General features: G+C 34.8%; 7 protein-coding genes and 1 non-coding gene across 15 annotated transcripts; 4 read left to right on the forward strand and 4 right to left on the reverse strand.

Annotated features, from left to right (window-relative positions):
* Positions 1-319: 319 nt before the first annotated feature.
* On the reverse strand, positions 320-3,770 carry LOC18434657 (jasmonate-induced oxygenase 3). The gene is made up of 3 exons (XM_006844720.4): positions 1,250-3,770; positions 813-1,146; positions 320-718 (listed from the first exon to the last, which is right to left on the reverse strand). The coding sequence occupies exons 1-3, from the start codon at positions 1,750-1,752 to the stop codon at positions 470-472; spliced, it is 1,086 nt and encodes a 361-aa protein (XP_006844783.2). The 5' UTR covers positions 1,753-3,770; the 3' UTR covers positions 320-469.
* A 10,323-nt stretch (positions 3,771-14,093) lies between these two features.
* On the reverse strand, positions 14,094-19,260 carry LOC18434656 (classical AGP protein). The gene is made up of 5 exons (XM_006844719.4): positions 18,824-19,260; positions 16,382-16,493; positions 14,908-14,979; positions 14,559-14,782; positions 14,094-14,465 (listed from the first exon to the last, which is right to left on the reverse strand). Exons 1-5 carry the CDS (start codon positions 18,931-18,933, stop codon positions 14,357-14,359), a joined length of 627 nt encoding a protein of 208 aa, XP_006844782.1. The 5' UTR covers positions 18,934-19,260; the 3' UTR covers positions 14,094-14,356.
* A 3,800-nt stretch (positions 19,261-23,060) lies between these two features.
* Positions 23,061-34,714, reverse strand: LOC18434655 (putative glycosyltransferase At5g03795). Its single transcript, XM_006844718.4, has 2 exons — positions 32,968-34,714; positions 23,061-24,117 (listed from the first exon to the last, which is right to left on the reverse strand). The coding sequence occupies exons 1-2, from the start codon at positions 33,774-33,776 to the stop codon at positions 23,628-23,630; spliced, it is 1,299 nt and encodes a 432-aa protein (XP_006844781.1). The 5' UTR covers positions 33,777-34,714; the 3' UTR covers positions 23,061-23,627.
* On the forward strand, positions 33,993-36,322 carry LOC18434654 (pentatricopeptide repeat-containing protein At5g46460, mitochondrial). The gene has a single exon (XM_006844717.4). It carries the CDS (start codon positions 34,133-34,135, stop codon positions 36,005-36,007), a length of 1,875 nt encoding a protein of 624 aa, XP_006844780.3. The 5' UTR covers positions 33,993-34,132; the 3' UTR covers positions 36,008-36,322.
* A 2,244-nt stretch (positions 36,323-38,566) lies between these two features.
* LOC18434653 (Gut esterase (DUF1350)) lies at positions 38,567-55,228 on the forward strand. Of its 8 annotated transcripts, XR_016057964.1 has the most exons (11): positions 38,567-39,060; positions 40,626-40,695; positions 45,808-45,932; positions 46,782-46,890; positions 46,973-47,036; positions 47,133-47,188; positions 47,664-47,771; positions 49,138-49,295; positions 52,922-53,071; positions 54,437-54,607; positions 54,747-55,228. XR_016057964.1 is itself a non-coding variant. In XM_011625212.3 (10 exons), exons 1-10 carry the CDS (start codon positions 38,783-38,785, stop codon positions 54,978-54,980), a joined length of 1,365 nt encoding a protein of 454 aa, XP_011623514.3. In that variant the 5' UTR covers positions 38,567-38,782; the 3' UTR covers positions 54,981-55,228. The 8 variants fall into 8 exon arrangements, 7 of the variants coding, with proteins under 7 accessions (XP_011623514.3, XP_088726087.1, XP_088726091.1 ...); XM_011625212.3 differs by lacking the exon at positions 49,138-49,295; XM_088869961.1 differs by lacking the exon at positions 49,138-49,295 and having other exon boundaries at positions 54,521-54,607.
* Positions 55,229-55,879: 651 nt separating this feature from the next.
* Positions 55,880-65,539, reverse strand: RAD52-2 (cobalt ion-binding protein). Its single transcript, XM_088869967.1, has 4 exons — positions 64,975-65,539; positions 59,971-60,004; positions 57,659-57,753; positions 55,880-56,281 (listed from the first exon to the last, which is right to left on the reverse strand). The coding sequence occupies exons 1-4, from the start codon at positions 65,380-65,382 to the stop codon at positions 56,141-56,143; spliced, it is 678 nt and encodes a 225-aa protein (XP_088726093.1). The 5' UTR covers positions 65,383-65,539; the 3' UTR covers positions 55,880-56,140.
* LOC148781472 (U6 spliceosomal RNA) lies at positions 57,255-57,360 on the forward strand. The gene has a single exon (XR_016058716.1). It is a non-coding gene; the product is annotated as a U6 spliceosomal RNA (small nuclear RNA).
* Positions 65,540-108,871: 43,332 nt separating the features above from the next.
* LOC18434650 (uncharacterized) lies at positions 108,872-112,125 on the forward strand. Its single transcript, XM_006844713.4, has one exon. The coding sequence runs from the start codon at positions 110,660-110,662 to the stop codon at positions 111,908-111,910; it is 1,251 nt and encodes a 416-aa protein (XP_006844776.2). The 5' UTR covers positions 108,872-110,659; the 3' UTR covers positions 111,911-112,125.
* Positions 112,126-123,940: the final 11,815 nt, after the last annotated feature.

A 123,940-nucleotide genomic window follows, 5' to 3' on the forward strand; every position in this document is an offset into this window, starting at 1 on the left:
GAGCCTCCTATTTTGGTGGGATAGAAGTGGAGCCTCCTATTTTGGTGGGATAGAAGAGAGAGACGTCCGTAAGATAAAAAGTTGGTGGGATAGAAGAGAGAGAGGGGTGCGTAAGGTAAAAAGTAAGAGAGGTAGTTTAGGTATATTTTTATTTTATATTTTGAGAAAAAAAGTGAGAAAAAAAATGAAATTGAGGATAAATTGCATAGTAAGTGAGTAAGTGTAGTTTTGGTTTTTTTTTTTTTTTTTTTTAAATTTTCCCTTAATAATAAAAAGTAAATGTATATAGGTTGACTTATAAGCATCAAAATAAAGAATATAGAAAAAGAGCACGCTTCCATTCCTAATTAGGTGACATCAATTCTGAGGGGTTTGAATTATTTATTTACATTTATGGTTATTGATGTGGACGGCAAGGATTACTCTAAGTAAGATGCAGATGCCGTTGCAGATAGAGATGCTGCTGCTGCTAACTTCCCTTCCTGGAATTTAGGAAGGTCTTGCCTTTGATGCCAACGGTCCTGATTAACTGTCTATACTGGTTAAAACTCATCTCCTCGTACAATGCTTTCCCTCCTCCTGCTGCGACCACCTCCTGAACCGGCCCAATCTTCATCTCTCCATCCGGGTTACAGAATACGACCAGAGACATCCTCTCCCTCTCCTTGTTCACTGTTGTCCTGTGCTCCGCGCTAGTGTATATCCCATTTGATATCACCTGATGATTTTCAGGTACATCCATCCATCCATCACAAACATGAAAATGAGCTCACAATATACAATATGCAGAGGTAGGCGCCATTCACACTTACCTCTAGCTGATCAGCCAAGATGATGACAAGGGCTTTTGGAATGGGAGGAACTGAAACCCAAACATCGTCCTTCTTCACCTGCAACCCGCATACATCGTCATCCTGAAAGATCACTGTGAAGCATCCGGGGTCGGTATGGGGGGACAGCCCGAGGGTGAGCTCTGGTTGTGGACACTCTGGATAATAATTCATCCTGTAACAGAGCCCAATCTGCTCCTCTCCCCCAAACGTTTCGACTAGGCGCGATTTGGGAAGTCCCAAGTCCTCAGAGAACATGGATAGCAGCTCCTTGCACAACTCAAACACCCCGCTGCAGTATTCTTCGATGGTCCTCCTACACAACCATGAAATCCACAATGAATTCATCACATTATGTTGCAGTCTTTGTTTGTTAATTAGTAGTTGGGGTTAGATTAAAAGGTGGGGTTGTATATGACCTGTAGTGCGGGGGGTTGGCAGGCCATTTATGTTGTTTCCTGTGAGAGAGAGGACGGAGGTGGTGGAAGAAGTAGTCACCCCAATCCAAAATAATGCCCTTCTTCACGCCCATCCTGCTGCCATAACCTTCATAGGTGAGGGGATCGTTGGCGTAGAGCTGCTTCTCGGACATGGGGAGGTCAAAGAATCCTCTAGAGGCATGCATGGCGGAGGAGAGAAATATGTGGGGGATGCCATGGTTTATGAGCTGGAACGCACCCCATTCCCTGCATGCACAGTGCATCACCTCCATGCTGTTGCCTGCTGATAAGTCCACAACTGGGACACCTGCAGGAGAGGGAGAGGGAGAGGGAGAGGGAGAGGAGGGTGGTCTCTCTTGGGGAGGCCTTATGTACCTTTGTGGCAAATGAGTAATCCCACTCTCCGCAAGCTTCTGTACTCTCTCCACAGGCTCGGGCCATGCCAAGTTTAGTCCCATGCTGTTGTTGCAAAGTACCACCATTCTCGCTATGAAAACAAAAACATACTCTCTGTCTCTGTCTCTGTAGTGAGTAAATGAAAATACAGGGACAGGGAGACGTTCCTCCTTTGCTCTTTAAATAGAAGATGCATCTTTGTGATTTACATAATTCAGATGCCCATGCCCATGCCCAACTACATATTCCAATGGAGAGAGATTTACATAATTCAGATGCCCTACCCCTACTACATATTCCAATGGAGAGAAAGAGAGAGAGAATAGGGCATATTTAGCACATGGCGGATATTAAGGAACGAGGGACCGCCCCAAAGTGCTGCTGCTTTTGCGGCACAAGTAGGGGACCGTCCAACTGCCCACATGACATGACATGCCACGCCATATCATATCATGGCTCCTATTATTATTATTATTATTATTATAATTCGGGAAAATTACACTTATATTCGTTATTTTAAGCATTATAATAATTTCACTTAAAATTTCTACTTACCCCAATTTGTTTTTCCCAAAATTGCCCTATTTTAAGATCCGAAAATAAATAAAATTTTTTGGAACTTCAAGGTCCAAAATTGCTCATATTAAAACTTTTTATCTTTTGAATTTGAATTATAAAAATAAAAATAAAAATTGGACCTTCAAAATATAAAATTTTCCTATTCCGGATGATAAGGATTCGGAATATAAAAGATCATAGACCTTTGATTGTGGATTTTTATTTTTGTATACAACGAGACCATTTACCTCAGGAAAGTCACAATTACTTATAACTTTCTTACATGAAATCTGATAGCTTGGGTGTGTCACAAAGTTTGAGAAAATTTCTTTTGAACTTTGAGTTTGGTCAATGAAATAAATGTAACCACTCAATTTCATATCCAATGGTCAAGATTAGTTGTCTCATCATATACTTTCCCTCTTTTAAAAAGAGCAAACATTTGGAAAAGTTCGTGTTGACTTTTTCTTTAATTATTGGCTGAAAATACAAAATATTTGTGAAGTGATTTTACACATCTTATTGGTTGAGTTTCATTTGTTGATTTTTTATTTTAGTAAATAAAAAATTAGGTATCTGAAATTGTAGATTTTTTATTTTATAATATTTGAATTTTGAAAATTAAAAGTTTTTGGATTTTGAAAATTCGAAAAGTTCAATCATAGTTAGTTCATGCAAAAATAAATTTTGGACCTTGAAAATCCAAAAAAAGTAATATAGTCATTTTAAAAAAATTGACAAGATGCTGAAATAATAGATATATAAAATGGGCAGAGTAGCAATAATGGAAAATTTTAGATAAATTTGTAATAACGTTTAAAATAATGGATATATGTATAATTTTCCTTAATTATTATTCCTAATTGTTATTCTTAATTCACTCGCTATTGTTGAGGTTATGTTTCCTCTCATTGAAACCCGTTTCCCCTAATTGAGTTTATAATATTATCAAATATGGGAGACGAGTTTGTGATATCTTTTTTCAGAAAAGTATATAAAGAGACGATTTACTTTTCATGTAAGGTGGTTGTAATTATTCTTGTCTGTCAAATTTCAAATCGAATAATTGTAAGAGTATCATTGATTAGATTCAAAATTCAAAAAACGTTTTTCAAAATTCAAAAAATATTTTTCAAATTTCGTAAAACATTTCAAGTCATTCAATTTGACATCTAATGACTAGGAGTAATTATGATATCTTTGTAACAAAGATAAATGATCGCATAATATATAGAGTTATTTATGTATAGACTTAAAATAAGTTGGAAAGATATGAGTTGCTCCCTTTATAACAAAAAATTACAATCAATGTTAGTCAACACAACTTTCTTTTTGATAAAATTACCCATCAATCCAAGGATGCCATCCCCGAACTTTTTTTTTTTTTTTTTTTCAAAATTTAAGTTGCAGTCCGTAGAAGATCGAAACTTAAGTTTCGACAAAAAAGGCGTCCGATAATGCCATCTTCGGACCACAACTTAAGTTTAAAAAAAAAACAGTCCGAGAATTTCAACCTCAAACCGTAACATAAGTTTTGACAAAAAAAAAAAATCGCGTTGAACGACATTGGTTGTAATTTTTGAGTGGTTTGTATAGAGCCTAAGCTCTAAATAATCAAATTAGAGCCTACCTTCAAATAATGTTGAGAAATATGGTTTTAACACTAAACATCTTTGTGAAAGCCATAAAATATATTTTCATCTTTATATATAAAATTTAAAACGTAAAAAATGATGTAGATCTATAAAAACTTGAAAATCTTGAAAACAAACATCTTCTAATGAATGTTTAAGGCGCGCCTTGGTTTGATTGTTTAAGGCTTTTCATTATAATACATGGGAGGTATAAAAATAGGGAGTTTGTATGATGGAAAATTCTGCGCCAGAAAGAAAGATGAGTGAGTATGATAGTGAGTGGTGGTGAGTTCGCTTGTGTGGAATCCACCGCAAGGTGGCCGGCCAAGCACGACCACATTGCATGGGACACACCCTGCCGCCCACCACCACTCCCGTCACCACCATGCGAGTGTGACGTCGCGAAACCCCATTTACAAACTTTTCCCTTTTTTCCATAATTACCCTTTCTTAAACCTCTTTTCCAAAAAGCGGCCCGTTTCCTCGTGGTGCCGGACCCAGTTAAAAAGTCTATAAGAAAGAGACGAAACATAGTGTACTCCATAAGGAGCATGATGCAAGCAGGCAACCATTCAACTCCCTCCCTCCCTCCCTTTGAGCATTACGTGTAATATACATAGACCCGATTGTAGTCCACTCAGGGAATCAGTTAAGTCTAAGCCAGGATATACCCATATTTGTTAGAAAAATAATAAAAAAATAATTTAATTTTGGTATAGGAAAGTCACAAACACCGTTGGTTCTTAAATGTAAAATCGAGTCGTGGGATTATTAAATGTAACATCATTGACAATGCTCAAAGTTCAAAAGAAAATTTCTCAAGCATTATGATATACTCCAAACTATTAGATTTCATTCCAATAATTAATGGTGACATAGGTGATGCAAATAAAAATTTGGTTCTTACAAATTTTATTTTTAAAGGTTAGGTAGACTTTTTATTTTTATTTAGTAGGATTAATTATAAAAAATAGGATTTTACATTCACCAAAGGGCACTCTCTCTACAATATCAAAGATCAACTTTTTTTCATTCATTAAATTCAATATCTCAATTACGTGCTCTTTTTGTAGGAGGTTTACATTCACCACCTATCTACTAAAATAAGATAACTAACAAAATACTATTGACTCAATTCCTACCCACGTTTTGCATGTTATATTACAAAAATACATAATAAACCTTCCTAATCTAACTTTTATCTTTTATTAACAACCTAATCTATTCCTATGAGCTAAGTAAATAATCTCCTTATAAAAAGGAAACTATCAATTAATACCTTATCATTTATAACTAAAATACTCATCCTACCAATTAACAAATTACACATTTTGTTACTACGTTGTGGTTTTCATTCCCACCACTAACTCACCCCCACTAACACCATCAAAAGGCTAACTGCTAATCTACTTGAAAAAAGGTAGGAACTTGTCTTTCCCACTAAATTATCTAAAAAAAAAAAACAAATTATACCTTTTATCTCTTATTCTCATGCACTATCACATACCCACCTAAATCTTAAGAAGCTAACTCTAAATAACACGTGCCATCCCCACAAGATAAACCCTATGCTTTCCTAACAAAAACCCAAAAATAATAACCAATCAAAATATTAATTCTTTACATCCAACTCAAGAAAATATCCATCCCTTCAAAATAGGAAACAAAATATACATCCTAATACTAAAGATAATTTTCTTTCTACAAGCCAACTCCGATCCAAAAGAAAAACCCACGGACTTCTTATTTCTTAACAAGATATAAAAAAAACTACGGACTCTTTTATCTCTTGATAAAAAGAGACTTTATCAACAAAACCTTAAAAATCTTATTTTTAATAATTAACCATAATGAATAAAAATAAAAAGTCTACCCAACCTCTAAAAATAAAATTAATAAAAATAAAATTTTTAGGAACCAAATTTTAATCGCATCAATAGGTAAGTAAAGCCTCACCTCATAACTCATCGAAAATTGCAACTCAAGAATTTAAAAACCTTTACATCGATCAACTCGGCATGAATATTATGATTGTGAAAAAAAATAGGATTTCAAGCTCTAAAAATAATGTATATTGTAATAAGTTATCTAGAACATTCATTTCGTTCTAAAAGTAAGTGTTCATAGATCCACAAGATCTGTATGTATCATTTTTTTCGTTTCGAATTTCATTGTTAGTGTTGAAAATTGATTTTAGAACCATCATGGAAATTTCCGTTGCTCAAATTGCTTTTTAGATGAGGATTTCAAGTGAGGCTTTATTTGTTTTCATAAAACTTAGGCCTTATAGAAACCTCATCCATTAAAAATTATGTTCCCAAGAATATTTCCAATCACCTTTTAATTATAAATAGAGAAATGATCTTATAGGACCCTCCTCCACCTGTTTAGAACTTCAAAGGATCACCATTAAATTTGGGCCGGATCTATAGAAAAGTCAAATCTCACACCCATGTGATAACTTTTCTAAAGATCCATGCCAACTTTAGTGATGATCATTTGAGGTTCTACACGCATCGGTGGGAGAGGGTCCTATATGATCATTACTCTTATAAATAAGTCAAAACAACATTATTTTAGTAAAGTGAATATCAACCAATAAATGTAAATAGAAGAGCATCTCCCCCATTACCTTGAGCGCACGTTTAGATGGGACCATAGATCAACACTCACTGTGGAACTGCAAAGGTCGTTGTTGAAGTAGTAGTAATAATAATATGGGAAATGACCTTGTGAGACCCTCCCACACTCATGTGTGTAGAACCTCAAAGGATCACCATTAAATTTGACACAGATCTCTAGAAAAGTCAGTCCCACATCCATGTGATAACTTTTCTAAAAATCTGTGCCAAATTTAATAGTGATCCTTTAGAGTCCTACACACCTGTGCCAATTTTAATAGTGATCCTGTAGTAGTGATAGTGGTGTTGCTGGTACGGTGTACGGTGTGAGAGTGGTGGTGACGGCCATGCCGCGGCAGTGGTTCTTGTATGGTGATAGTCATCGTGGCGCATAGGTGGTGGTGGTGGCAATGGCAGCAAGACATGGTGGTGGTACAATGATGGGGATTGAGGCCGTTAATTAGTGGTGGCAGCTAGGCAGTTGCGGTGATGGCGGAGGTGGTGGTGGTGGTGGCAGCATAGTGGTGTAGCGGTGGTGGTGGCTAGGTGGTAGTGGAGGCAGTGGATGTCTAGTGGTGGCAATAGTGATGGTGGTGGTCAGAGGGGGAGAGAAAGAGAGCGCCAAATTGAATTTTCTTACAAATCAAGTTGAAGTAGTTTCGCGCAAGGTTTAAAATTTGTCGATTCTGATCCGAATTGCCTGATTTGAATTAGAATTTATCTTGGATCCCCCGGGGATCCAAATGATTCACCCTATGGATCGATGCAAATCAACGACTCACTACAGTAAATTGCCGAGTCCATTTCCTACGCCAATAATCGAGTACTTTTGCTCATGGGTTCCTCTTTAGATGCTTTTTTTTTTCAAATTAGAAGGTTTTTTGTATTATTGAAGGAAATGATTATGTATTGGCAATAAAACCATGATCTACGATTGAAAAAATTATTTGAAACTTTTCGTGTCAAATTTTTGGGCGTTTTTCTCTTAGTTCTACTAAATCTGCTGAACATATGATATTAGCCTTGATTTAGAATTGTTTTGTATCAAATTTTGCGCGATTTGAATAAAATCGAGTTCTTCACGTGATCATTGGGTTCATTATTCGATTACAAAAAGATTTGTGGTCGATTTTACTCAAAAAATTGTTTCTGAAAAGTGCGAGGGTGATCCAAATTTAACCCCATTGATAATCAGGTAGATTTAGATCAAATTCCATAGCTTCAGTTCTCAAATCAAACCAGTATATTCATTTATCATTTCGTATTTTTTTATGCGAATTTTTTGTTACTCGAAAATGGGATGAATGTTGGGTTCTGCCATATGTCTACCTCAATTTTGAATGAAATTTGTTGAAATTTGATTCACAATGTTAATAATGGAGCTATATATATCTTATGAGTAATCATCCTATAGGACCCTTCCCCATCTATACGTGTAGGACCCCAAAGGATCACTATTAAAGTTGGCATGGATCTCTAGAAAAGTTATCACATGTGTGGGACCTGAATTTTCTATAGATCCGTGCCAAATTTAATGGTGATCCTTTAAGGTCCTACACATATGGGTGGGAGAGAGTCCTATATTATCATTTCTCATATCTATCTTATTATGGATCTAATCTAGTAGATTTAAATAGAAAAGATCAAGAAATTTTGCCAAAATATATCTTGATTTTAGGGTTTTCTGAGTAATTATTTTTGTAATTATTTTATTAAATAAAATTAGGGATTTTGATGGACTCTTGATACAAAAATGCATCTTGATTTTAGGGTTATCTCAGTAGTTATTTTTAATTATTTTTCTGTATAAAATTAGCAATTTTAATGAATATATACTATTGATACATATGTTATGAGAATTAAATTTTTTTTTTTTTTTTTATAATTATCTTTAACTTTATCTCATGAATTTGTAATTTCCAGGGGAAAAAACTCAGATTTTTCAACCTTATCTTCATTTTTTTTAATGCTAAAAAATGCATGTATGTTTTGTCTATATTTTAATGACTTAATTTGATAATATAGTAGTATTTTTTATTATCTCTTTGTTAATCGATTTTTTATGCAATATTATTCTGATATTTTTTTAATGTTACTTTCTTTTTGTTAATCAAATTTTTTATGCAATATTGCTCTGATATTTTTTTAATGTTATAAAGTATATATTTTTATTTAGTGAGATGACATTTTAGGAGAGATAATAAACATATCTATAGCGAGTTATGTTCTTCTTATTTTTATGCAAGTAGACAATACATTCCTTCTATCTTGTAGAAAATATATTTGTTCATTAATTTAGATGCATTACCATACATGGATCAATTATGGAGACAATTCAACGCAATGAAGAGGAAGAACACTGCCGCCTATCATTTTGGTAATAGGTTGTATTTTGGTTATTGTATGCTCTATTTTAGACTGTACTAGTAATATGTACGTGCAACATTTAATATTAATTTTGGATATATACTTACTATAAAAAAAAAAATTGAATAAAATATGGTTTTAGATATTATTGAATTTATCGTCATAATTGAATAATTTTATTATATAACTATATTTTTTTTAAAACTATGAAATAAATAAAGGGAAATATTTCTATGCTTCCCCTACAGCATAGAAGTTCTATCCTCTCCCTACCATTCAGCCATCAAATTTTGATCAAGAGAGTTACTCACCATTTGATCTTAGATCCGACGTATCAAAGTATTTTATTTTTAGTTTTTTTTATATACAAATTGTATGAATATGAAATTTGGTATGTCCCATATTCTCATTGGGGCGCACCTATAAAAATATTAAAACTAATTTTTCGATAAAATATAATGACCAAAATACCCCTTGAAAATTTCAAAGGTATTTTGGTCATTATACTTTATTGAAAATATTGTTTTTATATTTTTCGCTAGTGCGAGTTTAATAGAGGAATGAATGTCCAAAATTTGGTGTCAAAATAGTTTATAGAAAAAAATAAAATAGCATAGAGACGTGACATTGTGATTGGGGCAATCTTATAAAGGGAAGGATAGAACTTCTATGCTATAGGAGAAGCATAAAAAGCTTGCCCATAAATAAATAAGTCAGATACTATTTGTGCAAAAATAAGATTACAGGGAGGCTAATAAGAAAAAATAAAAATAGTATTGTGCTGCGTACAACATTTTTTTTTTTCAATTTCATTTTGGATGTAAGAAGTTGTAAAAGAAATAGAAAATACAAAAAAAATAAAAAATAAAATTATTATATTATTTTTAAAATATATTTTTCTTACAAAAAAGAAGATATCTACCATTGAGAAATGTTTTATACTTCCCCTACAACATAGAAGATCTACGCTTTCCTTACCATCCAGCCGTCCAATTTTGATCAAGAGAGTCACTCGCCATTTAATTTTAGATCCGACATTTCAAAGTATTTTATTTTTAGTTTTTTTTTTATAATTTGGTACGCGCCATTTTCTCATTGGGGTGCACCTATAAAAAATATTAAAAATAAATTTTCGATAAAATATAATGATCAAAATACCCTTTGAAGCTTTCAGGGGTATTTTGGTGATTTTATTTCATTAAAAATATATTTTTTATATTTTTCAATGGTTTGAGTTTCATAGAGGATTGGACATACAGAATTTGGTGTCAAAATAGTTTATAGAAAAAAAAAATGAAAAAAAAAATAGTACAAAGACGTGACATTGTGATTGGGACAATCTTAGCCCTCAATTTAGAATGGACGCTTGGATAAGGGGAAGAATAAGTTTTATGCTGTAGGAGAAGCATAGAAAGCTTGCCCTTTACCATTATGTAATATGTAATATATATTTAATAATAAATAAAAAAATATGTAATATTACAGATATTACCCAAAAATAAGTTTTCACATTAGATCTATGAATCGTGTGAATGGAATCAGTACTCGAAAATAAAAATCGTAATCCCAAAGTCACACATGCAAATGTTATACAATATAATGCAAATACTTTAAAAACAATGATAAAATTACCCCTACAACATTATAGGGGTATTTTGTATAATTTTTATCATTCAAATTATCTGTTTTATTCACGTGCATCTCACCATGGCGCACACACCTACAAAATTTCATATCATTATGATTTGTAAAAAGAATATTAAAATTCAAAAACTATCAAACATATGTGATCGTGTGATAAACTTTGAATAGTGATAAAGCCGTAGGTGAAGTACTGTAGAATTTCACCTACAAGTGTTATATATATATATATATATATATATATAATACTAACTCATAAATATATATTTTTTATAATTATTGAAAATCATTACTTATTCGAATAGTTTGAAAAATCCCTAATCAAGGCAAACACCATAGGAATACAAAGAAATTTGCAAAAGCACCTTTATAATATGAATTAAAATAAATGTTATCCTAGTTAATGCAAATATTTAATATATAGTACTAATTTAAGAATATAAATTTTTTAATTACCTAATAAATAGTAATATTATAATTTTCTTTATTTATTGGAATTCGATTCAATTATTTCCTAAAAAGAGGTGTATTCACATCCAATGAAATAAGAACCAAAATGATATTTTGTAGAGCTCGAATCAAGAAATACAATTACAGTTTCATGAAATAAGCGATTTATCTACAAAATGAGACACATCGAAAGAAATGATTGAGAAAAGATAAAAAATTCAACAATATTGCAAATATTACTCAAAAATCGATTTTTACAGTAGATTTGTTGAGAACATCTCGAACAACGTGATCTACAAAGCCTCAATCAACAAATTGTATTAGGGCTTCTGTATATCACTCAAAGATCTACAAAAACAAACAAAAATAACTTGATTTCACATAATATTCTAAACAAATAAAAATCAATTCCATATATAAACTAAGGAGAAACATGATGGAAATGACCAAAATGTCGGTAAAGCAAGAAAAAATGCATAGAATGCAGAGAAAATAGAATGTTATTTACCTTGTAGATCATTAAAAGATCTACAAAAACAAACAAAAATAACTCAATTCCATATTAAAAAAAAAAAAATCAACTTCACATTAAAATTAAGAATAACATGATGGAAATGACCGAAAATGTAGGTAAAAGTAATGAAGAACTGCATACAAATGCAGAGAAAACGGAATATTACTTACCTTGAAAACACAAAAGTTTGTTTTCACAATAGATTCTTTGATAACATCTCGAAACAACTTGATCTACATAGCCTCAATCAACAAATCATTTTAGGGCTTCTATAAATCACTCAAAGATCTACAAAAACAAGTAAAAATAACTCGATTTCACATAATATTCTAAAAAATAAAAATCAATTCATAAAAATCAATTCCACATAGAAACTAAAGAGAACATGATGGAAATGACCGAAATATAGGCAAAAGCAATGAAAAAATGCATAGAATGTAGAGCAAATGAAGGTTGTTCACCTTGTAGATCACTAAAAGATTAAAAAAACAAACAAAAAGAATTTAATTCCATGTAATCCAAAAAAACAACTCAACTTCACATAGAAACTAAAGAGAACGTGATGGAAAAGACTGAAAAAAAAAAAAAAAGCAATGAAAAAATACATAAAAAAGAAAAAAAGAGCATTTACCTTGAAAATGCTATTACAATTAATATCTAGGATTATGGAGAAGATAAGAGGAGGAAAGAGTGTGTTTGTGATAGAGGGGGGTGCCGTGAGAAACAGAGGAGGAAAAAAGAGCCCGGAGGAGGAAAGGAAGAAGAGATAGAGAAAGATAACGTTATGAAAAGAGAAGAAGAGATAGAAATATCGGAAAAAGAGTGGAGAGAGAGAAAAAACTTCTTTATGGAAAGAGAGGGAGAGAAATAGTGCATTATAAAAAGAGAGAGATATAGAAATATGGGATAGAGAGGGAATAGAATCCATTATGGAAAGAGAGGGAGAGAGAAATATGGCATTATGAAGAGAGCGAGATAAATATATAGGGAGATATTTAAAAGAGTTATGAAGAAAGAGAGATAGTAGAGGTGCATGAGAATATTGGTGAGAATAGATAAGAGAGAAAATCGTGAAAAAGGAAAGAGATTTATTAGGAGAAAAAAAATATGAGAAAACTTTTAATAAAACTGATTTATTATGATAGAGAGAGGAAGAGAGATAGATGACCTGCATTGCATGAGAGAGATGTGTAAAGGAGATAAAAGAGAGTTACTAATATGGTGAGAGACGTGACAAAAGAATATAGAAGGTGTTGCTCTCGTTTAAAATATAATAATAGATTTTCATGTCCTTGATGATCATAAGCTTCTTTTTTTCCTCAGTGATATGAATGAATAATATATAATAATAGATATTCATGTCCTTGATGATTATAAACTTTTCTTTCTCAGTGATATGAATGAAAGATTAACGAACATCCAAACAGAAAAACATCTCAATATTCGTATATTTTTATAATAAAAAAAAAAAAAACCAATATACATTACTATTTTTATCAGAAACTAAATAAAGTATTATTTTTAAAAATTTGCGGTAATTTTGAAAAACAATTTAGCCAAAACTTGCTAATCCAAATCAATGAACTGATACAATTTTTGAAGTAGTGGACCCGAGTCACCAATTCAATTTTTTAAACCTTGTTTCATTGTAGTTAGTAATTGATTCAAATAAAGAAAATATAAAAGTGAGGCCCTAAACAATCAAATTACAGCGCACCTCAAAAATTCACTAAAAAAAATTGTTTCAAATTGATCATTACGGCCTCAAAATGGCCTCAAGATGTATGAACATGCAAAACAACATATTTCAAATCTGAAAAATAATGTACCATATAATGCATTTTCTAGACTGCCAATTTCCATAATTTTAAAGTGTTTATAAATCTGCTCAATCTACACTACATTATTTACTATTTAGTTTTAAAGTACTATATATTTTTAAAGTATGGTTTTATAATTAGATATGAAAATTAACAAATATTTCTACTACCAAAAATCTTTCAACAATATTTGGCCTCAGCCTTGGACAAACCACACCCTTCAAATAAACAAATCAAACGTTCATTGGCGTAGCCTCAGTCTTATGCAATCCACACCGTTCAAATAATCAAATCAAACGTCCATTGAAGTCAAAATGCAAGTGAGAAATTTTATGATAGGCCCCCGTTGAAGTCCAGGTGCAAGTGTGAAATTTTATGGTGGGCTCCCAAATTGTATTTGGGTTGGAAGATCATACGGTGCCTCGATAGGCGACCATATCTCAATTCACAGTTGCAGATCCCACACTCCCAAATTGCAATCGGGTTGGAAAATCATGCGGTGCCTCAACAGGCGACCATAACTCAATTCATAGTTGCAGGTCCCACACTCCCAAATTGCAAAACAGTTAAAGCTAGTCCACTCATTCATTTGCATGATTGATTTTAGAACAATTGCTTCATCCCCAGAGCATCTGAATAAACATTTCACCAATCTCTGGTTTTTGTATCGGAGGACCGTGGAACAATCAATGTGAAGCACATTAACAAGACACCCAGCCCAGGCCTTTTCTTGCAGACTACCCAGACCAAACCTCAATCGTGATAAAGCTATTCACAAGCATTCCAATAATTTAAGACGAGGAAAGGATTACAAGACGTATGTTTATGTAGAAAGAAAGAGATCGAAGGTTTATTATAATGTGACCGGTCTTCATGACCATGGCAAGTGAAAAAGCAGGATGTTTTGTCATATACATGAAAAGCAGTATAAGAAAGAAATTCAGAAAACATCATCATCAGTCCTTGGGCAATGAAATGTTTTAAAGCTAACAGACCCATTCCATAGTAAGGATTCATTGCCATATAGGGTTCTCTGCAGGCTGAGAATGGAGCTAAATGATCCATTCTGTAGGAAGGATTCATCATCATATAGAGTTCTCTGCAGGCTGCGAATGGTAAGTGCGTCTTCTAAGTTGAGAATCTAAATTGGGCTGCTGCAAGTAGATTCTTGTAGGGTCACTTGGATCCACATATCTGTAACAATACATTATAACATTTCTGAGATGACAAATTAGGCCAATCAAACAAAATGAAAGTCAGCAATGATGCCAAAGCGCTATAGCTTACGCATGTCTCATCATTTCATCTACTGGAGGTTGGTTTGCTTGTAAAGGATCCACGCGAGGCGTATGATCGTTCGAAGAAGTATTAGTGACATGTTGATTATACTGTTTCACGGATGCTATCAGATTGAAAAAGAGTGGAACAAACGTTCCACAACCACCTTCCTTGAATAAAATCTTGAAAGAATGAGGTGAATAGAGAGCCCTGTGTTGATCTTCAGGTACTACCTGAAATAGTTAAGACAATTAAGACCCAATTTGACACATGCTAAATGAAAATATATCAGAGCTCTTCGGGTACCGAATGACAACAGAAGAATGACCAGAAACTCCTAAACCTTAATTATACTTACAGGCTCAACAAGACCTGATATGTTATTGCAGAAGAATATAGGCTGATTGAATTTTTCATCATGCACATAAAGCTGCAAAAGGTGACACATCATAAATCATTGTGAGGGACATGAAAAACCAAACAGACACATGAGTTCATCATTATTCCTGTTTCAATAACCATTTAACTCATGATTATGATTAGGTACAATGACAAACTATAGATAATATCAAAGGTTGTAACATAAGGAACTGTCAAAGCGTACAGACATTTTTAAAGAATTACATGAAAACAGATATTCTAACTGCTGTGTGTGTCTTTCGTTTTTCCCAGGTCCACAGCTGTGCATCATGAACATGAGCAACCAACCCATCTTAAAAGGAGACTGAGTTACACTCCAAATAAATATTTCTAAAACTTAACAGTCAGATCAACTACTCATGAAGAGCTGTCAGAATTTAATTGATCCAGAAATTTTCTAATCACATGTTCCCCGTGCAAATGATGAAACCTAGATCCATCCAAAGAAAGATTCAAGTATATAGGAAGTTGCAGATCCAGAACAAGACCATTAGCAGAAAGCTCACAGAGTATATGAATCCAATTCTGCACTAATGGAGAGGAAGTGGACTTTCAACAATTCACAGTCAACATCATGGATGGATCTGGGACAATGCTCTTTAAACGGGAAAACTCAAACCAAGCAACAGAGTCCCTTCCCAGACTAGAGTGATCCTGCAAACTCCCTAAAGGAACCCTTTGAGCATAAGTTATCATTAACAATTCAAATCCCGACCAGAACATAAGAAACGGACTCTTTTGTAAGTTAAAAATAAAACTCTTTCCTGGATGAATTTTGCGAACTTTGATTCTTCAAAATACAAGTTATCTATGATGTATGAACAAATTCCTCATAAAAAACAAACCGAGCATGATATCAGTGAAAACCAGTGGAGCACATGTTACAAAACAAACTACAACCACTTCATCATGCACTCATGTTCTCTTTTAGTATTAGGTTCCCAATAGCCTAGTTGAACCCCAAAATTAAGCATTCCAAATGTTCTTGCAAGTCATATACATGATATTGATCAGAAGAATAACCAAAAAGAGAATTCAATTAAAACAAAGAAATAACTAAAAATAACACCACCCACTGTTTCATGCCGAATCATCCTAGAATATGAAGATCCACATATTTATCTGCATGAATCAAGTGATCCACTCCCACCTAAAATTACAATGGAATCTAAAGCTTTACGTCTAAACAATGATTTTAGTTTTCTTAGTGTCTTTTGGCATCATAACTTCATGTATTCACGTGAATTTGTGAGAGCATTATGAACTCCAGCAATGACATTCATTTTGTAACTACATTTAAGAAAAAATATTCGTAGGACCAGTACAACTGCAGATGGCTATGATAGCAGCTAAATGCCTCATGAGAAATTTATTTCTGGCAGGCAAGGACGAGAGATCCTAAAGATTCTTACCAGAGGCATATCAAATGCCCTAAAGTCCCCAACAGGTTTCTTTGCAACAAACAACATGCGCACATTTGACAGGTAAATGGTACCCTTGGCTTTAATTTTACCTCCAGGAGCTCTAATAAGAAAGAAATCAACTCACCAGGTTAGAATACTACTGCAGAATCAAAACCTGAACAAAACTGCACTTTAGCGCATCAAGCCTACAAGTATGACGAGAGGCTTATAATAACTCTTTCCTTTTCTATTATTGTTGTTGACGCATTGATTACCACTAGAAGTTCCATGAGTTTGATTATATATATATATAATTTTTTTTTAAAGGACATTACCATTAGTTGGTTATCCATGTAAAAAACCAAATGCCACGGAAAAAGCATTTGCATGCCAAAAGCCAAAATCATATTTGGAAGTATAGAAAATTGAATTTCTTGTCCGCCATATTTATAGATATTAAATAGCGAATATGTGGTAATACAAACTAGTGGTAAACATAGCATCACAATAGGAAGAGGTCACAGGCAATCTTTGTATACAACATGCTAACAAGTTTATAGTTATTAGCTAAAAATTTAGCCACTTGTTTCAAAATTCCAACCAATTTCACTAAAGAATAGGAGAAGACCACAGTTCTGTTGTTTTACCTTGTTGTTTTACCTACTGCAACAAGTAAAAATGATAACAAGATGAATGATTGCTTATCAAGTGAAAATGACAAAAAACTGATAATAAGAAGGAACTCAACTCCCCAAAAGAAATGTTTCAGAAACCAGCATTATTCTGCCACACAAAATTAAGGGGAATGCAGCGCCAGCATATCACCCCTCGGTACTACCAAGCATTTCCACACTTACCTCACATATTCCAATATCTCCTCCAAGCTCGCCAAGCATTTTGCATGCATTTCTCAGGGTAAAACATTTGAAGTATTCATCAGAGTTTTCCACAGAATTTTCAGCACAAATCTAAATGCTTTCATTTTCATAAAAGATTCCCTATTATGCCATCATATTCTACGTACCTATTACGATAATGGAAACTAAGTTTTGCTATCTTCTTTTCTCTGCATTTCCAGTGGAAATTTATCAACAAAAAGACGATATCATTTTTCATGATACCAAAAAGCAAATTTTCAACAAATTGTTCAATGACCAATCTGACATGATAACGAGGCAATGTTCAGCCAAAAAAGATAACACACAATACTTGAAGCTTTCTAGTTCAGTCACAAGGAACTACTCCTCTTTCCTACAATCACTTAGTGCAGATCATCGGGGTCCATAGTAATCAAAAACTCTTTTTGTCAATGGCACTCACGTCCAAGGGCCACCACGACTCAAAACTTTGTCACTGCAGTGTCATTTATGCTGTCATTCCCCATACAAGATGGCCTCTTCTTTTTCGTTCTTCATTCTCATTGAGGATTGAATAGACAAAGATAATGAAGCTGTCATTCCCCATACAAAATGGCCTCTTCTTTTTTGTTCTTTATTCTCATTGAGGATTGAATAGACAAAGATAATGAAGCTGTCATTCCCCATACAAAATGGCCTCTTCTTTTTCGTTCTTTATTCTCATTGAGGATTGAATAGACAAAGATAACGAAGCTCAGTTTGTTTCTAAAAGCTCAAAATCAAACTTGGCAAATGTCTATGAGGAGAACCGTCACATAATTGACTTCCTTTTCTACATGTGTCCCCCACCAAAGGTCTTCAAAAGTGATTCCTTATCTGTTGCCACAATAAAAGTGGAGGTGGCAAGGAAATTTCTGCAATTTATTCGAGTCACATAAGAAGAAACTAGTAGAGGTGGGATTTGGATGTTGTTTCAATGATCTCATGGGGCCACGAAAGGTGTTTCCTTAGTGGGGCAACAGGCAAATCAATGTGGGGCTAACCATTGAATTTTTATCCGTGCGTTTTCCTCGTAGTATTTTTTTTTTAGTTGTGAAGCATTATAGGATCACTTAATACAGTATGAAATTTTTCTCTCATTCTTTTCTTCTTCTATTTGGAGTGTTTTTCTTTGTGAATTTGATCAAAGTTGCCTAGAATGAGGTTGCGAATTAAAGCAATCCATAAGAGAAGAATTACCCAATTGCAAACATACAAACAGAGTGATCCCCTAAACTAACCATTCCATAAAAATTAGGTTAATGAAATGGCCAAGCTTACATCCATCCCATGAACAAGCATCATTAACACCAACAAAGCAGATCAATTGGTGCCCAATTTTTGGGCTATAATTTAACCTAATCAGAGAATGCTCAGTTCTATACAACATGTACCACAACCTGTATGGATAACAAAGAATTTAAAAGGACAAGAAAAAACAGACGTAGTACCCATTGATAAAGAAGAAGACACCAGACAGAGAGGGAGATGAAAAGAATAATGAAGCACACAATACGAAAGAAAAAAGAAAAAGGAGAGAAGGGAAGAAACATACGTTGGGATTTTATCAATTTCGAATTCGACGCCATCACGAGACAAGATGAACATCTCGTTCTCGAAGGGGACGGGCATGCCGTTTGGCAATAGTGGGGAATTCAGCGCCATCTCTTCGATTGATTTTTTCTTCGCCCAAAAACCTGAGAGAGAGAGAGTTGCAGGCAGGCAGGCAGGCAAAACCGCAGAGACAGAGAGAGAGAGAATCACGCCTTCTGTGCTTTCTGGAAGGGTCTGGCGCGTGTCAAAACGTTTGTATAGAGAGAGGGGATGGTTTCTGGAACTTACGCGACCGCACACTCGTGTCTTACACGCGTCGGGTCGATTCCCTCCCGAATTAAACTGGCTGAGCGAGAGCACCACACCGCCTTCTCCAAATAATATTATTATTCATTCCCTACTTTTCCTTGCTCCATTCCCTCCCAATTTAAACTGACTGAGAGAGAGCACCCTTTTCAAATAATATTATTCACTCCTTACTTTACCCTTTCGGGCAAATATAGGCCCAAATTACCCCCAAACAATTTTTTTTCTCTTTTTTTTTACAAATATATATTTTTTTTAGCAAATATCTCCCTAGCAAACAAAAAAAAAAAAGTCTAAATTACACTCCTTTATTTTTACCTACACCTCTCTCCTCTTTCCTATGAATCCTATGAAAGGCAGTCCTGCGTATTCTTAAGGCGGTCCGACAGGCAGGGTAACATTGGTCCAGTAAATAACAGTGGCAGTCCAGCAATACAGGGGTCTGGGGATCAGAGAGGTGCTCTGGCATTTGCAACAAGGGGTCTGGCGGTTGAAAAGTGCAATCTGGGACTCATTTTTTTGGAATAAAGGGTCCAACAATTTAAAGTTCTGTTCGCCATAAATGCTGGGGTTCGGCAATTCGATGGTGCGGTCCGACAATTGCGATTCGGGTCTTACAGTCCACGTCAAATCTAGCCAAAATGATTTCTTGTGTACAGGAAGGATATTTTTGTTTAAAAAAATAAACTTTTTGATTTGGGAGCATTTGCTAGAAAAGTACATTTTGGATAAAAAAAGTGTGAAATAAAGTTTGGTCAAGGATAACTTGCATACAAAGTTGTTTTTATGTGAAGAAAATAAAAAGTTGTTTTTATGTGAAGAAAAAAGAGTTGTTTTTATGTGAAAAGAAAAAAAAGTTGTTTTTATGTGAAAAAAAAAAAAAGTTGTTTTTCTTAAAATAAAAAGCTATTTTTATGTGAAGAAAAAAAAAAGATTTTGAGTAAAAAAATAGCGCATTTTACAACATATTATCTAGACAGCCTATTTTTAAAATTTTCATGTGTTTATAGATGTACTTAATTTGAACTATGTTTTGAATTTAAAATTTTATAATTAAATATGAACATAGATTCTCAAGTCATCTTGAGATTTTTTTTATGCCAAAATTATATATTCTAATAAAATTTGAACGTGTGCTATAATTTGATTGTTTAAGATTGCAACCTTAGGCAAACCACACCTGTAAATATATACATACCTTCACCCTTTCATCCTTCACTTGCAAATGGGAGACATTATTGGCAAAACATTTTCAAAATGTGCGAAAAACTTAATAATTCAATAAGGGGTCGTTTGGGTAACTGAAAATCTATCACGTGACAATAGATTACAAGGAAATATGACATTTCTATTGTTTAGGTGCACGTAATCGTAAGGAAATGGAAAGAGATTACGCGAGATTTCTCCATCCATTACGCACAGTGATAAGTGAAAAATCTATTACGAGAGTGACGGGTAATTTTGGTAAATCTTTCGAATGCGTTTTTGCCTATCTCTTATTAAAAAAATTATAGTAACTAGGTGGTCCCTCCTTTTTTAAGCTCGTCCCCTTTACCTGAAAGCATCAACTCTCACATAAAAACAAAAATAATAAAAATAAAAATTAGTAATCAATGATAAATTACACAACACAATCATAATAAAATATTTCACACAACACAATCCTCATAAGAGATTCCTAAAATCTCAATTCAAATAACATACATCTTTAGTCTTCACTAATACCTCAAAATTTTATATTGCAATTACCAAATCTTTTAGTTTACTAATCAAACTTCTTCCCTTTTTTTAACTCGTACCTTATAGATTTTGAATTTAGTATCAGAAATTTATTGTTTATTTGAAATTATATAGAGAGACATTTGAAAGATTTCTATATAAAATAAATAAACATAAGGCTTATCATAATAAAATCATTTCCAATCATATTGTTCCAATGACTTATCATGTTGAAACCAATGTCATATTAGAAAACATGTGATTGCATATAAGTGCCAAAGGCACTTAAAATAAGTATAAAATGGCGTCATGACCGTAAAATGGTACAAGTTGTTATTAGAAAATCTTTTTGGAATGGTGATAATGTTATTATTAGAAATCTTTTTGGAATGGTGTGATGATGATTTTAATTCAATATTTTAGTGAAATTTTGTGACAAACATGAATGAAATGATGATTCTGCATTTCAATGGAATTTTGTGACAAAAAATAAATAAATGATAGTTTATAAGCATGTGTTGGTAAAATGTTGGTAATGCTTTTTCTATATTTCTTCCAGACATAGCCAAACAATAATAATGTATTTCCTAGGGTGCATCTAAATGCTACCCAAACAGTAACAATCCATTTACAGGTAATGTATTCAGATACTATATTTCCAGGTATCCAAACGGCCCCTAAGTATAAATGTAATTAATTCAATGATGAAGTGGTTACTTGAATTATCAATTTTTATTATTTAATGTATTTAGACAATATATTTCCAGGTATTTAAACGGCCCCAAAGTGTAAATGTAATTAATTCAATGATGAAGTGGTTACTTGAATTATCAATTTTTATTATTTTTTTAGGTAATTCAGTGGAGAAAGACAAGCCCTCCTCATTTTTTTAAATAGATTAAGATTAGCTTTTTGAAGATATTATGGTGGGAATAAAGGTGTTATGATGGGAATAAAAACCACAATGCGGTGACCGAAGTGTTAGTGGTGGGAATGGAAACCACTACGGTGATTAAGGTGTGGATCCCAGCCCCTTTTCCAAATTATCAAAATTCCTATGTGGCTTTAACCTTCGACAACAAATTCTAAAAAGTACATCATGATCGAGGTTTAGAACCTGTAACTATTATTAGAAGTCTTTTTATGTAAACTGCATTGTGGTTTGGTTTGTACAAGGTGTCAAACTTGAATAATCAAAATAAGGCACATCTTTAAATCATTTCATAAGATGCAGCTCTGGTACCAAAAACTCCCATTATGCCTTAGAAATATTTTTTTAACGCTAATAAAAGAGTTAATACTCTAAGTGCAGATCAAACACATACATAAAAACTTGATCGTTTTGAAAGTTTGACCAGTTTGTCAATCCAGATGATATGTTACAAGATGCACTATATTTAAGTTTCAAAAGCCCTTTTTTATCCACATATCTCGACCTCAAGAAGATCAATTAGTGGGTTTTTTAATGCTGGAACTACCTTTTATGCCGGTTTTCTTAGGTGCATAATATTTCTATATTGTAAGGTAGACGTCTTACAAAAGCTCTTATCCTAACATAAGTACCCCGACTTGTTCTGGATTCCAGACCTCAAACACAGATTTTTATGAAAAAACATGTTTTAGGATTGAAATGTGAAGCAAGCAATAATTTTGTTTAGTTGTTCATAATTCCAAATCCAAAAGATAAATGCCTACAAAGAGACCATGTATCATTTTTGTAGGCATTTATCTTTTGGATTAGTTACTTTCCGGATGTGCACAGAATTCCCGAGTTCGTCAATAGCCCGTTGAGTATCATGCACCCTAACATGTATTTATCATATTTGTAGGTTGCACAAATGTGTACAAGAAACCAATGAGAACATATTTGAAAAAAGTACAGGAATGCAATATGATGTTATTTTAAATCTCCTTTGAAATATCATACATATTTAAAAAAGGTTTGCAAGTTTGAACCAATGAAGCATGGTATACCATCCTCCAAAGGGTATTCACCATCGTTTGTTGCTGATGGAGAGCACTGCCCAATGATTCTAAAAACTAGTCAATCTCTTCTCTAACTTATTTTAATATACTTTTCCTTTGACAAATCATGCAATGAAAGGTTCCTTCGATGTACCTAGTCTCTGTTTCTTTCAGGGAAGAAAATAATCGATACATTAACTCCACCAAGAAATTTACCCCACCCATCACCATCCCCAAACACATAAAACGAAAGAAAGAAAAAGTTTAACTTAATCAAGAAGCAACCATTTACTTGCTATTTTAATTAAAACAAGACGAGGACGAATTAATCTAATGGGCATGGGCATGCAATAAAATCTTCGTCAACTCCTTGCACATTTGTATGAGATATTTCCACCACTTAACACACATGTAGGCCATCAATCTCTGCCATTTCCTCAGCATCATGCAGAGTAATTCTTGGCCACCACTCTTCTCAGCGGCAATCCATAACATCTGGTATAGTAGGTGCATTGGTCTTCAATCATGTCCATTGAGTTCAGACAGTACACTCTGAGGGACAGGATTCCATGGGGCCACAACCTCTACTGGCATTGAATTCAAGATGTAAGCACCCAATTAGAGATAGGCTTGGTGGGTACACTATTATTACATTACAAACTAGACGACAGTTTTGCTCCCAGGAATCATCTGAACTGTCCCTTGGAAGCAGCTATACTCAAGCTTTCGGATGCATTGATTAGAATGAGCAGACACTGGCTAGCAAAGTGTTCATTGAACATTTTCCGAGCCAAAGGCAACTAAATCAATGGGGACTAAACAAAAGAAAAAGAATGTATTCCTCTCCTCAGCCATAACTGATAAGCAGTCATATGGAACGCATCATAGCCTCTTGGAGTGGCATGCCATCTGAAGTGTTTTCGAACTATCAAGAGGTTGGAATACAGACCAATATATGTTTTTCTCGGTATTGACATCAGAATCTGTTTCAGAAACCTTACGTCTCCATGGCTAACAATGACAGCAAACTTGGTCCAGTCTAAGACATTTGCAAAGGGAAGATCATAATGGTCTGAAACTATAACAGGAACACAACCATAGTTCAGTGCATTGGAGATCCTTGCGGTGTTAACCTCATATCCCTTTACGTGCAAGCAGTAGCGGCTCCTCTTAAATCCTTCCTCAACTGGGAATGGGGGGTATCCGGAGAAAACATCCATGGAAGTGTCATTCTGCCATGTTGCTATCAGCTCTTGACGAACCCGGGAATTCTGAGCACGTCCTGAGAAGAAAATAAGCCTTGTCCTGCAATAGAGGGAAAAGAAAAGAATCTAGCAATAATCACATTGAATGCTAGCTGAACTCAAGATAGTATAACTAGGAAACAAGAAAGATTATCAGAGCCAAAGAAGTACTGGCAACAGGAACGGTTTAACTACAGCCATCATTCATATATGCTTTGAAGGAACTCATGCACTTAGGGAATCAGATTAAGGTGCTCCTTTTTTTTTTCTTTTGGTGTGTGAGATGTTGTTCTCACTAACATGAAAAGTAGTATTTCATACAATGGATGAAGACATTGCATCATGCATTTACTTACACGTGGCAGTCAATTCTCTGCACAAAATCAGCACAACAGACCAAAACAACACCACCTTATGGACAGCTTGTTTAATGATTTCTCAATAGTGAGCTTTTGGTGAGGCTCAGTGAATATATCTGCTAGCAGTTGTTTGTCGGAGCTCTGTAATAAGTAGCCTTTATATCTTCCACGTCATAACTTTTCATTGTTGAAGTAAAATCAGCTTCAATATGCCTAAAATTCTCAGAGAAGGAATGGCCCACAGACCTCTTATCAGAATGTGTATTGACTGGACCTGAAGTATCAGCCTCCAAATCCTTTGGAAGAGATGATCTCAGTGATTAAACTGATGTAGCTGCTATAGATCTTTACTTCTCTTGAAACCTAACTTGGATACAGTGTACTCTTATGTATCGATTGGCTATGGAGCATCAATATCGAAAATCCTTTGGAGGAAACAATCCCCATTATCCTTTAGATATGGTTTCTATAAATCCATACTTTTGTTGTTACCCAAGCTGGATACAATGTTGGGAGGATATAGGAACTCAAAAACACCAATTATTGACTAGATTTTCTGTGATTCATGCACCTTGTTCAGTCAGCCTCAAAAGAAGGATAAAGGCTAAGTAAAAGAGTGAGAAACAAACTCCTCCACAACGGCCCTCTTATATATACTCACAATCAATCAACTTATTTACTGTTCTATTGGTTGTTTGATTCTGCCCTTGATAATCACATTGGAGCTACTTGTTCAAATTGTCTTTTCCGTCTTAAATGTCTCATGTGCTGATTCTCTTCTGCCCCTCTGTCCATTACTATAATTTTGAATACTTTTGTAATCAGTACTTCGTCCCATTCATGAGAGATGCCCTGGTGAGGTTTGTGCATTGAATGATTTTGCATTTGAAAAGCCCATGGGATCTTGTGAAGTAAAATGATAATCCACATCAAAGTGATGCAACGTAAGCTTGCTGGACCGATAACCCACGTCCCAGGATCTAAGCCATGCTCTCATATGAGAAAAGATTTCTTGATTACAATTTTAAATATTAAAAATAAATAAAAAACCTAAACCTAAGTTATTAAATAAAAGAGTTTTGCAAGAAGGTCTCAAAGTGGAGAAACTCACATACTGAACCAGAATTAGCAGCGAACCATTTATGCATGCATGGGATTTGCAACACTTCATATCAGGAACTACTATATGGGGTTTGCAACATTTCTTCTATGGAAGTATAGTACATGGAGCTTCTTGGGGTTATCAACACTTCTTCTCAACAGGAAGACCAAATGCAGCTCTCCTACCAATAATTTTCTTTCTCAAGTGTATTTCATGTTAGGAGGAAGTGCCCATTGAAAGAAATCTAAGAAATCTCTATTTTTCTGCATTCAAACTTGTGGGAGAAAATCCCATATATGTATACAGAGGTGGTATAGAAAAAAGGAAAGAAAATTGCATGATATACAAAAAAGGTAAGAAAAGACATCCTTCTACAGCCTGACGGATCAGAGAAATATTATCCTATCTAGAAAGTAAATAAAAAAAGTATATACAATTTCACACTCCCCCTCAAACTCGTGATGGTCGGAAAGGAACCATTGAGAGTTTGAAAACAAGGCTTGAAAAACAAGGAGCATTATGGGACTTTGTAAAGAAGTTAGCAAGCAGTTTTTCAAAAAGCGCTAGGTGGCACCCAGGCGGCCGTGGGCGTCCAGGCCGCTCAGCGCCTAGGTGGCCCAATTGAAAAAAAAAAGATAGAAATAGAAAAGAGAATTTTGATAATCCACAAGACCATAATCTATATTTTCATACAATGCTAAACCAGTAAAACCATACAAGCATACACTGATAGTCTGATATACTGTAGACGGTATCCACAAAAGTTAGATCGTAGAACTAGAAACTAGAAAGTAGAAACTAAAAATAAGAAAAAAAAAATATACAGAAATTCAGAAAATATACAGCCTAGGACATAATAGTCAACACTCGACACCAAGAGTCTTCAGTCATCATCATCATCACCAGAAGGAATACGGTAAGCCTCATCATATGTATCAAATTCGAGGCCATCATCATCAGAGTCATCTCCCTCTTCAATATAACGCTCGTCCTCTTCTGTTTCTTCTGAATCTGCATCTACCTCCTCTTCTTATACCTCCCTCTTATTGGTATGTGCAAATGAGGCCCTAGGAGTCTTGACTGCTTTACCATTTTCTATCTTTTTGTGCTTCCATGAACTCAAATATTGTATAATCTCTGCCCTGGTAGCTTCAAGAACATTTTTATAGGGACAACATCCTATTTAATACCAGCAAGGTGTTTTTTAAAATGGTAAATGCCCCCATAAGTATCCTTTCTACAATAATTATATTTAATACGATTTTTGTTATTCGGATTCGGATTATAACCATACTTCCAACCCAGAACATAACTTCTAGAAGAACCTGGAGAAGATATTTCCATAGAACAAGGCTCACTTTCATCCTCTTCTGGTTCTTTTAAATTCAGAGATTGTCTAATCTCATCCAGCACAGCTTTAGGAACTTTTTTACAAGAAGCAACATTCCTTTTAATATTGGCAAGATGTTTCTTGAATCGATTAATACCCCCATCGGTATCCTTTTCACAAAAATTACACCTTATACAATTTTATCGTTTGGTTTTGGGTTATAACCATACTTCCAACCCGGATCACTTCTTCTAGAAGAACCAAAAATAGATCTATTCAAATGACAAGCATTTTGTTCCTGTTTTTGCTTTATAGAACTCATATATTGCTTAATCTCCTTTTAATACCGGCAAGAAGTTTCTTAAACCGGTTTATGGCCCCTTTTGTACCTGTTTCACAATAATTGCATCTAATGCAATTTTTGTCATTTTGATTCGGTTATATCCATAATTTCAACCCGGATCTCCACTTCGACTAGATCCTGAAGAAGACATCTCAAAATAAAACAAGCAATATAAAAAATAAAGTTTTACACTTACTTTGATTGTTCGAACTCCAAAGTCCAAACTCCCACCTCTGAGATATTTTCTGGAGCTAAAATAATAAAAAAACACCCTCTAATAGGATTAAAAACCTCCAAAACTAAATATAATCTACTTGGATGATGTTTGGATTTATTTTCCGTAACATTGAGAAACACTTCGATCCAATGAAAATCACAAAATTTAGTTTTTTTTATGTTTCTTTCTCTCTAAAATGGGTTATTGTGGGTTTAGTTTCAAATGAACCTAAAACCCATCCTTAAAAGCCTTTATGTTTCAAAAAACTCATTTCCGCCCCTAGGCGGGATGCAGGCCCTGGGCTGGGCATTGAGTGCCCGCCTAAGCGGGCAGGGACTGCCGCTTAGGCCTGGGTGACGCACTCAGGCCTCCTGGACTGCCTAGGCACTGAGCGATCCGCTTTTTTTAACAATGTTAGCAAGTTGTACTGAAGATGAGATATGGCAGAGAGATTGTCCAAGTTAAATATTATTGTCGAACAACAATTTTGCTTCAATATGCTTGGTGCGCTAATGAAATTCTAGATTCTTAGCAATATAAATAGCACTTTTGTTATCGCAATACAAGGGAATAGAAGCAAAAGATCCACACCCAAGTCAACTAATAACCAACGATGCCAGACAATCTCTGTCATTGTTTGAGCCATGGCTCAAAACTCAGCTTCAGCTGTGGACTGAGCAATATGTTTTTGCATCTTGCTCTTCTAAGAAATAAGGGAGTCATTAAGAAAAATACAAAAACCTATAGTACACTTCCAATCAGTAGTGACTCACGCAAAATCAAAATCAGCATAAGCACAAAGCTCAAGAGTTGAAGATGTAGAGAACAACATAACACGATCAAGTGTGTCTCGAATATAACAAATAATACGTAAAACGGCTGCCGAGTGTACAAAACGAGGGGCACTCAAGAATTGACTGACAAGATGAACAACAGAAGCTTATGCTCGGCCAAAAGATAGTCAGATAAATCAAGCTTCCAACAAGCTGTCTGTAAAATATAGAATAAAAAAGGCGCTCACCATCTGTAGAACGAAGTTTGCCATTCAACTCATTATGTGTATCAACATGCTTTGTATCATCAGCTAGACGAGCGCGACAAACAATATTTGAGGCATACTTAAGTTGCGAAAGCAAATACCCATGGGAAGAATAAGCAACCTCTAGGGCCACAAAATAATTTAAGAATCCTAAATCTTTTATCTCGAAAAGTTGACTGAGTTGTTGCTTGATCAAATGAATGGTGGCCCCATCATCACCAGATATAATCATATCATCAACATAGAGTACGAAAATTGCACGTCCTCTGGATGTGACCAAGACAAACATGGCAAGGTCATGATAGCTCTGTCGAAAACCAGTGGAGACGACAGCAAAACTAAAATTTTCAAACCAATCACGAGGAGCTTCTTTAAGCCCATAGAGTGCTCGTCGTCATCAACAGGCTCTATTGCCAGGATCTAAACCTCAAGAGGTAAGGTTGCCATTAAGAAATGCATTTTTTACATTAAGTTGATTTAATGGCCATTGGCGAACAACAACCACAGAAATCAGCGTACGAACTGTAGTCATATGGGCAACAGGAGCAAAGGTTTCAGCAAAATCAATCCCAAATTATTTATTATAACCTTTAGCCACAAGTCGTGCCTTATAACGCTCGATATTGTCATCAGCTTAGTTTTGATTTTGTACACCTACCGGCAGCCAATGACACTTTTATCTTTAAGAAGAGGGACAAGATCCCAAGCGTGCATTCTATCAAGGGTGGTCAATTCTTCTACCATGGCATGTTGCCACTTATGTTGTGTGGCAGCTTCCTCATAAGTCTACGGCTCAGAGTAAGAATGAACAGAAGCAAGAAAGGCTCGATAGTTTGGTACAAAAATTTCATAATCAACAAAACGAGCAGGTAAGACAGATACACAACTACTACGACTGATAGAAGGAATTTGTACAGGAGCAGCGGATGTAGGTGCTTGAGGTGGTTCATCAATGGTAGTCGAATGTTCTATAGCTAGACCATCTGTAGCAAGTATGGGTGAGGTTCTAGACACATCAGAAACATCATCAGAAAAAGAGATTAGAAGAGTCAGCAGCAGGTGCAGGGGAATGAAAAGGATTATGCTTAGAAATACCACATGTCAAAATACTAAAGGTTTCTTAGTCAAGGGGTCATAACATCTATATCCTTTTTAGTGGTCAGGATAACCTAAGAAACAATATTTAACTGCTTTGGCGGACAATTTATCTCGTTCAGATATTGGCAATAGAACAAAGCAAGTGCAGCAAAAAACATGAAGAATAGAATAGTCTGGGGGTTGAGCAAACAGCCATTCAAAAGGAGAACATCCAGACAAAGTAGCAGAAGACATAATATCAATCAAACAAATAGTTGTGCGAACAGCAGAAGACATAATATCAATCAAATAAACAGTTGTGCGAACAGCTTTTGCCTAGAAAACTTTTGGAACCGAAGTTAACAAGAGAAGAACTTGGGTAGTTTCTAAGATATGGCAAGGTTTTTGCATTCAGCAGTACCATTTTGTTCAAAGTATATGGACAAGATTTTTGGTGTTGAATATTTTTGTCAGAAAGAAACTTTTGAAACATTCCACTGATATACTCCCCGCCAGAATCTGATCGTTAGACTTTGATTTTGGTAAAAAATTGAGTTTCAATGCATGAAAGAAACCGCACAAAAATGTCATATTGTTCATTGCGGTTATTCATAAAGAAAACTCAAGTATATCTAGTGTGATCATCAATAAAAATAACATAATACTGTGATCCCTCTTTGATGCAAGAGGAGCTGGTCTCTAGACATCAGTATGCACTAGATCAAACATAGAAGCAAAAATTAAATTGTTGCGATTGAATGATAATGCATGCATTTTAAAGAGTTTGCATGACTCACCATCTTTAACAATAGAGAGTTTTAGAAGAAACCGAATCAATAATTCTATAAGAAAACAAAATTCTAATTGAGAGGTAGGAATATGACCCAGACATTGATGCCACAAAGATCCTTTGCCAGGTATTGCAGTACATAGAGGTTTCAGTGGGATTTTTAAATGAAGATGTTCCAAATAGTAGAGATCACCAACTTTATGCCCAGTCTCAATCAGTTTCCTTGACTGTCGATCTTGCACATGATATCCAAAGGGAGTGAACACAACATTACAATTGGAATGGGTAATCTGACCAATAGAAAGCAGATTCATGGCAATGGAGGGAACCACTAGAAACATTAAATTTACCAGAAGGATCAGAGGATGTAGTAATTGATCCAACTTTAGAAACTTTCATAACAGTATCATCAGCAATGTGAATAGTATCAAAACAAGGTTTACAATCAACAAGAATAGATTCATTGGCTGTCATATGGCAAGAAGCACCAGAGTCTATTAACCAAGAAGCTGAAATAGTATTATCTGAAAAAGCAGATGCAAATTTGTTGGGCAATTTGGATTGTGAGAGTAAGGGAGTTATTCCAATGTAAGAATGATTGATATGGAAGCAACACCAACAGCTGGTGGTGTTAGACCAACTGTTCCAGTACCAACAGTCATGATAGATTGCTAGGGAAGCATCCCTCTAAAGGCTGACTTGACGCAGCAGCTATTGAGCAAATGAACCTTTTTTTTGGGAATGTAAAAGCTTGGAGAGAGAGAACGAGAGAGAGAGAGAATACACACCACACAATAGCCAAATAAAGAACACGCCCAAATAAAGAGTGTTGAAGGGCTTCTGTATATTGGATGAAGCAAGACTTTCTAGCCCCCAAATCCACTCCACCTCCAATGAATCTTTAAAACCCTCTCTTTGTTTCTCTCTACTTTGTCTTGGCGGAGAATAAAAACCCAACTTCACAGATGGTGAAGACACCTTGTAAATTAAAAAAAAAACCAAAAAGCCAATTTGCAAAAAGCAAGAGGCAAAAGTGGAGGAAGCAGGGATCAAGAAACGATGAATATTAGAATAAGGTAGAAAGGCAAAAAGAAACACAAAACTCCAAGGTAAGGTTTCTATATAGTTACGAAGACTAGAGGAAAATAGGTTCAAGGTAAGATGGATTTCACTTTGGTTAGTGGAACGCAAACCAATAAAATGTAACGTATTTTGAAACTATCTGCAAAACTTGTTGAATTGGGGAAACAAAACCATGAGAAAGTGGTGAATATTGACTGACGGCTTCAAGAGAAAGAGCGGTGAGGTGTCCAATGGCCTAGTGAGAAGAAAAACAAAACGGTGATCATGGAGAGTGCGAAAACTACTAAACTCGATATCTGCACCATAATCTCACAAGGAAAGCTATCCAGATCAAAAATACCTAGCCGAAAAAAAAAAAACTAGTCCTTATTTTGCACTACCAGATTCGTCAGATATTGCTGATTACTGAAAACTGTTACGGCAATAGGTATGAGGATGAAATCATAGAAAATCGATCTAAGATAGAACAAGGCTATGATACCATGCGAAAAATAGGAGAAATCTCTATTTTTCGGTATTCAAACTTGTAGGAGAAAATCCCATATATGTATACAGAGGTGGAATAGAAAAAAAGAAAGAAAATTATATAGCCTGTATGATATACAAAAAAGGTTAAGGAAAAATATCCTAATACAACTTGTCTGATCAAAGAAATATTATCCTATCTACAAATTAAATAAATAAAGTATAGACAATTTCGCACTCATATTGTAGATGTAGAAACCAGTTAACTTACTTGCATATGTGTAAGCTGGGAAGAATACAATTTCTAGGAATTTATGTCCGGCTATGAGTTAGTGCTGACATTGTCTTTTTGGTGCTTGTAGTTATCCCTTACCAAAGGAGACTGTCACGATTTGAAATCAACCCAAGTTCCTTGAGTATATATGAGTTATAGACATTTAGTTCGATGTAAACATTGCGATGCAAAAATATCTACTTACCAAACAAAAAGAGGGAACAAGAGATTCTGATTATGCAAGGATCGGTTCATTTCTCTAAGACGATAAACTAACCTCTTGTTCATCCAAATTGTAGCTTGCGACATTAAGTTGACCATGTTAACATAGATACCATCAAATTCTATATATATATATATAAAAAAAAAACATAGATAGCATAAAAAAAGCTCCATCAGTTTATCAAGACTTTTAGGTCACTGAAGAGATGCTTCAATGAACTGCATAGCAAGGGAAACCAGTCCAATGCAACAAAACAATATAATTAACCTCTATTTAGCAGGTAATATATGATACTAGGAGAATAACAATAATTTCAATGATTATTGATGATGAAAGCACGCCATCACTACTACAAAACTATAAATGAAGCCAAAGGTACATGAAAAACTCGAAAATGGCAGAAACAATGTAGCAAATAACACGTATGTGGCCTGTACTATGAACCTATCTATTATGAATTTAGGAATGCAGGTAATCAAGAGAAATTCTCAAGAGAGGGGAAAAAAAGAAAACAAGAAAAAAAGAAAAGAAAAGAAACCACATATATGAACGGATGGTTAGACAAGCATCATCTTTCGAACCCCTACAATTGTGGGGAACAAATCATACCTTGAATTTGGGGAAATTAAAGTTTGGTTGAGGAGGTGAGGCCAGACTTGGGGCAACGCAATGTCCTTGTGAGAAACATAGAGCCTGTGGAAGTAGGTGGAGGAGCAGGCTACCTGAATGGCATTGTAGTGAAGATCCTCGTGTTTCGATGCAGCATCTCTCCCGACCGAATGGCAAAAAACAAAGAAGTGGTCCGCCCCCTTAGATGCATTCCAGAACTTGAACTTTTGTGCTATCTCAGCAGTGTATCCAGCAACAAAATCCGCAATGGACGGCTCCGATCGCACCCGAGGGTCATTCCTGAGGGCATTGATGGAGAAGGGCATGAAAAAGAGGTGGGCCTCATGTGGGTTGGATGTGAGGAGGGAGCTGTTAAGGAGGCTGATCTTAAACATGTGCTCGCTGAAATAGTTGCCGAGCTTGGCATCTAAAGGGTTGGGATGAGGGAGAAAGATGTTAGCAAAGGGAGCAGAGGGCAAGAAGGCATCAGGATACACAAATATCTTAAAGTTCTTCAACATTTGGTTGAAATCGTCTCTGAAAATCTCCCAGTTGTGGTAAGGAGGCTGCGCAAACAACCCTCTATTGTCCTTGGTGAGGGTTTGAAGAATTTGATTTTGGTGTTTGTGGATTTCAATGGGTTTTCTGGGGTAGGAGGAGGGGAGGAAGGTGAAGTGGGTTGTTGCAGATGGAGAGAGCAGTGATTCATGGTAATAATAATAATAATAGCAATAGAAAGAAATGGCAAGTGAGCAAAGCAAAAGCAGGAGGAGCAGATGGAGATGGGGGAGAAGTCTGGGCCGCCCCATGTCATGCGCTTCCAAGAACTTTTGTTTAGGAAATAACAAAGAGGCAGTACTACCTCACACGCACATAACCAGTAGAGTCATTGCCTGCCCTCTTGTTATTATCGAACAATAGGGACATAAATTACCCTGAAAAAATTGTTTCCAAGGCGGTTAATACTTATTTGTTTTAAGAAGCCACAAGGCCCACCATGAATCCCTTGTCTACAGGTGGTACTGTGCACCAGCATAATGCAAACCATGGTTGGTTGGTTGGTTGGTTGGTTGGTTGCATAACTTACAGACGTATGTATGGGGACCGGATTCTCTAGAAATTTAAGAAAATAATTGGCCTTTGAGTCTAATTCAATCTTCTCTACATGTATCTACTTCACAGAACCTTAGGCGCTCATCTGCTCAACGAGATGTCTTGGACAAGACATATGTTTGGCTGTTTCATGACGTCTTTCTCATGCAGCAGCAGTACCAAGAGCCCAATAATAGATCATGAACACACCCCAATCAAAAAATTCTTCGATCAAATGGAAGTGTTTGACGTTGTTAGATGTACGATGATGATCACCAGGTATTGTCGTAGCGGTAGGATTGATGATGCACGGCGAGTTTTTGATAGAATGCCTGTCCAGGACGTCGCCTCCTACAACGCCATGATTGCGGGCTACTTCAACAGCTGCCACTGCTGCTTGGAAGCAGCACAGACCTTGTTCAATGAAATGCCAGAGCGAAATGTGATAACGTGGACCACCATGATTGATGGGTTAGCAAACCGAGGGGAGATAGAGGCTGCACGCGAGCTCTTTGACGTGATGCCATGGAGAGATGCTGCAGCTTGGAATGCCATGATTGGCGGTTATTGCAGGAATGCAAGAATGGGGGAGGCTCATGCATTGTTTATCCAGATGCCGGACCCGGATGTGATTTCTTGGACCACGGTGATCTCTGGGTTCGAGCGGCATGGGTGCCACCATAAGGCTCTCTTTCTCTTTAGGGACATGCTACAGGCGGTTGTCAAACCAACCTCTGTCACATTTGCCTGTGTATTGAGCGCCTGTGCTGGCTCAGGTGCACTACAACAAGGTTGTCAAGTTCACTCCCATCTTGTGAAAGATGGAAGCCTCATATCCAATGTCTTCGTGTCTACTGCCCTTGTCACAATGTACGCTTGCTGCCAGCAGATGGAGTGCTCTGTCAAAGTATTTGAGGAGAGTCGCCATCCTCGCCAGAGAAGCAACGTGGCCCTCTGGACAGCTCTTTTGAGCGGATATGGCCAAAATGGTTGCCACCAAGAAGCCCTCCATGTGCTGTGTAGCATGATGAGGTCAGGGGTGCAGCCCAACCCATCGACGTTCACTAGTAGCTTGAATTCGAGCACAAGTTTGGAGGATCTCGAAAGAGGGAAGGTCATCCATGCAAAAGCCATTGTTTCTAGACTAGAGAAGGACATGTTTGTTAGCAATTCTCTCGTAGTTATGTATTCCAAGTGCGGCACTATAGATGATGCCCTTTCAGTATTTAGCAGGATGCATAAAATGAATATCGTCTCATGGAACTCCATCATTGTTGGGTGTGCTCAACATGGGCGTGCCAACAATGCATTGCAACTCTTCAATCAAATGGGAAACACCGGGGAGCTACGGGCAGACGCCATCACATATATTGGGGTCCTAACCGCGTGTAGCCATGCAGGGCTGCTCCACGAGGGGCGCTGCCATTTTGAACGGCTCAAGAGGGATCCCTTTGTAGAAATGCGGATTGAGCACTATGTATGCATGGTCGACATCCTAGGTAGGTGCGGGCAGCTGCAGGAGGCCGAGGAGTTCATCAATAGCATGCCACCATCCATGATGATGGTGAATCCAAATGCTACTTCAGTGTGGCTGGCACTGTTGAGTGCTTGTAGAATGCACTCTAATATTAAGGTGGGTGTGAGAGTGGCCACATCTATATTTGATGTAGACCCATGTAACACTGCAGCTCATGTTCTTCTTTCCAACATTTACGCCTCGGCCGGTGATTGGGATGGCGTCGCTCAAATCCGGTGGGCAATGAAAGAGAAAGGAGTTGAAAAACAGCCAGGACACAGTTGGATTACAGTTAGGAACACTAGTTGTAAGTTCCTTGTGGGGTACACATCTCACCCAATGGCAAGGGAAATTTATGGAATATTAGATTCATGGTCTGCTGCGTTGAAAGAGCTTGGCTATGTGTATGATAGGACTTCTGCCTTAGCATGATGTGCAGATACCTATAGAGGATGTGGAGATGATTCCTGGAGAACCTTTTGCTCTTGGTCCTTTTCCATGTGAACTAGCCTCCATTTGTTATTTTACAGGCTAGCTCTCTAACATAGTTTAAAACTTTTTTGAGAGGAGAAGAAGAGAAGACGGAGCCTGCGAGTCATGAACATATATCGTGAATAGAAAGCGTTTAACTTCGATGGAACACATGGGAGAGCACACAGAAGTTCCACCCAGAAATATTACCTGAAGTGGTTGGATTTGTCGGTGGAGGGTGAAACAGGGCAATGAAAATTCGATTTTGGTTTCAAATCACGCAAACACAAGAAGAGGGATCTTCCTGTTTTCAAGCACATTAAATGCACTGTCTCAAGCCCCTACTGATAATCAGTGTATATATGTATGTTATCTGGCCATATTTGTTTAAAAGATACTTAAAAACAGGACACCAAATATTTAACCAGAAAAAAACAGGACATCAAACACTACACTTGTTCATATGCACAAGAACAAGAAGTTCATAGAGCATCAGAGTTGCATTTCTTGAAAGACGCCCAACGTGGTGCACTGGCTCACTCACCTTGGCTGACAAGCTAAGTATGGTGGGCCTCAAGCGCCAAGCCTTGTCTCCCCTTGGTTATATGAAAACAAAAGGAAAAAAATTGTCTCTGTATAAACTTCACTCCCTCTTTCTAATTTTTCATGGTGGGACTAAAACCCATTACTTCTCTCTTTTTAAATCAAATTGCTTTTCCAAAATCCAGTTTGAAAGATATTAATTTTAAAAATACCACATAGTATTTTTCCAAAATACATGCACCAACAATAGTCAAATGCACAGCGCTTGAAGCTTTTTCTTTTAGTATGAGGTTTTTTTAAGGCTTAGTCACCTCAAATCCTTATCCAAAAACCACTTTCGGCTATGGAAACCTCCATAATGGCTCCAAAATCAATTTTCAATACCGACAATAAAATTGATAACTCAAAAAATATTATAAATCTTGTACGTCTATAGACACTTATTTTTAAGATGAAATTGACGGTCTAGAAAATTTTGTTACAATAACTATATTTTTAAAGCTTTAAATCCTACTTTTTTTTCACAACCATAATGTTTCAAGATGACGAATGTAAAGGTTTTCTAATGCTTGAATTTCAATTTTCGATGAGTAATAAAGTGAGGCTTTACTTATTTTGATAGGCTACAGCTCAAACTATTTTCCTTTCATGAAAAGAGGTTGTGTACTATGAGACTATTTATCTTTGATACAAGCACGTCGCAATTATTAATAATCATTAGACATCAAATTGGATAGCTTGGGGTACGACACAAAGTTTAAAAACAAAAAAATTGAGGTTTGATTGTGACATCCTTGCATTAAAAATTAAAGGTCTCCTTGTATACTTCTACTCATGAAAAATAGTTAATAGGTTTGGGTTTGACTCACAATATAGTTTTTTTTTTTTGTATAATTCAAGTAAATGGTCTCTGTGTATACTTCTCTTCATGAAAAAGAGTTAAGAGGTTTGGGTTTGACCAACAAGATAGTTTTTTTTTTTATTATTTAGGTATAATTCCACATGAAAGTTAAAACAAGGATATGGGGGAATGATTGCATGGCACCCCCTCATTATAATATAATGAAATCACACTTCTAGAAAACCATGTTTGTAGCATTTGTATGACTCTAAAAATTATACACAGCCTCTCTTCACCCCAATAGTCAATTATCAAAAAACAAAGTTCAACTTACACCCTAGATATGTCAAAATGAGTCCCCCTCTGACAATGAATCTAGATCATTCATTTGGTGAATTTCAAGATCTAATCCTTCATGAACTGAAAATAAATTTTTTGTTTTTCAACATTGTTTATCTAATAATAAAAGAATCATAAAAAAAATTAAAAATGAAAAAATCATTTTAAGGCCTAGATCTAAGCACATGACCAAAATGGACGGCTTATATTCATCATCATTATCGCCTTTTCCCAATTAATTGGAGTCGGCTATGGACGGCCTATATTGATTAAGCTAATTTTTTTTCTAAAGTGTGTTTTCAATTTTTTATTTTTTGTAATTATTTATAAGAATGAAAAGAGTATACATGTAAAAATTGAATTAAAACAAATGGCCCTAACATAATTTTTTAATATATATGTGTATTTCCATGATGTATACGTCAACACTAATAATACTGACCTCCAAGAACGCACAGAAATTTAATTAAACAATTAATGAATGAATACAAATATCCTGTATCGCAATTAGCCATGATTAACTCGACAACAAAGAAGCAGCAGAATGTAGTTCTCAAAAAGCTGAATATTGCTGGGCCTTACAAAAGAGTAGTTTCTAAAAGTGCTTCTGAATCTCCATTTTTTATAAAATAGTTATTTAAAATTTTTGGGAAAAATCACGCCTTTGAGTATTTTGTAGGAAAAATGCTTACTTTGATAATATGTGTTGGCCGAGCTGGTTAGTAGGTTAATCCAAGAAAGAAAGGGGATACGGAAATAGTTTCTTCCCCGAATTATGCTTCGAGTGCGAGAGAGGGAGTCGAGCTGGTTAGTAGGTTAATCCAAGAAAGAAAGAAAGGGGATACGGAACGAGTTTCTTCCCCGAATTTTGCATCGAGTGCAAGAGAGGGAGTGTTCCCGCCCGCCCCCCCCCCCCTCCCCCTCCCCCCCACGCCAAATACCAAGGAAAGAGAAGAACAACACTCAACCCATCTTTTTGTTTCTTCTTCTCTCGGATTGATTGCTTGGCAGCCATGTGTCCCGCTCTCCTTCGTCTTCAGCTTAGCAGTAATCCTCCTTCTACAATCTCTTCTTCTCCTCCTCCCCCTCCCCCTCCCCTCTCTCCTTTTCCTGCAAAATATTGGAAGAAAAATACGCAGCTCCAATTTAAGAAAAAACACGCTTTCATCTCCTGCTCCTCCTCCCCCTCCCCCTCCCCCTCCCCCCAAAATGATAGTAATAATAATAATAATGAATCAAGCGCCACCACCGAACCCGCTGCTGGGATTCAGCTCTACTCCCAGATTGAGAAGTAAGCTATCTCTCTCTCTCTCTCTCTCTTCATTCTTAATTTCCTCTCAAATAAATATCCATTCATTGATAATTGAGGAAAAGACTGAGGTGTGTAGTAGTAATGGTAGTTTTTGTGGCTTCTGATTATGATGACGAGGATAATGATGAAACTGAGATAGGTCTGTGGCCAACTCATGATTCCTGCCAAGTATTCTAACTTTTCTTCCAGGATAATGGATGTATGCTTTTTTGGATGATCTGAAGTTTAAGCTTTGGCTTTCTTGGATTGCTCCAGTTTAAGTAATTGGTAAACTTAGGTTATTGGTTTTGCAGGACTCTGATTCTGGTTTGGACTTCATGTTTAAACCTTTAAAAATCTAATTTAAAATTGTCTAGATTTTATTGACTATTAAAACCTCTGCACACACACATACTGTTTTCATTTTCATCCATTGCTTGAAATGCTACTTACTCAGCTGGCAATATAAAGAGTTGGCTTCGCCCGAGAGTAATCTCTTCCCAATCTAACTTTTATTTTTGAATAAAACTGGGAAAGTGCCAGTAGGATTGCTTAACTGAAGCATAAGATGTGTTGAAATGCAATTATCTTTCACTGATAAAAAAGACAAAAGAAAAGGAAAGATCAGAAAGGCCAACTGTCTTTTGCTATGTCTGCTAGTTTTTTGAGGTTATTGAATTGTTTTCACTCTGAAGTAATTCACATGCCAACATATCTTCAAGATGCTAAATAAATGGGTAAGATTTAGTTGCATCTACCAACACACCTGTTACAGTGAGTCATCCCTCGTAATATCCATCTTGGAGATGGATTTTGGGATCCAAGATCTTCCAAGTCTATCCTGGACACCACAAGATCATGAGTCTGAGAAGAGAAATGAATTTTGAGCCTTAAAAATGATCTGTTTTGTACTTCTTTTTTTTTAGGACCATTCATTTTATTTCTTCAAATGTCTTCATAGCTGCACTTCATTTTATTTCTTCAAATGTCTTCATAGCTGCACAGGTTTTGGAGCTCCAAGTTCATGGATCTGAGGGCAGAAATGGCTTTTAAGTGATTTAGGATGTGTTTCAAGTCTTGAATCCTTTGAAAACCAGGGTAGATGCATGAGTTGGCTGACTCACCAAATACTTTTCCAAAAACAATTGCTAAAGAATCTTCATAAAGCTCTCATGGAACTGAAACTGGATTAAAGTTTATTGGGAAGCATGGAGTACTAACTTGAAGCTTGGGTCCGAATCCACAGATATGGATTGTCCTTCCCATAGCATCTCTTGTTACTAAACAACCTTTTTGGCTCTTTTGCGTTTTTCTTTTCATACCTGGTATATACACATTTTTTTTTCCCCTTTTAGTAGTTCACTGCATGCATTCGTCTAGAACTACGGAGGTTAAAGCTGCATTTAGCTGAAGTTGGTGAAGCTATTATTTTTAGCTTTCTACATGTACAATCAGCATTATAATCATATAAGAAGAATATTTCTGTCCCAATTTTTAATAGAAGTGTTAATTTGAGGTTTAGTTGTCTAAAATTGGATTGTGTTATTTTATTTCTTATTTTGCAGACTAATGACAGACACTGCAAAGCAATCATATGGTGGTTGGGGTACCTCAGGAGATTGGAGTGAAATTGAGGTGTTGTATTTACTTAGCATTAGTGTTACTAAATGTCATGTTTTGCACAGAGGCAAGGCGCATTTTGCTTGAGTATCTTGCTGATGATCACAAGAGAACTGTTACGACTGCTAATATACTTCGATGACTTTCTTCTTTTTGCATTTGCTATTAACTATTAAGACAAATTTGATTGTTAATTCCTTCATGGGTAATGACCAAATGAATAATTTAAGGTTCCTCATTCTGGGTATTATTCAGGATGATAATGGACAATCACCGAGTGAAATGATGTATGATACGTAATATGATTGAACTCTACAAACCATATTGTGGTGCTTTATCTGTTGCCACATTATGTAAGTTTGGGAACCTGTTTTTTATGTTTATCTTAGGGTGGTTAATGTAAAGTGCATGGCCTAGCAATTGTAATTGGTTGTCCATTATGACTGTAATTTATCAGGTCACCTCGTTTAGCAGGTGACAGGAACCTGTTGCTCGCTATAGTATTTCTTGTTTTGAGATTCCTCAAAGTATTCTTTCACTTGGATCTCATGCATTGATGATCTCCTTATCTGGACCTGAAGCCAAACTGGTAACAGGGCCAGCTGGCTTGGTCTGATTTGGATGTTCAGCCCAGATCTGATCGTATTTGAAACATGTATTGGTTTAGGTAAGCTTGTAGATGTATTATATAAATTAGCACCACATTAGAAAGATATCCTGAAAAGATTACCTATGTGTTTAAGTGATGCGTACGCCGCATATTTTTCAGAAGCTTGCAGCAACATGGTGTTGAGTATTCATGAAACCACAATGTTTTCCTCGACAATCCCGTCATGATTTACCCCACTATGCTACTAGTTGTGCTCCAGTTATCACCTTTCACTGGGGCAATTTGCTTGGTAAAAGCCGATACCTGATAAAAGATGGCTTGTGTAGGTTCCCAAACTGCTTGTTGCACACATTACTTTCTTATTGTTCTATACTTGGCTGGGATACTATATGTTGTTTATACTGATTATTAGAAATGCACAGTAGACTGCGATGAATTTTCTTTGTTGGATTTGTTGTTTATCTATCATCTGGGGGAAATGCTAAGATGAGACTCGAAAGCAACATCAATTGGGAGTTACTGCATCTGTAATGTCTTTATTCTATTTCAAGGGTAGTAAGGTACAATCCAAGATTATGTCTAAATCCGTATCATCATATAGTAGTTGATATATTGGAGGGTAAACATGGTGCCTTGTAGATCTTTGACTATCCCCTAGAGCAGTTAAATATCCAAGTAAATAAAGATTATATCTTTGCAATGTGTTTAAAGCTGCTTATTTTTCTCTGAATTCTCAGAGGGGAAACAGTGTCCATGTTTCACTTTTGCAATTGTTAAGTTGCCTTTCTCGTTTCCATTTGCAGTATTGGACTAATAATTTATTCAAAATCAAAATGAAATCATAGAGCTATGATTTGGAAACACTCCAAACAATTCTTGTACCATGCTTCTCAACCAACAAGTTAGAATCAGGCGCTCAAATGAACGTGATCACCTTCTGAATCCCTTGTAATAGTGTCCCCATTGTTTTATTGAGGACTTTGTCTTGTTTGCCAAACTCTGGACTTTTATTTTGCTTTATTATCTGTACTTGTACTAATGTCTTTTTCCCTTGGAGCAGAAGAATAGGATCCTAATCAGTGAGAACGATCTTCTGCATCATCCAAAATATTTGCATATTTTGCTGATTTGAGATATGTTTGTAATTTTTAACTTGCCTTGGGCCTTGGACTTGACCCTGGCCCAAGGCAAGTAACTATGCCGAGTCTGAGTGGACTCGGCTGAGTAGTATACAAATTTTAAAAAATAAAAAATGGTTAAAAATGAAATAAAAATTGTAAAAGTTAAACAGAACCAAAGGAAAAAGTCCAAAAAAACTAAAAATATTACATATAACATGGATATAGAAAAAAATGAATTTATAGTTGGAGATATTTTACAAATAATATATGAAAAAAAGAGGAAAATATAAAAATAAAGGCATTTGTCTAGAAAAACTAAAAAATCATTGTAAAAGAAATCCAAAATTACATGTATAAATTTTATTCATTGACTTCATATTTTTATATGATTTTTATTTTATTCTTTTAAGTGCCCCGACTTGGACCCGAGTACTTCGCTCAACAAGGAGCCGAGTTCAAGTAACCGGGCCGAGTCCGAGTGGACTTGGCCAAGTTTTAAATGAATGGTTTGTAAAGAAGAAAGGTGATGTCTTATTGCCATTTGTTTCAAATAAGCAATTCCTTGTCAAGATAAATGATGTCAATTCCAATAACATAGAAGAAATCAAATAAATAATATGTTGCCTGAAATTAGTGTACACTAAGAAGCCTAGCTTCAATGGCTTTGGAATTCAATCGAATTCATAATAACAATGTTCAGAAATAACAATAACCAACTCTGAATGCGAAACCATAACTCGACTTTTATTTATAGACTTTATTTGGACCCCGATAATCCTGAATCTCATGTGATTAGAATTTAGAACTCCTAACTAAACTTGACCCCAAATATGACACTTTTACCCTTGACAAAATAAAATAATCCTAAAAATAAGCCTAAAATATTACTTCAACTTCTCATAGGCATATTTTTTCTCTTTGATGTTAAAATCACTATTTTGACCCCATTTAGGAAATGACTGCTTAGGCCCTACTGGTTATAAACCAACTTCGTTGGTTTGCTTGAGCAATTGGGGCCTAAAAATGCCTCTAAAGCCTTGAATGATGATCTTCATGATGATCATCCCCCCCCTTTCAAGTACTTTGGATTCAATATTGGTTGGATGATGCAGGACAAAATTATTTATAATTTATAATTTATAATTTTTGTTTAATTTCAAGAGATGTATATTTTAATTTTAGTTTTAACATTTACTTTTAGGGTTTGTAAGTTTTCTAGGGTTTTTTATACTTTTATATTTTATTTATTATACATGGGTACTATCCATGTTATTGTTCATGCATATTGTTCACACATTACTATTGTTCATGCATTAATGTTCACAGGAGTATTTCTAGAATTTAAGTATTGTTTAGGGGTATTTTAGAGTTTTAAAAATGTATTTGGGTCTCAAGTTAATTTTAGGATTTCATAAACTCATTAAAGGTTGGATATTAAATTTCAGGAGGCTTATGTTATTGGAATGAATTTTATTTTATAAAAGAAGAAGGTTCTTCTTTTCGCTTGATTTACAGCCATGTTTTTTCTCCATTATTGCTGATTTTACTTGTTTAAGATTCAGGAAAATGGTGGATTTAATTTCCTACCTTCTCTTCTTGCATCAAATTAGTAGGTTCAAAGATGGTTAGAGATTGCGATGGCTGGTTGTGGAGGTCTTAGCCATAAGGATGCAGTTATGATTGGATTGCGCAAGAAATCCACTACTTGGGGCAGCAAGGATATCTCATTTTCTCATGAATGGAGAGATAGAGAAGCAAGATGTTGACTTGAACCCAAAGGAGCTCAAGCATATAGAGATTTTAGGTGAAGACAGAAATAAGGTGATGAAGGAGGCACAAGCGGGAAGGCTAGAAATGCAACATGTGAGGATTTTGAGAATATGATCAACAATTACAAAAAATGCATGGAGATAGATGATGAAGATGCATCTTATTTTATTGACAAAAAGATCGATGATGAACACATATCTTGTTGAGTGGTTGTGTATCTAGAGATGAAAAAGTTTGAATATTGTTCTAAGGATCGTAACAAGGCTTTAAAGGTTGAAGAAGATCATGGGTTTAATGCAAAATTCATCCTAGTTCGTTTCAAAACTCGAGGACGAGTTTTCTCCAACCAAGGAAGAATGATGTAGGACAAAATTATTCTAATTTTTGTTTAATTTCAAGAGATGTATATTCTAATTTTAGTTTTAGTATTTATTTTTTAGGATTTTAAAGTTTTCTACGGATTCTAAGGTTTTATATTTTATATTTTATTTACTGTTCATGGGTACTATTCATGTACTGTTCATGCATATACTGTTCATGCATTACTATTCATGCCTTGCTGTTCACAGGGATATTTCTGAAATTTTTAGTATTGTTTAGGGGGGTTTTAGAGTCTTGAATGGGTACTAGGGTCTCAAGTTAATTTTAGGGTTCATAAGCTTATAAAAGGTTGGATGTCAAATTTCGGGAGGCTTATGTTATTGGAATAAATTTTATTTGATGAAAAAAGAAAGTTCTTTTGGCTTGATTTATAACCATGTTCTTTCTCCATTATTTTTTATCATACTTGTTAAGGTTCAGGATAATGGTGGATTCAATTTCCCACCTTCCCTTCCTGCATCATGAGAAGACAATACTGACTAAATCGTTACATGAATTTTAAAAAGACTTTGATTTTCTCATGTTGGGTACAATTATGATAAAGTGCATTTTAAACCCTTTTTTTAAAAAAGAAAAGGGAAAAAGACAAATACCCCCCTCCCTCTTACTTATACCCAAATAAACCCTTTGAGTCCATAGAAAGCTGGACCCCCTTTGGTTTTGAAATTTCGGATCCTCTCCCACCTCCCTGCCTTTTCCTCTCCCTTATTTACTATTTCTACCCTCTCCTTTTATAATATGACAAAATCGGATAATATATTAAATGATTAATAGTTAAAATGTTTCGTCTTCCTGATAAAACTCTCTCTCTCTCTCTCTCTCTCTCTCTCTCTCTCTCTCTCTCCCCTCTCCCCACCCCAAAAAAAAGGTTGACTCTCTCTCTAGCCCACCTCCTCTACCTCTCCCACCAAGGAACTCTCTCTTTCTCTCTCTCTATACCCCACCTCCTCTGCCTCGTCTCCACCAACAACCTGGTCTGTCTTTATTTTGGTATGATTAGCAAATTATATTACCTCTAGTAATGTGCGCAATACACGTTGCTAAAGGGTTCATTATGGTTGCATGTCCTACACATCATGTATTTTGCATCATTTCTGATTTTTTAAAAATTCTTTATTGTTTTAATTAGGGAGGACCTTAAACTTTCCCTTCCCAAAGCTAGGGAAAGGGGGTGGGTTGTGTTAGGTAGATAGCCAACATAAAACTCTACCAAAACTTCTCATGAATTCTCATTGTTTTAATTAGGGAGCATGGGTGCTAAAGCCAAGAAGCTCAAGGCCAACATCAATTGTCCACTTTGTTGGTGGTATTTTTGTTGGGGCTGCTCCTCAGATTACATATCGTTTGTTTCTTGAGCGCCTTTCAGAAAAGTGAGTGGTCTTCGCAATCTTATATGGGGTTATTATTTGCTTACTCAATAGTAGTTTGTAGTTATTGATATCTATGTGTGAGTTTATTTATGAGAGTTTTATAAAATGATGTCATAAAGGCTGGGTATGGTTAAACAAATGCTAATGCATCGGATATTATTTCTGTTGGTGGGTGGCTTTGTAAATTTGTACAGGATATTGGAGTATTTTATTATGGAAAACGTTTATACAAGGTTGCAACTTTAAAATGTAGAATAAAAGATGCACCTAAAAAATCCATCGGAAAAGGTTGTTTTAATGTTGAAAAACCCTCTAATTGATCATCTTGACATCGAGATGTATGAATATGAAAAAAAGAAGATTTGAGTCCCAAAAATAGTTTTTCTTGCAACACATTATCTAGACCGTCCATTTTCAAGATTTTCATATGTTTATAGATCTACTTGATTTTAATCATATTTAGAGTTTAAAATTTTATAATTAGATATGAAAATAGATTTTTAGATAATCCTAAGATTTTTTTACACCAAAATTACCTGTTATGATAAAATTTGGAGTTGCACCTTAATTGGATTGCTTAAGGTTGCAACCTTATAGAAACGACACCCTTTTATATTAACATGACTTTTTATTAGGAATCGGGCTTGGGCTTGAGTGCTTAGTAGTTGACTTTAGCAACCCTACATCTCGACTTCGATTCCTACCTCTAAACTATCCAAAAAAAGAATGACTTTTTATTTGCATTTAGTTCATCTGGCCTTTTTAGCTTTCTATGGCATGGTTTCCATATTTGACTAGAAAATTGTAACAATCTCCTTATCTCATTGTTTTCTAAATTTGATGGCTCAGGGGGGTATTGGTGGTCGCAACACCATTTGCCAGTGGATTTGATCACTTCTTTATTGCAGATGATGTGCAATTCAAGTTTGATAGATGCCTACGATTTTTACAAGGAAGTGTGAGTTCCTAGATGTGTGGACCTGTAGAAAACTTATTTATTTGTTGAAATTGCTCATTGTCCACTTGCTTCTATGCTTTAGGTAAATGAGCTTCCAATTTTTGGCGTTGGTCATTCTTTAGGATCAGTAATCCACCTTTTGATAGGTGACCTCTTCTGATATTTATGGTTTTCAATAACAACTTGGCTTTATGCTTTTTATGCATAAAAAATGCTAAATGTAATTTGAGTTTATGCTACAGGATCTAGGTACGCTGTAAACAGGTGTGGAAATGTATTTATGGCATTCAACAATAAGGTACTCTCTTTTATAGCTTTCATACGTCTTGCAAGACAGAGTTCATTTTGGATAAGTTCTATTGACAACATCTGTATGTTAGGCCTTGTGAACCTGTTGCAAGGGAGGCTTTATATTATATTGAGCCTTTTTATCTGCCTTGCAAGGAAATTGTCAATCTCTTAATTAGCATTTCAAGAGAATTAAAGTATGCTAACATGAATATTAAGTCTTATCCTAATCACTCTAAAATTCCATTGATGTGAATGTTATTGTTTGGCATATGCCTTCACTTGCTAATGTATTCTCCTCCTTTACTTATGGTATACTATTGCATGATTTTGAAGGCAGTGCAGCCTTTAATGCTTTGGGAAGTGATTGTTCTCTTTGTTATTCTTGTTTATCTCGGAAGCGGTTGTATCTTCATTTTGCCCATTCATTACTTAAAATATTAAACTTACGAAATTAAAGATTGGCAATGCCCCGAATTTTTCAGGAAGCAAGCCTCGCCATCCCAATGTTTTCTCCAGTGATTGTTCCAATGGCCCAAAGTTTTGGTCCGGTGCTTTCTCAGCTCACATCTTCTCCTACTGTTCGATATGGAGTGAGCCTCTGATGCTATCATTGTCATTTGCAAGACATGTTTCTTACCATATCTAAGTTGTTATGAGAATACTCACATAGGTGATAGCCATTTTTTTGTCCTTGGCATACATTGCATATCATCAACTCAGTTGATGTACAATTTTCTGGATGAAAAATGAATGTGAAAATCTCCAGAATTTATTGAAGCCTAGTTTCCACATGCTGCCATCCTGCTCAAGCTAAATGATGAACTCTTTATTTGCCAAGTACTTGGATTTGTGATCATGTGTATAGGTCACAAAATAATGTGAACTCTACAAATGGATTATAAGGAATGCACTAAATTATATATATATATATATATGGAAAATTCTTCCCAACGCCTATAGGCGAAAATGAATAGTGATTTTGCCTACCCTCATAACGCTCCAAAGTTCATCGCACGGTCACGATTGTCCGATAGTGTTTTATTTTTTATTTTTTTACAAATCGGAATGATTTGAAATTTTTAGTGTGTGTATATCTTAGTAATGCACATTTATTAAAAATACAAAAAAAAATAAAATTGTCCAAAAGACCCCCGAAACTTTTCTGGGGTATTTTGGTCAATTGTTTTCATGTGAAATATTTTTTTGATATTTTTTGTAGATTTGCCTATTTTTTATAAACACATGCTCCAAATTCAGGTCATTCCGATTTGTAGAAAAAAAATAAAAAATGAAACACTACCAAACAATCATAACCGTGCGATGAACTTTGGACGGTGATGAGGGTAGGCGAAATCGCTGTTCATTTTTGCCTATAGGCATGTCGTAGTATCTTCCTATATATATATATAAGAAGAGGTTGTTTTGATGTTCAAATATTTTCAAATTGATCATCTCGACATCAAGAAGCATGGACATGAAAAAAAAATGGATTTCAAGTTTTGGAAATAGTGTATTTTGTAACACATTTTTGGATCGTCAATCTTCAAGATTTTCAAGTTTTCATAGAACTGTCAATCTACACAATTTTTGAAGCTGTAAACTATATAAATAAATATAAAAACATATTTTAAGGCTATCACAAAGATTTCCAATTTTGAAACAACTTTTTTTGATACTATTTGAAGGTAGGCTCTAATTTGATTGTTTAGAGCCTAGGCTCTATACAAACCGCACCCATATATATATATATATGGTATAATCTAAAATTCACAACCATTCAAAATATATAATCGTTAATATTATAATGAGTTGTAAAAGATGGATTTACTAACAATGCGAAGTTATCTTTTGTGGTATCTTGATATATAGGGTTGGGTTGTGTTAAGTAGGCAGCCAACGTAAAATTTTGCCACAACTTATCATGAATCCTTAACCTACAGTATCTGCTTATGCTAGGGCATTCCCCCAGAAGCAACGCATTGTATCGGAACCCGGGTACAATGAGAAATGACCAAGGGGCAGCTAGGGCGTTCCCTAGAAGTGACGCGCTGCAGCGCTACCCAGTTGCGGTGAAAAATATGCAAGGGTTCCCACGACATCCTGGACGAGCTCAGGTAAAGAAACTAGTCCAAGAGACTAGGATTCGTCTAGCCACATGGAATGTAGAAACGCTTACAGGTGTAAAGAAACTAGTGGATACAATGAGACAAATGAAAGTAAACATATCCTGTCCGTAGGAAACTGAATAGAAAGGAGAAAAAGCTAAAGAAATAGATGGGTATACATAAAAATAAACAAAGGATAATAATAGAAATGGCGTAGACATAATAGTAGACAAAGTTTTAAAAGATAAAGTAGTTAATATCAAAAGAATAGGTGATAGGCTCTCATTAATTAATTAATGTAATTAGTGCTTATGCACCACAAGTAGAATTAGATGATAGAATTAAGAGACAAGTTTGGGAGGACATAGATAGAATAGTCCAAGACATACCAAATGGAGAGGGGTCCTTTTTAGGAGGGGACTTAAATGGTCATGTAGGGAAGGATAGTAGAGGATATGAAGGGGTATATGTGGGACATGGGTTTGGAAAAAGAAATGAGATGGGTGAGACTATTCTAAATTTTGCTATGCCTACGACCTAGCAATAGCAAACACTTACTTTAAAAAGTGAGATGAACATTTAATAACCTATAAAAGTGGATCATGTAAAAGCCAGATAGATCTTCGTAGCTAAGAAGGTAGATCGACCATCATGTAAAGACTGCAAGGTTATCCCAAGAGAGAGTTTGACTACCCAACAGAGGCTTGTGGTTGTGGACGTCTGTATAAAGACATGGAAGAAAAGGGTTGAAAGTAATGGGGGTCCAAGAACTAGGCGACAGAATTTAAAAACTGAGAAAATAAACTTATTTGGGGATAAATTAGTTGAAAAAGGGAATTGAGCTTTGAACATGTTGTCACTGTAATATGGAATGAGATGACTAACTGTATTAAGAAAATGGTAAAAGAAGTTTTAGGAGAATCTAGAAGGAAAAGAAACTCCGATAAAGAAAGTGGCGAGTGATGAGGTTCAAAAGGCCATTAGCGAAAAACGAGCATGTTATAAAACTTGACAGTGTAATAGAAACAATCAAAACTCAGAAGAATATAAAAATGCCAAGAAAAACGCTAAACAAATAGTAAGTAAAGCTAAACTTAAAGCATATAATAATCTATACAATAAACTGGGAACAAGAGAAGGTGAAAAAGATATCTTCAAATTAGCAAAAATAAGAGAGAAAAAGTGTAGGGATCTAAACCATATTAAATGCATTAAGAGTGAGGATCAAATGGTCTTGGTAAAGATGATGAGGTCAACGAAAGGTGGAGAGTTTATTTTAAAAAATTATTAAATCATGAATACAATGGGAACATAGTGGTAGAAGGAACTGGTGGTACAAATGAGGGCGAAAATCATAGATACATTCATAGGATTAGGATGTCAGAAGTGAAAAAAGCTTTGAAAAGGATGAAGATAGGAAAGGTTTTTAGGACTAGATGATATCCCGATAAAGGTTTGGAAGTGCATGGGGGGATTGGCATTGACTGGCTGACGAAGCTCTTGAACAAGGTGTTGAGAACAAAGATAATGCCAGACGAATGGAAGAAAAGTATTGTGGTACTTATTTACAAGAACAAAGGAGACATACAAAATTGTGCGAACTATCAAGGAATCAAGCTTATGAGCCGTTCTATGAAGCTCTAGAAGAGAGTGATTGAGTAACGACTAAGGCATTAAACGACTGTATCTGAAAGCCAATTTGGTTTTATGTCAAGAAGGTCAACAATTGAGGCTGTTGTCCTACTTAGGCAACTGATTGAGAAGTTTAGGGCGAAAGGAAAAGACCTCCACATGGTCTTTATTGATCTAGAGAAAGTTTATGATAAAGTACCTTGAGATTTGATTTGGCAGGTGTTAGAAAATAAAGGAGTCACTAGACACTACATCGACTTGGTGAGAGATATGTATGATGGAGCGTTAACTAGTGTATAAACAACTAGTGGAGTGACGAGTGAGTTTTCAGTGACAATAGGCCTATATCAAAGGTCAGCATTGAGCTCAAACCTCTTTGTCTTAATTATGGGCAACTTAACTAGGCACCTACAAGATGAGGTACCATGGTGCTTGTTGTTTGCAGATGACATAGTTTTGATCGATGAGACCCGAAACGGTGCCAACACAAAGTTATAATTCGAAGGGATGCTCTAGAATCTAAAGGTTTTAAGATTAGTCGGACTAAGACAGAGTATATGGAATATAAGTTTAGTAATAACATGACTTGAGACAAGGAAGTAGTTAAGATTGACGGCCAGGAAGTGCAAAAAAGATCGCTTTTTCGATATCTTGGGTCGATAATCCTGGAAAATGGAGAGATTGAGGAAGATATTGCACACAGGATTAGAGCTGAGTGGGCGAAGTGGAGATGTGCAACTGGAATTTTATGTGATCGCCGCATACTAATGAAGCTGAAAGGCAAGTTCTGTAGGACAACTGTGAAACTAGCTTTTCTATATGGGGTTGAATGTTGCGTGAACAAAAAATAATATATCCATAGAATGAATGTAGCGGAGATGAGGATGTTGATATGGATGAGTGGTAAGACAAGAAGGGATAGAATTCGAAATGAATCCATTCGAGAGAATTTAGGTGTGGCATGTGATCGCCGCATACCAATGAACTTGAAGGGCAAGTTCTATACGACAGTTGTGAGACCTGCTTTGCTTTATGTGGTTGAATATTAGGTGGACAAAAACAATATACCCATAAAATGAGTGTAGCGGAGATGAGGATGTTGAGATGGATGAGTGGCAAGACAAGAAGGGATAGAATTTGAAATAAATCCATTTGGGAGAATTTAGATGTGGCACCAATATGCGACAAGATGAGAGAGAGTAGACTTAGGTGGGCTGGCCATGTGTGGTGCCGACCAAGTACAACATCTGTTAGGAGGTGTGAGTCAGTTCAAGTGGAAGGACTTAAAAGGGATAGGGGTAAGCCCAAAAGGACATAATTGGAAATAATTCGGAAAGATACGGGGACTTATGGCCTCACTGAAGGTATGGCCTTTAATAGAGCAGAATGGCGGACTAAGATTCATGTAGCCGATCCTCAATTAATTGTGAAAAAGCTATGATGATGATATATATATGTATATATATATATATATATATATATATATATATATAGAGAGAGAGAGAGAGAGAGAGAGAGAGCATATTCTATAGACATACTGAATGTCTTCTATAAGTCTCCACCTCTTTCAAGAGCATTATGTAAAGAAACATGCATATGTTAATGGTTTCTCTCCAAAAATTTGGGGCTTCCTCTCTCTCTCTCTTCCTGTAATCAATATGGGATTTCAGGAATTAAATTGTGTAGATTCTAAAAAATTAGGCATTTTAGATTGTTCAATTCAGGCTTTTCAGCAGATCATTAGTTAAACTCATACAAAACTGCATATGTGTGTGTTTTTTGTTTTGTTTGAAAGCAAGAGTTTGAGGCAGTAAATAGATTGGATAGATATTTTTCTGTTACAAATTACACTGTTGAGTGCAGAACCTCAATGCTGCTCTTATCAAATAGAGTGCAGTGACATCTTTTTTTGCTGGTTCAGCTGCATGTTTGTGATTGGACAGAGCAAAATATGCCATTGGCTCTCTAGAATTGTTTGTTTTCATTCCTAAACAAATTTGCAGGCAGAGATGGCTATGAAGCAGTTGGAGAGCTTGAGTCCACCAATTCTCAAACAAGTACTTCCACTAGTTGAGCAACTGCCTCCTTTGTACATGGATTTGGTAAAGGGCCGGGAAGAATTCATTCCAAAACCAGACGAAACTCGTCGACTGGTATGCGGGATTCCCATTCAAACTTCAAAGTAACATCCATTTAACTTTCTTTTGCACACCAAGGCATGTTAAGCTTTATGATGCTAATAACTACATTCTGTGTAATGTTAATCATTCTTCCAGTATTTTCATTCTCCTCTTTCTTTATCTTCAAAAAAGAAAGAACGAGGTACAAGAAATTCTGAAATAGTAAAAACATACCTTTTGGGGGCTGCAAAGAATTTCCTAGAAAAATGTGATAAAAATACAATTTTAATGACTTCATGAAACTCCTTTACCGAAGTCAGTGTGACATGCACAAAGCCCCATGAGGTACTAGAGAGGAAATAGGAAACTGTGCAAGTTGAGAAACCAACAACCACATGAGAATCGTGTGGGTTGCATGGGAAGATAGACCAGTCCGTGGTGATCTACGGTCCAAATAGCAACATGCTTGAGTTGCTGAACACTATACCCAACTGAATTGGTGATTATGAAATGCCAAACAGATTTTTTGCAGTACTATTTCATATTGTCACATATTGGTCTAGTCCACTGTGATCATAGAAATTTTTGTGATCATGGTAAATTTCCTGTTTTTGTTTTTCAATTCAGTCTTATGATTTCTAAGTTGCTCCCTGTTTTTCCACATTTTTCATGATATCTATTTCCGTTGAAGTTTTTTATTGTTCATAGTTCAGTTAGGATTCTTTAGTCAGAGGTAATGAAATTCTTTTTGACATTTGTCTTATGCTTATGTGCCTCTGAATGGATGGCCATAGAAGCATTTGCAGTTAGGGCTCGATAAAATGGATAGAGAATTACTTGATAGTTTCTGATCATTGCCTTTCTTTATTTGATACATCTTTTAAATTGTAAAGAACTCCACTAATCTGAAGAGATTTCTGAAAAACCGTGGGGTTCATGGTGAATAATATCATTTATGATTTTGACTAATGCATTTTGAAAAAACGATTCTCATATAATAAGTGTGATGATATTATATAAGAAGCCAGTGTAGAATGTAGATCAATAAAAGGTATTGATCTCATTGTATTTGCCTACTCTGGGAAGCGGTGAGACTTTATCAAAATGTGGTTCATTAATTGTTAAATGGAATCAAGACTAGGATTGAGACACAAATCTTGTTTTGAAGTGTGTTAATGGGGCTAAGGATTTTCCTTGCTCCGTAAATCAATAACAGTCATTCTCTTCTTTACGTACCGGAACCCATGACTCCCATATACCCAGTGGGACATTACTGTATGCGCCCTGCTGTGAAGGCACAGGTCACGAAGAGTTACAATATGGAATGGTCTAACTTGTAACCATGCATTTATACCATCTAAAACCATCCATTTTGAGAATTTCTTTTAATTGGGGCAGATAAAATCTTATTACGGCATCTCTCGAAATTTGCTTGTGAAGTTCAAAGACGACAATATTGACGAGACTCCAGTACTGGCTCAGGTTTTAAGTTCTGAGTCTGCCATTAGTTCTGGTCTGGATATGTCCATACGAACATTACCAGGAGACCACGGCTTGCCTTTGCAACAGGTATTATTCGTAGAACTGAAATGAATTGAAGTAGAGATCAAATATAAGAAACAGAAATTAAAATGGGAGTTGAGAACATTGAAGCTCATGTCACTGATATGAATCGTGCATTTCTTGATTATATCTTAATTTTGTGTAGGTGTTTCCAGAGGTTCCTCCGGCAATGGCTGATGCCGTAAACAAGGGCGGTGAGCTCCTTGCAAATTTGGCAGTAGGGACACCTTGGGAGACTGTAGCTAGAGAGGTTGGGACTTCACTAGGTGCAGAGTCACAGGTCCTTCGCACCCAGAATGTGAAGGATGTGGACCAACTCGTCGATGTCATAGCATCATGGATGCAGTTGCATTCTGGCCCGAGGCTCCTGACACCATAGAACCACAAAACATTTGAGGAAGAGAGGGACATTATCACCCTATCTTCATCTGTATCCATTTGTATGTAACTGTTTTTTAATAGAATGAATTCCATAAGACCGACCGCGAGCTACAGGAACGAAATAATCACAGCTTTATGAAATCGAAGTGTACAGTGGTGTGTTGTGCTGTGTGTAGAGATGTAATTATTCCTATCTAGATATGTAATTCTTCCAAATGTAATAGAAGTGAAGACTTTAGAAATAAATGTGGTAGTCCAATAGCATGAATTTCGCTAGTACCAACTTTGATAAGCTACTATTGTTGTCATCTGCTCGAAGTTCACATTCATTGCACAGAAGACAAGAAATAGAGACACACCAACAATTCCATTGGGCCGCATTGAAGCTCAATTCATTTGTTATTATTTGTTGCCTAATATTGTACTGAGGAATTCAAAGCTGGTTGAAATTTATGCATGGTTAATGGTGTTTGATTCCCCTAGAAGATGATTTTGCAATGGGAAGCCTCGAAGGTGATCTCTTGGAGCCCATGAGCATAAGCCCCGAATAAGGTCTAATCATCCCATGTTACAAATTCTGAACTTACCCAAACTCATGTAATCATCCCATGTTACAAATTCTGAACTTACCCAAACTCATGAACCTACACACAGACGCAGAATGAGGTTGCGATTGCTTCCCCAACATGAAACTCAATTGCATGGAGCAATGAGGGAATTTCTTGTGCCATGCAATAAATTTTATATGTATAATATCGACACTTACGTTAACAATGCCATGACATCTATGGAAAATCCTTCAAGTTATTTATTTATTGAAAAAAAGAAAAACCCTTGTGAATACCACATCGATAAATCAGTGCTGTACATGGTTTCTACAAAATGGAAGTTCACACATCCAGAAAACATCACAAATATATAAGCAAACAGCGACTGTGCATGCATTGCTTCTCACAATGCATGGGCATGGGAGCCAAAACAGGAAAGCCTGATAAACCAGTTTGACTTGTGATTTCTTAATATACACATCAGAAAAACAACGCATCTATCCCGAACTGGTTGTCTAGTATGCTAGTTGTACTTTGAAGAAGCACGACTGTTTTATTAAGTGATACACGCCATCATGTCGATCGCAACAACTCAGTTACATTCTACTTTTCACTCATCTTCATGATATAGATACAAACCAAGACCAAACCGAGCACATGCCCGGCAAAAGGCTATTCGCTCTGCCTCAGCAACAGGATCTTCAACCTGGTTATTCTTTATGAGTACTGTACCAGAGGATTCACGGTGTGCCTGTCAAGAGAGAATTACTTCAGCAGAAAAATCAAAATGAAAAAAGAAAAATCTACAACTTGCCAGTATGAAAAATGTGATTATATCCCTCCTGAGACTTTATTTTATCAATATATCTATACAGCTACAAATAGATGGTAACTGTTTGAAATACACAGTAAGTGCAAATTCACACGTTCTAATAACTCAACAATGGCTGCAGCCAATTGCCAATCATGGACAAAAGGAGAGTAACTCCGGTGTGTGCACATGTGTATGTGCGTGTGCATGTGTGTGTGTGTAAACACAAGTGAGTTAGCTAGATAGAGAAAGAGAGGGCTGCATGCGTGTCTTAGAGAGAGAGAGAGTGTGTGTGTATCTTCAGGCAAAACCAGCAGCTTATTCGCTGCCAGCAGCTCAACCTGAGATCAAAACATGTTCCACATGGAAGGATGCCCAACAATCATTTGCAGGCAAATGTACACAATAATCAGGAAGTAATCTACTGGTCCTAGCAGTATGAGGCAGTGTCGCCATAAAGAAAGCCAAAACGAGGTCCACAGACTCGTAGCCCCAAGCCCACCAAGCAAACACAAGAAACAGAATAAGCCAACAGTTTGTAGTTGCAAAAAGGTTCAAAGATAAGGAAAAAATCAATTGTCTACGGTAGGATTTGAACCTTATCTCTCACCAGCCAAGATCCTCTTCTAATCAATTCGCTAACTACCATTCATGTGATTAAAAACAAGGCATAAAAAATACATATAAATGAAACACTTGGCTCCATCCAAGTTTTTCATTTATATGCCAAGGTTTGGTGAGTGAGTCAAGTCAACTCGGGGAGTGTTTCAGAGTTGCAATCTAGTTTTTAATCATTGTTAAAAAATGTGTAAGCCCATCCCTTAGGGAAGTAGAGAGAGAATATTCTCTGCGGATATCTAAAAGTAATTAACTCAACAAAAAGAATTTCAGGCGAGATCAACAAATATGAATAGCCATCTCTTCCGTGACTTCCAATAAAATTAGAATGATACAGAGAAGATTAGCATGGCCCCTGCACAAGGATGACAAACACAAATCGAGAAATGGTCCAAATTTTTCATTCTCAAAAAAACAAATGATGAGCCAATTCCTCTCTCCTCATAATGATGCAGAACAGGCCGATTCATATTTAAATCAACTCATTAGACCTTTGATCTCTTTATCCCTGCGATACTCCTCCATCAAATAACCATAAATTTTCCCCTTCACTGACAAAGTATGCCATGAGATTTGAAAAAGACTGGTTTTATTAGGAAAAATTGGGTTTCAAACTCCAAAGATGCCATTCATCATGGTAGAAGCTGACAATGGAATATTCACATAAAATAAGTAGAGTTTGAGCCATTGAGAGATTACCTCTCCATCAGATCCACGGACGGTAACACGATAGACAACAGTCACGCTCTTTCCATCATCTGTAAATACAACGTTGCATATCTCACCACACCATCCTGCAGCAGAAGACCATGATTACTTGCTGTGGATGAGCCAAGATTTTGTGTTCCCAAAACAAACTTTTCTTAGCAACACTATAATGAGGCAAAGAAATCATGATTTTCTCAACTGAACACCGCTATATGGCTAGAATGGCCCCACTGTAAGAAAAAAACCACAACATAGATACAGAATTCCTACACACTTTTCTAAGTATAATGTGATTCTAAATTTTTGTTTTAAGAATAGGTAGAGTGTAAAAAAAGTAAAACATATAAGAATATTTATGAAGTGTGTGATTCAAACTCAATTCAACCTGCCTGCAATACCTTAATTTGGGCATGTCATGATCCGAAATCCAAGCAAGTATTTGCAGGGGTAAAAAAGAAGTTTGAGAAAAAAATAATCATTGGTGCTCCAGGGGAACATTTGATCAGTACAAAAATGGGATGAAAGGGGAGCATAAGAAAATCCCATTTCACATCACTAAGCAATATATTGAATGAATTTTCATAACAAGATATTTTATACCTTCTAGCTAAAAGGCCAAGGGAGTTTCACAAGGATATAATAAAGAACAAAGGTAATAACAGTGTTTTAAAAATCGCCGATCCAATATGGAATCGGACGATCCGGATTGGGTATAAATTAGACCGTTCCGGATCCAGCCATAAACAAGATCCAACTGTCACACTTTTTTTTTTCAAAGTTGGGAGGGCATTTTTATAATTTTTTAAGTCGAGAGGGCAATTTTGTAATTTCTTTAAAATTGGGGCAACTGTGATGTGAAGTACAAGTGCTTCTTGTCCTATATGCCCTGCTTTGGCCACGTGCGCCTATCCCACAAGGGCTTCTTTGTCCTACATGGCACAACATGCTTTGCTTGGGCCACCTGCCCCTATCTTGTCTTTCACAAGCCCCCAAGAACACAAGCCCCTTTCGCGTGCACATGAGAGTGTTAATGAAGAGGGTTTTATACATGTCAAAGGTATTCTACATGTTCGATGTGGGACATTTCGTCCCATTCACCTTGTCAAGCATTAGCTCTTTTCTCTCTCTCATATATCAATACCTATTTGCTATATGTTAGATTTTTTTTTACCAAGAAATAGATGGCATAATTATATTAATTTCTTTTATAACATGGTGACCTTTAATAGAAATTTAGGAATATTAATTTAAAGAGATGGAAAATTATTAAAAATAATAATTGGTAGATAGGGCCCACCACCCCTATCCTTCACCAAAAAAAATTAAATTTACTTATCCAAAAAAAAAGAAGACTAGTAGTATTAGGCTATTAGCTAATTGAGATTAAAAAAATTAGTACTAGCTCATAGGATATTAAAAAAAGCAAAAAATAATACTAATACTGGTTTATTGAACATTAAAAACAAAATACTAGTTTATGGGATATTTTAAGAGAGAAAAATAACATTAGCTCATACCACTTTGGAATTTATTGCAAGTTGCTTTATCAATTATCCCACATTGCAAAGATGAATTTCTTTATTTATTTTTTTATTTTTATTGAAATATGATTGCAAATTTATGTTACTAAATTCTATATTTCTATCAACACTAATTATTATACATTAGATTTATTTATTTGTGAGGGTCATACCCTTGTTTTTTGAATCACGTTTATTATAATATTATAATTAATAATTATACTAATTACAATGATAATCAAATTTTATATTTTAATTATTAATTTATTTACATTATAAATTATGCAATATATTATTTTTTGTTATAGTTGTAAATTAGATTTTTTAAATTAGATGATATTATAAGATAAATTTCAAATTTATTCGTATTTGTATAGTAAAATGATGATAAAATAATAGAATACAAACCAATAATTCTAATTTCAATGTACAATATTGTATTTAGTTAGGTTTTAATAATTGTTTGATGAGAATCTTCATACAGGGAAAGAACATCTCAATATTCGCATATTGATGCAAAAAAAAAAAGTTATTAATGTAGTACCCTCATTTCTTATTGGATTCCTAAAAAAAACATTTATAATGATTTTTTTTTAATTTCTTTTAAGGCCAATTCGACCGATTCCTGAACCGAAACGCCAATTCACCGATCAGGATGGGTTTTTGGGGTGCCCGATCCGGGGCACTGATTCGTTTTTTAAACCACTAGGTAATAATAAAGGCCAAATAAGAGAAGAAATAATGAGAACCAGCTGAAAGATTGCAACTGCAAGGGAATCTTACCTGGGGCATAGAAGCTAAGCATTCGGTTGGCATGGTACCTGCAAAAGGGCCAGACCACAATCAATGGACAACAACATTTGCCTCAAAACATATTAGAAAACAAAGCAACAGAAGTAAAATATTGATTAAAAATCAACAGAGAAGGAAAGCAAAAAAAAAAAAGGATAGGAGCTACCCCATTCTTTCGCAGCATTAAGACACTGCTCTCATGTCTTAAGTATTGGCTTAATGAATCATTCATTATCAAAAGCAAAATTGACAGGTTCTTCCCATGCTCAAACTGTAGAGGTTTAAAAGCAAGTCTATAAGTATGTGATGCATCAACAAGCTCAATAGTCCATACAAAAAGATTGTCCCTCATTAGATGAGATTTCTGTTCTCAGATGGCACTCATCTGTTCTCAAATGACATGGATATCCTAGATGCTACGAGGTTCACCAAGATTCATCATGCCTGGAAGGACGGCATAACATGAGTGATTCTTTTGTTGATCCAAGGGCTTCTTACTTGCCAATAAAAGTCAGTATAAACATATATGAATCACCTCACCTTCATTTATTTTATATAGGTTTTGGCAGGTCTAATCATCTAGTTAAAGCCCAGAAAAGAGAGAGCTTTTTTTTTTGTTGAAACTGTTAACGTTGTATTAAGAAGAGAAAACAGAGTACATAAGGTAAAGGCATCCCACAGACTGGGTGTTCTATACAAAAACCCACATGGACTAGAAAGATGGGTAGCTCAAAAACTGTTATACAGCAAGGTTGTAACAAAACTGAGAACAGTAAAATAGAGGCAAAGGGAAACCATAGGATAAAAAAGATGCCACCAAAAACCCCTGCAGACCGTCATGTAATGCTCCTTCCTTAGTGAGATTGCCGACTGCTGCATTGGCTTCATACCACGTATGCCTCCATAAGTTGTGCCAATCACCAAGGACAAGGGAAAATCCTGAGGCCCAGGCTATAACGTTCTTGGGGTGCCCCCTCAACTACCAAAAGGGCTCCAAGATCCATGGGTCAAGAGCTTCTACCGAAACTGAATCAGCAAGCCCAATGGATATAGAAAAGGAAAAAAGGGTGTGGCCTGCTGAGTCTCTAAAAATGCCCCACATTCTTGCTGGGCCACAGTTGCCTAGGGAGTAGCCATCAAAGTTGAGCTTGGATTGGATGGGTTCCGGTGGTCTCCAAAGGGAAGGAGGGGGGATCTTGGTGGGCCTCAATCGCGGCATGGCCTGCCAACCTTGGTGAAAATCTGCATAGGAGAAGTGCTTGGAGGAGTTGTGGTTGCAGGCCCAAAAGATAACTGACGCTCTTACCCCATCTTTCAAGGCCTCGGTGGTAGCCCTCATGCCGTGGAAAATCCTGTTGTTTCTCTCAGTCCAGATAACCCACAAGATTGCTGCCATGGATGCTTTCCAAGAAGGATACCTGACTTCGACCATTGCAGAGGGTAGAGAGAGCTGAAGAGGTATGGAACCGATTGCGAGGTAACCCAAACCCAGTTGAAAAGTTGGAGAAAATCGCTCCACAAAGTCAATGCAAGGTTGCAGTGGATGAAAAAGTGGCCCATTTGTTTCTTCCTCTGCTATGCAGAGGGCACACCTATTAGGGATCAGTTGTCCGCTTTTTGGGAGCTGGCCCACGGTCGATACTTTCTCAGACAAGGCTATCTAGGAAAGGACTTGGACTTTGGCGGAACAAAGGAGATCCAGGCCTTAGAGGCAATAGAAGGGGGTGGCGCTGGAAGATTAGGTGGCAGTTGGAGTATGTGGTAAAAGGAGGACATCGAAAAGAGACTAGAAGGATCAGGGTACCAAATAATCTTGTCCGCAACTTAGGGAGGAAGAAAAACCGAATGGATAAGGGAGGACAGGGCCAAAAAGCCATCCAGTTTGTGGTCCTCCACCCGTCTTCTAAAATTTGGGTTTCGAATCCTAGAGGTACCCAGTGACTCAAAGTGATCGGCCACTGTAGCTTGGGCATGCCGTGCCAGGAGAAACAAGGTAAGGGAACGCTCCTTCAAGGGGGTAGTACCAATCCAGAGATCCTCCCAGAATTCAATTATGTTGCCCACATTGGAGCAAAAATGGATAATTTCTTCTAAAGAGCTCATAACACCGGAGGAGAGACTGCCAAATGCCTGAGGGACTACTTGTAGCTGTGTTCCTCGGGAGCCAAGAAGAGGAATCCAAATGGTACTTATGGTGGAGGGACTTCAAGCCACATATGATTGCCTTGGGTGCCTAAGAGCCACACCACCACTTTCCAAGGAGGTTAGATTGTTGATTTTGACGTTGTGGGTTCCTAAGCCCCCCCTGGTGTTTAGGCAAGCAGACTCTAGCCCAAGAGACAAGGTGGAGCTTTTTGTTTTCCCCCTCCAGACCAAAGGAAGTTTCTCACGAGTTGCTCAAGGCGGGCCAAGACCGAGGAGGCATAAGGAATAAAGGCATCTGAAAGATGCCTTAATTAAAGTAATTCTTCCAACAGATGAAAGGAATATACCCTTCCAACCAGCTAGCTTGCGGTCGAATTTGTCAATGATATGACTCCAGAGGCGCTACTTAGGTTTACCTATGCATAGGGGTGAGGGTAGGTCGTCAACTTTACAGCCCCACCGGGCAGCAAGGTTGTGGATTGTTTGGTGTATGGAAAGACACCCCCATCATCTTTGACTTGCCCATATTTACCTTGAAACCAGTGGCCATCTCAGAGCATTTGAGGAAGAGGAGTAGGGCATCGATCTGCTGAGTAGAAGCATCACAAAAGAGGAGGGTGTCATCAGTGTACTGAAGGTGGGAGATTTCAAGGCCTTGGTTCCCTATCTAGAAGCCTTTGAGAAGGCCCTCTTCGTATATACTGGCAATGGAACTGCTAAAAACCTAAGTTACTACTGCAAACAAGAAGGGGGAGAGTGGATCTCCCTGTCTAAGTCCTCTGGTGGAAAGGAAGAAGCCTTTGAGGGAACCATGTATGAGGACGGAGAACACGGGATTTGAGATGCAACCCCGGATCCAAGCCCTCACCGGTTCCCAAAACCCATCCTATAGAGGGTTTCGTCGAGGATGGCCCAATCAACATGGTCGTAGGCCCTCTCCCAATCCAGTTATAACCACTCCAGCAACTTTGTACAGGTGTCTAGAATGGATAGACTCGTGTGCCACTAGGGCTCCATCCAGGATTTGGTGGTCCTTAACGAAGGTCCCTAGGTTGGGAGAGATAACCCAGCTGAGGACCTCTCTAAGCCCAGAGGCGAGGACCTTGGAGATGATTTTGTAGGTGCTATTGATTAAGCTAATGGGCCTGAAATCTTTCAGCTCTTCAGCTCCTTCTACTTTAGGAACCAGCACAATGAAAATAGTGTTTGTAGCCTGTGAATTACACTCTCTCATGGAATTCCTCAAAAAAGGAGAGAAGGTCAACACTAAAGGTATCCCAAAAGGTGTTGAAAAGTGCCACAAGGTAGCCATCGGGTCCCAAGGCCCAGAACCGAGATTTCTTACAAGAGTGATAAAAATTTAAGGATAGTCTGCATTTATCTCTAGAAATAAGTGAACGGATAGTTAAGTTAACCTTTTCTCAAAAAAAAAAAGTGAACAGATAGTTGTTATTATTATTTCCCACAAAATTATTTGCTTTTCTTTTATAAGTAACAAAATTGCCCTGATATGCTTACACACAAGCATAATTTATTTCTCCACAAACAATTGTCCAGAAGATGACAAGATGACATCCAAATATTAACCTTATCCACGTTAAATATGTCCAGGATATCTCCATCCTTATTTTAAGAAGCAAATCCATTTCCAATAAACATGTTCTCAAAACCAATAAGATCCAATTTTCCAAATTAGTGGGGAAATGTTCTCCTCACGCATCACCCATGTTACCAAGCGTTCCTCCCATATAACTTGTAGTTCTTCCACACACCTCCATGGCTGCAACAATAATTTCTTTCAAGTTTTTAATATGTCGTCTTTGTGCTTTAGTTATTTCTAGAAAAAAATTGGAATAACATGCTTCTCTTTGTTATCTTATGGTTTTCCTAAAACGTTTCCCTGTGTATGCTTCAAGCTTCTTACTTTGTTAGTGGCATTTTATCCCACCTTGTTCCTAGTAAATATTTGCAATTTTCTTTTAGAAGTATTTTTGTCTACAACAAAGTAAATTATTTATAACTAGTACCATGAAACACGTGAAGCCCATAAGCTTCACTATGGATTGAGAGGGATGCCTTTAATATTCTTTGCTGTGAGTGATGAGAATAGGGAACATGGAAGCAACATGCTTAATGAGAATTTTACAAACTAAAATAATAGTTTCCAATTGATAGCCATCAGAGGAAAACGCGCACAAACAGTGAGTTACTTCTAGTTCAATAAATTTAGGTCAACGAACATGGCGGAATACACTCTCAACCATCAAATAGCTGACTCTTAAAATGAAATAAATGATTTGTGATTGTATAGCATATCAGGTTCTTTGTCACAGACAATCAAACTAAAAAGTGATACCGATTACTAGTGAGAAAGTCTTTACTGGCCAAAGGGAGATGAAATTGACTTTAAAAAGGAAAAGTGCCTAACTCTAAAGGGTGGCAACAGGACATGGAATTGGCAGAGGGGGTTTTGGAGGCGTGCTCACAGTGTAATCTGATGAAAGAGGAATTGATCCCCTTATCTTTACAATACATACATAATTAGGATTTGAGGCCTTTTTCTATCAAATAACTCCACAAACAAAATCCATTTAAAACAAAAAAATGAAACCCAAATTTTCATATTTCTGGATGAGCATCTAAATTTTTCTCCAAGGAGGACCCTCGTTCATGGACAATAGTTCAATCAATGAAATTGTTAAGAATTATGATGAGCAAGATTAATATTAATAAAGAAAGAAACGAGGAGAAGCCAGATAATCTTACCTAGATAATCTTACCTAGACAGGCATGCATGCAGGCGATCATCTCATGGCATGGTGAGTAATAAGTGGAGAGAGAGAGAGAGAGGTACCAGGGGATATAGTTGCGGCCATGATCGGGCTTGATGATGTTGTGAGGGACCCTCTTGTTGAGATCCCTCAAAATCTCGGCGAGGGGGCGAGTGATGCAGGAGGAGATGGGAGGGTTGTCAAGCGGCACCACATAATTCGAATTCGGCACACTCTTCTTTGCATTACCACTACTGCTACTACCATTGCTGCTGCTATTACCATTGCTACTGCTGTTCAAAGCATTAAACCACATAATACCACCCACTTCTCTCTTGCTACTGTGGCGACCATTACCATTATGGATCATCATCGGAAAACTAAGGTTATGAGATGATGATAGAGTAGCACTGGCTCCTCTCAGTTTGTGCTTTGCGCCTGCAAATGGCGTCTGAACATTGACCAAGCCAACTGCTCCTACCTCCATTGATATTGGTGGTGGTGGTGGTGGTGGTGGTGGTGGGTGAGATGAAGTATGGTGAAGGGGGGGTATTTGAAGACTGGAGGAGAAGGAAGATATATGAAATCCTTTCTGATCCACTCCGATTTGTACTCTCACCTACCCCAATTCTCCCCTTCCCTGCCTCTCGCACCCTCTTTGACCCAGTAAACAAACCAAAATTAAAAAAAAAAAATGACTTGATGGCGCTGCGGCCCTATCAAAGCAAGTAAACCTCAGCTCTTAACTCATTGAAAATTGCTACTCAAGTATTGAAAAACCTTTACATTGACCATCTCAGCTTGAACATTATCCTCGTAAAAAAAAATTAAGATTTCAAGTTCTAAATATAATGCAAAAATTAAGATTTCAAGTTCTAAATATAGTGCATATTGTAACAAATTTTTTCGACTGTCCATTTCGCCACAAAAATAAGCATTTATAGATCCCCAAAATCTGTACATTTTTTTACTTTCAAATTTTATTGTCGGTATTGAAAATTACTTTTAGAGCCATCATGGAGATTTTTGTTGCGGAATGTGCCTTCTCGATGAGGATCGGAAGTGAGGACTTATTTTGTTTTCATAAAGCCTACGGTTTATAGATATCCAATAAACAAAGGTCTCTTTGCTTTTTCTCACGTACACCTTGTTTTACAATTTTTTTTATTTTCCACTGGTCATGGTCTAATCTAAATGTCTAATTTCTATGAAGTTAATAACGCCTATTCAATTCTTAATTTGAAGTCTAAACAAAACCTTGATAAATTATTTTTTTTGTTTGAAAACCTAAAAACAAAAAAAAAATTAAAAAAAAAAACTAAAAATTTGGGAGACGAGAACATCACGAACGTCTCAACGAATTTCTTAAACTTTGCTCAAATGAAAAGCGATTTCTGGCGAATAAGCCCCAGTACATATTTCAAGATAAGCTTGTTTTATTTTTTTTAAAAAAAAAATCTAGGATTATTAGTGGGTTCAGAGACGGCCGTTCACAGCCAAGTCAATCTGCTTTTCTGGGTCCAAATTGGGGGCGGGATCCCAAATATTGTATTGCATCTTTCTTTCTCATTCTAATTATATTCTGTACAAGGATACTGATGCAGTAATAAGATAATGGACATTCCAAGCAGTCACATGTGAATCGGTCTACTAAGGGTGCAAGCGGTGGCAATGAACCAGTATCCGACTTGGGACCCAAAGGTACGAGTCCAAGAATTGGATTCAACGGGTTGGGTCTAGGTTCAAATATTGGATGTAACAATCCTAAAATTTCAAAAAAATAAATAAATAAATAAATAATAAATAATAAAAAAAATAAAAAGAGAAAAGATGCTTTTAAATAGATGATGGTCTGTTTGAGTATGATAGTCTTTAGGGACCATCACTATTTTCAAAAGTTTTTACTTGGTTTAAACTTTTGCTTGCTGCTTTTGCGTGCTTTTGCTTGATGCTGCTTTTTCATGCTGCTACCTGCTGCTTGCCACGTCTTTTAGTGGACGTTGCTTGATGCTGCTTTTTCATGCTGCTACCTGCTGCTTGCCACGTCTTTTAGTGGACGTGGTTTTCAAATGTTAAAAGCAGACTCTTAACGCGACACCTTAGGTATGAGGTAGAGCAAAATAAAATAATATAATAATACGTTATAAGAATTTAAATAGGGGAGGTGAGCACTCCCACCCTAGAAAATTTTGAGATCTCTCTCTCTCTGGTCGAAACACAGTGAACTCCTCTCTCGAACCGAATTTTTATTGGAAGCTCCCTCTCAAATATTTGTGAGTAAGTGACATCGTCTTTTTGAAAAATAGTCTGTCTTTAATAAATAGTGGTATTTCCGTCCAGGATCTTTATTTTATCAGTTTTATGTGTAAGTGACCTCATTGTCTCGAAAAATAATCCGTTCTTTTTAAAAATAAAATGAAATAATTATTTCTGCTTATTATCATGAATTTTAGGTGCGATAAATTTTATGCGCACACGACCTCATTATCTTGAAAAATAATCTTTTTAATAAAAATTGTGATATTTTATCTATGTTAGAAATTTTAAATGCTGTAAATTCTTAGAAAAATAAATTTATTTATTTTTCTTGGCTATTGTTAGAAAATTTTAGATACTATCAAATTATTAGAAATAAATGTGATATTTCTGCTTTTAGTAAAATTGTGATATTTCTTTCTACTGTTTGGAATATTTAGACATTGTAAAATTCATGTGCAAATGACTGCCTTATTATTTAAAAATTGACATTCTTGCAATTGATTATAGTATTGTTGTGAAATGTTTAATTGTGGATTGATATCCCATAAATTGCGATAATTCCGTATTTTTGAATTTTTATAAGAGTTTTTCTATACATATTAAATTGGCAATTATGCTAGAATGCCTTTACAAACTTCTACCTTTCTAAATTTGAGCCCAAAATATTTGATTGGTTATTTTTGAAATGTTATAGAGAGTGACTGTTATTAATGGTTTAAGTGAAATTCATATTAATGATTTCAGTGATATGTTGAGTACATGATATTGCTGCTTTCGAATGTTTAAAGAGATTTAGAAATAATTTAAGTATGCAAGTGGACTCATCCGGTTCGTCGGTGAGGTATAAGTGGACCTATCTGGGACGTCGGTAGGAATTAAGTGGACTCATCCGGTACGCCGGTGAGGTATAAGTGGACCTGCAGGGATTAAGTGGACCTATCTGGGACGCCGATAGGGATTAAGTGGACCCATCAGGACGCTGATGGGGTATATAGGTGACCTACTTGGGACGCCAGTAGGGTATTTTGTGAAATCCTTTGAATTATGTACTGCCGTTAAAGTGTTATGTGTATTTCAATTATTCGGATTATACTTAATTATGCATTTATTGAAAGTGAAACTGTTGATGCATTTCTGTTAATAGATCTCATTTTGGAAAATATTGATATCTTTCAACCATGATTATTTTTTTAGGATTATGATGATCACTTACTGAGTAGCCAAACTCATCAAACTATGGTAAACATTTTTTCAGGATAACTGCGGATTCATTTTGAGTGCTAGTCAAGATCAACCTTGGAAGATATTGTTGTTGTGCTAGCTTTCTTTATTTACTTTGTAAGACCTGGCCACTGTAAATTTGTCCTATCAATAGATGTATATATGTTTTGTCTGTCACATCTCAAGAATAACAGTATTGTAAATTCTTGGGGTGTGACAATTATGGTATCAGAGCAATAGGTTTAAGATTCTTAAGAATGGAAATTTAAAAGAATGTATTTAAAATCACATTTATTGTGTGTACAGACCGGGACAAAGTCAAGATCCAAAATAGCTGAGGCTAATATGGAAGGATTTTCTCGAATCACAATCCCATTGACTCGATTGACACAGAAAAATGTCAAATTTGAGTGGACAAGTGAATGTGAGGAGAGTTTTCAAGAACTAAAAGTTCAATTAACTTCAGCACCTATTTTAACTATTCCTGAGGGGAGTGGGGAATTTGTGATTTATAGTGATGCTTCACATAAAGGTTTGGGCTGTGTATTAATGCAATATGGGAAAGTAGTGGCATATGCATCCAGACAGTTGAAAGAATATGAGAAAAAATATCCAATTCATGATTTGGAGCTAGCTGCAATAGTATTCGCTTTGAAAATATGAAGGCATTATCTATATGGTGAGCAATTCGTAATATACACGGATCATAAGAGTTTGAAATACCTTTTCTCTCAGAAGGATTTAAATATGCGGCAGATAAGATGGATGGATTTCTTAAAAGATTATGATTGTACAATCCATTATCATTCAGGAAAAGCTAACGTTGTGGCCGACGCTCTAAGTAGAAAATCTACGGGAGTCTTAGCTCATCTAATGATCCAAGAAATGCGATTGTTAGAGGAAATAGTGGATTGGCATCCAACTCCGTCCATTAAAGTTGAGGTAAGTATGATTGCCAACATTAAGGCGGAACCCCAATTAATCCAACAGATTCGATTGGCACAAAAGAAAGACCCTCAACTTATAACAATTATAGAAGAGGTGAAGCAAGGAAAGAAAGATGAATTCTCTATATGTAGTGAGGATTTGCTAAGATTCAAAGGTCGGGTTTGTGTCCCGAATGATGAGAGTGTAAAGAAAGCTATCTTAGAAGAAGCACATCATTCTCGTTATACGATACATCCCGGAAGTATTAAAATGTATCAGGACCTGAAGAAAACCTTTTGGTGGAATAATATGAAAAAAGAGGTAGCACTATTTGTGTCTAAATGCCTAACATGCCAGCAAGTAAAAGCTGAACATCAAAGGCCCGCTGGGTTGTTGCAACCTTTACCCGTACCAGAATGGAAGTGGGAGCACATCTCTATGGATTTTGTCTCTAGCTTGCCTAGAACAAATTCAGGACATGATAGCATTTGGGTCATTGTCGACCGGTTGACCAAAGCTGCCCACTTTCTACCGATTCGCACGACGTACACTTTGGATCGACTGGCTCAGTTGTACATTATGGAAATAGTGCGATTGCATGGAGTTCCTGTCATTATTGTATCGGACAGGAATACTCGGTTTACTTCTAAATTTTGGGCTAGACTACAGTCAGCCATGGGAACGAGATTCACCTTTAGTACTGCATTTCACCCCCAAACTGATGGACAATCGGAGAGGACCATCCAAACCTTGGAAGATATGCTGAGGGCCTGTGTTATTGACCTTACAAGAAGCTGGGATGACCATTTACCCCTGATTGAGTTTGTTTATAATAATAGCTTCCAAGCCAGTATTCAGATGGCACCATATGAAGCCCTGTATGGAAGGAAATGCAGGTCACCCATATGTTGGGACGAGGTTGGTGAAAGAAAGCTTTTGGGGCCAGAAATTGTCCAGATAACCACAGATAAAATAGCATTAATTCGTGAAAAGTTCAAGACAGCTCAGTGTCGGCAAAAGAGTTATGCCGATAACCAAAGGAGAGATCTTGAATTTGAGGAAAGTGATCGAGTTTTCCTAAAAATCTCTCCAATAAAGGGCATAATGAGATTCGGCAAGAAAGGAAAGTTGAGCCCACGTTACATCGGACCATTTGAAATCCTGGAAAGAATCGGAGGTGTCGCTTATAGACTTGTCTTACCACTCGAATTAGCAAATGTCCATAATGTCTTTCATGTATCTTCACTACGAAAATATCAGCCCGACCCATCCCATATCTTAAAATATGAACCTTTACCGATCAGGAAGGACCTATCCTTCATTGAGCAGCCAATTTTGATACTGGATAGAAGGGTGCAAGTGTTGCATAACAAGGAGATTCCTTTGGTCCGTGTATTATGGCAGTACCATTCAAGAGAAGAGTCGACTTGGGAACGAGAAGACGAAATCAAAGAAAAATACCCCTATCTTTTTCAGTAATCAGGTACACAAATTTAGAGGACTAAATTTATTTAAAGGGGGAAGAATGTAACAATCCTAAAATTTAAAAAAAAAAAAAAAAAAAAAAAAGGAGAAAAGATGCTTTTAAATAGGTGATGGTCTGTTTGAGTATGATGGTCCTTGGGGACCATCACTATTTTCAAAAGTTTTTACTTGGTTTAAACTTTTGCTTGCTTGTTTTGCCTGCTTTTGCTTGCTGCTGCTTGCCACGTCCTTTAGTGGTCGTGGTTTTCGTATGTTAAAAGCAGACTCTTAACGCGACACCTCAGGTATGAGGTAGAGCGAAATAAAATACTATAATAATACGTTATAAGAATTTAAATAGGGAAGGTGAGCACTCCCACCCTAGAAAATTTTGAGATCTCTCTCTCTCTAGTCGAAACACAGTGAACTCCTCTCTCGAACCGAATTTTTATTGGAAGCTCCCTCTCAAATATTTGTGAGTAAGCGACATCGTCTTTCTGAAAAATAGTCTGTCTTTAATAAATTGTGATATTTCCGTCTAGGATCTTTATTTTATCAGTTTTATGTGTAAGTGACCTCATTGTCTCGAAAAATAATTCGTTTTTTTTTTAAATAAAATGAAATAATTATTTCTGCTTATCATGATGAATTTTAGGTGCGATAAATTTTATGCGCACACGACCTCATTATCTTGAAAAATAATCTTTTTAATAAAAAATGTGATATTTTATCTATGTTAGAAATTTTAAATGCTGTAAATTCTTAGAAAAATAAATTTATTTATTTTTCTTGGCTATTGTTAGAAAATTTTAGATACTATCAAATTATTAGAAATAAATGTGATATTTCTGCTTTTAGTAAAATTGTGATATTTCTTTCTACTGTTTGGAATATTTAGACATTGTAAAATTCATGTTTAAATGACTGCCTTATTATTTAAAAATTGACATTTTTGCAATTGATTATAGTATTGTTGTGAAATGTTTAATTGTGGATTGATATCCCATAAATTGTGATAATTCCGTATTCTTGAATTTTTATAAGAGTTTTTCTATACATATTAAATTGGCAATTATGCTAGAATGCCTTTACAAACTTCTACCTTTCTAAATTTGAGCCCAAAATATTTGATTGGTTATTTTTGAAATGTTATAGAGAGTGACTGTTATTAATGGTTTAAGTGAAATTCATATTAATGATTTCAGTGATATGTTGAGTACATGATATTGCTGCTTTCGAATGTTTAAAGAGATTTAGAAATAATTTAAGTATGCAAGTGGACTCATCCGGTTCGCCGGTGAAGTATAAGTGGACCTATCTGGGACGCCGGTAGGGATTAAGTGGACTCATCCGGTACGCCGGTGAGGTATAAGTGGACCTGCAGGGATTAAGTGGACCTATCTGGGACGCCGATAGGGATTAAGTGGACCCATCAGGACGCTGATGGGGTATATAGGTGACCTACTTGGGACGCCAGTAGGGTATTTTGTGAAATCCTTTGAATTATGTACTGCCGTTAAAGTGTTATGTGTATTTCAATTATTCGGATTATACTTAATTATGCATTTATTGACAGTGAAACTGTTGACGCATTTCTGTTAATAGATCTCATTTTGGAAAATATTGATATCTTTCAACCATGATTATTTTTTTAGGATTATGATGATCACTTACTGAGTAGCCAAACTCATCAAACTATGGTAAACATTTTTTCAGGATAACTGCTGATTCATTTTGAGTGCTAGTCAAGATCAACCTTGGAAGATACTGTTGTTGTGCTAGCTTTCTTTATTTACTTTGTAAGACCTGGCCACTGTAAATTTGTCCTATCAATAGATGTATATATGTTTTGTCTGTCACATCTCAGGAATAACAGTATTGTAAATTCTTGGGGTGTGACATTGGACTAGAATACCATTCGAGTCTAGATCCAGGTTTATGTGTTCCCGATCTAGTGTTATTATATAAATAATATTTAACATTTAAATAAATATAATTATATATTTTAATTATAATATTTAAATAATACATATATACATTTAACATAATATTTAAATATATAGTTTTATTTTTGGGTTAGGTCCCGGTCTGAGTCCGATACCTTCATGTCCAGGTCCCATATTGTTTTTTGGGTCCGGGCCCGGTCGTACCCGACACGTTGCCAATTTTTTTGGGTGTATCCTCATCCTCACATGTGAAACTGGAGGATCGAGTGTATAATTTCTTTGCACCTCACATGTTCAAAATTGAAGACAATGTTCAACTACCGGGGGAGTCTGCTCGCCCAAGTATCCCCGAGTTGGGTGACTGGTTTGGGAATTTAAAAAAAAATTCAAAAAAAGAAAAAGAAAATATCTATTTATAACCTATTTTTTATGTATTTTATCATTTTGGTAAAAAGGCTACCTCATTTAAATGTGTTTTATTTAATTTTACTTTAAACATACATTTTCACTCTTTTGTGGTTTTTTGTATTTTTAAAACTTTTTTAATATTTTTTATGTTGAACGGGAGACATACAATAGTACTCAACTCGGGCCTAGACCAAGTACTCGGCCTGAGTGGTTCAAGCGAACACTCATTTAAGAAAGTATCCCTTGCCCGAGTGTTCCTTGCCACGTACCCTCCTTCCCCACTTGCATAGGCAAGCAAGCTCAATTATTGTATGTATTTTTTTTAAGGAAAATTGTTTCATGCGGGTTGGACCGCATTTCTACATATGTGGTCCAAAAAGTGTATCTCATCCATCTTAAAGATGGATGCAAGTAGGTATTCTATTTAAAAGGAGCAATAATTTCATACAACCGTTGTATAGTAATATGATGCAACAACTTTAAAAAACCATCTTATAGCCATTTGTTTGATCCAAATTTTGAAATATACACTCTTTTCATTCTAATGAACAATCACAGAAAATGAATAAAATGGAAACATAACCTAGAAAATATTTTTTTAGCCCAATTAACATAGGCCGTTCATTTTGGTGAGATGCTTAGATCTAGGCCTTAGAAGGATTTTTTTCATTTCCAATTGTTTTGGATGGCTTTATTATCATTAGATGAACAATGTTAAAAAAGGAAAAAAATTATTTGAGTCTATAAAGGCTAAAATCTTGAAATTCACAAAATGAATGGTCTAGATTTGTTTTTAGAGGGGATTCATTTTGACTATATCTAAAGCTTAAATTTAACTCTCTTTTTTTTTATGATTGATTATTGAGATGAAGAGAGTGTATAGCAAAATTTGAGGTCATACAAATACCACAAACATGGTTTTCTAGAAGTGTCGTTGCATTGTACTATGACACAACTGTTGCATTAGATCATTGCTCATTTAGAAATAATAGAAACTAACGGTCTAAATGTTTTCTTACTAGAATTATTATTTCTAGGTTTTATAATTTATTTATTTTTTTATATTCATTATTTCCATGTTAGAGATTACATGTCCTTAAAAATTAAGACTTAAAATCCATCTCAAAAACAGATTATTAAGAGGTCCACATTTCTACATATGCGGTCTTGGCTGCATGGAAACCGGGTCCATTTTTTTAAAATATTAACTAAATTGGATAGTATACTATGAGACCATTTATCTATTAATACTATATTATTAAACGAGAGTTAAGAGGTGGGCAAGTGTCATGAAAATAAAAAAGAACCCCAATTGTATAGAGGTTGCAAGAGACCTTACTACTTTTAAGGGAAGAGAGAGGTGAAGTGGAAAATCTGTGGGTGGGATAGATTAAATCTCAGCCATCAACCATTGATAAATTATTATGATCCAAGGGCTCAAAACATCCTATCTCCTAAAATTAGTGAGTGGTAGTTTGTTTTGGGTAAGTTAGTGAATGATACTATTGCCTAAAATTAATGGATGCTACTTCCAACAAAAAAAAAATTCTTATTTTTTTCAAACCTTTTAAAAAAGAGAAAATTATATACATATCCATTATACTTTACGTTACTACAGTTACACCAAATAATTTCTGTTATTACTCATCTGTCCGTTTTTTATCTTCTATAATGCTTTTTTTTTAAAAAAAGGCAACCTTGCACTTTTCTGGACGTTCAACATCCGAATTTTACAATTTTTGGATGTTCAACATCCAAAAATAGCCGCAGCTCCAACAATGATTTTTCTCATTTTCGAATGTTCAACATCCGAATTTCTGATATTTTCAGATGTTGAGCATCCAAAAAATTTCGCGTCAACATTTCCCACGTACATGTAGAAACTTATTTATTTTTATTTTTATAAAGTTGGGAAAAACCGATCATTGAAGCATCGTACCCCTTTTACTGTCCTTTAATACAGTAACCCACAAAGTTGAAGAGATTGACTCACTATTTGGACATGATTGGTATCGTTCTTACTCTTTTTTTTTATGGTTGATTAATTGAAGTTTATTATCTGTTATTTTTTAGGATGTTTCACTTTGTTAATAATATTTTTTATGTATTTTTTATTAATAAAAAAAATTTGTTTAATATTGATGAAGTTATTTGTTTTATATAATTATCTGTTGTTTGTATCATGATGATACATTGTTTTCTTTGTTTTGGGTAAATAATTGTTATACTTGTTTGTTTGTATTAAAATTTGTTGTTTATTTTATGTTTATGTGAGTATTTGTTGTTTTTTTTTTTTAATATTTATTACTCACAATTTTAGTAGTACATTTCAATCTATTATGTAATACTCGTATTTTATGAACCCTAAAGTAGTTAGAAATATCCCAATTTTTGGTAATTTTTTTGTACTGATTTTTATGACACAAATTTTGCTATTCATTTAATACATTAGTATTAACGATGGCTACTGAGGGAGTGCAATTGGTATTCCGATATGAGGGATCATTTGAGACGAATGAAGATGACAGACGTTTTATTTATAAAGGAGAAAAATTGATGGTCACCAAGTATAATAGGAATAGTTCCTTGGAGGAACTAAAAAGTTATTTTGCTAATTTAATCAAGCGTGATCCAAGCAAATTAGCTATTATGTACCACAACACAAGTCTATCTAGGGGGCTTGATTTGATTGATGTTAGTGATAATATAGATGTATCTTTTATGTTGCGAGGGGAATTTTTGATAATTGTATTACATATTGCCGAGCCACAACAAGAATATATTGCTGAGGGCCCATCTTCAAGGAATAGGTATATCTATAATTTATTTTTTCATCTGTAAATTGCTATTTTAATCTTATATGTGCAGAAATTGTTGCTTCATCTTACACTCTATTTTTTATCAACAGTTGGCATAACGCTTTATTTGAGCAAGCGCCCAACCTTGAGCTCGTACCAGAGCATGGTATGGAGGATATTGAACTACTAGAGAGTCCATGTAGAGGAGTTGGTAACGAGGTTCAATTGAATGTTAGGCAATTTTTTGAAAACGTTAATGAATGCCAATATCATCTAGCTAATTTTGCAATCCACGACAATTTTATTTTAAAATTTGACAAAAGTGAATTAGGACAGGTGTGGGCAAGTTGCAAGGCAGAGGGATGTACATGGCAAGTGCGGTACTTACGAGTTGGCAGTACCACACACTTTAAAGTGAAGTCTATGGTTAAGGAGCACACATGTAGTGGTCTAATGGGGAGGGTCCATCAGCCACTAGCTCGTAGTGATTGGGTGGCAAAATTAATTAAAAGCCGCCTTATTGACCAACCCAAATTTAAAGCAAAAGATATTGTAAATGATGTTCAATATGATCACAGGGTCAGGCTTTCCTACATGCAAGCTTGGCGGGGAGAAGATATTGCTAGAGAGATAATAGATAGATTACATGAACAACAATACCATGACCTCCTCCTATATATTGAGAAAATCAAAAGAACCAACCCGAAAACCAAAGTTCGCATCCACACAGATGAAGGCAGGTTCAAACGACTATTTATTGCTTTTCGTCTATGCATTATGGGTTTTGTTAATGGATGTATGCCACTAATTGGTATTCATGGAACATTTCGAAAATGAAAATATCAAGGCATTTTATTGTACGTCATTACGCTATATGCAAATAATGCGCTCTTCCCATTGGCATTTGCAGTGATTGAGAAGGAGAACTACCAGAGTTGGTATTGGATATTAAGTATATTGAGTAAGCTATTGAATGGGTACCCTAATCTGCATGCCTTAACCATTATATCAGATCGACAAAAAAGCCTGCCAGCAACAATAGAAAAATGTTTTCCCACATGTTTTCCAATATTTTGCATGCGACATATGGGAGAGAACTTCAAGGGCTTTATGAAGAGGTCAACAAATACTGAAGTACTGTTGATCTTGTTTTGGAAGGCTGCTCGTAAAGCGATCATTTGTGTGTTTTGAAAAAAATAATGTTTGATATACAGTGTGCCGACCCAAAAGCATATGATTGGATTAAAAATATTCCTCCCAAATTTTGGGCATATGCCTATTTTCAAGGGTCTAGATACAGTCATCGTACCTCAAACATGGCCGAGTCTTTCAATGCTTGGATTTATCGGCTCGAGAGAAACCGATCATTACAATGTGTGAAAAAATAAGGGTACAGTTGATGACCAGGTTTGAAGAGAAGAGGGAGTTAGATAATACTTGGAGTGACATGCTAGTACCGAAATCCCAAGAATTACTTGACATGCGAAAGATGAAGGCTCGATTTTTTCACACAGTTATATCCGCCATGGACACGCAGTTTGATATCCATTATCTTGGGAAGAAGTACGCTTTCAATTTAACGCATTGAATATGCAGTTGTAGAAAATGACAACTCAGTGGCATTTCGTGTGCCCATGCCATTGCGTCCATTAACCATATGCATTTGGATCCCACTGTGTACTGCCTTAAGTATGTTACAGTGGAATACTTTAAAAGGGCATTTGAAACTCCCTTTGCGCCTGTCCCAGATGATATTGAGTTGACATATATTTACAACCACACAGTGTTGCCACTAAGGACTACACGTCATCCCGTTAGGCCAAAAAAGCAACAAAGAATATCCGAGATGGAACATCAGGCCTTTGAAGTGCAAACGATGCGGCACAGAGGGTCATAATAGAAGGGACATGCAGAGAACCGATAGAATGAATAACTTGATGTTAATATTGCATTCTTGTATCGAATTATGAATTTCATGAATTAACGAATGGAGTGAATATTTTGTTTTTGTTGTCAAAATTGTGTTAGTGCAATTGGAATTCTTTGTTGTCATAAATCTTCTAATGGAGAATTTGGTGCCCCTTCTGAAACTATTATGAGTTTGCTAATCTTTGTTTCGAGAAAGATGATTTCAATATTCCAAACCTTGAAGTCCAATTTTTTTTCACGTCCATGCATCTTGATGTCTATTTTTTTCTCATGTCCATGCATCTCGATGTCCAAATGATCAATCTGATGTCTAAACAAATTTTGGATGTTGGACATCCAAAAAGTCAAAATTTTCGAAAGTTCAACATTCGAAAATATGACTGTCAAAATACAGGAACTTCTTGAATTAGCAATCAAATTTTCAGATGTTGAACATCTGAAAATTTGACATTTTCGGATGTTCAACATCCGAAAATATGACTGTCACAATCCAACAACTTCCTGGATTTTGACAGTCACATTTTCGGATGTTAAACATCCAAATATATGACATTTTCATATATGCAACATCTGAAAATAATTTCAGATGTTGAACATCTGAAAATTGCCTGTTTTCGGATGTTGAACATCCGAAATCATTTTTCGATGTTGCACATCCGAAAATGTCATATTTTCAGATGTTGCACATCCGAAAGTGTTGATCATTTGAACATCAAGATGCATGGACATGAGAAAAAAATGGATTTTTAAGGTTTGGAAATGAGAAAAAAATGGACTTATATTTTTGCATGGACATGCGAAAAAAATGAACTTCAAGGTTTGGAATATTGAAATCATCTTTCTCGACACAAAGATTGGCAAACTCATAATAGTATCAGAAGGGGCTCCAAGTTCTCCATTAGACGATTTATGACAACAAAGAATTCTAATTGCACTAACACAATTTTGACAACAAAAACAGAATATTCACTCCATTCATTAATTTATGAAATTCATAATTTGATACAAGAATACAACATCCGAAAGTGATTTATGTCACATGTTACATGTTCAGTTTTCCTATCACATGTTCAACTTTCCGTAGTTCAGTTTAGTTCACATGATTTCTGTCATATGTTCAACTTTCCCCAATTCAGTTTTCATGTCATGTTCATGCCACATGTGCATATTGATAAACTCAAATTATAAACAATTTTAATATGGAAATTTAATACACATGTGCCACATGCCAGTCTTCACCTCTCAATGATTATTTTCAGAAACTCAAATTATTAAACAATTTTAATACGCAACAAGCCAGAAACTCCATTAATCTGTAAAGGTTCAAAAGAAAGTAGAAAGAACGACTTAAGAGAAAGTAGAAATGACTAATACAAAATTCATTCAACAAATTGGGTGCGTCAAAATGACCAATACATTTCAACGGTCAAAATGACCAAGTGTTCCAATACATTACACGGGTTAAGACCCCATTACACTAGTCGCCTTCTCTTAGACTGATATTGTTTCTTTCGTGTATTATATCTCTGGGTTCCTCAACTGTAGGTTATGTGGATGGAGCTAGGTCTTCTACTGCCCGACTACTTTCACCCACTCCATCATGTCCAGCCTCATCAGGTACACTTTCATCATTTTATTGACATTATAAAATTTCCATCTTGGCTTCTACGTCACCCATATCCACAGGCACAAAATTAGACAACGTTTCAAACGCGTTGTTAACGAGTTTAGAAACTTCAGGATACCACTTCTATCTAAGTGTAAGTGCCTCTGCTAACATGACTGTAGATGCCTAAACTGCACTAACCTGCACAAACAAGATTACATAATTGATATATTTAAACAATTTCATAGAACTAATAGGTAAATAAAATATTATAAGAATTTGTAGGTCAATATAAACATACAAACTGGTCCTCATAACCTCGAGGTCTCATTATATATTGTGGTTCATGAGCAGGAACCATATTTTCTTCTTCTTTGGGTGGGTTAGCGACATTATGTATTAGAGGATGAGACACTAGGTTGTACCAGGCCTTGTACTCCTCTGAGGGCAACTCATTGTCATTATCTTCTACAATTTCAGGCATCATGCGGTCATGGCGAGACAACCAGTGAGCAATTTTGTCTGCATTCACAGTTCACCAATCTCGTTGTCCACCTTGTCTGCTAGCCCTCTTATTAACAACCAAAGGATTCCTAAGAATGTCATGTTTAGCTCCAAATTGTCGCCGTACTCATTCTGGCATGTACGACTCGTCAAATATCAGTGTTGTAATGCACATTGCAGTTTGATATGCCTACTGCCTATCATCTGAAATGACCTCATTAGGCTTGAAATAGGAATTCTAGATTACCTGTTATATGATATGCAATCAGTCAATAAAAATAATTACAAATAGTTAAATACATTTGAAAGTAATCAATATCAAATTATACACTAACTTCATTAGGTTGGAGGTTATCAAATTCTTGTCTGATAGGAGGCATTAAGTTATGTGGATTGTCATGATATTTCTTCGGTGGCTCCCATCTTTTGACCCTAGGCATATTTGGAGATATACTATGTGGTATGGGTCTCATATGCATAATATGCTCATACAACCAGCACTGTAATAAATTAAGATATGATAAATATTAAATATGTTATGAAAGCAGTTTAACTATTATGCTTATATCATATACCAAAAAAAAAGGTTACCTGCATGAGAGTGGTTGAACCACTAAAATGTCTTCGCTTGAAAGTGCGAGATTTTCCAAGTGAGCAATAAAGGAATGCAAGGGCTGCATCACCCAAGCATATGTGCTGGCTCCCTTAATATCTTCAAAAAACTACAAGTACCTTGTTGGCACTCTTGAAACTGATGCATCAGCGAATATGGTGACACTGATGAGGAAGAGCAGATATGCTCGAGTGTATCTGTAAACTTGAATAGGGTTTACATCAGGTGGCAATTCCCTGAAATTCGCCTTCAACGATATATGCCTCAAGCTTGTCAGGTTGCCATCATAGACTATACCCAAACTGTCTACTATATACTGTCGCAGGTCACTGATAGGACAACATGTAACTGGGTCGCCATCTACAGTCAGTCATAATATCTTGTAGACATAAAATAGCGTTGGTGTCATCTTACCAATATGAATGTTAAAATGAAATGTGTTGGTCTCAGAACGCCACCTCTCTACATTAGCAGAGACCAAAGGATGATCAATTCGGCCTGGCCGAATGATAGACAAGGGACCCAACCCAGATGCATTACTAATTGAACTTGCTCTTCTGTTAATTTCCATTCATTTAATTGATAACTCTTCTCATCAATTCTAATTTCTTATTTCTCCTGAAATATAGCAAATAGACATCATATTAATCCCAATACATATACATGTACTTCTCATAAAATGTTTAAACCTGAGTACAATTTATTGTAAAATAATAAATTCATAAAAATGGCAGATGAATATATGCATATACATATCCTTCTCATATAAAATATGATGCATATTTAGGATGAAGTTGCAGCAAACTAGGGTTCTAAGGACCTCCCAGGTATCCTCCGTCGGGATGTAAACGATTCAAAATCCCATATGGTCACCATGTTAATCATAAGGTTACATATATAAATATTTACTGGATAACAAATGAACAAACAACAATGACATGATATTATTAAACGAAAAAATTGATTGTTTCTTGAAATTGAATTAAAGTCTCTAGTTGGTCCAAGCCAACTTGGGAAAGTCTCTAGTTGGCCCAGTGGTTTTCTAATTATTGGTAATTAAAGATTTGTTATGTCCAAAATTAATTATATCTAACAACCCAAAAACAACCATCCATTGGTAAACTATATCTCAGAATCTGGAATAATACCTATTTCTAACCCTAGAAATTGCATATATCAGGTTAATCATTTTTAATGCTTATTGCTCTTTTATAGCTCTATTATATGATTTTCTTTAGTCATGTCCTTAGATTTTTCATTTGAATATATGCAATTGAAAGGATTTTTCTGAAAACTCCTTTGAAGCCATTATTTGTAACCATTCAATTGCATATATTCAAATGAAAAATCTAAGGACATGATTGAAGAAAATCATATACTAGAGCAATAAAAGAGCAATAAGCATTAAAAAAAAACACAAATTTCACCAACGCAATTCTTCACTAATTGGGCAACCATACATTTCATAAAATTGATTTAATTGACAAATTGATCAAATGCAACTAAAAGAGACCAATATTATATAAAAAAAAGTGAATAACCAATTAAGAAATTCACACCCAATATCAGGTCACTCTTTGAAATAGCTATGAGCCTCCATAGAACACGAAAAAAAAGAGTTTTCCAAAGATTCCAGGGCCAGCTCCACTTGATCAATATTCATTGAACAATCCAAAAAATAAAGGAAACACAAAGTGGATATTCAATGGATTACTAGAAAAAATAACCAGAAAAAATAAAACCGAAAAACCATCCCCAAGTTTTTTACATAATAAAATAGAGCTTCTATACCCAACAAAAAATAAAAAAGGAGCAGAGAAATATAAAATAAAAATTCAAAAAATATAACAACAAACTAGAAAATATAACAAAACAAAACAAAAAAAACTCGTACCCTTTCTACATAGCAAATGTAACTTCTATACTGGTGTATTTTAAGGGATGCATCATATACCCAACAAAAAAGCTAAAAGAAAGCCTAAAAAATAAAAAACCAATAATAAAAATAAAATATTACAAAAATACAACAAAGGAAACCTATAGCCTTTTTTCTTTTTTTTCTTCTTTTTTCTTCTTTTTTCTTTTCAAAAAATGGAATGTTGTTGTGCATATACACCAAATAAGCAAACCCACGTATCAGTTAAAATAAATTTTGCTTTTGCCATTACATGTTAGGAGAAGTTTGTTTTTTCCATTAGATGCAGAGAAAATAAAAAACCATTAGATGCAGAGTACAACATTTATTTCCAATATCAAATTAGAAGGAAAGACCAATAAAAAATAAATAAATGGAAAACCACAAAAAAAAAGTAAAAGAAACAAAACCTTACCTTGTTGAATAAGATGAAGAAGGTAGAAGATCCTGAAACTTCGAAACTGATTATCGTTTGAGAGAGAGCACGATAATAGGGAAGAGGGATGAGCCAAATCAAGGGAGAGGGGTGAGAGACAATAGGGAGGTTTTGAGAGGAAGCAGAGACAGTAGGGAGGTTATGACAGGGAGCCGAGACCATCGCGAGCGTTTGACTGAAATATCGCTATACGGATGTTCAACATCTGAAAATACCAAAACAAAAATAAAAAATTGAATGTGTTAACTTGTGTCCATTTTCAGATGTTCAACATCCAAGAAACATGCATATTCGGATGTTGAACATACAAAAAAGGGCAACATTATCTTTTTTGAAAAAAGGCGTTACGGAAGATAAAGAACGGAGAGATGACTAATAATATAAATTATTTGGTGTAACCGTAATAACGTAAAGTATAACAGGTATGAAGGTAATTTTCCCTTTAAAAAAATTTGTACATGATTGAGAAATTATTACGGTCCTAGGGCTCAAATCGTAATATCTCCTAAAATTAGTGAGTGGTAGTTCCCCATAGATTGGGTGCGTGCTACTTCCCCAAAAATTAGTGCGTGCTACTTCTCCAAAATCTTTTGCGTATTTTTTTCCAAGCGTGAGCCTTCCCCAAAATCTTTTTCCTATTTTTTTCGAAACTCTTAAAATGTTTGTACGTGCAACTCACTCATTCCTCAAATTTGGGCATGCAAGTTCTTAAAAATTATTTTCCTATATGTTAAACTTCCTTTCTTAAAATTTGGGCAAATCTTCCCCCAAAATCTTTGGGCGTGCAAGTTCTCCCTTCTTTTTTTCTTTCTTCTTCTTCTTTTCTTCTTTTTTTTATTTTATTTTATTTTATGGAGAAAATTAGATATTTATCTATTATTCTACTCTTCTCCTCTAAATCTAATATATCTAAGAAAAAAGTTTATATAGAGCCACAGCTCTAAACATCAAATTAGAGCCCACATCAAAAATTTCACTAGAAGAGGTTGTTTTGATGCCCAAATATCCTCAAATTGATTATCTCGACATCAACATGTATGGATATGAGCAAAAAATGAATTTCATGTTTTGGAAATAGTGCAGCTTGTAACGTATTTTTGGACCGTTAATATTCAAGATATTCAAGTTTTTATTGATCTACTCGATCTACAACATTTTTTAAACTTTAAATTCTATAATTCGATATAAAAATATATTTTAAAGCTATCACAAAGATTTCCGGTATTGAAACTACATTTCTCTCTATCTCTTCTCCACAACCATGTCTTTCTCTACTATTTTTTTCTCTTACGTCATTCTTTGTTTAGAACTTCTTTAATTGTTTATTGGTAAGTGATGTCCAATTCATTCTATATAATTGAGCATACATGGGACATTGAGCAAAAAAATAATTACATGGTATGATCTAACTTTGTGAGTATGCTTTATGTTATTATTCGTTTATTTTTTTTTAGGTTTTAATAAGTAATTATAAATATGATTGTAGGATTATTATTATAAAAATTCATTAGTTATACCATATATTATGATTTCATTATGCCTCTTTTTAAGGTCTTGCCATAGATTAAAAATTTTAAGTGAATAACGTTTTCTTTGATATAAGACTTACCACTAAAAAATAAAATTATTTAAAAAATAGATTATGAGTTTATGTACTTATTAATTTCATGAATGTCCAAAGTTCTCAAAAATAATTTCTATTTTTGCAAGAAATTATTTTTTATGATCACTTTTAAATAACAGAATTATTTTTCTAATTCTCCAATTCCCTTCAAACTAAAAACACCCGATAGGCCTAGAGATCAAATATGTAGAGATATTCTAGAACTGAAAACTCCAAGAGATCAAATATGTAGAGATATTCTAGAACTGAAAACTCCAGAGACATCCTCCAATATGAAATTTCATAATAATGCTGTGAAGCGTGGCACCTTTACTCCACTTGACAAGTTCAATGCCCATAGCTCTGGATTAAAGGTGCTGGTCATTTTCATTTGCTTCTATTACTAATAATGTATAAATGGATAATTGATTAATAAATCTCTCCTTTTTGTGCATGTCCAGGTTTCTTTAGTCCATCAATACTATGCCTTGTCGAATACAATCAGCAAGTAAGTCAACAAAAAGTTGAAATTTTTTAAACTTTTATTAGTGGCAAAGTAGTTTATCCATGAGCATACAACTTGCATTGAATTATTCAGTCATTTGTGAGTCATGGTTTTATTCTTATACATGTACGAAGTCCTTGTAGAATTTTGATTATCCTTATTTGATTGCACATTTTTATTTTCTAAAAGTTTTAAGTTATAAAAATTTAGTCTACTTTCTAACATAAATATAAAAATATAAGAAAATAATTAATAAATATTATAAATATAGACGACTGATAAAAAATAAAAATAGTAGAAATTAAAAATACATTTTTACCTCTAAAATGCTGGACGAAACTAACAATATCCATTATTATTATTATTTTGCCTAAACATTAGGACAAAGTATCACAGTTGATAATATTTAGATATAAAACTCAAGTAATATAATTAATCTAATTGCAATTCAAAATAATTAAAATATAAATTTTATAAATATTAAGATTTTAAAAAAATTTATATTGAAAAGAAAAGACTAACTAATTTATTTATTACATTAAAAATTATAAATAATATTAAAGGTATTAAAAATATGAGATTTGGATATAAAAAAATTTTAAGCATAAAAAAATGTTTAAAATATTATTTAAAAGCATCAAGCAATCTTGAAAAAAAAAGAAACCTTGGATGGTTTAATCTTATTGGCGATTTTCCGATCTATAATTTGAGCAATGTAGATCTCTTTTCCTTTTCCTCTCTTATTTTTATGGCTTCAAAAGCACCACAAATGTGATACCTAAACATGTTGTCCTATATTTTGAAGATTCTATGCCAGATTGCATAATCCAACACCTATTAACGTAGCATGTCCTTCTCTTTTTTGGTTATCAGGATTCAATGTATCTACTTTTCTATCTTTAGATTATTTTATATCAACTTTAAAGAGGAACAATTTTCCTTTTCTTTTTTTTTTTATATTTTATTCAACTTCATACAAGCCATGTAACTTGATGAGGTCTATGGTTTATAAATATAATTAAGGGCCTAAGTAGATTGTTTAGTTTCATTTTTCCTATATATTGTTTACCATTGTTTGAGTTTTAACATTAGCACTTTTTATGGTTTGTGCTTTCACAATTAGATTTCATAATTTCTTTAAAATATGTATTATACCTTATGTGTGACATGTTAAAGTGTGACTCGGACCAAGTAATAGGTCCTGGCCCTGATTATTTGGGCTGACTTTGAGTATCTCGGCTCGATCATTGCCAACTATTGTAGCAACAAACAAAAGGTTAAAAAATTATAAAAAAATAAAAATCCAAAAAAATAATAGAAAATGTATGTTTAAAGTAAGATTGAGCAGAAAAATTCAATTAATGTTTAAAAATAGATAAAAATTAGACTTTAAAAAATGAACTTTTGATTGGGGGTAGTTTCGAAATAATTCAAAAAGATGGTAAAATATAAAATAATTATTTTTGGCCAAAACACTTTCCAATTTTTGTCAAAATGATAGAAGACAGAAAAATCATATCCCAAATGAACTTCTTATCTTTTGGAATTTCAATTTTTTTAAAAAAATATTTAATATCTCCAAGTTGGACACCCAACTCTAGACAGCTCGGACTAGGCAAGGGCCCGAGCCCAAGAAACTCGGTCGAGTAAAAACTACTTGGCTAACTTTTCAATCACTATTTTTTACCTATAAACCACGAATCCCTCTCTCGATCCCTTGAATGTCTCTCAAATCCTCTTTTAGTAGAGCTCATGCCACCCCTCTTTTCTCTCATCTTACCTTGGGTGAAGAAAACAAAATGACAATAAACTCATACTCCTCTATTGTATATTACCTTGGAAAGCAAAAGAAATCCTACGGAAAATGTATCATTTATTGTGCTCCATTATCACCCACGTCTTATGTCAATATTTTTGGCTTTTTTTTTTTTTTTTTTTTGGTTTTTAGATATTTTTTGTCTAATGTGTTGAATCACTTCCATTATAAAGTAGGGAAAGCTTTATGTGTTTCCCTTACAGCATAGAAGTTCTATCCTCACTCTGCTATCCAGCCGTCCAATTTTGATCAAGAGAGCCACTCACCATTTGATTCTCTCCAAGGGATGTGCTTTGTACTATTACAAGATCCATTATTTTATTCTTACGTGCAACGTATGTAATCCAACTAGTCTTTTTTACAAAGATGTTACAATTACTCCTAGCTATTAGATGTCAAATTAGATGATTTGGGATGCGTCATGAAGTTCGAGGTTTTTTTTTTTTTTTTTCTAATGAACTTTGAGTCTAGTCAATCACACTCTTACAACCACTTGATTTGAAACCTTATTGACAAAAGAATATTTATGACATTCTTGTACCAAAAATAAATGATCTCTTTGCATACTTTTCATAATTAAATCTCATCTGGATGATGAAAATTACGACCGTGAAAAGAAATAAGCAAAGGCATAGATCCCAAAGCAAATTGCATTAGTTTTTTATGTTCCAATCTGTCATTAGATCTCAAAGCAAAAAACTACTATAATTTTAATCTTTTGTACGATATGATACCGAGTGTAACCATTTTATTTTATTTTTTTGTTGTATTTTACTTTTGAAAAATAACTATGTTATTTCAAAATAATATTTATGTTATATTGTTTTGGAAATTGTAATGTACTAGAAATGGTGCTCGGTTTTACATGTAGAGAGAGAAGTGGTGGGTTATTTATCGCATATTGAAGACGTGGAAGCGGAAAACTTTGTTTATATATATGTGGACATCATTGTTTGGATATAGGAAATTATTTATGTAAGGTTGCAATATTAAAATGTAGAATTAAGTTGCACCTAAAAGATCCATCATAAAAGGTTGTTTTGATGTTGGAAGACCCTCAAATTGATCATCTCGACATCGATATATATGAATACGAAAAGAAAAAAAGATTTCGAGTCCTAGAAATAGTGTATTTTGCAATACATTATCTGTACCATCTATTTTCTTGAATTTCAAGTGTTTATAGATCTGTATGATTTGATTCATTTTTCAAGCTTAAAATTTTATAATTAGATATGAAAAATTTATTCTCAAACCATCTTGATAATTTTTTACACCAAAATTAAGATGTGCACCATAATTTGATTGCTCAAGGTTGCAACCTTATATAAACCACACCCTTAAACATACAGTGCCTTATTCAAAAAACAAAGAAGAGAGGGCCCATACGAAACACATGTAGCGTACGGACACGCATTTGTAAGAGTGAGTGAGTGATGGCACACTTCACCTGAGGCGGCCCGCCCCTTGTCCGAGTGCATGCTCGGCCGCACAGGTGGTGTACTCCATCCCATCGGATGGTTCCGGTGGATCGGTGCATTTCGGAGAATCGTGTCCCTTCAGTGAAATGTGCGGGGATTGGTGGCGGTTAATAAAAAAGACACCGTGTGATTGTGGGCGTACGCGTGAATATTGCGGACTGTAGGATATCTTGTTTCACGTCATCGCAACAGATGTACCATACTAACGATGGCGATTTGTTAATACGTAAATCCTGACTTTTGTGAACTTGAAGATTTACGTGTGAAAATGTATTTTATGTCTCTACTGCACTTTTAAGGCAAGTACTATTTTCTCAGTAATGAACAAAATTATTGTCCAAAGATTTCTTTGCATTTTTAATATAAAAATTTCATATATTTGCGAATGTTTCTTAAAAGATAAATTTCAGACTCTTCTTCCCCCTTTCTTCAAACATAATTTCTTCCCTCTTTCTTAAAATATTATCTTTCTCTCTCTTTTTTTTTTTTTTGTTAGTTTGTCTCTTCAATAGTGATACCCCAATGAATATGAATTCATCCATATATTTTCTTTTCCTTTTATCTTTTTACTCTTTGTTTCTTTGTTTTATTATTATTTGTCCTTCGTTTTATTAAGGTTCTCCATAAAAGGTAGCACTTCAAAAAAATTTAAGGTTACTTGGAAAAACTATTATTTCTTTGCAAAGTGGATTTTTATAATACTCTATCATAAAAAAATAAAATCAAAAAAAAAAATCCCAAAAATATATAAAAATTACAAATTACTCTTTTATTATGTAGTTGTGAAAAGCATGATGTGTTAATTTGTATGATTGATGAAATGGTTTGATCACAAATATAGTGAAGATTTCTCCAAAGTCTATTTATCATCTTACTTAATGCATATACTTGAGTCTATTTATTTTTATTCTTCATCAAAAAAAAAAAAAAAATTATGTCTGAACTTAGAAGCCAATCGCTTTTATTTGAACTAAATTTATAAAGGAAAAAATAAAAATTAAGAGAAAGATAATATACTCCTAAAAAGTTATTGCTAATGAGATATTCATATTGAAGTTTTGTTTCAATTGTTGTGTTCTATCGAAAGTGTAAAAGTTTGACATATGCTTTTAACATAAACATTCCATATACTTACAATTTTTTATAATGTAATATTGATCTATACTATATGTTGTTTTTCATCTACATTCTTAATTTTTTTTCTACTTTTTACATATTCAATTTGTAATTTTATTTAGTTTTGCATATACAATTTCATCATATAAATAAATAGACATAATTTGCAAATGAGAAATATCTTAAAATCAACGTTGAGCTCATACCTCTTTGTCTTGGTTGTGAACAACTTAATTAGGTACTTACAAGATGAGGTACCATGGTGTATGTTATTCGCGGATGACATGGTTTTGATCGATGAGATCCGAAACAGCATCAACATAGAGTTAGAACTCTCGACAGATGCACTATAAATCTATTAATATAAGCTTAGTAACAATTACTGTTATGAGGGTATTATCCATGAGGGTTCTTTTGGAATATTATTAGGCAGATTTTTTGGGATATTATCATGTTGGGTTTTATTTTGAAATCTATTAGATAATTGTTGGAACTAATATATTAAATTAAATATATTATTTGGGAAAAAGTTTATATAAGGTTGCAACTTTGGACACCTCAAAAATCTATTTGAAAGGCTATTTTGATTTTGGAAAACCCTCATCTCGAAATCAAGATGGACGCATATTAAATAATAATATTTTGAGTCCCAAAAATAATGCATCTCGCACCATTTTCATGTGTTTATTGATCTAATTGACTCGAACCATGTTTTGTGAAACCATTTTAAGAATTTTTTACACCAAACACCTTATGACAAAGTTTGGAGCGCACCTTACTTTGATTGTTTAAGGTTGCAACCTTATGCGAACCACTCCCCATTATTTATTATAAAATAATTTTTAATGTAAATCACAATTTACATATTAAAACCCATTATCCAGCTTAACAACTTTAACCATATATCAATTACTTGCAAATTGTTCCACATTAAATTTTTAGAGATATTTTTAGTTAAATAATTGTTTTTTCAAATTGAAATTGCTAATTTTGCTGGCAATAAAATCATTTTCCAGATATTATTGGAGTTAGAATTACAAATTTATCATAGACAATTGTCACTAAGTTGAGAAAAAGTGTGATTAGTTAGTAGAAGAGAATACACCAAGCTTCAATGTTAATCGAATAGAAGTTTCCTCCCGCGCTTAAAAAATAACTCACATGGGCATGGACTCACCCGAGTCACTCAAGCCATAGATAAATCTAAACATTGGGCAAGCCTAACAATTTTGTATACTTTCTTATGGACAACAGACCAACTCGGACGGTTGATTCGGCAGACTCGAGACCCTGGTCCACATCCAAGGGCATATTTGGTACGTATGAAAATATCTTCGTGAAAGTATTTTAAGACCAAAGTACTCCCCCACGGTATAGATGTGTGAGTTTTTTTACCCCAATTGGTCCCAATACATTTTTTTGCACACCAATGGGCAGCCAATTGATGTGAAAAAAACTCCCACACCCAGAATTAATACTTTCCCGTAAGAACTTTTACGTGTATCAAACATACTTTAAACTCGAATGTGGACTAATTATGGGCTTTCACACACCACGAATTCTCTATTGAACTAAAAAAAAATAGTTTATATGAGGAATCAATCGTACACTATTGAAGTAAGAAATGTTGACATGTTTGAAAACCCTACAATATGTGATTATCATCAAAAAAAGAAGAATTTCAAATCAAAAAAATTGTGCCACTTGTAACAAATGTTTTCAAAGTGCTCGTAAATTTGCTTCATCTACACTACTTTTCAAAATTTAAAACTTTTGTAGCTGAGGATAAAAAAAATAAAATTCCATGCCAAATATATTCCTCTAACAAAATTTAGAGATGTGACTCTTGAATGAATGCGTGCGTGCGTGCGTGCGTGCGTGCTCTTCTACATAGACCTCGAGAGATAAAGAGATGGTTCCTCAATCATGTGGCATGTGGGCTGTGTCCGGATTTTAAAACCCCATGTGCCCACATGTGATCCCCCATCAATATTATTTATTATTATTTCACCAAACCTCCCCAATACAAAACAAACATTGAAACAAAACCATCCCAATTAAGAACACAACTGCTTAAATTAAACTACTCTCTAATAATAACAAGGACAATAATAATTCAATTATATGAGGACGACATGCATGATATACACAGTGGAGAGTGAAGACCATGACATGACATGACATGACATGACTGTGTCCATTCCTGTCTCCTTCTCTCTCTCTCTCAAAACATTAAGAAAAAGAAATCATAAGATGGATGGAGAGAGAGAGGCCGTACAACCAATCTGAAGGACACGATTGAGGTGCAAGCCCGGGCCCATCCATCACAATGATGTGGACACCTAACGCACGTAACCCGACCCAACACGTAAACAAAGCCCAGGTCTAACAATGAAGCCCAAGCCCAAGCCTAGTTTTAAGTCCCTAGTTTAAACACAACGCTGCCTTGTTGTTCTCCGGCGGCATTGCCGGGCAGCTTCTTGCTGCTGCTGCTGCTGCTGCTGCTGCTGCTGGTGGTGGTGGTGGTGGTGGTGGTGGTGGTGGTGTCGGTGGCAGCCGTATTATTATTTACATTATTATTATTGTTATTTACTTTGGCGGCTTTTTCCTTTCTCTCTTTCTCTCTTCTGGCAGCGGCTGCCTCTTCCTCTTCTCGGGTGGAGAGGAGTGCCCGTTCCTCCGAGATTACATCGAGTGCGGGCTCCCAGAGCCTTCTCGGCTGGCACGGAGCGGCGGTGTCCTTTCTGGCGACGCCGGAAGCGTAGTGTTCTTCAGGTGAGATCTTGGAGGATGAGGTGGTGGCGCTGAGCCAGTGGCGCTTGAGCTCAGACTTTATCAACCCAATGCCTCCAGTGCCACTGTTGGATTGGAAGTGCGGTAGGAAGCAGGCGCAGCAGCAGAGGTGTGGCTCGTTGGAAGGGGGGGAGAGGGCGGGGAAGAGGCGTGGTAGGGGGAGAAGTATGTAGATGCTTCCGCTCTCCAAGTGAGCATCGAGGGGGAGCATTGGCCCTCCGCCACTACTGGTGGTGTTCCTTTGTTTGGTGGTGTTATTTGATGCGTGGGTGAGGAAATGGTGGGGGTAGAGTTGGAGGAGGTTTGAGACTTTAATGGGGAGAGGGAACTGCCTCACCTGCCCGTCCGGCTGTATAACATGGACGGTCTGCCGCCCACATTGGATCATCCGAAGCCCCATCACTGTATTATCCTTACATTTTCCCATCTTCCCTTGTTTCTGGTCTCTCTTCATGCTAAGAGACCTCCATCTTCTCCTCTCCCTCTCCCTCAACAAAAATGGAAACCCATCTCTTTCCAAACACAAGTGGAAGTACAGGAAAGAAAAACTTGCCTGATTTAAGCTAGGTTGCTGCGACTGTTGTGTTAGTTCGTCTTCCCTCCTCTCTCTCTAACTTTCTCTCTAACTCCATAGCAGCACGCTCTGCGTAAGTTGACCTGTATTCTTTTGTTTTATATGTTTATTTCCTTGTGTCAGAGAGAGAGAGGAGTGGGGGTTGCAGGTTTTCGCGTCATGTGACGGTGCAGAAGGAGAGAGAGAGAGAGAGGAATGGAGATTTATACGGTGGGTTTTATAGAGTTTGGTGTCCGGTTCGCTTGGGTTTCAGAGTGGGGCGCACATGCCAGCTTTATCGGAAGTGACGCAAGAATCCATGTCTTATTTTCCCTATGTTATGTAGCTGCTTATGTGAATCATTATTTTCTACTCTCTCTCTCCTTCATCATTGCCTTCCGTCCTTCTTGAAAAACAAAAACCACCTTCCCTTATTTAATTTTTTTTTTTTTTTTTGGGTCAGTCAGTCTGTACCCAATTTTCATTAAATAACATTTTAAGAAGCTGTGATTATGAAATAAAGAGGCAAGGCTGTTCTCCATTCCATATCTGTTAAAGCAGTTGGGTAGAGTAAATAAAAGACGAGATGAAGTTGTCCCTCTCTCTGCAACGGACGGTACGAACCTCTCTGTCTTTAGGCTTGCATCGCAGAGTAGGCAGGCATTGCTTTTATCAAATCAACCCAACCCAACCCAACCCAAACTAACCCAACCCTCCAATCCATTTCTCTTTTCTATTTACTGCAAAACCTACCTCCCCACCATCATCTAACAAAACCTACCTAATTACCTTCCACCATTAACCAACCACAATAAGTAAAACTATCACTAACTCGTACTGATAATATTTTCGAAAACTAAATGCCAAGGAAAACATTCAACAAGACAGCAGACCTCTCTCCAATCTCTTCACATCATTTTCCTTTTACTTACAGATTTCTTAAACAGTGCTTGTTTAGGGCCCTCACCCCTATAACAACCCACACCCTTTCTAAAAAAAAGTTATATGTTTTATACTGACTTTTTTAGTACTCATATCTGCCTCAATATTACTCGAGCTAATTTTTCTTTTTCGTGTTTTCTGCTATGAAGCATGTTAATTTTTTATAAGATATACAACAACAACAAGGCAAAACGAGAACTTCATAGCTCGTTCAGACTTGGGAATTGAATACCACTATAAAACATAAGAAATTTTGATGGGTCCGCACATAATGAATGGGAAAATGAAGATTTGATATTTCAATTGAAGGAATTGAATTCGATTATGAAACATAGCAAATTTTGATGGCCCCAAATAGCGAAGTAGAGGATGAACGCATGGAGTTGAATTCCATTAGAAAATATAGCAAATTTTGAGTGGTTCCAAATAGAGAAAAAGAGAAATCCAGGCTCCAGTGCAAGGAATTGAATTTGAAATAAAATGGTCCGATTATGCGTTAAATAAATGTTGGGGAAGGTGCATCATTTTTGTTATAAGCACTACAGACCATACCAAAATATCTAGGAATGAACGGCTAGCATTGTGTGTTAGAGTTTTTTTTTTTTTTTGGAGAAAAATTAAGGGTGATACACCACAAGTTTTGCAAACGTGTCCCTCATCTATGCACTCACGAAAAATAACGAAAATGGATACACAAAAAAAAAATGTGAAGCAAAATATATTTGTCGTTCTTAACTTGCAGGTTTCTATGAAAACCGTCGCTTGAGGAGCCAAGGACTCCAAATATAGGGATCTTTGATCATATGTAAGATCTAGAAGGATACGATCATGATAAGGATTAACATGATGTATTCATGAAAATGATTAACATGATATTGTAATATCTTCATATGATAATCTCTTTTTGTATTTGTATAGATTTGTTGTAATCAAATCTTTTGATCGAATCAATCAAAAGATGAGTATATAACTATGATAAATAGAACCCACATCCCTCTCTACGGATATAAAAAATTAACGAATATTGTATCCTCTAAATTTTTTAATGGTATTAGAGCGAGGTTTAGGCATTCATCCATACATCCAATAATCTTCTCTCTCCAAATAACTCTCAAGCACAATAATTTTCTCTCTCCAAGTAAGCTTCTCTCTCCAAATCTCCAAATAACTCTCAAGCATAGCCCCTCTCTCTCTAACTCACGCATCTCTTCTCTCTCTATAATACTCTTCAAACAATATATCACCTCTAACTAAGATATTGAAAGCCCCTTCTTCTATTCATATTGCCACTCACCCCCTCCAATTATTGGGTAAAACCAAGACTCTTAATCATGTGACTTCTTACTTATTTCAGGCATCATGCGTTCCAATCCTTTTCTGAAGGAAGGGGAAACTCTATGTGAAGGCCGGAGAATGTGTGTTTGTTGGGTATAGTGATGAGCATAAAAGATATTGATGCTACTCTTCTACTAGCATAAAGATACATGTTTTTCGGCGACTTTGATGAGAGATGATTCTACAAGGGCGAAAATACAATTTGCAAAGAGGAGACAATTTGCAAAGAGGATAACTCACAACCTTTACCTTTCTTTATTACATCACTTGTATGGGACATATTATACGTTAGATCTCCACCATTGCCACAAAGTAGTTCTGAGTCCTTGGTAGATGGCCAAGTATCGAGTAGTGGTGACAATATTGACCCCTCCATAAAAAGTACTTCAAGTACACCAACTCACAATAATCAACCATGTCGGTCCTCTAGAGGTGTTCAACCATGAAAGTTCTTTCAGATAGAGGATTAGGCATCATATGATGAATACTCTCTTAAATATTATTACCCTAAGTGGATTGAGGCCAAGAATGAGGAATTTCTTGCTCTTTGTCAAAACCACACTTGGGATCTTGTATAAGTAAGAATGTTATTGGAAGTAAATGAGTTAATAAGATTATGTAGAAAGTTGATGGCACTATTGAAAAATATAAAGTGAGATGGGAACTGTCATACTAACATTGGCAATGCCTAATCTCTCTGATTGGAGGTTATATCAGTTAGATGTGCAAAATGCCTTTTGCCATGGTGAACTCCATGAAGAAATCTACATGGAGTAACTACGGGGGTATGGAGAATCCAAAGGATCTGATCTTGTGTGTAGATTAAGGAAGGCGATATATGGTCTTAAACAAGCTTCACAAGCTTGATTTGAAAGCTTCTATAAAGCTCTTCTTACGGGGGTTATGCTCGAAGTGTTGTAGACAACTCTTTATTTCTCAAAAATAAAGGACAAAAGTTGGTAATGGTGTTCCTCTATGTTGATGATATCATTGTAACAGGAAATGATAAAGATGATATCATTGTAACAGGGAATGATAAAGATGATATCATTGTAACAGGGAATGATAAATATGATATCATTGTAACAAGGAATGATAAAGATGAAATAAATCACAACTAAAGATAATGCTCAGAGCACAATTTCCTATGAAGGATATTGGAAATCTAAAGTATTTATTAGATGTGGAAGTTGAGCACAAGCATGCATTATAACCGATAGAAAATTTTGGAATGAGTAATGGTAAACAATCACCAACACCAATGGTCACCACAAAAAAATTATCGGCTAGAGATCATATTCAAGATCTAGAAAGATATGATCATGTTAAGGATTAATATGATATATTATAATCTCTTCGTATGATAATCTCTTTCCATATTTGTATAAATTTGTTGTACTCAAATCATTGATTGAGTCAATCAAGGATGAGTACATAACTATTCTAAGTAGAACCCACATCCTTCTCTATGGGTATCGAGAATAAAACCCACATCCCTTTCTTTGGGTATGGAGAATTTTACACAAATATTGTATCATCTAAATTTCTTCAACCTTATCCAATATCTTGTACATAGTTTGCTGAATTTGAATAGATTGAGTGTGAGAAATAAAGCAAATCCAAGAGCTCACTACAAATAATTGAATATTTTTATAGTTCATCCAATGGGCTACCTCCGCAACCTTGGCGAGTCAAAATGGGTTATAAGAGACATATATCTCTTATCATCGTCGAAACATCACCAATTTTCCTTTCTAAACTGCTCTCTCGACCAAACAATAACTCTAGTTTTTTACTACTGAGAACTTTGAGAGTAATTGAGAAATATTTTCTCTCTAAAAATGGAAATTGAATCAACTCAAAACTCCTTACAGTGAAAACAGGGCCAACCAAAAGGCCATGGAATTACAATTGAACCGACCTAAAAAGAGAATACTGCCTCTCTCTCGGTGATCCTATTTCCATGATCTCACAAGCGTGAACCTAAATGGATGAACATCATATGCATCGTTGGTCCTCTTTTATAGAGATCACTAGGGTTCTTATTTTCCAAGAAAACTCTTTTTTTTTTTTACCCAAAGACTCTGATAGTCTCAGCCATTTGTTTTGGCCATCATCAAATCTAACAAGATCATCCTTAATCCTGGCCATCCAGCCTATGCTACAGCCTACCGGGTGAGGTCTGTGAATTACAATATATTATTTTATCAAGAGTTAATATTAAGGTCATTTGAGAGATAGAGCGGGGGTAGAGAAAGACCCACGCATTTAGAAGATGTCTATTTAGGGGCGCCTGGCAATTGGAACCTGGAATTAGAATTGAAGATTTCTGGTTCTGAAATCCGGAAGGTAAAAGTTGAGTACATGGTAATAAAAAAAAAAGAAAAAATAAAGGTGTTCGGTTAACTAGTCTTGAGTGATGGTGATTTTGAAAAACTTTGTTCAATTTAAGCTGAAATTTTCTAAAGAGAAAATTACATACATATTCATTATAGTTTCCGTAATTACAGCTCTACTAAATAGTTTTCGTTATTATCATTATGTCTTTTTTTTCATGTCAAAACAAAAATTAAAAAAAAAAACAATTTTATCCTTTTTCGGTTGTTGAACAATTGAGTTCAAAGCAGTGTTTAAAAAAACGCCGAGTCGAACCGGACTCGCCCGGGATTGAATTGTTTGTAATCCATGATTGAAATTTTTTGTAATCCATGATCGAATTGTTTTTTTCTTTTTTTGTAATCCACGATGGAATTTTTTGTTTTTTTATGTTTTTTTTTTTTTTTTGTAATCCATGATCGAATTTTATGTAATCCATGATCGAATTTTTTGTAATCCATAATCGAATTTTTTGTAATCCATAATCGAATTTTTTGTAATCCATGATTGAATTTTTAAAAAATTTGTGATTTTTTTTTTTTAATCCATGATCGAATTTTTTTTTGTAATCCATGATAGAATTTTTTGAAAATTTGTGATTTTTTTTTTTTAATCCATGATCGAATTTTTTTTGTAATCCATGATAGAATTTTTTGAAAATTTGTGATTTTTTTTTTTTAATCCATGATCGAATTTTTTTTTGTAATCCATGATAGAATTTTTTGAAAATTTGTGATTTTTTTTTTTAATCCATGATCGATTTTTTTGAAAATTTGTTAATTTTTTTTTTAATCCATATTATTCAAAGAGAAAATGAGAGAGATGATGATTTTGAGGCCACCCTATCCCAGCCATATTATTCACATATCGAGTCCCAACAGCAACAGTGTAGGGATGAGCACGACAGTGCAGGTGAGCATGAAGAATGGACAAGCTTCGGGGATTTTGGATTGGGAATACAACAAAACACTAACACTCAGGGATTTGGGAATAGTCAGATGCTTGCTAATATCGATGATTCGTTTTTAGATCGAATCAATGAATTGTCAAACGAATTCAATCAATGGCACCAGCGTGACCAAGAAGAACAATAACGTCGTCTATCATTTTATTTTTAAATCATATGTTACTAATTTTATGCTTTATTATAGTCCATGTATGTTGATATACTTATTCCATGATAATTCTATGTTTATCCTTTTATGTGATGTAAATTAAATGTTGAATGGCGGTTCATGCAGGGAAAGAACATATCAATATTCGCATATTCATTCAAAAACATGAAAATTCTTAATGGAGTACCCTCATTTCTTATTGAATTCCTAAAAAACAATATTTATAATGAATTTTAATAATTTTTTCGGATTTTTTTTAAGCTTTATCCTGATCGATTCACCCAATTCTCGATCCGAATCGCGGATTCGCCGATCCGGATCGATTTTTTGGGTGCCCGATCCGGGTCACCGATCCGTTTTTTAAACCATTGGTTCAAAGTATTTTCAGTTGTTCAACTAAGTTCGGTTCTCCAAAAATTTCGTTGAAGAAGCGAAAAATGTTTTCTCTCTCTTGTGGCGTATTTTCTCTACCTCTGTGAAGTTATAGTTATCCGATAAAATTAAAGGGGAACAACTAGTTTGAGAACCTAAATTTAATTATAAGATTAGAAGATTAGGAGAAATCTTGTGGCGTATTCTCTCTACCTCTTTGAAGTCATCTCTATTTGATAAAATCAAGAGTAATAGCTAGTTTGAGCCCTAAATTTAGGAGAAATATGAGGGATTATGAACTTACCCAAAAACAAACGCAGGTGACAGAGAAAGATACCAATTTTACCCATGTAATGTATAGAGAGAGGTAGAGAGAGGATAGGCAAACCCATAAGAGAAAAAAAATTTAAAAAATTTTAATTTTTTGGTTATTCAAAAATTTATGTTTTGTCATGAAAAAAACGTAATAACATAAACTATTCGATAGAGCCGTAATAACAGAAATTATATATATATATATATATATATATATATATATATATATATATATATATATATATATATTTTTTCCCTTTTCTAAATTATGAGATCTGAAAATTTGCCATTCAAATAAATGTTCATTAAAGTTTTCATTAACGAGATGGGAATGTTTTGCTAAAGTAATGGGATTTGAAAATCATAGCACATCCATAGTAGGTATAGCAAAACGGATGCTCTATATTACATAAAAAATTTTGGAAAAGGTGAGAGCATCATTAAGTATTTCGATTTTATTTTGTTTTCTCTATGCGTTAAATTGAGCTAAAATAGACTTTTCACCTCAAGCACCTAAAAAAAATGAGTAATGATCCTATGAGACCCTCTCACACCTATGTGTATAGGACCCCAAAAGATCACTATTAAATTTGGTACAGATCTCTAAAAAGTTATTACATCGGTGTGGGATTTGACTTTTTTTAGACATCTGTATCAAATTTAATGATGATCATTTGAGGTCCTACACATATAGATGTGGAAGGGTCTCATAAGATCATTACTCAAAAAAAAAATATAAAAAAAATAATTTAAATAAAATGTATTGATTGAAATACCGTAGCATATCTAAGTAGTTGGTTATTTTATTTTCTGTAAATTCGGATTGACTTAAAATTTCGGGCATTGCTGCTTCTCCCCCTCACGTACCGGTAAAAAAACACAAAATATTTTTTAGAAAAATTGAATGACGAAAAGATCCATGAAACTCCACAATATATGTGATATAAAGTACTATCGATCTCAACCATCATATCTTGATTGAACCGTCTAAAGCATTTCCAAGTATCTCAAAATTAGTTTTTTTGTATATTGGATAGATCTAAATTTTTGAATGTAGATGAAGTTACTATAGGGCTTAGGCTTTATGAAAACAAAATAAAGTATCACATCAAATCCTCGTCTAGAAAGCATTTTTGGTAACAAAAATCTCTATGATAGATCTAAATCAATTTCCAACATTGTTTATAAAATTTGAAACTCAAAAAATAGTATAAATCTTGTAGATCTATGAACACCTAATTTCTGATGAAATATAATTTGTTACAGTATACATATTTTTGAGCTTAAAATCCTAAAAAAAACTTACAACTAATACGTTCGAGCCGTGATGATCGATGTAAAAGTTTTCCAATACTTAAATTATAAATTTTGATGAATTATGACTTGAGGCTTTTATTTATTTTGATAGGGCTGCAGCCCTACCCAACCATTTTCCATATCAAATAACCCGCACCAAAACAAATATTTAAAAATATTTTGTTAAAAAGTAAAATGACCGATTTGTCCTCAAGTAAATGCTAAATTTCATCATCATTCATTATATAAAGTACGAATTTTCATAAGCGTCCATCAATAAAACCTCTTGCACATAGGTGCATATTATAAATTTATTTTAAGATTTAATAGTAGTACATATTGACTTCTTAACATATAATAATATTGCTATTGTGATTTCAGACCTTATTTTATCATTTAATAGAGGCCAAATATTGATTTTAGCCCCGCCGCTAATGTAATGAACGAAGCGATTGATTTTCTGCTCTTTCGGGAGCATATTGTCCATATGCTCAGTGCCGTATAAACCAAGATAGAAATGTTTTTTAGGACCCCAAATTTTGTGTTGTAATCTCTTGAACCTAGTGACCAGAAATAACTTCCCAAAAGTGAATGCGGATCATTGAACTTTTGGAGGCAAGATTTTAAGTATTTAATAATTGAAAATCTATTTAAAAATAATAATAATTAAACACCAAGTGGTTTATTGGTTGTTCCCAAAATTTAGGACAATAACTTCTCCCAAGAAACTCTTTTGCCCAAGGGAGTTGTATATATAGTATGCTCCCCGCATAATCTGCCATTAAACTTTACATCCTTTTTTTTTTTTTTTCTCTTTTGGAAAATTTCATTTTTCTCCTGTGTATTAAATATAGGAAAGGAAAAAGATTATATAGGGTGAGGCCCTAAACAATCCAAATAAGGCACACACCAAAAAGTTTATACAAATTTTATCTTAGAAAATCAGAGTGGAGATTTTGCGAAAGAGCAAAAAGGTTTGGATTTTCTTTATGTGCCTTTTTTTATATAATATATATTTAGTATCTGAAGGAACAATTTTTCTTTTTCCTTTTTTGAATGAGACTAGAGTGTCAATGGTAAATAAAAATTATTTGAATAACTGAATTAGAAAGTAAAAATTGGAATATGCTAATTTCGAATACTTTGTGATATTGCTCCGGATATAGTTCCATTTCATTATGATGTGTGTGAGATGGTACTAAGGCACCTGGTCGTACCAAATAGTCAGATAAGTATAATTCAGATTTTCTTTATTCAAATCTTTTAAGGAAGGAAGAAAGAGAAAGAAAGAGAAACTAAAAATTATGGTTATCCTTTAATTTTTCACATCTAACTTTCAACATATGTTTTCACGAATAATGGATCGATACCATCTTGATGTACCATGTGCCATTATTTTGGGATCTTTTTCTTTATGCATTGAGAATGACTATAAACTTAGTGGTGTTGTCAAATTCATTTTGTTTCGATCGAAGGGAGTGAAGCTTTTAGATTTAGGACTAGACGGAAGCGAAGCAAAGGTTGGTGTTGCCGTTTCGATGAAATTCAGTCTTCTTCAATCAGATTCGGGTATGCTTCGGGCTTATTTGTCCGAATCTTCGGCCAAAGCAAAGAAGTATTTATATAAAAGTATTTTTTTTATTTTTTATTTTCTTCATTATTTTTACATATTTTTATATAAATATCTAATTTATTTATATTAAATAAATAAATAAATAAAGCTTGAAGTCTTCCCTCAAATAAGCCTAAGCACCGAATTGCTTCATTTTCCTCACCAAACCAAAGAAAACTCTAAAGCGAATCTGACAAGAGTGTTAGCTCTTTTTTTTTCCTTTTTGGGTTTAATTTATTTTAAGCTTTTGTTAGACTACTTATTGGTATTTTCTTAACCTACTTAGCATTATACTTTTTTCTTTTCTTTTTTAATATAATACATTTGAGTAAGGGTAACTCTTTGAAACTAGTGAGTTGTAGAATAAATATTTTTTAGAAGAGAACAATGTCTTTGTATTAATTGTTAGCAAACAATTAGTGCTCAAGGTGGATAAAACAACACCGGGAACGGATGATGTTAATTTGACATTGGTGATGTCATTCTTCATAATAATTAATAAATACTTTTTTTTACACCGAATATTTCTTTTTTTTGCTTTTGGCTAATTCCCTGAGGGCTGCATGCCCGTCTATCTCCACAATCTATGTCTCTTATCTCACCTCCCAGTAAGAAAAGAAAAAAAATGAGGCATGCCATGCCCAACGCTGTGGAAAAGGGGTGACACCCCTTAGCTAGCCTAAACCTAGAGATTGGTCCATCCCATATCCAAAGATTGGTTTGATGGTCTTATAGAGATTGGAGTTTGTCCAGGCTTCCCACATTGGGAGACAAGTTAAGGAACTTAATCGGGTGCGTCATTGATGGAGGAGACTCATAGTAGGGTGTATCTAGTCCTTGGGGTAACCCTTGACAAAGTATTTGATATTCTAATGGTTCTATATTTCTCGATTCAATCTCATTTGTTATATTTTGTTTGAATGTAAGAATTGTAATGGCATGCAAGTGAAGATCCTAGATTATATTAAGGTTTATTTATGTAAATTAAAGTTATATTTTTGGGCACCTGTAAGTGTTCTAGCTATTTTGGCCTGAATATTATGGTTGTAAAAAATAAAGAATTTTAAGCTTAAAAATAGTGGTATACTATAACAAATTATAGGGAACATCCATTTCACCCTAAAAACAAGTGTTTATATATATGTAAAATCTGTACCATTTTTTTTACTTTCAAATTTGATTATAGGTGTCGGAAATTGATTTTAGATCTGCCATATAGATTTAGGTGAGGCATTATGAAAACAAACTTCACTTTATTTTATAGTGTCGGTAAAATGCACTGAATTAGGATAATAATTTAAACATGAAAATGCTACGAAGCAAAAGTATAATTTTCAATTACAATATTGAAATGACCTTGATAAAGAAAATAACATTTGTAGAAATGGTTGCTTTCCCTATTTATACATTCTAGTCTTTATTTGGTTAGGGTGAGACCTTGTTATGGATTAATAAATAGAACCACTTAAAAGATAGAAACGACCCATGTAAACTTTGGTTTAGTAAGAAACTATAGTTATGATTTTCTCAAGGAAAAACATATAGAGAGACTATTTATTTTTAGTATAAGGAGCTCATATCCACTCATGTCCATTAGATTTTAAATCGGGTAATTGTAAATATGTCATTGGTTAGATTCAAAACTCAAAAAAAATTCTCAAACTTCATGACACATCTTAAGCCATACAATTTGACATCTAAAGGCTATGAGTGATTGTGAATTCCTTGTAATAATGGTAAATGGTTTCATAATATACAATCCCTTTTTCTAAAGTAAGAATTAAAAAAAACTAGTGACGCAAAACATGCTGATGGGTATTTTCTATTTTTTATTTTATTTTAGGTATGCGTTTTGGAATTTTCTATGGGTATATATATGGAACGGTTTCTCGCTCTATCTCTCTCTCTCTCTATATATATATATAAGTCTTTTAAGATTTTGATGGTATTTCGGCAAAATTGTTTGGGTCCTTATTTACTTTTGTCAATATTGGACTTAGTATATTAGGGGTGAAGATGAAATTATAATTTATTTATTTTTAACGTTAAATTACAAATTATATTTTTATTTTGAAATTGTATAAATATAATACTATTGTCAACTTAAAGAAAAATATATCAAGCAAAATTTGAAATACAAGGGAATAAATTCCAAATTTTAAAACCTATGCATGCCATGAGGATTTATATCATTTATTCATTTTCCTTTGCCCTAAATCTAGTAATTTATAGAACTTCCTTGAGATATTAGTGAACCATGAAGGTTCAATTCAGCGTTTAAAAAATCGCCGAGTCGAACCGGACTCGCCCGGTTCGACTCGGAATTCACGAAAAAGGTACCAGATCGGTTCAAAAACCGGGAATCGTCCGGTTCTAGAGAGAACCGGACGATTCCGTACAGTGACTCGCCGATTCACTGTGCGGAATCGGCGAGTCCGTGAAGAACACGGGTTGCACAGTGTTCTTCACGGATTTTTTCAAATTTGTCATTTTTTGATCATTTTTTTTGTTTTTTTCGGCATGTGATCTGTTTTTCAGGCTGTAAACAGCTTTATTCAGATTTTTCAAGGATTAAATGGTGGAAAAATTAGTTGTTTTTGGATCAAGAAAAATTCGGGGTTTAGGGTTTCCGCCATTTCTGAAATTTCATGCCAAATAGGGCATGAATCTTTCAAAATTTGTAGGAATATTGATCTTAAAGCTGTGAATCAAAAGATTTTGTTACTAATTTGTGATAATCGTTGAGAAAAACAGAGTTTTTTGGAGATTGAAGGCTTCGGTTCACAAAAACAGGTAAGAACTTTGGGTTTTTTTTTTTTTTCCGCCATTTGATTTATTTCACGGCATATTTTGAACAAAATGAGTTCAATAATTAGGGTTTTTAATCTTTATTGTGTCTAGTATGATTTAAAATTTTCAATTTTACGTAATCTGATCAATTACAACAAGAAATTTGATATGAACAGTGAGATGCCTGCAGAACCAAATTCCGCTGTTTTTTTTTTTTTTTTTCCGCCTTTTGATTTTGTTTTCATGATATATTTGAAATAATGTGTTAAAAATTTAGGTTTTTGATTCCTTATATTGTTGTTTATTAGAAAATATAGTCAATTGGATGTAATTTATTCACTTGGAGGTGAATTTTTTAGTTAAAATCGCTTATGTAAAACGACTCTGTGAAGAACAAATTTTTTTTTTTTTTTTTTTTTTTTGTAGCCCATGATAGAATTTTTTGTAATCTATGATCGAATTTTTTGTAATCCATGATCAAAATGTTTGTTTTTTTTCTTGTAATCCATGATCGAATTTTATTTTTTATTTTTTATTTTTGTAACCCATGATAGAATTTTTTGTAATCCATGATCGAATGTTTTGTAATCCATGATCGAAATGTTTGTTTTTTTTTGTAATCCATGATCGAATTTTTTGTTTTTTGTTTTTTATGTAACCCATGATAGAGTTTTTTGTAATCAATGATTGAATTTTTTGTTATCCATGATGTAATTGTTTTTTTCTTTTTTTGTAATCCACGATCGAATTTTTTGTTTTTTTTTTTTGTAATGCATGATCGAATTTTATGTAATCCATGAACGAATTTTTTGTAATCCATGATAGAATTTTCTGTAATCCATGATCGACTTTTTTGTAATCCATGATCGAATTTTATGTAATCCATGATCGAATTTTTTGTAATCCATGATAGAATTTTCTGTAATCCATGATCGACTTTTTTGTAATCCATGATCGAAATGTTTGTTTTTTTTACTTGTAATCCATGATCGAATTTTTTGTGTTTTTTTTTTTTTTGTAACCCATGATTGAATTTTTTGTAATATGATCGAATTGTTTTTTTCTGTTCTTGTAATCCACGATCGAATTTTTTGTTTTTTTTTGTTTTTTTTTTTTTTGTAATCCATGATCGAATTCTATGTAATCCATGATCGAATTTTATGTAATCCATGAGCGAATTTTTTGTAATCCATGATCGAATTTTTTGTAATCCATGATCGAATTTTTAGAAAATTTATGATTTTTTTTTTTTAATCCATGATCGAACTTTTTGAAAATTTGTTAATTTTTTTTTTTAATCTATGATCGAATTTTTTGAAAATTTGCTGTACTTTTTTTTTTTTTTTCTTTTTATCCATGATCGAATTTTTTGAAAAATGATGATTTTTCGAAAAGATGTGAAAATCGTGATAAAGTTTTGATTATCATGATGTATTAAACATTTAAACCCAATTTTTAATTTTTATTGTTTGAGTTTGCTGTAAATTTTTTTTTTTTTTTTCCATGATCGAATTTTTTGAAAAATGATGATTTTCCGAAAAGATGTGAAAATCGTGACAAGGTTTTAATTATCATGAGGTATTAAACCATATTTTAAATTTTTATTGTTAAAGTTTTTGTTGAAAAAATTGTATGTTGATGGATTATTTATGCAAAAAAATGCATGTTATTATATTTTCAATACAAAACTGTATTTTTTTTATCTGTTGTTCATGGATTTTTTAGTTGGAATGACTGATGTTAGCCGGCTCTTTGAAGAATTGTTTTTATTATTAATTTTTTAATGCAAAAAATGTATGTTCTTGATAATTGAGTTGTAGCCATGTTTGGAGCTTGCATTTTGTATTATTCTAAATGTTTGTAATTGATATGTACGAAAATATTATTGTCCTTTTGCAATAACAAATAACAACGAATATGACTACATGAACTACCGCAACATATTATCATTATATATGGTGATTATTTTACTTTTTGAACTGTCAGGTTAATTTAAACTTTTTACATCTTAATTTAGATCGTATATTACTAATTTTATGCTTTATTGTAGTCCATGTATGCTGATATACTTATTCCATGATAATTCTATCTTTATCCTTTTGTGTGATGTAAATTAAATGTTGAATGGCGGTTCATGCAGGCGAAGAACATATCAATATTCGCATATTCATTCAAAAACATGAAAATGCTTAATGGAGTACCCTCATTTTTTATTGAATTCCTAAAAAACAATATTTATAATGAATTTTAATAAATTTTTCGGATTTTTTTGAAGCTTTATTCTGACCGATTCACCCGATTCCGATCCGGATCGCCGATTCGCCGATCCGGATCGGTTTTTGAAAAGCCCGATCCGGGTCACCGATCCGGTTTTTAAACCATTGGTTCAATTGGATAAACATGAAGGTTCAATTAGTGATTTGATAAACATTAAATAGTTCATGTTGATATTTTAAATGTGGCAAAAATAAGTCTATATCAGGAAGCAAAGGATATACTAAACATCATGATTCCTAAATCTGATGAAATTAAAGATTGTTAAAAAAAACTGAGACAATACGAACAAGGAGGTGGATGCATAGGCAAAATTTTATTTCGTGTCAATAGATTTTAAAATAGGAAAATGGTTTGATACTGCTGCAGCCCTATCACAATAAGTAAATCCTAACCTCATAACTCATTGGAAATTGTAACGCAAACATTGGAAAACCTTATACATCAAATGTCTTGACTTGAACATTATGATTGTAGATAAGAATTTAGGATTTCAAGCTCTAAAAGTAGCGTATACTGTAACAAACTATCCAGACCATCTATTTTACTTTAAAAATAAGTGTTCACAACTCCACAAAATCTGTACAAGTTTTAAAGATTCAAATTTTATTGTCGATGTTGGAAATTGATTTTAGATATTTATGTCGCATAAACTACTTTTAGACAAAGATTTATGGTGATTCTTTATTTTGTTTTTATAATGCCTATGCCTTATAAAAACCTCATCCTTTAAAATATGTACAGCTCTATTAACAATTTGTAAGCTTGTAAATTCAGAAAACATTAATAAAATTGAACCAAATTAATAGTAATAAGACGAAACGAAAAGAGTGGAGTGGAGTGCGACCTTTTTTCTTGAATTTCATATCGAGTAAAATTACGTTATGCCTTACGGCGTGAACCATTTCAACATCCTCACTTACACATAAGAAATTAAAAAATAAATGAAAGATAAAAAATAAAAAAACAACTCCTAAATCGATTGTTTATAGAATAGTTTACAAAAAAAATGGTCTGTATTATAACCATGATTGAAATATTTTGATTTTGTACACGTAATGAGCCAAAAGCATAAACAGTTAAAATGTTGGGGTGCTACAACATAATGTCTTTATCTCAAATCTCATCAAATTTCAATTAAATTTTAAAATAACAATAAACCTAAAGTCTAAAAAAAATTATGAGGAATTTGGATAATTTGTGAGATGCTTGTTTCGATTTTATACCAGTGTAGGTCATGTGCCATCATTTTCATGTGACCGATGATGGAAACTTGACACGTTATTGCTGACAAAGTGACTACGGCAAAGTTAGGAATGAGGTTAATGCAAGGCAGTTAGAGTAGCAGGACACCACTTGATGTCTCCAGTTTCGTTTTTATCAAAGACAAGTACCCCTTACTCGCTGAAATGATAAAAAAACACGTCTTCAAAGGGCTGCAGCTCTATTAAAACAAGTACGCATCGCCTCGAAACTCACCAAAAATTTGCAGTTCTAATGGTAGAAAACCTTTATATTAATCATATGGCCCTTTTATTATTATGGTTCGTGAAGAACAATTAAGATTTTTGTCTGGTCTTGATAGGGATACAACTCCATCGAAACAAGTTAAGCCTCGCCTCAAAACTAATAGAAAATTACAATTATAGCTTCCAAAAATCTTCATATCATTCATATGAGCCTTTGACCATTATGGTTGTGAAAAAAAAATTAAAATTTCAAACCCTAAAATTAGTACATATTGTAACATGGGAAGGGACCTTGGAAAGAATTTGCCTCAAGCTTTTGATAAGGATTGATCGATGGGAGACGAAGGGTCCTATACAACAACTTAAATCGCACAAGCTTGGCCTGCCCTGCCCTGGCCTACCTCCATCTTAGGAGGAGCCATATGAGGCGGAAGCACCACGTACGGTTTTGAAGCTGAGTATTTCGGTTAATGGACCCAAGGAAAAGTATGATGATTGTAGATAAAGGGCGGCCAGGCTACTATAAGATACCTGTAGGGATTGGTGCCCCATGGGGCAATCTACAAATTGACGCATGGGACTCACCTGGGGAACCTAGCATGTCACATGTGCTCTTTTTTTCATTTTCCTATTTGAAAGGAAAGAAAAAGATTTGATTCAAAGTCAAGATCCCGTATCTGAGCAAAGCAGCTTGAACTATCGATTCTTCATCATTCATTTCTGCCATAAAAAGAAGTGTTCACGAATTCGTAAGATTTGTACCATTGTTTGAGCTTCAAATTTCAATCGGTGTTTGAAGTTGATTTTAGAGCCATATTTAATGACGATGATACGTATCAAATTTTATATTTAATACTTTGTAGAAAAATTACAATTTGTGAAAAAAAAATGTATATTGTGTATCGGGTTAATGTAAAAAGAATACATCGCAATAAGTATTTATGGAAAAGGTTGGTAGAGTGTATGTACTTTATTATAAAAAAAACATTAGATAAGGTTTAGGTAAGTGTGATTTAATTTCTATTATTATCATTTATAATTTTTTTATAAAAAACCTTGATATGAATAACGGATACAAGGAGGGGTGGACTCTTCACACGATTAAAATACTCGAAGACGTGAGATGATGATGGGGTTGGTGGCTGAGTCATGACATTTTGAGACAAGTAACCTCGGGTAGATAAAAGGGCAGTATACACGGTGTGTGTAGGACGGGGGAGGAATATGAAGTTTGGGCGGGCCGGGCCGGGCGGGGGCGGTTTGAACATCAAAAAAGAAAAATGCCTTGCCCTTGGTTTAGAGGGAGAAGGGAAACTGGAAGGGCACGTAGACGTAGAGAGAGAGAGAGAGAGATTGAATTAATGGAAGGGGGTGGGGCCACACAAATATACGTGTAGATCAACAAAGGAAGTGGGACCACACAAAGATATGTATGAAAGAGACAAATATGACTACTCCCAACCCACATGCACATGCACATGCACATGGTCATGGTCATGGTCATGAGCATCATCCACCCTTCCCCTCATTTGGGATGGAAGGAAGGCATTTTAAATAGTCCCACATGGCCCATCATCAATCCACCTGCATTAACTAAGAATCCACATGAAATGGACTTGCATCTCAATTGGAGGAGAGAAGGATGGAGTTTGGACGGACCCTTTTCATTTCTTGGGTTTTGTCACTTCTCTCTCTCTCTCTCTCTTCTCCCCGCCTTAAACAAATACCCACACCACGTGCTTCTGCACACGTCCCACCCTCTCCTGACCCACTCATTTAATCCCTCCCTCTTTCTCTCTCTACATTTTGATGGTCGATCTCAACACCAACAACCCATGGATGGCGTTCCAGATCTAGAGAGAGAAACAGCCTTTCCCTGATCTGCAGGAGATAGAGAGATAGAGAGAGAGAAAGCTTTTACTCTTCTGCAAGAGAGATAGAGAGAGAGAAAGCTTTTACTCTTCTGCAAGACGGCATGGGAGGAGACGATATGCAGGAAGGGATGCAGTGTAGCAGCCACCCTTTGCGGAACAATGGAGGGATCTGTGCCTTTTGCCTCCAAGAGAAGCTCGGGAAGCTCATCTCCTCCTCCTCAAATCACAACACCCGCCTCTTCCCCTCCTCCTCCTCCTCCTCCATCGACCCATCCCCTCTCTATCCTCCTCTACCTATCTCTTCCTCCTCTTCCTCCTCCCCCAACACCAAACCCGCCGCTTTGGAAACACACCTTCCACCATTGAAGCTCCACTTTCCCCTCATCCAAGCAACAAAAACTCCAAATAACAACTCATTCCTCACCACCACCACTACCGCCTCTGCCTCCGACAAGAAAACGATAACCACCACTGCTACTGCTACTGCTTCTGCTGCCGCCGCTGCCACCGCCTCCTGTTCATCAGCCGTCTCAGAAGCAACGCTCCCACCGCAGCTCATCATGAAGCGGAGCAAATCGGTGGCGGCACGGCGCGTCTTTGATGGGGATGACCCCCCGAGGCCTTACATAGCGGAGAACAGCCCCCGTCGGAAGAGCTTCTGGTCCTTCCTCCACTTCGCCCGCAAGCGAAGGTCATCAGATCCATACTATGCCAACAAGAAGCAATGGGCACCTGAGGGGAGGCTGGCAATGCAAGGCGGGTGTGCCACCGTCCCCGAGGCACCCACAGCAGGGTGGGTTATGGTCTCGGGCAAGGAGAACGAGAGCCCCAATGGGGGCCAGCCACCAGCCGACAACCTCGACCGGAAGGTGGCGAGATCAAGATCGGTGGGGTGCGGCAGCCGGAGCTTCTCCGGGGAATTCCTCGAGAAGTTATCCACAGGCTTCGTGGATTGCACACTGAGGAGGGTGGAGTCGCAGAGAGAGGCCAAGCAACCACACAATTACTGCAACAACAACAACAACAAGATCGTGTTGCACGGCAGCCGCGAGCATTCAGAGGAGATCAAGGACAGAGTCAGGTGTGGGGGTTTATTCGGAGGATTCGGAGGCTCTTCTTCCTCATCATCATCTTACTGGATCTCTGATGAGCATCTTAACAATGGAAGCAGCAACAGGATCTCAGGGCCTCCTCACAGCAGGAGTAAGAGCTGGGGGTGGGCTTTTGCGAGCCCCATCCGAGCTTTCCGACCATCTTCATCTTCGGCCACCAAGCTTCCGAATCGCAGAGATGAAGGAAATGTCGCCCATGTTGCTGCCACGCCTCGCCCCATGGTTGTTCTCAGAGGCTAGAAACGGTTTTTTTTTTTTTTTTTTTTTTTTCAAATTTTCCTATCTTCTATTTTTTTTTGAGGGGTTTCTTGAGTTTGATTGCCATATTATTGTTTTTTTCGTTTTTGTTGATTTCTCTACACATGTATTCTACTGTATTTATCTAAATCTACTCGTGAACATATGAGGAGAAGAAGATATCTTTGGTGGGGTGCTACCCATTCTTTCTGAACCAACCCATCTCTTCTCCTTTTGTCTTTGATTCTCAACTTTACAATGCTTTTCCTTTTTCCTTTTCTTTGAGTACAGTAAAAAAATTTCAATTATGTACCTTCTTTGATTCTCTCCATTCTTGTTTGTTATGTCTGATTTTATTTGTGCCTGGGGATGCCATTATCATGGACGCAATCTAATCGATATAATTGTGAGTATTGAATTTACATTTCTCCACTATTGTTTAGAGCATTGGCTTTCGCACCTTTTTCAATTACTAATTAAAAAAATAAAATATCATTGATGTTGTTGTCTTACTGTAAACTTTTTCATCTGAAAATGTGGGCATTTGCATTGTCTCCTTGAATGCAAATTTTTTAACAAGCAGTAATTATTGAAAAAAATGTATAATTAGGCCATTTATATTTAGTACAAGGTGGTCACAACTAATTTTGACCATTAGATGACTACATTTTTTTATCGATTAAGCTCAAAGTTAAAAAGAAATTTTTTTGAATTTTATGACACCTAAGCTATCAAATATTATATTGGATGGTTGTAAATAATTGTGATTTTTTTGTACAAAAAATAAATGTTCTCATTGCATACAAATCCCATGACTCAAATTTCTATCCAATAATATGATAATAATAACAATTTATATTAGGGAAAAGTTTATATAGAGCTAAGGCTCTAAACAATCAAATTTGGGCCTACCTCAAAAAGTTTGCCAGAAGAGGTTGTTTGTTGCCCAAATATCTTCAAATTAATCATCTCTACATCAAGATGCATGGACATGAGAAAAAAATGGATTTCAAGTTTGGGAAATAGTGCCTTTTGTAACATATTTTTAGACCGTTTCAATTTTCAAGATTTTCATAAATCTATTGATCTATACTGGTTTTTGAAGCTTTGAACTTTATAAATAAATGGATAATAGGTGCTGTTTGTATAAAGCCTTAGCTCTAAACAATCAAATAAGAGCCTACCTTCAAATAGTGTTGATAAATATGCGTTCAACACTAAAAAAGTTTGTGGTAGTTTTAAAATATGTTTTCATCTTTATTTATGAAGTTTAAAGCTTCGAAAGTAGTGTAGATCGATAGATTTATAAAAACTTGAACATCTTGAAAATTAACGGTCCAAAATGCATTATAAAATACACTATTTCTTAAACTCGAAATCCATTTTTTTCTTATATCAATGCATCTTGATGATCAAATTGAGGATATTTGAGCACCAAAACAATCTCTTCTAGTGAAATTTTTGATGTAGGTTCTAATTCCATTGTTTGGAGTCTCCGTTCTAAACAAACTTTTCTCTAAATAAATATAAAAGTATATTTTAAAGCTATCTCAAAGGATTCTCTCGATGCGGTAAAACCAGATTTTTAGGCACGGTAGGCTCTAACTTGATTGGTGAGAGCGTAGGGTCTCTCTGTACAAAGGGCACCCGTAGTATTATCTTTGGCTGTTGTGAAAGAGTACTCTGCTTTGTCCCAAGCGTGGCTAACATATCGTTTTGCACTTTCGCATGTCTTGTCTTTTGCTTCATGGATGCAGACACATTTAATCATTCCCCAAAAACCCCCATCATCTTCACTCTCTGCTCTTGCCAAAAGGGCGAAGGTCCTCCTGTCTTACAACACCACCCCATTTCCCTATACTCGTCTCTCTCTCTTAGACAACGGTCACTGTTTTTTTACCTGACCTTCCCTACACTCTCATCTCCATCCTCACCTCTCTTCTCTCTTTCTCTTACTCCCATTATTGTGCATAACATCGATCCCGGTCAGTGTTAAAAAAATCCATCCAGCCTTAGTTACGACTAAATCGGCCGATTCAATTTTATGCGATTCTATCAAAAATATATATATTAAAAATATTTTTTTAAAAATTTATAAAAATTATATTTCAAGCATACTTAAATAAAGTATATCCAAATGAAAATTAGTGAAAAAATGAACTTTAAATTATCAATTTCTGTAGAGAGATTTTGTTAAAAAAAAACTTTTTTAAAAAAATATATAAATAATATTAATGGCCGAAACACTTTCCAATCTTTATTCAAAAAAGCGAATTACGAACAAATCTTTTATTTTTAAAAATTTTATACACTTTTTTTTAAAATATGGGGCCAAATCACCAAAACAAGCCAAAATGAAACCCGATCGTATATGAACCGCCCGATTTGATTTTGCAAACACATCCCCGGAACTCGTTTGCTTTTGAGGGTGACGTGCTTTTTATTTGTTCCATTTATTTTCATTCAATTTGTTTGCCGGCGACTTGCACGTGCAGAGTCTTTAAGAATCTCACATTTTCCATCATATAATTTTGAGTATTTGAAGAGGAGTCAAATCTATGAATGACAATACCACACGGAGGATGGAATCATTCATTAAAGCCGACATTGACAATACCTTCTCCCCCGATTTTTATCGCCTTCTGAATTTCCCTTTTTTCCATTCAATGTATTATCCCAAATTCGCTTGGTGGGGAGTCCATTCCGGCTTAAAGAATTAATTTTGACGAGAAAAAAAAGCCTTTTTTTTTTTAAATTCTTCATTGTATTTCGCTAATTCAAGTAAATACCATTTTCCGTCCACGTATGCATCATCAACAAATTCACTTGAAGTCGAGGCTTTTGAATATTAGGCTTGGACCAAATCCAAGTGAAGCCTATTGATGTTCTTTCAGTTAGATTCGAGTCGAGTTTGCTTCAAGCTAATTCGGCTTCGACAAAAAAATATCTATGTAAATTTATTTTTTGACTTTTTAAATTTCTATTATTATTTTTATATATAAATATCTAATTTTGTTTTTTTTTTTTTTTTTTAAAAAAGTCCCAAGTCTTCATCTGAATCGGCCGAATGACCGAATTACTTCATTTTTCTCGCCAAAATTGAAAAAGACTTCGAAACGAATCTGGCAACATCGGTATCAACGACTTAATCTTACCATTAAACCTTTGGCACCAAATTTTTAAGAATGAACCAAGTTACACACTGCCGACCAATATTTAAGCCGCATTGCTCTGTTTTACATGAACCATTGGGGTCCAAAAAGTCGGACTTGGGCTAGGGCTCACTAAGGAAACACCGCTTACCTTCACTGGGAGTAGAAACTCACATTCACATATATGACTATAGGAAGCGTTTCGATGCATCAGCCCATATGCTGCCGCGTCAAATGGGTTAGTATGAATAGGTTTAGGATTCACGAAAAGATGTAGCGGTGTTTTACACTGTATAACTAACTCAACCTTCATCCTTTATCTAAGCTTGAGACAGATATGACCGGCTTCTGACTAACCTTGGCTTTGTTTGAACCTTAAAATTGGTCTATCTTAAGCATTTCTTTTGTACCATTTTATTTCAATGCTTTACATTTTTTTTGTTTAACGTGCTTTCCATATTATTGGGGTTTGTTTTGTGACCTAAATCCGAAGATCGAGGGGATTAGATTCATGTGTCCATTAGGACACAGTAAACATTTCCTGCAGCTATTTAGATTTGGAAAAAGTTTATAGAAGGTAACACCTAAGCGAACCTCAAAATCAACCGGAAAAGGTTATTCCTACGCTAAAAAAGCTCTCCAATTAATCATCTTGACCTCTAGATGTCTGAATATGAAAAAAGAAAAAGAAAAAAAGGTTTCAAGTGCTAAAAATAGTGCATTTTGAAACACATTATCTTGGACCGTCCATTTTCGAAATTTTCAAGTGTTTACGAATCTGCATTATCTACACCATTTTTTGAACTTTAACTTTTATAATTAGGATAAAAATAGATTTTCAGGTTATTGTAAGTTTTCTAACTTGCAACTTCCTAAGGAATTTAAAGGTGCGACTCATTTTGGTTGTTTATTTTGGACACCTTGTATGAACCTCACCATTGATATTTTGATAAGATGTTTATTATTTTGATTTGCGAAATTTATGTATGGATTAGAGTTTTTTACCATTATAACGGAATGACCCAAAAATGACCCATTATTAATTGGAAGCATGGGTCTCCGAATTTTTTTAATTTTTGCCAAGTTTGCATTCGATTTGATTTTTCGGACCGCTTGGTTACCCCGAAACTTATCGTTTTTTACCAAGTTTGTCCCTAGTCCTCGAACTGCAATCTATTACAACTTTCTTTGGAAAAACAGTCCGATGGTTCAAACATCATACCACATTATATTGAAAAATTTTATTGAACAAAGTGGTCTGATGTTAGAGCCATTAGACCGCTTTTTATTGCAATTTTTAGTGAAAATCAAGCGATTCGATTTTTCTAACATCGGACTACATTCTGTTGAATTTCTATTAGTGAATGATGCGGTCTGATGCTTAAACCATCGGATATCATCCGGTTACCATTTTTTTGTAGAATTCAAGCTGTCAGACGTTCTAACATCGAACTGCATTCTGTTGAATTTTGGAGTGAACTGTGCGGTCTCATGTCAAAAACATCGGATCACCTTTTGTTGTATTTTTTTAATTGAACTAAGGGGTATGATGTTTGAACCATCGGACTACTTTGTGTTGAAAAAACAAATTTAAAATCAAGTGGTTTAATAGAACATATGCATGCACTTTGAATACAATAAGAAAATTATCCTCTTCTTTGAACAACTTACAAGTTTTCCCCAAAAAAACCCCAAATCTTTTTCTCAAAAAAATCCCTAATCTATAACAAAGAGAGTGAGATTTACATGTAGTGGAAGTAGGGCTATGAGAGAGAGCGAGGCGGGAGATAAGAGAGAGAGTGAGATTGAACCAGGGAGAGAGAAAGAGGACCGAGTGCAGATGAGATAGAAGAGGGAAGAGAGAGAAAGATAATAGCAAGTGTTCGAGAGGGTAAAAAAAGTGGTTTGATGTTTTAAACATCTAACCAAAGGCAAATTTAGTATATATATATATATATATTGGATCCTTCCTTTCTAATAATATCGGGCTATTTTTGGGTCATACTGCTATAACATTAAAAAAAAACCCGATCCGTATGTAAATTTCCCTTTTTATTTTAGATAGCCATGGATTAAAAATATCCCAATTATTGATAAATAAGTGGGTATGAAGGGTAAACTAACAAAACTAATTTGGATCAAAATTGTGATCTCTTAACACTCATCTCTCGTCTATGTGACAGGTCTACAGTCATAAGATAGATGGATAGGTAGATGCTACAATTGCCATCACCATATGTATGTAACTGTCTTCATTGATTGGGGCCACAGGGAGGAGACTGCGCGGAGTCCGGATCAAACTGAGGTGGTGTCCCAGAATTCAATTGAGCCCACCTGAGCCAATACTGCCTCGGAAATATCACCACTCTTCTTTTATCTCTTCTGCAAATATGCAACTTTTCTTTAGGATTTGGATAAAATCTGAGCATTAAAGATGCCCATTTCAAATATTGGCTATGTCAAAAGTTTCTAAAACAAATTATTGAGATTCTAAGTTGTGTAATAAGCTGGGAAGAAAAATGTTGTGCTCGGAGGAAAGGGATTAGGTCGTGGTCGTAGCATCCTCATACCTAGTTATCACGTTGTGGTTTTCAATCAGGTTGACACCACCCCCACTGGCACTTTGACAAAAGTTGACGCTCTAATCTATTCTTCTCCATTGAATTACTCAAAAAAAAAAATTGGAAGGAGCAAGCAGATTAGGTTAAATTTAAAAAAAAATCGCAGTTATTATTACCAGATGCTAGCAACAAGAATTTCCAATCCAGGAGCCAGAATTGAAACCAATAAAGGAGGTTCTCCAGCAGGAGAAGAGTGTCAATTACTCCATCCAACAAGATACCTACTTAGAAATTTTGAAAAAACAAAAGAAGAGAAAAAAATCCAATGAGTTCCTGAATACTTACATGTAATGAAGAAAAGTTTGAGGTGCTTATTTATTTTTTAGTTTTTTTCTTTTCAGGTTGGTTGGTAGGTCGAAGAGTTTACATCCCAACTTTTAAGGTCCTGAAAATATTCCCATATAGGGGTTCTATCCAAGGGAGTAAATGCAAGAAGGATCATATAATCTTTTGGTGTAGATAAGAATTACACCATGACACTGTTAGAACAGCTAGATTTTTGTGATAATCCAATTCATTGACCTGATGCCCTAAGGACCAATGCACAAAGAGAGGTGGCCCTCTCACCCACTCATCTCTCTCTGTCTCTAATTTATCTCTCAAGTGCCTTAATTATCAGCCATGTCTTCTATAGGAAACAATGTAGGACCCTATGTAGTCAGCATGTTGCCTCAATCTTCCTACCCCACCATCCAAAGGTCACTGTTGTGAATTAGCTGACTCAAAGTCCCTGAAAAGGATAATCAAATAATGGAATTGGATAGGCAGATTCTATTAATGAAAGTGAAATGTCTTCCAAAAGTTTGGGCCTCTAATGTGAATCCTAGCATTTGAATCATAGAAGAGTCCCAAAGAGGTGGCCCCAATTCTAAATTGCACAAGTGCAAGTGGATGGAGACTCTGATGGGTTAAGATAGAAATAGAAAGAATAATGGGTCAAAGAGTTGAGAGAGTAGCCTTATAAACAGTGAACCTTTTGTTCTTGGAAAGATCATTCTCATTGCCTATTCATTTTCTTGAAATATGAAAATACCCTATCTGATCTTGCCCCTCACCAAGTATATGCTACATTGCTCCCTAGATGGCATCTACATAAAACTAAAGGATATTTGCCATCTTTATTTTTATTTTTTTTGCAAATTTTATTAACATAAAACTTGGGAAGTCCATATATCTAACAAGGGTGTACCAAATGAAAAACAAAAATAATTATGGTTGTGGTTTCTATAAGGTTGCAACCTTAAATAATCCAATTAAGGCGTACCTCCAAATTTTATCGTAGCAACTAATTCTGATATAAAAAATTCTTAGGATTATCTCAAAATCTAGTTTCATATCTAATTATAAAATGTTAAACTCCAAAAATGGTTAAAATCAAGCAGATCTATAAACATAAGAAAATTGACGGTCTAGATAATGTGTTGCAAGTTGCATCATTTCTGGGACTCAATAATTATTTATTTTCATATTCATACATCTCATTGTCGAGATGATCAATTAGAGGTTTTTTCAACATTAAAACAACTTTTTCCGATGGATTTTTGTTGTGCATATGTAATTCTATATTTTAAAGTTGCAACCTTATATAAACTTTTCCCAATAATTATAGAAAAAAATTGACCAAAATACACTTGACTATTTAAGGTCATATTTTTATTTGAATGGTTTGTTTTTTTTTTTTATTGAGTGTGCTTTATAAAGATCCATTTATGCCCCTATTTTTATGTGAATTTACTTGTAAAAATATATAAAATAAAAGCAATTTGCGGCCCTAGGAGAAACTCAGATTTAATATGAATGGTTGAAAGGGTGCCTGCATAACCTTCAATAATTTTCTGTTAGAGAAAACCTGGAATTATAGGTAAGTACGTTTTTGAGTAGGAGTAGAGGGTTGAATAAGAAGGAAAAGAGAGATGAAATAATTGCAAATGAGCAAAATGTTAAAAAGGGTTCCATTATTCTGAGTGATTTGATAAATTTCCCTTTAAAACTTGCCGATCACATTAGGAATTGGTTGAATTGGATATAATCCGGATGCGGCCAATTCTATATTGAACATTCTCAAAGTAACCCAATTCTCCTCGTTTATTTTATTTTTATTTTTAATTATTACATTATTAAGGTACTGGAACCTGACCAGTATAGTTAATCGTGTACTTGTTTTGGGATTGTATATAAAAAAACTATTTATCTTTTGTACATAGAGATCACAATTTTTTTTGTCCCCTAAAAATAAATGGTTGTAAGAGGGTCATTAAATAACACAAAGTTAAAAAAAAAAAACAATTCTCAGATTTTGTGAATCATCATAAGCCATCCAATTTGACATCTAATGAGTGAGAATGATTGTAATCACCATATACAAAAGATAAATGGTATTTTTGTAGATAATCCCATTTGTTTTTGGGTCATTGTTATTTCCTTTTATTCGTGGCTTTTTTGTGATTCATTTTTCCAAAGTCTCTTGTGGTTTTAGGTCTTTTTGATGTTATTTTTGATGTTATTTACGAAAGCTTTTCACTGTAGTAGCAATTAATTCTCTAATTCTTGCTCTCGTTTTTCTTTTATAATTTAGAAATAAGAGAAAATTACATGTAAATCCGTTTTATTTATCGTTATTCAAGATTTACTTAATATTTTTTTATTTTTTGTATTTGTACTATGTTTACACATTTTTTAAATTTAGTCGTTATTTTACAATTTACAGATTTTGAATATCCAAAAAATTTTCCAGCTCAAAATTTTTCTCATTTTTTACGATTTTTGGATTTTGAATATGTAAAAATTTATTTAGCCGAAAATTTTCATTTTTTTTTTATAATTTTGGAGTTTGAATATCCAAAATTTATGTGGCCTAGAAATTTTATTTATACAATTATCATATTTTGAATATCTAAAAAAAAAATTAGCCCAAAAGTTTCTCATCATTTTACAAATTTGAGATTTACAAATTTTCAATAAGAGAGAGAGAAGAAATTTTTTGATTGAAAAACTTTTGGATATTCAAAATCCAAAAATTGTAAAAGCAATTAAATTCAAAACTGTATAGTTTTGGATTTTGAATATTCGAAATATAGGCAATTTGATATTTTTAAAAAATTGACAATAAATAGATTCGAATGTGAAAAGGAAAAAAAATTATATATATATACACACACGCAATGATATCATGCAACCGTTGTATAGTAATATGATGCAATAATGTTAAAAAACTATCGTATAGCCATTTGTTTAATCAAAAATTTGAAATATACACTCTTTTCATTCTAATGAACAATCACAAAAAAAGAAAAATTTGAAAACAAAACCTAAAAAGTACTTTTTTAGCCCAATTAACATAGGCCGTTCATTTTGGTGATATGCTTAGATCTAGACCTTAGAAGCATTTTTTCCATTTCTAATTTTTTTAGATGGCTTTATTATTATTAGATGAACAATGTTAAAAAAGAAAAAAATGATTTTGAGTTCATAAAGGCTAAGATCTTGAAATTCATAAAATGAATGGTCTAGATTTGTTTTTTGAGATGACTCATTTTGACCATATCTAGGGTTCGAAGTGAACTTTTTTTTTTTTTTTTTTTGATTATTGAGATAAAGAGAGTGTGTGTAAAATTTGGGGTCATACAAATACCACAAGCATGGTTTTCTAGAAATGTCATTGCATTATACTTTGATACAACCGTTGGATTAGATCATTGTTATATATATATATATATATATATATATATATATATATATATATATATATATATATATATATATATATATATATATATATATATATATATATATATATATATATATATAGGTACTGTTTGTATAAAGCCTAGGCTCTAAACAATGAAATTATAACCTTCAAATAGTGTCGAGAAATGTGGTTTCACTATTGAAAATCTTTTTGATAGCCTTAAAATATATTTTCATTTTTATTTATAAAGTCTAAAGCTTAAAAAATTGTGTAGATCGAGCGATTTATGAAATCTTTAAAATCTTGAAAATTGACGGTCCAAAAGTGCTTTACAAAATACATTATTTCCAATCTGTATTTATAAAGTTTAAAGCTTCAAAAATAGTGTAGATCGAGAGATCTATGAAAACTTTAAAATCTTAAAACTTGATGGTCCAAAAATGCGTTACAAAATACACTATTTCCAAAACTTGAAATCCATTTTTATCTATGTCTATGAGTCTTGGTGTATAGCAGATGATATTTAACCTCTTTTAGTAAAAAATTTTAGGTAGGCTCGAATTTGATTGTTTAGAGCCTCGGCTCAATATAAACCTTTTTATATATATATATATATATATATATATATATATATATATATATATATATATATATATATATATATATGGGAAAAGTTTATAAAATGTTGCAACCTTAAAATATAGAATTATAGATGCACCTCAAAAATCTATCGGAACTTTGTTTTAGTGTTGAAAAGCCTTCTAATTGATCACCTCGATGTCAAGATGTATGAATATTAAAAAAAAAAAGTTTTTGAGTCCCAGAAATAGTGCATATTGCAACACATTATCTAGACCATCCATTTTCAAGATTTTCATATGCTTATAGATCCACTTGATTTTAACCATTTTTTGAGTTTAAAAATTTATAATTAGATATGAAAATAGATTTTAAGATAAATCTAGTAATTTTTTACAGCAAAATTACATGTAATGATAAAATTTGGAGGTGCGTCTTAATTTGATTGTTTAAGGTTGCAACCCTATAGAAACTGCACCATATATATATATTTATATTGGCTTCTTTTTTTTTGGTTTTTTTTGTTTTTTGAGGTTTGAAGGAGGAGGGAGCAGAGTAGTGTGGGGGTTTCAAGGGAATTGGGCCAGGACAGATACCATTCTAGAACCAGTTCATTTCTGACTAATTCCCATCTAGATCGTCCATATAGCTCTTAACGCTTATACTTTTTCATGATAGCTCTAAAATCAATTTCCAACACCGACCATGAAATTTGAAGATAAAAAAATAACATAGATTTTGTAGAACTGTGAACACTCATTTTTAAAATGAAACGAAACGTGTTATAAAAGACTATTTTTAAGGCTTGAAATACTAATTCATAATTGTCTAGGTCGAGATGATTGATTCGAAGTTTTTTCAACACCAAAAGACTGCAATCTTTAGTGAGTTTTGATGCAAGGCTTTACTTATTTTAAAATGGCTACAGCCCCATCAAAATATTTACCTTTATTAATTATCATGAATTTTCCCAGTTAAAGCAATTTGGATTGCTTGATTTAGCAATCAAAGGGTTCATTAAAAAAAACTCAATTTTCGATTTTAAACAATGGGCTGAAATTACTGAAGGAAACCATCGCATCATCGATGGATCTGTATAAAATTCGAAGCTTTATAATCTTGTAGCTTCTTTGTAATCCAGATGCCACAAACCTCCGTAGAAAGTCGCTGGCAGACCGCTAACAGGTAGCTTCATCTTGCTTGGGACTCACTGTCCTGCATAACGAGTTAGGTCAAACCCAGCGACTTCAACCGGTCCAGGTTTGAATTTGGACTCCGACTCTGAATATTGGATCTCAATCAGATCATGTTGAACCCGAATGCATACAATGTTGTATGCCGATCTGGGTTTAGGCTTAAGCCTAGCATGGACCATGCCGGTCACGCCATTCAAACCCTTATTTAGAAACCCAAGAGCATGGTAATCGTCACTGGACCTGACTGGCAAACACTCTATTGGCGCTTTAGCTGTTGATTTAAAAACCAAGTAAATTTTAGTTAAAAAAAGAAAAAAATGTCTAAATTAATGTTTGATTAATTTTAGTAAGTTTGTGCAGCCGATTTCTACCAGTTTCACTAGTCAAATAAAATTAGATAAATTTTTTTTTAATGTATTTTATAAATTTAAATTATTATTTAATTTTTTTTAAATCCAATCTAAGAAGTTCACCGACGAAGATTTTGAATGAACACAAGTTCAATAACAATTTCTAGGCTAGGACCATTTTGGTTGCTCACTTGATAATTTATATAATAACATGTAGAAAAAGTTTATATAATGTTGCAACATTATACTATTGAAGTAAGATGCACATCAAAAATCTTTTAAAAGAGATTGTTTTGACATGAGAGAATCCTCCAATTGATGTATAGGTACCAAGAGAAAAAAAAAATTCAAAGTTATAAAATAATGTCTTGTAAGAAGTTATGGGGACTATTTATTTTCAAAATTTTATAAATATGTATTAATTTTAAGAATAATGGTCTCCTAAGA

Source organism: Amborella trichopoda, chromosome 6 (assembly GCF_054954075.1).
Source record: "Amborella trichopoda isolate Santa Cruz 75 chromosome 6, AtrichopodaSantaCruz75HAP2 v2.0, whole genome shotgun sequence".
NCBI classification, from domain to species: Eukaryota; Viridiplantae; Streptophyta; class Magnoliopsida; order Amborellales; family Amborellaceae; genus Amborella; species Amborella trichopoda.

Bases quoted from the DNA above. Each gene is read 5' to 3' on its own strand.
- LOC18434657 (XM_006844720.4), bottom strand. From the start codon at position 1,752: ATGGTGGTACTTTGCAACAACAGCATGGGACTAAACTTGGCATGGCCC. The intron at 1,147-1,249 runs GTCATATACAAC...ATGGTTGTGTAG, and splicing joins GCCAACCCCCCGCACTACAG to GAGGACCATCGAAGAATACT. The intron at 719-812 runs GTAAGTGTGAAT...GAAAATCATCAG, and splicing joins TCTTGGCTGATCAGCTAGAG to GTGATATCAAATGGGATATA.
- LOC18434656 (XM_006844719.4), bottom strand. From the start codon at position 18,933: ATGGCGCTGAATTCCCCACTATTGCCAAACGGCATGCCCGTCCCCTTC. The intron at 16,494-18,823 runs GTATGTTTCTTC...CTTTCTTATTAG, and splicing joins GAAATTGATAAAATCCCAAC to AGCTCCTGGAGGTAAAATTA. The intron at 14,980-16,381 runs GTAAGAATCTTT...CACCTTTTGCAG, and splicing joins GGGCATTTGATATGCCTCTG to CTTTATGTGCATGATGAAAA.
- LOC18434655 (XM_006844718.4), bottom strand. From the start codon at position 33,776: ATGGGGCGGCCCAGACTTCTCCCCCATCTCCATCTGCTCCTCCTGCTT. The intron at 24,118-32,967 runs GTATGATTTGTT...CCTCTATTGCAG, and splicing joins TTAATTTCCCCAAATTCAAG to GACAAGGCTTATTTTCTTCT.
- LOC18434654 (XM_006844717.4), top strand. From the start codon at position 34,133: ATGTATCTACTTCACAGAACCTTAGGCGCTCATCTGCTCAACGAGATG.
- LOC18434653 (XM_011625212.3), top strand. From the start codon at position 38,783: ATGTGTCCCGCTCTCCTTCGTCTTCAGCTTAGCAGTAATCCTCCTTCT. The intron at 46,891-46,972 runs GTGAGTTCCTAG...TCTATGCTTTAG, and splicing joins TACGATTTTTACAAGGAAGT to GTAAATGAGCTTCCAATTTT. The intron at 47,772-52,921 runs GTGAGCCTCTGA...ACAAATTTGCAG, and splicing joins CTCCTACTGTTCGATATGGA to GCAGAGATGGCTATGAAGCA.
- RAD52-2 (XM_088869967.1), bottom strand. From the start codon at position 65,382: ATGGAGGTAGGAGCAGTTGGCTTGGTCAATGTTCAGACGCCATTTGCA. The intron at 57,754-59,970 runs GTAAGATTCCCT...CTTCTGCTGCAG, and splicing joins GCTTAGCTTCTATGCCCCAG to GATGGTGTGGTGAGATATGC. The intron at 56,282-57,658 runs GTAATCTCTCAA...CTCTCTTGACAG, and splicing joins TCCGTGGATCTGATGGAGAG to GCACACCGTGAATCCTCTGG.
- LOC18434650 (XM_006844713.4), top strand. From the start codon at position 110,660: ATGGGAGGAGACGATATGCAGGAAGGGATGCAGTGTAGCAGCCACCCT.